The 144,179-nt window shown below is 45.7% G+C and overlaps 1 protein-coding gene across 6 annotated transcripts; it reads left to right on the top strand.

Annotated features, from left to right (window-relative positions):
* The first annotated feature begins 27,709 nt into the window (after window positions 1–27,709).
* TRPM8 (transient receptor potential cation channel subfamily M member 8) lies at window positions 27,710–131,294 on the top strand. Of its 6 annotated transcripts, XM_039494698.1 has the most exons (27): window positions 27,710–27,756; window positions 30,754–30,910; window positions 51,711–51,828; window positions 54,740–54,813; window positions 59,666–59,822; window positions 61,598–61,775; window positions 62,826–62,998; window positions 65,417–65,591; window positions 68,616–68,683; window positions 73,204–73,401; window positions 78,933–79,035; window positions 81,653–81,771; window positions 82,792–83,082; window positions 85,345–85,440; window positions 86,662–86,791; window positions 90,649–90,794; window positions 93,418–93,530; window positions 94,264–94,480; window positions 102,043–102,134; window positions 104,194–104,335; window positions 107,206–107,377; window positions 108,445–108,622; window positions 115,965–116,155; window positions 120,321–120,420; window positions 124,826–124,859; window positions 126,161–126,248; window positions 129,669–131,294. In XM_039494698.1, the coding sequence occupies exons 3-26, from the start codon at window positions 51,730–51,732 to the stop codon at window positions 126,209–126,211; spliced, it is 3,297 nt and encodes a 1,098-aa protein (XP_039350632.1). In that variant the 5' UTR covers window positions 27,710–27,756; window positions 30,754–30,910; window positions 51,711–51,729; the 3' UTR covers window positions 126,212–126,248; window positions 129,669–131,294. The 6 variants fall into 6 exon arrangements, with proteins under 6 accessions (XP_039350632.1, XP_039350636.1, XP_039350633.1 ...); XM_039494702.1 differs by lacking the exons at window positions 27,710–27,756; window positions 30,754–30,910 and adding an exon at window positions 35,435–35,471; XM_039494699.1 differs by lacking the exons at window positions 27,710–27,756; window positions 30,754–30,910 and adding an exon at window positions 36,022–36,054.
* Window positions 131,295–144,179: the final 12,885 nt, after the last annotated feature.

Here is a 144,179-nt window from a genome sequence, read left to right as displayed (position 1 = left end):
ATCAAATGGACGCTCATGGACTGGAGGACTGAAGCTATCCCACAGTTCCTGCAGCCTCCGAAAAGTATTTGCATTCTTGGCTGAGCTCCAAATGCTTCTAGGGTCAAACACAGTGTCCGCGGTGGGTCAGGGCATAGCTTGGCAATCTACTCACCCCCCCCACACACCCCCAGAAGCGAAAGGGAAAACAATCCTCTGACTCTTTTACATGTCACCCTATCTTTACTGAATGCTGCAGATAGACGCGATGGTGCAGCACTCAACACCAACATCCTTGCTCCCCCCACGCTATGGCTGGCTGATGGTACAATACGACTGGTACCCGTCCTCGTCATCAGCCTATTGGCACATGGGGCAGTGCAAAAGGACTGGCAACCATGAGGACCAGCATCTGTTAGGTCGATCAAGGGCGCCTGGTCCTAATTTTTCCTGGTAGATGGTACAGTATGGCTGATAACCATCATCGTCATAGCAACAGGGGGCTGAGCTCCATCAGCCCCCACCCTTCATGTGTAAAGAAAAGATTCAAGTGCCCCTGAACTAGCAGAGAGATGCTGGGCTCCTCTCCTACACACTCCTTACTGTCCTGTCTGGACTACCATAGCAGCTGGAGGCTGCCTTCCACTCATATCTCACTAACAAGTCACTGTGTCTATTCCTGCATTCTTTATTACTTCATCACACAAGTGGGGGGACAATGCTACGGTAGCCCAGGAAGGCTGAGGGAAGAACGGAATCAACAGGTGGGGTTGTTGCAGGAGCACCCCCTGTGAATAGCATACAGCTCATAATTTCTGCAGGATCTGACACACAGCAGCTGTGCTCTCTGGTTCTCTGATACAGCGGTTCTCTAGTACACTTGCCCATATTCTAGGCAGGACTGATTCTATTTTTAGATACCAAAAAGGAGGGATTGACTCAGGGAGTCATTCCCAATTTTGGCTTTTGCGCCCCTGGCTAAGAGCAGCCAGGGGCACTTATGACAGCAGCAAATGGAACAGTGCGAAAGGACTGGTAGCCATGCCCATCTTATTACCAATTTATGGTATGGTAGATGGTACAGTATGGCTGATAACCATCTCTGCTATCATGCAAAAGCAAAAGCATGCTGCTGTGTAGCGCTGCTGAATCGCCTCTGTCAGCGGCATCTAGTACACATACGGTGACAGTCACAAAAAGCAAAACAGGCTCCATGATTGCCATGCTATGGCATCTGCCAGGGCAATCCAGGGAAAAAAGCCGCGAAATGCTTGTCTGCCGTTGCTTTCCCAGCGGAAGGAGTGACTGACAACATTTACCCAGAACCACCCGCGACAATGATTATTGCCCCATCAGGCACTGGGATCTCAACCCGGAAATGCCAAGGGGCGGGGGAGGCTGCGGGAACTATGGGATAGCTACAGGATAGCTACCCACAGTGCAACGCTCCAGAAATCGACGCTATCCTCGGACCATGGACGCACACCACCGATTTAATGTGTTTAGTGTGGCCGCACGCACTCGATTTTATAAAATCTGTTTTACAAAACCGGTTTATGCAAATTCGGAATAGTCCCGTAGTGTAGACGTACCCTGAGTGTAGCAAAAGCCTTTTAATAACGGAGGGAAACAATGCGGCATTATGTTGGGGAAACACCACAAACAGGATTCATAACACAAACCATGAGCAAAGACCCACCCCCAAGCAAGTTGGGTCGTGTCCTTTTCCCCTCAGGGTCTTAAGTCCAGCAATCCAAAAGTCACCCCACTCACAGTTGCTGTCCTTGGTCGGTGCAGCCCCAGAGTTCAGAGGTTCGTCTGCAGAGTTCACTTCCTAGCCTGGGTGGAAGGGCTGGGGAGGTACGCTCTCTGCCGCTTGCCACGCCTCTCTGTGGGGTTCTGCTCCAGTACTCTCCGCCAGCCACCCAGCTGGCTGCACCTCTCCGCTAGCTGCTCACCAATATGTCTTCAGGCTAGGCGGGGTGGGTGTGCCCATGCAAACGAGATCAGCCCCTGAAGTACTTTTCCACGGCTCACCACCAGATGTCAGGTGCTCATTCTCACTCTGCTTACACCTCTATGCCAGGTTGGAATGGGTGAATTATTCATGTCCTGTTTCCCTAGGGTTCAGGGTTTTGCTTTTAATGTCATTCCGAGCTTTAAATGCCGTTGACCAATCCTCAGATGTGGAAAACCTACAAGCCGATTAGCGTTACTATGAGCTACAGCGCCTGGAAGGCCTTTCTTGAGAGAAGTCTGTGTTCATTGCTTAGCTTATCTTAGCACTTGGAGAGTAGGCAGAGCAGTTGTAAGAGGAGCGATTGGTCTCCCTGCTGCCTGTCTATGCTGTCTGCAGAGAGCTCCCGGCTATGGTGTTAACAAGCTGTTGTATCATCATGGCTGACTTGCAACTCCAGCCTTGAGTGCCTTTAACTTAACTAGCTCAGGGACTCCATTCCTCTCCAGCTCATGGAAAGGTATGGAACTTTGAGTGGGTTTAATTTTCCTTTAATAAATGAGAAGAATGTTGCTGTATTCTGTGGAGTCTCTGTGCTTTGGGAATAACACAAGCAGGGGAGGTCATCTTAATGGGAGCCGAATCCTATAGACAGGGGTGAAAGTAATTTACAGGACTTACCAGTACTGCTAGAGTCCTGAGGGGGCGTGGCCTTTCCCAGAAGAGGCGTGGCCTCAAGCAGAAGAGGCGTGGCCTCTCAAGATTTAAAGGCTCTGGGGCACTGGCTGTGGCTGGGAGCCCCAGGGCCTTTAAATCAGCCAGGGGCTCCCAGCTGCAGAGGTGGTTGGGAGCCCCCTTGTGCTGAGAGGCAAATTAAAGGGCCTGGGGCTCCAGCCGCCATGGGGAACCCTGAGCGTTGCTGGGCTGCGGCCGGGATTTAAAGGGCCTGGAGCTCCTGCCACTGCGGGCAGCCCAGAGCCCTTTAAATTCCCGCCGCGGAAGCCCATGCGGTTCGGCATGGTGTACTGGCTCTTACTGGTACACCATACTGGACCATACCGGCCTACTTTCACCTCTGCCTATAGAAGAGACTGTAAACGGGAGAGATAACGGGTATGTCCAGACTACCCACCATATCGGCGGGTAGCGATCAATTTATCGGGGATCAATATATCGCGTCTCGTCTAGACATTTGATCCCTGAACGTGTTCCCCGTCGACTCCGGAACTCCACCAGAGCGAGCGGCGGTAGCGGAGTTGATGGGGGAGCCGCAGCCGTCGATCCTGCGCCGTGAGGACGGGAGGTAAGTCGAGATAAGATATGTCAACTTCAGCTATGGTATTCCCGGAGCTGAAGTTGCATATCTTACATCGACCCCCCACAGTGTAGACCAGGCCGGAGTGACCTTGCATGTTCTCTGGCAGTGTCATGTGGTATGTCTCAGGCAGAGAACTCCTCAGCATTCTGCAGTGCACACAAAGAACATCGGGAGATGTTGACATTCACCTGCCAGGCTGGGAGACTGCCAAGAAGTGCAAAGCTCAGGTGTATGGAACAGTTTAATCATTAATCTGCTTTAACGAGCAGGTACCTCTAGGGTGCTTAATACAAGGTTGAGCCAGTCTGCAGGAGCAGGCAAGCAACTGATCTGGATTTTTGCTACTCTTGTCTGACTCTTCACTCTCTCCTCAGTGTAGTGTACTCCCTCTGCCCTCTTTGTGTGGCTGATCCCTGCTCTGCATAGGCGTGTACAGGACCTGGCAGTGTTTCTGAGATGGGGTCATCAGAGTTGCAGTTGAGCTGCGGGTTTCCTGTCTGGGAATAGCTTGTGGCTAGCTGAAGGCTGCTAGTATAATTCTTTGCCTTTCCAAAGGGCCATACTAGAGAGAGGACACGTCTGTTCTTCTTCGGTGACTGATTTCTGAATAGCCATGAGTCACTTCTGAGACCTGGACAGCAGTCTTGGAATGAGATCTGTGGTTAATCAGCCAGATACAGCTGGTTGTTGATTACTTCTCCACTGATGGTACTCTCAAAAGGCAAGATCCCAGATCCTGCTCTCAGTTGTACTGGTGATGGAGTTACTCCAGATCTACTTTGGGGTAACAGAAATCAGGATCTGGCTTGGGGGCTTTGAGTCAAATAAATAGTCTGGACTTGCTGTAGATGCTTAATTTTTGGGACCCCTCCCCCCTTCAGGCCCTTTGACTTGCTCTCCCAATTCAAGTCTCCTTCCATTCTCCAATGCCACCCTGTGATGGGGTCTGCTTACCCCGCACTAGACCAGACAGGGTTAAGCCCATGGTATTGACTGCAGAAGTCACGCCTCCCTGGCAAGACTGGGCATGCGCCAAGTGCTCTAGTAGTATAAAGGGAGGGAGACCAGCTCATTCTGGGCTGGAGGCCCCAGGGGAAGGACCTGCCTGGGAAGCTCCTGCGGAGAGCCAGCCACAGCCCCTGACTGCACTGGGACTCAAAGCCGTCCTCGGCCTGCCTGCACCCTGGCGACTGGAGGAACCCTTGGAGACGACTGGCCCTGCCGAACACAGAGGACCCGACATCTCATGGGAAACCCCAACACAGACTCTGGTAGGAAGTGACCCAGGGAGGGTGACGGAGTGGTACCTCCCGCCAGGGGAAACTCAGCGTGTTTTGGTAGAACCCCCGTGCTGAGTCAGTGGCAAGCCACTATACCACTATTAGGGCCCTGGGCGGGGCCTGGTGGAGTTAGGTGGGCCTGGGCCCCCCTACCGGGGCTGACTCACCCCATAAAGGGCGCCCCAATGTTACAGACTCCGGCCACTAGGCCCCGCTGCCCTGCACCAAAGGGGGGCGCTACAGACTCCGGCCACTAGGCCCCGCTGCCCTGCACCAAAGGGGGGCGCTACAGACTCCGGCCACTAGGCCCCGCTGCCCTGCACCAAAGGGGGGCGCTACAGACTCTGGCCACTAGGCCCCGCTGCCCTGCACCAAAGGGTGGCGCTACAGACTCCGGCCACTAGGCCCCGCTGCCCTGCACCAAAGGGTGGCGCTACAGACTCCGGCCACTAGGCCCCGCTGCCCTGCACCAAAGGGTGGCGCTACAGACTCCGGCCACTAGGCCCCGCTGCCCTGCACCAAAGGGCGGCGCTACAGACTCCGGCCACTAGGCCCCGCTGCCCTGCACCGAAGGGTGGCGCTACAGACTCCGGCCGCTAGGCCCTGCTGCCCTGACCCTAGGGGCTTGGACCGTCACACGGCCCCCTAACTAGGCCCCAAGACCAAGCCCCTGACAAAACCTCTTCCCAATTGGATGCTGCTCTTCCCTGCTCCTCTTTAACTCAGGGTGTTGGAATGGCTGAGCAGTTTGCTCCACCTTTCTAGCTAAATTCTGCTTTCGGAAAAGGGCCACGAAAATCCCATCGAAGTCCCTGGCATGTGGGCACGTGTCTGAGGACAGAATTTAGTATCGTATGTTACAGTGACACAACGAGGAATGATTTAATGACTCATCACTGAGCTGCAGTCTCTTGAGTTTCATTGCTTAACTGAGCCTCTAACATTGCTTTAAAATAATTACAGGAGGTTAACTGTTCTGTTAGTCTCTCCACGAAAGAGGACAGGAGGTAAAAGCATGCAGAAGGAAGCAATAGCTGAGCAAGGTCACTGTGTTAAGTAAAAGTGGGTGCTCAGGGACAGAGTCTGGGCTGGTGAACTCGTGTAGCTCCATCGAAATCAATAGCCAGATGCAGGGGTGGCTCTAGACATTTAGCCGCCCCAAGCACGGCAGCATGCCGCAGGGGGCGCTCTGCCGGTCACCGGTCCCGCGGCTCCAGTGGACCTCCTGCAGGCGTGCCTGCAGAGGGTCCGCTGGTCCCACGGCTCCACCGAAGCCTGCAGAGCGCCCCCCGCACGGCATGCCGCCCCAAGCACGCGCTTGGTGTGCTGGGGCCTGGAGCTGCCCCTGGCCAGATGCTGCACAACATGAACTGAGGGACTGCCCCGAGTTAATAAGGAACGTAAGAACAGCCATACTGGGTCAGATAATGGTCTACCAGTATCCTATTTCCCGACAGTGGCCGGTGCCAGGTACTTCCGAGGGAATGAAGAGAGCAGGTAATCATCAAGTGATCCATCCCCTGTCTCCCTGATGTATCTTTCTATAGGTAAACTGGGGTGCGTGGCACTGTTTACATGGCCAGAACCTGACACTGGATCCAGCATAAAGCAGCAGCACAAATCAGGCAGCCTGGCCCAAGACCTGCTCAGAAAGCAGAGTTGTTTGGGAGCTCTGTGAGGCTGGCTGTGGCTTTGGGGTAAGGCAGGGTGGGAGAAGTCTTGGGGGAAGAGACACTATCATCCTCTGGGTACTTGAGTCCTGGTATCCGTTCTCTGATGGCTCTCAGTGGGGCAGATGGACAGGGCACTGTAATGGTTCTGACATGAGGAGGTGTGGGGTCAGGAGGGAACTCAAAGAATCCTCCCAGGAGGAAGTCTGGGCATCTCAGAGCCCTTCCCAAAGCCTAATTAAACCTCCTGCTATCTCTGTGAGGTAGGTAAGGGAGAGATAAAGGCAGGGCCTGACACCGCTGTGCATCTAGCCTGCTAATTCTGTGCTGTCCGACTAGTCAGTCAGTCACTGCAGTCCTTTGAAATAGAGGCCCTAAGCCTGATCTTGTTGTGCTGTTTGAAGATCCTGATGAAATAGCTGCTTAAGGGCCTGACTAGAAGCCCATCAAAGTCAATGGGAGCCTTTCTGGGGACTGCGGTGAGCTTTGGAGCAGGCTGTAAATTCACATCAAAGGGTTTTTGAACACTGTGCAGAATGATATCTCTCCTCAGCAGGACTGTTGTTGCCGGTGTTCCGGTAGCAGATACTTCTGAAGTCAGTCCTAGCTTGGAGAGTAAGGGAGACTTTATGCAATTGAATTACATTTATAGAATTAGCCAGTATAGCTCTCCAGTCTGCATTCCTGGCCACCAAAGTACCCTGTGTTAGGAACAAAACACATCCGCCCTCTGGCAAGGCAACTCGAGGGGCTGTTCTGAATCCATGACACTGGAGAACATTGCTAACACAGAGGGTTGATTCTGCGATAGCATCCCAGCTTCCGAGGAATTAATCTTCTGGAATTGTAAAGTGAGACCAAACTGAGGCAAGGGGGATGGTGTTTGAAGGACAGACACCAGCCACGCAATCCCACTTTCTGCATAAAGGCAGGGTCTTGTTCCATTGCTTTTGAAGGTGTTTAGTTCCATGGGTGGTAGCAAAATAACAAGCTCCTCCACCCTCCTTTTGCTGCTATGTCTAAAGAAAACTTTGCATTTCGTTTTTTTGACAGAACCCCGTTTAGTTCTGTGACTGTGGTTTGAACCAGGCCATAGCTCCACCTACCTCCTCAGAATTTTTTTGCAAGTACTAAAGCAAACATCAACAAGCGCAGTTCATTTCCATGGGGAGACTCCTCTAATTATAGCACTTCCCTGCAGGAGCCCTGTTATACTTTACAGCTACAGCCTCTTTCATGGAACAGTGGCAGCAACCTGAATATGGAATTAATGTCATATCCTGCACCAGCAAAATCACTGGCAAAATTGTCATTAATATCGAGGGTCTTAATGTGTGTTTCTTGTGTGTTCCCATATCTCACTAGGTTTGAATTAGCCATGACCGTACGCAAAACACATTGAAATAACAAAACCAGCCCATTTTCTTGACCATTTTAAAATTACTTAACTGACCCGCCCCGTCGTGTTAGAAGTGAAATTTCTTGAAGTGCTACACTTGAAGTACTCTTATATAACCTAATTATGCACCATGTGCAAAGTAATTGGTCATTCAAAATATATGGAGAATATACTGCGGCAGGTTATAGTTTGAGATGCCGCATGTAAAAATGTCTTTATAAGGATGCACCATTGATTTAGAAGGTTACTTTGATACCATCTCTGCCAGTGTGCTTGTGCCAGTTTCTGCAGCAATAATTTCAGATCAGATATTCAGAACCTTTGCGGTTGCTACAATTCCCACTGCAGTGTCTGAACCACTGAGGAATCGAGTAATGCAAATAGGGAAGCAAGTTCTTCTGCATGGTTATTGTTGCTATAGAAACCATATCCACGTAAACAGCACTGGCTCCATCTAGGTATTTTAAAAGTCAAAATCTTACTCGAGTGACCTCTGGTGGCAATGGGTAAAAGTAGAGCAAAGTTAGTGTGAAATCAATGAGAGAAGGTGGGTGAGCTAATCTCTCTTACTGGACCAACAGTGCAAACAACAATGTGAAATTAGCATTACTTACACTACATTGAAAAGAGTTTTTTTGTGTCAAGGAGAGGAGATCAAAATCGGACTTATTACCCCCTTACTTTGGGGCATAAAACCCATAAATTGTGTGTATGTTTCACGAAAAGGTTAAAAAACAAAGAAATAGCACTGGGCTAACAATTTCCATGTACACAGTGAGTGAAAGTGGAGGAAGAACAGGTTACCACTTATTTTTGTTAGCTCCTGCAGTCTGGAGGCTGCACAGGTATCACTGAAATAATGTCTGATACCACATTTTTGTTTCCTGAGAAGCCATGCCAGGGTCCCAAGACACTGATTAAGAGCTCCATGTAAAGAGGTGCATGAACAAGAAGCTTTATGGGTCCCATAAAACCCATATTGCTGAGTACCACCACTTTATCTAGTAACTATCATGAGTTGACTTGGTTGTTCTTCTCACCCCCCTGCCGAGGCTGCAGTTTCAGAGGGGTGGGGAGAAGGGGCTGAAGGGTTGAAAGAAGAAGGGGTTGTGGATGGCCACTGCTGTAGATCCAGAGGGGTGGAGGGGAGAGGTGGCGTCAGAGTCTCTGCAAAGCTCCATTCCAAGGCATCTCACACCTGTACAGGTGTGCACCTGAGGAGGGGACGAGGATGCAGACATCCGACCCTCTTCCTCCCACACCTGGTCTCACCCCCACAACTGCAGGCCTTAGTTGAGGCAGAGAAGTTTGTGCAGGCTTGGGGAGGGGGAGGGCTTGATGCGGGTGGAGCTGATAGAACAGGGGCAGCATTTCCATCTAGTGTGTCCCATTGGGGAAGAATAACCCAAGTAATTGCCTCTATCAGTGGAACTGGAAGGGGCAATCTGGGCTTTTACTGTCCACCCCAAGTGTTCAAAAATTGTTCCAAGCCCCAAATATGAAATTAGATAAAAAGAAATTGGGGAGTTGTCTGTATTTGCCTTCTGGTATTTGATCTCTTAGGGTTCATGTGTTTTCACACTATTCTCTGCAACCACATGTAGCATACGCAGGTTGTAATGTGCACAATCACACACGTTCAGCTGTTACTGCTGTGAAGCCCAGTTGTATGGCTGTGCACATTACAAACAAAGCGGACCACAAGATGGCACTGTTAAACAGAGCCGGAGATGCACTTATTCCTATACCCCATTCCTGCCTCCTCATAGGAGACCGAGGCTCCTGCAAACGCTGGGGGTTCTGCTCTCCGCAGTGATGCTGTGTAGCTTTCCAGTAACGACTCTGAATTTATTACAGAGCAACAGAGCTGTTGACAGTACTCGTTCCTCACTTGCAGAAGCAACGAGTGAGTGTCAAATAGGGTGACCAGATGTCCCGATTTTATAGGGACAGTCCCGATTTTGGGGTATTTTTCTTATATAGGCTCCTATTACCCCCACCCCCCCGTCCTGATTTTTCACATTTGCTGTCTGGTCACCCTAGTGTCAAAGTGCAATGGTAAGGGGCGTATGACAGAGCTAAGGTCATGGAACATATCCATAAGAGTAAGGACACTTGCCTTACAAGAAAAATTAGCGCAATGATTTGCTTTGTTTGCTCATGTCACTTGGTCCCTCTTTCCTCATATAGCTCTGTTGTCTGCCTAATACTTGGGGTGGAACTGTGGCCATCCCAAATCAATGCACTTCTGTGCCTAGTTACCTCTCATCCTCCATCCTTTTGATGTGGCTGGCGGACTTGCTCCTTTCCTGCACTAACAGGGATGTAGGCACTAAGGAAGCAGAGCCTCTCAGGTTTCAGAGGAATGTATTTCATTGTATTAGTGTCTCAGCGTCTGTCTCAAGGAACCTCTGAACTCTGTGTCTTCGGTCTACTTCCCGTTAGGTACTTGCAGGGTCCACAAGATGGTGTTACTCTCCTCACCATACGTTTTAAGTGTCCTGCAATCTGTGCATGTCTGATTACCCCAGGTGTCTCAGAGTTCCACCTGAGTGAGGTGCTTCAGTCCCACCTTTGGATCTGCAGAGCAAGAAGGGAGCTACTTCTTATCATTACTCAGGCTGAGTTGACTGAGAGTCCTGGGGGCCCAAGAGGGAGGGAAGGAAAGCACACGGGTGGGGAGAGTAAGATGTGACTGAGGAGGGAGAGCAGATGTGTCTGGGACACAAGAGGGGAGAAATATGAGGAGAGTTTCAAAGAGCAGGAAGGAGGAGACAATGATCTAGAGAGAGAGAGAACCTCTTCAAACTTACTGTAAGGGCTTGTTGTCCTGGAAGATATTTCCAGTTACAAGCAGTATATTTAAACCAGGATAGTGGTACCGGGATAACCTTCCTGTGTGGACACTTGGGCAAGAATAAAAATCCCCACACAGGGAGTGGAACCAGTATAGCTATAATATTCTAAATTCATACCCTACATTATGCCGCTAGAACTTCCTATGTAGACAGATCCTAAGAAACTACTGTAGCTGAGATACAGGCAGTCTCCAAATCCCCCTTTTCTCAGGGACATCTGGCATTTGACAAACCAGCTGGTCTCTTCTATGCATGTTATTTAGTTACTTATTCAAATTTTCTCTCCCACTAGGAAATTGCCTCACACACTGGCAAAACCCAGGGACCGTAATCTTATAAACAACATATATAGTTGTACAACCCCTTGATGCTCTTCACAAACACTAATGGATTCAGTATCACTGCACCCCTGCAAGGGAAGTAGACTAGGTGGTATCCCCTTTTTTACAGATGGGAAAATAGAGGCACAGAGACTGACTCAGCCAATCAATAGTAGAACCCAGAACAGAAGCTGGGTCTCCTGGCTCCTAGCTCTGTGCTTAGCCATGTTCCTACTATAAACAAATACAGGTCTTGTTTCTTAGTCCCCTTCCAGTCAGCACTCTTAGAGGCTGCCCTGTTACGTGATTGCTTGTGTAACCCTTCTGCCCCTCTGAGTTGGCAGCAACAAGGGCCGGGTTCAGTATCCAGGGGTTCCGTTTCAATAACGCAGTGCAAAACCGGCTCGAGCCCCCACCCAGTGACCTGGGACAATTACCTACCACCCCCCCGGGCGCCTCTAGGAGGCAGTACTACCCCACTCGCAAGCACGAAGTCTGAGTGTAGCAAAATCCTTTTAATAAAGGAGGGAAACAATGTGGCATCACGTTGGAGAAACACCACAAACAGGACTATACACAAACCATAAGCAAAAACCCACCTCCAAGTACATTTGGCACTGTCCTTAGGGTCTTAAGTCCAATCACCCCAAAGTCCAACAACCCAAAAGTCTCAGTCTCTGGTCAGTGCCACCCCAGAGTTCAAAAGTTTATCTGCAGAGTTTTACCCCCCCAGCCTGGGTGGAAATGGGGGGGGGTCGCACACACAGGGTGCTAGGGACACCTTACGTGGGCCAGGGCCGACTGCCCCGCTTCTCCGTGGAGTTCTGCTGCAGCCTTCCCCACGACTGGCTCCACTCCACCAGCAGACCCGTGAACCACGTCAGCCATCCCCCACAAACCGCTCCACACTGCTCACTGTTCCATGGGCTGCTCCAACGTGCTGCAGACTGCTCCGCTCTGCCAGCTGCTTGGTGATAGATCTTCAGGCTCTCCCACTACTTAACACAGCACTCAGTGATCTCAGCTTAGTAAGCTTAGCTCTTTTAGTGATTTCAGCTCTTAGTGATTTCAACTTGTAGTAGGAGAGCCCCACTGCCACATGGCCCAACGTGAATTCAGGTCAGCAACCTCTAGATGAACTCCTAAAGGATTCAAAATTAGCTCTGCTCTTTAACAGTGGAGAGAGGAGGATGTGCAATTGGCGTTCCAGGCCCTCAAAAGGGGCTCATACCATCAGGTACACACACCAGTCCCCAGCCTCTCTCCCTTCACTGGGTTTTGGAACCCCTGTCCCTTGTCTAGCAAGTACTATTTAATGTAGGTTGAGACATTTCTGTCATAAAGCAGTCTCATAGTTCCTCATTCACATAATTAAGGTAGCAGCCCCTTTTTTTCCTTCCTGCCCCAATAACAAAGAAATTGGGGATTCCACAGTGTGAAAATAACCATCCCATGCTGCTGTGTGTTATGCTAAGTGGAGTGGGTTTACCAATGCAAATGCACATTCCTAAAATTCCTTTGCCCACTCCTCATAATGTACCACCAGATGTCAGGGTAGATCTCATCCTGACTCTGCTTACACTTGAGCAGAGAGGCGTTAAACATGAACATCAGAGACTGAATTGACGTGATGAAATGTTTTACTACTGGCTTGCTGGTCCCCGGCAGGTACCACTGTTGGCTCACAGTTCAGAAAGGGACAATCGTTCTCTGCTGGTACTTAACAGATGGCAAACACTGCAGGCTGTCCTGACACCTGCCCACTTCTTTAGCTGGCTCAAATGGCACAACTTGAGCCTCTGTCGTCTTTTTCTCTCAGAGCATCATCCACCTGCATGGTGTACTGATCCCTGAAACACCCCTACCCCTCAGCACTGGGAAGTGACGGGCAGGATGGATATTCACTATATCCAGGCATTAATTACACTTGTGGATTTGCCATCTTTAGTCCTGCTCTCTGTTTTCAGATGGGATGAATGGTGGGGACTGAATTCCTCTCACACCTCAGGTTCCAGGCTGTACTGTGTGACTAGAAAGTTAGTAGCCCAGTAACTTGTGGTGTTACTAAAGCCATATTTCTTTAGAAAGGCATCTGATTTCGATTGTAAGACTCCCAAGTTGACAGAATAGCATTTAAGGTCAATTTCCAAGTGAGATTTCTGTACAGGCTGAAGAAAGAAACTCCCCTGTGTGCAGCATAGTGATGGATGGAGCTGTGTGTGAGGAAACTGAGTTTGCAGGAATTTAGAAATGCCATCCATTTTTCTTCCCCCAATCCCACCCCTAAAAAAGCCATGCACACTTCTGCTGTGAGTCCCCACTGCTCTTCAGAAGACAGTACTATGCATTAGGACGGCCTGTGAAGTGTGCCTGACCAGAAACTCCTGTAAGGCATGTGGATTTTTTTGTTAAATGCCGAGGATTACCATGCAGGCACCCTCCTATAGTTGGGATACTGTATTTAAGGCTTGGTCTACACTGGGGGCGGTGTTGATGTAAGATATGCAACTTCAGCTACAGGAATACCATAGCTGAAGTCAACGTATCTTATTCCGACTTACCTCCTGCCCTCACGGCGCGGGATCGACGGCCGTGGCTCCCCCGTCGACTCCGCTACCGCCGCTTGCTCTGGTGGAGTTCTGGAGTTTTTTTTTTCTAGCTGCCTTCACATCCTATCTAAACCAGGTAGTTTTTTAATCAATATTGCCTTCTTCATTGATTCTGGCTTTTTCGGTGTCTGATAAAGTGTTCTTAAACAATTCCTAATTATTCAACATTTTTCTGATTAAATTCTTCTTCTCAGCTGATTTAGCTCAGGATTGTTTTCAGATTTGTGAAATTAGCACCAAGTACACCTCTACCTCGATATAATGTGGCCTGATATAATATGAATTTGGATATAACGCAGTAAAGCAGCACTCCGGGTGGGCGGGGCTGTGCACTCCGGTGGATCAAAGCAAGTTTGATATAACACAGTTTCACCTATAATGCGGTAGGATTTTTTGGCTCCCAAGGACAGTGTTATATCGAGGTAGAGGTGTGTGTGTGTGTGTGTATATATATATACAATCTGTTTGGATTTTATTCTCTTTTGACACTATAAATGTGATCACTTCATGATCACTTGCCCCTAAACTACAGTTAATTTTTCATCCTGTGATCAGTTCCTCTTTACATTAGCCCTTGCTTTGACAGATAGAATTCCTCTTTGTTGGAAACAACACCTTTTGACTGAGGAAATTGTCATCTATAATATTTAGAAATGCCAAGGATGTTTTAGTGCCTCCAGCATGAGACCTCTAGCATGTGTATATGATGGAGGGTCCTGATACTGGTGACTTGGCAGGGACGAGTACTGGTAATAATAACCTAGTTGGTGGTGGTTGGTCATGGGATCAGATTGGGATTAGAAATGGTTTGAAATTTAAAAAAAAATCAAAAGTAGCTTTGAACAAAAAAAAAATCATTTTGGTGGAAGTTTTTGGTTTTCAACAAACAGAAACCAGTTTCTGTTTGGTAAAAATATTTCAGGATTGAGTAAAAATTTTCATATTTTTTCATCTTGCTTTTTGGTTACATTTTGGTTTTTGGTTTTCTCCTTGTGTCTGGTCCTCCAGGTGCTTCAGGAGAGTATCAGATGACTGGTAGGGCTGGCAGTGATAAACGGGGGGGCCCCTTGCTATTAGCAATCCTGAAAAGGAGCTAGTCAATCAAGGATGTGGGTGTCCTGTCAGCACTACCATGCCTCCCACATGCACAGGCAGACCGCTGGGCTGGCTGAAAAAATCTGTAGGAGAGTGAAAATTGGAGCAGCATGAACTGATGTAACTGAGTTGAGCGTAAGGGAACAAGAGGGATCTCACACTTTGGACTTTGGCCAATCCCACAGTGTTGATTACAGGGCTTGTTCAGAAGTGTTGTGATGAGCGGAACAAGCGTTTCTGGCTCTGGAAAGCCAAGTCATGATTCCTGCAGAGAGATGTGGTAGATCCCACTCCTCCTCTGCCAAGGATGGTCCTCTTCTGCTGAGTTCCCTCCTTCCACTGCTGGTTCCTGCCTGCTCTCTCGTGTTGGGAGCCAGAGGAGTGCAAGAATGAGCTGAGGGCCAGGAGTCTCTAGCATGGAAGCTAGAGTGCCTCCCTCTGGTAGGTCAGGGGGTGGGGAGTGTGAAGCTGCCTGCTCACTGGGAGGCAAAGTGAGGTCTTCAGTTTTGGGGGAAGGGAGGAGGTGGGATGGATCTGAGTTGCGATGGGAAGGAAAGGAGAGGCTATGGCAATGCAGAATGGCAGGTAGAAGAGAGGGAAACTAAATTCACCCATCTTAGAATCTGCAGTGGTATCCTGGGCCTTAATATGTGAAGTATTCAATTCTCTTAATCACCCTTTATAGCCACTGTCCATGTGATGGAAAATTACTGCCCTTCTGTTCCCTCTTTGCCTTGTTATGGTACAAGCACTTTCATAAAGGTGCTTATACACACTCTTAATGTGTAGTAATGGGATCACCATTTAAAAAAATCAATACAACCATCACATTAAAAAAACTGGGGTTTATAGAGTTGTCTGCCAGGAGCTGTTTTTAATAGCTCTGTGTTTTCTGACATTTAAGACACCTTTTCCCCCAAAGTAACCATTCACTGTAGTCTCTTACTATTTTTAAATATTTCACTTGGTACAGATTCCAGACTGGTAGATGGAAAGAATTATTATGTAACATGCTCTTAATAGTGGAGGGCAAAGTTAGCTTTCCAGTAACTCTGAAAAATTAAATGAGAAATCAGAACTATATTTCCATTACTTAGTTTCCTGGGTTAATGGAAAGGCAGTCATGTAAGTTAGGGAGTGGTCAAATGCCAATTACCCCCTGCAATACACTGTGTTTCAGTTGACTTGTAACTTCTGGACCATATAACTGGAGAGCTGAGGGGGGGATAGAATGATGAATATGGTCTTCTTCAGCTTGGCTAAAAACTCTGTTCAAAAGAAGGTAGCGATAGTAATGGGGAGAGAAGGATGGAGGAGATCATTAAAGGACAAGATGCTTCTTTGATGTAATCGAAGTCTTTATTCTTCTCTGATATACAGTCTGACATTTTCAGGGAGGAAAGCCACTGTCTATCTGAAGATCCCCACAGGTTTCCACTCCACAACTCTTTCCTTCTCCCAGACAGTGAAAGAGAGAAGCCTGCCTTACAAAAGGACTTGAGACTGTACCCCCCTTCTCTGAAATGACAAATCTCCTCAGGCCAGCTTCCTAGGTTTTTTCCTGACCTGAAATCAGACTAGCTCAGTTGAGTAACTCTGGTGAAACCCAGAGCCCCCCTTTTGTCACGGTCCTCATGAAGAGAGAGGAAAAACATGGGCTTTGAATTTCCACGAGGTACTTTTCAAAAATTCCAGTGTCAGTTTGATCTGTCACAGGCCAAAACAAAGAGCTGCTTCCTTTGTTCCTTCTGGTGCAGTGAATTGAGAGATCAAGCAAGAGCAAGGAGAAGGTGCTCTGGGGTGTTTCCCCATTCTTTTTATAGTCCTCTCCCTCCTTTGAGAAGCATCTCCAGCTGAGATGAAAAGTCTACAGGGGAGGATATTTCCTGCTGGTTTTCCTACCTGTTGGAACTCCCTTTTTGCTTGATGGCTCTGTTTACTGCTTAAATGCAAATTAAGCAGAGCACATGTTCCTTTGTTTGAGATGGACCTTATGTCTGGGTAGAGCTGTGGGGTCTTGAGCATGTGTTAACACCATTCAGGGGAATCTTATAACTTCACATATCATGTATTTTATCAGGACAATATTGACCAGCAAATGGAGTTATCAAATGATACCTCACAGGGAATATTTTGTACAAAGATCATTACAATAGTGTGCGAGGTGAATACAGGGATACAGTCTGTCACAACGATCACCAACATTAAAGGTCTTGATTGTATTGTCATCATGCGATGTCCTTGCCGGGAAGAGCTGAAGCTCATTCAAATATAGCCTAGGCAGAAGACTTCAGTGAGTTGCAACTACATTGGGAGTTTGAAGATAATTTGAACCAACAACAAAGACTAACAAGTGCAAAATATATTAAGTCATATAGTAGTAGTAGAGACAGTGAATCTGCTCTGCTCGTGCTCAGTCTCTGCCAAACCAGGCCGGGGTAAGGTTTTTTTGCCTTCAAGCAAAAAAAAAAAAAACCCCCCCCCCCCCCCCTGCCCTGGCTCCCCTGCTGCCCCCTGCTGGCTGCTGCCCATTCCCCACCCCTCCTCCTGCCCCCCCTCCCCCCCACCCCCCCCCCCCCCCCCCCCCCCCCCCCCCCCCCCCCCCCCCACCCCCCCCACCCCACCCCCCCCACTCCCACCCCCCTCCTCTCCCACCTCCCCTCCACCTCCCTTGGGCACTCCAACTAAAGCTCCGGAGGAGGGGAATTCCAGATGCAGGAGCAGATGTGAGGATTACACAGGCAGGGGGTACAGGAGGTTGGTTACAGTGAACAGTTTTCAAGAACAGTGTTCTTGTGGTGATCTGGATGCATATTATAAGACTATCCTCCATAAATGAGGAAAAGTTGAGGATTAATTTTTTGTTTCTTTTATTTTTCTTTTTTCTTTCTTATTTTTTTGCCAATTTCTTATCAATAAACAAATTTTAAACAAAACAAAAAACAAAAAAAAAAAAAAAAAAAAAAAAAAAAAAAAAAATTAATGCCTATTCTAATCCTCATTTCCATTTTTTTTTTTCTTTTTTTTACAGCAAGTTACAGTAGTTTTGTATTTGATTTGGGAGAAATTTGGTAAGAGCTGAGTGCACTGAGAGAGCTTGCAGGTTTTTGGAAGTTTGAGGAATTTTGAGGTGTGGGAATGTGTGGTGTGTGTGGGTGTGTGGCTGGGGGCTGGGTGTGGGAGCATGCATGCAGCAGGCAGCAGGCGCAGCGCGAGCCAGCGTGTCTGGTTCTGGGTGGTGGGGGTGGGGGGGGGGGGGGGTGGGGGGGAGGGGGGGGGGGGGGGGGGGGAGGGGGGGGGCAGGGGAGGGACAGTCAAGGTTGGGGGAGGGGAGGTCAGGGGGGCAGGGACAGGACAGGCAGCAGTTGGCAGCAGGGGGGGTTTAGGGGGGTTGGGGCGGGGGGGGGAGCGGGGGGGGGGCAGGGGGCAGGGGGGGGGGGGGGGGGGGGGGGGGGGTGGGCGGTGGGGGGGGTTGGGGTGTTGGTGGGGGGGGGGGGGGGGGGGGGGGTGTGGGGGGGGGTGTGGTGGTGGGGGGGGGGGGGGGGGGGGTTGGGGGGGGGGGGGGGGGGGGTTGGGGGTGGGGTGGGGGGGGGTCGGGCCCCCCTGGAGTGGGCTGTTTTTGTTTGTTAAAAGGTGGTCTCCTGCCATCCACAGCACTGCCAGCACATGCATCACCAGCCCGCTCTCCCCTTCCCTCCATTCCTTTCCAGCAATGCTGGGACTAGGGCTGGTCCCTGCCCTGCTCCTGGCTGGGGTCTGAGGGGGCCAGCTAACCAGGCAGAGCAGCCACCCAGTTGGCCACCAGCTCCCAGGCTGGCCCTGGCCACCCCCTGCTGCCCCTGCCTGCCCCCTGCCCCTCAAGCTGCTGGCTCTGCTGCTTGCCTCTGCCCTCAGCTCTCAAGCCCCTGTGCTCACCCTTATTCATCATCATTAACTCATCACTATTGCATCTATTGTAATAGCCCTCTCAAAGATAACTTATTTCTTTTTGTCTGAGGCCTTACAAACACAGCAGTCTGCTGTACAAACAGTTGCAGGTCCTGTCTGAGTAGTTCATAGTCTAGTATTTGAAACAGCTGGAGGCTGATGAATGAGGAGAATGGGAGGGAGGAGATAGGCATGGTGTTCTGAGGCTGGTTGGCAGCTGAGTTCCCTGAGGGTGTAAGGCTCCTTCAGGCACACAGTTCAGGTGGAGATTCTGAGATCACTATAAGAAGGGATTGGTGTGTAAATGAAGTTACACTAAGAAAATACCCTGAGTGGGCATCACTGATTCCAACAGGAAGCTCAGGCTGCAAGACCACTGCATCAGCTATAGGGGGGAAATTGGCTGACCACATCAACTCAACTCACATGCCTGCATCATCATTTGGAGGCAATTGAATGGGCTTCTGTCAAGCACTCTGCAACTGAATTTTTGTCTTCATTGATTTTGTAGATAGTAGTCCTTTGGGATTTTGCCATTGCAGAGTTGTTTCCAAAAGGTGGCCATGGCACAGAAGTTCCCTTTGGGGCATGGGGCCAGGGCAGGGGCAGCAGTCCCATCCATGCAATTGATGAGGCAGGCATGGAGGGGAGGGGGCTGGGCTGCTGCTAGTGGGGCCAATGGTGCAGTTGCTGCAGCAGGCGCAGCTGTGCAGTCTCCTGGCCCCTCTCCTGGAGAAAAGAAGCTGTGATCATGACACACACCCTGTCACCACCACACCAGGGCTATGAGAGTCAGGTTTTGTGCTGAGAGGTAGCCTTCCTTATTAATAGAAGTGTATTTGCAAAATAATTTTACTTGCTAATTTTAATTGAGGCTTATTTTTATTTTCATTGCTGTGCTTTGAAAAGATGAAGTATGATGAAGGTAGATTTCATTCTCTTGCTGATACTCTTGCTTGTCTTTTCTCTGCACACAGAGAGAAGTCTGGACACTTTGATAGGATGGTGAATATCACATTCCTTCACCTTCTTCTTCTTTCACTCTCACTCTCAAAAGGTGTTAGCTTTTTTTAAAATCTTTTTTAAAAAAAAGTTTTCTAAAAAATTCTGCTTAAAAAACAAACTCTACTCTATCTCTCTGAAATCTTTAAATATAAAGAATTGCTTGAGTAATTTTTTAGATTTACTAATTACAAAAAATACTTTGAACAAAGAAGACTGTGAAAATTAACATGAAGATTGTTTGAGGGTTTGTTTTCATCACACTTTCTTTGCTTGTTTAAGTTTAACACAGCTGGAACTTAATTAAAATGTTAATTCCTAATGGTTTTAATTAGTGTGTAAACAAACTTGATTCTCAACTACTAAAAGTAATAGACCTAGTTTGTGGAGTATGTCTGACTAGCAGTGAGGCTGTGTGAGCAGCAGTAGAGGCTCTCCACCAACAGCTAACTGAACTGAGCTGAAATCACTGAGAACTGTGTTAAGTGTGGGGGGCCCAGAAGACATCTTGGTGAGTAGCCAGCCAGCTGGGCAGTTGGCTGAGAGGCGCGGCCAGATGGGCATGTAAGGTGCCTCCTTTCCTTCCCCGCTTCCACGAGGGCAGGAGGTGAACTCTGCAGATGAACCTCTGAACTCTGAGGCTGCACTGACCAAGGACAGCAACTGTAAATGAGGTGCAGAGAAAGGTTGGGCACGTTGAAAGGACTTTTGGGTTGCTGGACTTAAGAACCTGAAGGGAAAAGGACTCTGCCCAACCTACTTGGGGGTGGGTCTTTTGCTCATGGTTTGTTTATGAACCCTAGTTGTGGTGGTTTCCCAAATTAATGATGAGTTACTTCCCTCCTTTTATTAAAAGTTTTTGCGACACTCAGACTCTGTGCTTGCGAAAGGGAAGTATGGCCTCTTAGAGGTGCCCAGGGGGTGGTGTGTAATTGTCCCAGGTCACTAGGTGGTCGCTCGAGCCAGTTTTATGTTGTATTGTTGAAAAGGAACCCCTAGATACTGAACCTGGCTCTTGTTGCTGAAGGGTTATACTAAGATGTCCCTCCTATGACTTTTCCTTCTATTTATTGGTACAAATAAGTTATGTCTTACACTCCAGATGTTGTTAGTTACCACCCTTACGCTTGCGCCTGCTAGTTCAAACAAAATGTCCTCATCCATTATCCTGTTATCCCATCCCTATCTTACAAGAGGTCGGTGTGTTCCTGCACAATCTCTTGGGGATGTGTTTACGTAGTTACGTGAGAACTCTGGGTATTCTTGTACCATCCTCTCTGATCAGGAATGTGCTTACTTGGTTGTCCAGTCCCTGGTGTGTTACCATTTTGCTGAAGCCGGGCCTACTCCGGTTCCCAGCCTTTGGTTGACACTGTTAGTTATGCCTAGGGCTCCAGCAAGGCCTACAGTATCCTGACCTAGCTTGACCCCAACTGTGCTATTTGCCTGCCGCCTGCAACTTGGTGCCTGACTTTGACTTCCTGGCATCCTGACCTGGCTCGCTTCCAGTCCTGCTACTTGTCTCCTGACTGCAACTTAGCAGCTGACCAGTGCACACAGCTTCCCTGGCCTGGCCCTGCCAGTGGAACTGCGTGGGGTGGGAGGGAATGCAGTGCATGCTGCATAGGATTGAGCAGCCACCATGCTTCCCATGTGTTCCACTGTGCTCCTGCCATGTGGATGTCTCCTGGAGCACCTTCAAGGCATAGTTTGACCTCTGTTTGATCTCAAGGTTTGCTACTTTTATGTCATGTATCATTTAAAAAAACAAACAAAAACCAGCCTTACAGTCTTTGGTTCCTACTAGACCAATGTCATCAACAGAAGAAATCAAAAGAAAAAATGTTTCATTAGAAATATTTGACTGAATTTTGTTTGGATTTGTTGACCAAACAAAAATTTTTCTTTTAGAAAACAGAAAAGTTTTGTTTTCACCACAGAATTTTTCAGTTTTTTTTTTTCCTCCTCAGCCTTTTTTTCCAATGGGAAAACCTCCGAAGATTGAAAGCTGTGACTTTTTTTTTTTTTTTGAGTTTTGGAAACGGCAATTAACTTTTTCAATTTGAAATGAAAGTGTTTTGTTTTATTGATAACAAGAGGCAAAGAACAAAAAAGAAAATATCTGAACATTTTTGTTTCCTTCTAAAATGTTCTTCACAAAAGTTGAGTCATTCCTAGTTGTTACACTGGCAGACTAGCCAAGCAGTCATGGTGTGGGCTTTGCCTCTACAAAGAACGACAAGGTTTTTTTTGCCATATGTGTCTTTACTTACACTCTAATACACAAGATATGATAATCTGTCTTAGGCCTCCCAGTCATTTAGTGCAAATTAACAAGGTTCTACTGTACATTTAAAGATTTAAATTCAACATTGGATTGTGGATTCCCCCCTCAGTACGCTGCTCTGTGAGACCATCCTTTAGGGAAGCTTTAGGGCCTTTGCTGCTGCTCCGTAGCACTGGCAGGCCAAACCACATGAGCATGCGCAGTGCCAAATGAAATGCACTATTTCATCAAGTAATTTTCCATTTACTCTGCTGAGCCATGCGACAAAGCTCTATCAAAGCAGCACAAGGCTGATGTTCCCATGCTGGAGGTGAAGAGGGGCAAAGGAGAGAAGAAAAATTGCTAAATGTCACTTGTCTTGCATCCAGGTCATGCCTGCCTACAAGCATCACAGGTACATCTACACTGGAATAAAAAGAGCCACTGCCTGGCTGTGGGGCTAAAAATTGCTGGGTAGATGTTTGAGCCTTGACTCTGGGACCTTTCCCCATCGCCAGGTCCCAGATCTCTGGCTCTAGCCCAAGCCCGAACATCTAGACTGAAATTTTACAGCCTTAAATTCCAAGCCCAGGGAGCCTGAGTCAGCTGATGTGGGCCAGCCACAGGTGTTTCGTTGCTGTGTAGACGTACCCTCAGTTGGAATCCATCAGCCTTGCTGAAGGCGGAAGTTGTAGGATTGCAGAGTGCTAAACGGAGTGCCGTGATAGGCTGATTGCTTTGTTGGCACAGAAGCAGCAGCACAAGTATGCTGCTGCAAGAGTAGAAAGGGAAATTGGGGAGAAGAGAGAGGTGCAGTAGGGTAGGTAAAGAGGGATGAATGGTGGTGGTATCACAGTAATCTGTGGAGTCTGCAGGCTGCCTCTTGTCATATGATACAGGTGAAACTTTCTGTAGTCCAGGCCCATCTCTGGTGGCGGCGGCTAGGAATTACGGATCATTCTTTGTCCTGTTCTCATGTGTGTCACATCTCTATTACTCTGGCAAGAGTAGGGTGACCAGATGTCCCGATTTTACAGGGACAGTCCCGATTTTTGGTTCTTTTTCTTATATAGGGTCCTATTACCCCCCACCCCTGCCCCGATTTTTCACACTTGCTGTCTGGTCACCCTAGGCAAGAGAGTCCTGAAATACACAAGAATTAGTGCTAGTTGCAGGCTTCAATTTGGAGAATTTTATTTATGAAAAATGGGTTTTGCTCCCCCAATGGGAAAAATGTTTTGAAAATGGAAGGAGTTGGAAGCCTGGCCTCTCATCCAAAATGTGAGCACAGCAGGTGCACCCCCGCTCATTTAGGGTGACCAGATGTTAAGGGGAAAATATCGGGACCGCCACAGGGGGGACTTTTTTTTTTTACACTCACCTGTCCAGGAGTTCGGTGGCAATTCGGCGGAGAGCCCTTCAGTCGTGGACAGTCTTCAGCGGTATTTTGGCGGGGGGTAATAAACCTTGCCACCAAAGACAGAAGCACCCGCCGCTGAAATACCACTGAAGACCGTCCTCAACTGAAGGACTCTCTGCCAAATTGCCGCCGAAGACCAGGAAACAAAATATCAGGACAAATGGCGTCCCGACTGTACTCTAGTCAGGACACGGGACAAACTCCTCAAAATCAGGACAGTCCTGATTTTATCGGGGCCTCTGGTCACCCTATGCTCATTGCTCTTGACAAGACTGACTAAGCACTTTGTCTCAGTGAAAATTCTCCTTGCCAGTCTTTTCCTTGGAAAATGTCACCGTGGAGATGTGTGTACTGTATGGAGTCTGTAAAAGAGGCTACGGTGGGGTCCCAAGCAATTAGGTAATGCACATTTTCTATAGAATCTTCTTAAAAAAAGTGTAAAACATAATGGGCCAAATTTCAATCTCTTGCCATTTTTATAGCAGTGTAAAAATGGTAGGGTGAGATAGTGTGTACAGCTTGGCCTGGCCAGGAAACAGTTTCCTTCCTTTTCCCTGGGAAGGGCCACAGCTACCTTCATTACTGCAGAGGCACTCTGGCAGGGGAGGAGACTGCTCAGGAGAGGGGAAAGACCACTTCTATCACCCTCTCACTCTGTATATGAGCTCCTGCTGGAGCGAAAATGATGGATGTACAGCTGGTGTGGAGGACAAACTCCAGAGAAACTTCAGGGGGTGGAGAATGGGGAGCATCCTGGAGGTTTGCATTTCTGTTTCCTTTGGGAAGTTGGCAGAGAGAGTCAATATTCCCTCTAATTTTTTCCATCCATGTGCAGATTACATTTTGTGGCTGCCAGTAGAAACAAAAAACCTAGATATGATATTTATTTTTAAAAAGCTACCATTGGAATAATTACTCCAGCCAGGATAAGTTAGGCAAAGAATTAAATTTAAGTGTAAGAGAAATAAAAATTATGAAATGCATAGACAGTCAAAATACTAAGATAACACACTTTGAATGAATAAAATTACAGAGAATACATGGGCATTGTAGGAAGTACCAAGAAGTAACAACAATAATAATACAAATGTGTTGGGAGGTGAGTGTGAAAGAGACTGTGTGTGTGTGTGTGTGTGACAAACAGACTGTGTGTGTGTGTGTATCTGTGTGAGACACACAGACTGTGTGCGCGCGCTGGCTGCTGGGGAAGTTTCTGAGAGATGCCGTGCGCTGTCTCTTTAAGGCACTCACTGAAAGCTGTCCTGAGCCCTTTCACCCCTCCTGCCCCTGCAGAAATGGGGTACATGGGCAGAGGAGAGGGAGAGAGAGAGACAGACAGACAGACTGTGTGAGGTGGCTGCTGGGGAAGTCTCAGAAACCATGGGCTGTCTCTTTAAGAAAGGCACTCACTCACTCACCATTCAGACCTCAGGCTGCAGCAGCTCCCAGTCCTCCTGAGCCAGGCTGTCCTCTCTCCCCTGCTCTGCAGAGATGGGGTACAGGGGCGGGGGGAGGTGGACACCATGACATCAGGCCCCCTCCCCACTCTGCATAGCCAGCAGGAGGGTCCCAGGAGCAGCTGCAGGGCGGCGCAACATGGCTGCAAAGCGGCGGGGGGAGAGGCACCTGAACACACGCTGCCTGCCGGATGTGTGTGGCTCTGCTAATCAACTGGGCTAATCAACTTGACTCTCTCCTGGGCGGCCGCCCAACCACATAGCTTATAGGGAACACCGTCTTGGATTTTGGATGGAAAAATTCTTGTTTTTCTTTAAGGGAAGAGGGGCCTTTAGAGGCCCTATTGCGCTCTTGTGCACTCACATGTTGAGACTTTCTTTCCTGAAGACCAAGACCAAGGGTGGGAGAGAGGCACAGAGAGATGGCAGCTTGCTCAAGATACTACAGCAGACTAGTGGTGGATCTGGGAACAGAACCCAGCTCTCTTAAATCAGGGGCTCCAGTGTCCTATCCAGTAGAAAACTCTCTGTAATGAAACCGAGCCCACCCATGTCTGCAGTGTTTGCCATCACTAGTCAATGTGTGGGCCTGCTTGGTGCGCTGAGAGGAAAATATCTTTGGTCCTGAAGTCTTGGTGTTGCAACTTCTCCCAGCTTGTGAGTATAGCATCTTGGTGAAAGGGAACGAATCAAGATTTGACCCCACATCCTCAGTGGAAAGAGTATAAAGCATGACGTTACAAAATGAGTTTGCCTTTGCACCCAACACTAGCAGACATTTGTCCTTCTCAGAAGACCTCTGCAGAATTTACCGCAAGGTGTTACTGCAGCAGGTAATCTGATCAGGGTAGGCCAAGAGCTGGTGGATTGGAGGTGTTTCTGGTTATGTGTGAGGGGTGTTGGGAAAGCTTCTGTCTGGCCTAATCTACTACAGTGACTGCACATTAAAAAGTTCCTTCCATTTTTCCGAAAGATCGCCACTGCTGCCTGCATTCCCCATTTGAAGAATAGGGAATCTCTTGAAGATGGTAGCACCTTTCAAAATGGTCGAACTGTTTTAACCACGACTGCTCCATCATCTATATAGAATATCCATGATCACAGTGGCTGATTTTAAGCTTGTACTGAGATAGAGCCTGCAGCTGTGCTATCACTCCTTACTTCAATGTCCACCAAAGTCCCTCACTCACAACCCCCCCCAGCCAAACTCCTTAATGATCTTTTCAAAAACAAAGCCTTTAATTGAGTGGATCAGAGTGCTCAAGTGCATATTTTACTTTAGACCACTTACCTTTCAATGTATGTCAATCCATGTACTTTCGTAAAGTAAAAACTGTAAACTGCCCCTTTAAAGAACATACTGAAGTGTTTTTGGGCACAAAGGCTTTGACAGCAGCACTGGATTAATAATTAATATAAATTAATGGCCAATGAAAGAAACATCTCTGCTAATTTATAATTACTGGAAGCTTCCTCATATATTTTTCATGAGTGTCTTTTCCTTGTAGGATTTTTTAAAAGGAAGTATATTCATTGTTTGTTGCTTTCAACAGTGGATTTGTGCAGATATTGACTGAAATACCGTATTGATCCATACTACCTGACCTCCTCATTTGGTGGATTTTATGCCTCTTGAATGTTTCTCTTCCTTCCTCCTTCCCAGTTGTCACATTACAGGTGGTCAGGCAGTGCTGCCTATTCAAGTTGCCTGACACTTCTTATTATAAGATTGTATTTTCAGTTGCTTATGACTTTGCCAAACTTCTCCCATGCAGGGTGAAATTCCATGCCAGGTGTCTGCCTCAAGTTACATTTTCTTGGAAAGTTTCCGTCAGAATGGGTTTTTGCCATTTGAGAATGAGGTTAGAGAAAAATACACTGACTACCCATGTGTGTGGTTTTGGTTTTTGGTTGGTTTTTTTTTTGTAGCTCTGTGGAGATTGACTGACTGTTTTGTCACTTCCAAACTTTTGAGCACTTGATGTTGCAACCATAATGTTGTCTTTACCTAGCAAGGTTTGTGTGTGTGTGTGAGATATTAAATTAGTTTGGCACACACTGGAGAGAAAATGGTTAAAATAAAACGTAGCTGCTCTCCACTTTCAGTTGTTGGCTATCAGAACTACGATGGAGTGCTAGAGTTCCAGGTGAGCTGGCAGTGAGTGCTTACGCAACATGCCAGTATAGATTATTGAGGCAAGAGGCGTTAAAAATACGGGACTAGAAATGGCTGCAATAGCTTGGGCTTCTTGGATGTGTCAGGCACTGTAATGAGAGAGGAGCCGATAGGCAGAATCGGAGTGTGAGTCAGGACCGATTTGAATGCAGGCTGTTGCTGAACACTTTCTGTGCTACTTCCCATGGGCGCTGAGGATCACACCCTGAAAGGAGAATCCACCCCTGTAGCCATTAATTTTCTGTTACAGCAATGCAGCAACAGGGCACAGCGCTTCTGTGATGACTGCCAATAATTGCCGGTTTCCAGGACTTGCACTATAGATTCAAGGCACAGCAAGGGTTAGTACTTTGCACTTCCAGTTTCGCCTTCCATCTGAGATGCCAAAACACTTTGCAGTCACTAACTTTTCACAACCGCCCTGTGAAGGAGAGGGAAGGATTACTACTGCTAGTTTACGCATGGGAAAAGAGGCACAGGAAGGCACTTGACTCGTGGTGGCAGAGTCCAGATTAGAACAATGGTTCCTGACACCTAGTGCTTTGCTTCAGCTGCTGGTCTTTGCTTCTTCTCTGCACTGCTAATTTCTGCTAGTTAAGATTTTGCCTCTCCATGTATTAAATGCAGCTAATCAGGCATGATGCAAAGGACTCAAGATACATAATATATATTAGTGTTCATTGTTCAACAGTTCTCTGGTATTCTCTTTTTAACATACTGTGTCTCTTTCTCGCTAATGTGTTGAGTGGGTGCTGTTCGTGAGGGCAGTGCCGACAGCATGAGCCATTGTCTCCTTTCCTAATTTCCCACTTTGGAATAGTCTAAAGCTGTTTAGCATCTGTGACAGAGAGTGTGTATCTGGAAGGGAGCCACTAATTAGACATCAGAAATGACAACAGAAAACAGAAGACACTAAAGACTGAAATAACCAAAACTCTGACCATTCCCAGGTCTGAAAGTTAGAATGAATTCTGATCAGGACTATGAGCAGTGGAAACACTTTGGACAGACATGGAAAGACAGGTAAGTCACCTCTCCCACTCTTGTGCTCTTGTCAAGAGACTTATACAGGTTATATCCAGCTGTGATTTCAGACAGAGTTGCTATTGGCTGGGGAACAGCCCTCTTTTTTTTTTTTGGTTCTGTTTCTGCTGGTGACCTCATGAGGTGAGCGAAGCTACCACAGCCCATGGTGCTGGAATGCCAGTCTTGTATGTCTGGCACTCCATGATGAGTGTACCAGGTGTGATTATGGCATGTAAGACAAGGCACAGGGGTCTTCTGTTTTTGTTCGGTTGATTCAGAGAAACCAAATGCTGAGAAGCAATTTGTATAAAAGAACAAAGCAGGTCTGCATGTTCCTACTACTAATGCTGATCAGTGCAGATTGAGGTAACATGCTGTCATCCCCTTTTCTCTAAACAGAGGATTGAATGCAAAGGAATATTCATATAGGACTTTCTCCATTTATTTCAATTGGCTTTGGATAGACCCTTCCCATCACTGACTTCAGTGTAACACAGTTGGGTCCTAGTCTGTGACTAGGGCTCCTGGGTGCTGCAGTAATACAAATAAGTAATGATGGCTGCTTCTGCAAAGTTGTTGGGGGAAGAAACACTGTCTCTTTCATAGTCCGTTAGTGTGTCAGTGAAAGAGATCTGGACTATTTTCATAGGGAAAGGGAATCCACTAACATGGATTAGACAAACATGGCTTTTAACTGTTAAATTCCTCCAGTGGTGTCGTGTTGGGATGATGACAGAGGGCATGCTTTCCCTGTTCCTCTTGAAAGAACAGAGAAGATAACTGAAGAAAAAAGAAGTAATATAGGTAATAATCCGCATCAAACGTTTAGTTCAGGAGATATGTTGCAGTTGATGAGGAATCTGATATTAATAATGCTGCATCAGAGTAATATTTCTCTTACCTAAAGCAGATACATGTACTGCTGTGTAGCTGTTTCCTTTTTATTAAATGCATTTTCATCTCTGGAAGCCCATTAGAAAACACTTTTTCTTGTTTCTAAAAAATAATGTTTGCTTTTTGTGTTTTATGCTATAATGCTTCATTTTGAGCTCATTGTGCTAAAAACCCTCAATAAAATACATACACTAATTCGATATGGAAGACAATGTTCTGTATCATGTGTCACTGATAAAAGGGTTTAGATTAATATAATATATCAGAATGAGGTTATAGAGAAGAGGTTATGTTAGCTACTTACCAGACACTGGCTGCTGCAGTAAGGTCCTTATTGTAAATTCTGCTTTAAAAGTATTAATTTAAGGCTAATTTCTGATGTTTGCACCATATGTATCAGCCTGAATCTCACTTACATCAGTGGCATTAATGTAGCGTACGTGACATGAGTCAGGGCGAGTGTGTAACGTCTGTTGTCTGATTTAGTTATGTTCTTTGATAAAAAGCATACACTGCTAAGCCCGTTGGGAGTTCTCTCTGTTACTGTGCAACTTAAATAGGAAGGGCTTCTTGTTTCTGCTGAGCATTTGATTGTTTTGGCAATTGGATTCTGATCTCTCTCAAATCAGTATAAATCAAGAGTAATTCCATTGCAGTTGGAGCAAACCTAACGTCATGATCTCACACTAGTGAAGCCATGGAAGCCAAGATTTTCAGAAGTGACTAGTGATTTTGGGCCTCAACTTGAGACACCTTAAAGGCGCTTGAATTTCAAAGGGAGACTCCGCATCTTCTGAAAAGTAGTGATACCTTAAAAGGTGTCTGACTGAGGTATAGAGAATCATTGGTCACATCGGCAAATGTTGCCCTAAATGTTTAATATGCCACACAGAAAGTTACACTGATTATTTTCTAGTAGATTTTATTTTCCTTCATTTTTTTGTTCCCTATTTTTTGAAAAACAAACAACCCCCCAAACCACCTTGTAGCATTCTGTTCTTATCACCTGTTGATATTTCACACCAAAACTTGACCACAAGACATTCTGGGCTAACATGCAAATTATAGAACACACTCATCCACTAAGCTCCGAGTCCTTATTCCTGTTTATAGTCTTGCAGTTAGGACTGTACATTGTTAAAATGGATTTAAAATACCTGTGAAGCAAACAGCAAGATAGAAAGTAAGAGACACTAGGGACCAATCTCTTCCTTTTCAAAATCCAGTTTGGAAGCACTGTACAAGCCTTCATAATTTCCTAATTGTAAAAATGCATTTCCCTTCATGGAATTGCGTTTTTCGTGTTCTGTGAAATCTGCCTTAAAGAGCGGATCAGCAAAATGGGCCAGTGTGACAACCTAAGAGACAAGCAAAACATGGCTGCTTAGTAGATTTTAACTTTATTGATTTTCACTTTTTTACTGAGATCACAGACCTGCGTAATTATCTGAATATTCATCTATACCACCTTGAACGTGTTATGAACTGTAGAGCTGATAGAGTACTGTACTGATCTGTAACTTAAAGACAAATGGCTAAAAATTAGCTAAATCATGTCAAGTCACAAACAATATATATAAAGCCAGGTTGAGGCTAGAGGTCGCACAGGTCATCTGAAACCAAAAGAGATAATATAATAATCAAAGCAAGTTACCAAACACGTTAGTTATACAAATGTCATAAACATATCAACAAAATGCCTTTTTGGTAGAGAAATTTGTTTGTTTGCTATCTTAGCCCCTCAAAACATTAATGAATTTCCCTGTGCAAGTAATATTCCCATTGTAGGGATGGGAATTGAGGCACAGAGACTGTGACTTGCCCAAAATCAGAGAGATTGTGGCAGAGCTGGGAATGTAATCCAATCCAATGTCTTAACCACAATACCATTCTTTTCTAGTGGTATGGGTTGTCCAGCCATGAATGTTGTAAAACCAGTCCTTGTTGTAGGAGATGTTTATAGGGAAGCTCTTTTTCTATGGAGAGAACTTTCCATGTTTCTCTTAGCCATCTGTCCAATGCAGAATATTGCTACTGAACAGAGAGAAGTCAACTGTAGTCCATGAAGCTAATCATCTCACCAGTTTCTTTTCTTTACAGTTAATTACTTTCAGCACATAACCTTTATTGGGAAGCTCAACTGGCTCATAGAACATCAAACCATGCTGGCTTTCCGTTAGAAGACACCATTTTAATTTTGGACGCTTTCCCCAAGGATACATCAAGGAACTCAGCTGACCACAGTCTCCAACGTAAGGTAATAACAGCCTCTCTGAAGAAACGTATCTACTATTGGGCACCCGGGGTATGGTTTTGGCACAGCAGCCTTTAGAAGATCATAGTAAAACAGTGACCAGAAAGGCTCTGAATAAGACTTTGGGACAGTTCCTTTTGGGTAAAGGCAGTGGTGGCTCGTGACTCTTTTGACAAGTGAGGCACAAATCACACACTAGTTATTTCTCCCCTTGTCGCATGTATAATTTAAGAGCTCTTAAAATATTCCTTATTTATAGCAAGGAAGCAGCAGATGGACCTGGGAGCTGGAGCTGCTGCCACTATCTGGGCCAGTGTGGGAGGTGGAGCACCAGGTGGGCCTGAGGCTTGGTGGCAGCTGCTCGTTTGCACACACTCAGCCTGCCCTGTGTGTGAGGGGACTGGAGAGGCGCAGGTGCAGGCCCCATCTCTGCCACCTGAAAACCTCCTGTAGCCTGGGCTTAACTGCTACAATACTGTTGTGGCCTCACCAAGCAGTGATAACCACAGCAAGGCTCCCGTAAAGTGGCATGGTAAATTACCATGGTAACAAGGCAGCCTCTTGAGGCGCTATTAGCTTACCAAGATTTGATCCTTTCACAGCACTGTGTTGCACAATTTGAGAGCGTGAATTGGGACATTCAAATCAAATCATAATTTGTCCGTACATCTGTATGTATTTATCAATTAAAAAGAATATGTAAAATGTATTTTGTAGCTTTTTGGAATTCTTGGTTAAGGCTGTTACCTCATTTTCCTGGGCTGATGAGCCATCTGTGGATGCGGGCTTTAATTGTCTTATCCATCCATACCTTTGTACCCTCAGATTAGATATTGCAATGTGCTCTGCATTAAACTCCAGCCCACATTTATTTTCAACCACTGAAGTTGGTGCAGAATGCAATAGCAATTGTCTTGCTGGATGCAATGGCACCTGTACTCCAGGTCCCTGCAGTGGTCTCCCATTGGTCTCCAGAAGGCATTCAAGTGGTTGTTTTTGTCCTGCATACATATATAGATGGCTGCCTTTCTGCTTTTGCCATATACTCCTGCAATTGTAGTCAATGGAGACACTTGAGCTGGGATCTCCCTGCCCCCTAACATACATGCACTCCCAGGGTACCTCTACACTGGAGCTGGAGGTGTCATTGCAGCTTGGATAGACCCACAGGTGCTAGCTTTGATTGAGCCAGTGTGCTAAAAATAGCAGTATCATCACAGCAAAATGGGCAGCGGGACAGGTTAGCCATCCCAGACAGAATCTGTTCTGAAGCCCCAACATATGTACTCAGGGTACCTAGCCTATCCTGCTGCCCATGCAGCCATGGTTATGCTGCTATTCTTAGCATGCTGGTTTGTGTCTGTCTGAGATGAAAATCATACTTCCAGCTCCAGTGTAGGCAGAGACAAGGCTGCGGAAGGACCAGTTGTCTCTCTGACCTTCTCTCTTCTACCTTTTCTGACCAGAATAATCCTAATTTGTTGACCTTCAGGGTGCATTGCAATAACTAGATATCTGCTAGGGTTTCTGGGGTGGTCTGTGGGGAAGTTAAGTGTAGCTGGATGGGGTAAATTTTGCTTAGTGGACAGTTTTAAAGTTAGGCCAGGAAGTTAAGAAGAACAATGTGGATTATATATTCCTCAGTGAAGATCACACTGTCAGGGTGTCTAGAGCATGTTGTATAGGTGTTAATATCTATGAAAATAAAATGACTGTTGCAGTAACCAGTTCCCATGTAATGAATTGGACCAATATAAGTCTGATTTAGGATTGATTTTGGGTTAGTTTATGGTTAACTCAACTTGGGTCTTTTGAACATGATTCTGATCTGTCATACCACAGGGTAAATCAGGAACAAGGCCACTGATCTCAGTGCAGTTATTTAAGTGTAAGCTGGTGTGAGGTCAGAATTGGTCCTTTATTCATATTTGTGGTCTTGAGGTCAGAATTTATTGGGATTTGGAATATTCATCTCTTTCCAAAGCCAGTGCTTGTGTAGCTCTACGGCGCCCTTTCTCCACGCTTGGGCCAAACTGACCACCGGTGAATATTTTCATTGACTTAAACAGAAAATGGGTCAGTCTCTTTCTAAGGTGCATTCCTTGGCTATAATCTCTTTTGGATTTAGTCTGAAGATCAACTAAGATTTAGGTCAATGGTGTAATGCTTTTGTTATGCATAATCACTTGTTTAAGCAAAAGGTACTAAAATTTAGATAAGTAACATTGTGCTTACCATGTCAGAGCTGAAATTCCATCTGCTGTGTATGTCTCTGCAGGAGCTGATGAAGTGAAAGTTTTTACATTCTGGCAAGATTCCCTGGAATGGAGTTGACTGATCAGTAACCAAAACTGCTTGTTGAATGTTCTTTGTAATTTGAGGTTGATCAGTTCTTCTTTTGAGGCATACTGAGTGGTTTAATCTGGGCAAGGCTTGTTTATTCTGCATAATGGAAACTCTTGATACTTTAATGAATGCCAACGGGATTGAATCTCTACGGGCCCAATTCTGCTATCCTTACTTTGCAAGTAGTCCCATTGATATTAACAAGTTTCTATTACATTATTACTCTCATGTAAGAAGCTGCCTTGAAATGTCCAACCAAATTATGTTTAATTTTTGGCAAAAGGAAGGAAACTTTGCAAAACTTGTTTTAAAATGTCCCCTTCATAAAACGGTGCTCATGTTTTTTTCAACTAGCTGTGTACCTGTGAAACGACTAAAACATTAACCGGACATTCCGGTTGGTTTAGAACATTCTCAGATGTGTTTCTTGTGGTACCTATGCACTACTTAGAGCACAATTGCTTAGTGCCGTATATAATTTTTGCTTAGCATTGCTGGTGAGTGTGATGCCAGATACAGAAGCATTGCTAGATATATTTGCTTGATCGCCATTAGGCATGATGTTAAAGAATGATACTTAAGTATTTGGCTGGTTCTTGATGTATGCATGGCAATTACAATACATAGACTTGCCTGAGAGCATCCTTTAATGATTGTAAATGCTCTACTGTTTGCTGCATAGCAACTGGAGAGTAGAGCTGGGGGGAATCTATGCTAGGAGCAATCAGTGACTTCCTTTCCCCTAGGACACCAAGAGATATACCAGTTGGTCTCAGTGGGCCACTCACCATCTGCCACTCCATTGTGGCTCCACATGGCCTAAACTTTGTTTTGACCATTAGTGTGTTTCCCACTGCTACAATATTTTAAACAATATTTTAAACAAAACTATTTTAAACAATACCTGAGAGGTACAGCAAAGTGCTCTGAATTGAACCTATATATATATATTATATATATATATATATATATAGGTTCAATCATAGACTCATGGAAGATTAGGGTTGGAAGAGACCTCAGGGGGTTATGTAGTCCAACTCCCTGCTCAAAGCAGGACCAACCCCAACTATGCAACCGTGTATTCAACCATGCCCTGTAGCCACAACTTGGAAATATGGATCTTGTCACCATTGCTGGGAACACTGAGAACTTCAGAAGTGAGCTAGGGCCAGAGGTAGAAATTAATTGGAATTGAAATGGGGGTGGGGAGGGAAAAACAGTAATGACTTACCTCATAGGTCTGTTGTGAAGATCACTCCAGTAATGTCTGTAAGGCACTTTGTGCTTGAAAAGTGCTTAGATAAGTGCTAAGTACTTTCCCACACTTCTTCACCTGTAATCTTTTGTCATTGTTATACTTAAATGTGGTTTTTTCCCTCAGTGCAGCAGAGAAATGCAGTGTCTGAGCTGGAGACAAGATGAAACACATATATTGTCCCCAGTGGTTATGAAGGGATTGTTTTTCTTCTTCATTGTTACCACACAAGTGGGCAGAAGTCACACAAGTTGTTACGTCTTAAACTAAGTTACAACAATTTGGATAAAAAAGGAAGAAATGGGCCGTTATTGCCTACAGCTATAAAAGGGGACACAGGAGACAGGTCATAGATGGCAAATTAGATGGAATGTGAATTTTTTATGAACTAAAGTGGCTGTTTTCTTCCTTGGTTATGAGCTGAAGTGCTAGCAGACTGGAGCCAGAGCATAAGTGACATAGAAATTTTCATAGTTTGATTTCTATTACAAATAAGATTCCTACAAAAGGATAAAATTGCTTCTGGAAGAGTCTTTTATATTTGATTTATTTAAATCAGTGTAATAAGCCTTATATTACAGAGCATCTTGGACATTGAGTGTTAGTAATCTGTGTAGTAAAAACAGAAATATATTTTTATATATTGTGGCAGGGCAAGGCCAGATGGCTACAGAAAAGTAGTGGGAGATAGCCCCAGGTTAAACAAATCCCTGGTACCAGGATAAGTAAATGGCAGCTGCCCCGGGTCAATTAAGATACCTGGGGCCAATTAAGAGCTTTCCAGAAGGCAGGGAGGATGCTAGGTTGATTGGGACACCTGAAGCCAATCAGGGGTTGGCTGAAACTAGTTAAAAACCTCCCAGTTAGTCAGGTGGGCGCGCATGTCAGGAGTTGTGAGAAGTTGTGCTGTTGGAGAGACTGAGCTGTACGCACCATATTAGGCACAAGGAAGGAGGCCCTGAGGTAAGGGTGAAGTGGAGCTTGAGGAAGTGAAGGCTGCTGTGGGGAAGTAGCCCAGGGAATTGTATGTGTCCTGTTCCTAGAAGGTCAGCTACCATAGCTGATACTATTAAGGTCCTTGGGCTGGAGCCCGGAGTAGAGGGTGGGCCTGGGCTCTCCCCTTTTGCCCCCTGATTAATCACTGAGACTGGGAGATAACAGAGACTGTGCAAGGGAGGGTTGCTTCTCCTCACCTCCCTCGCTGGCTATGATGAAAATGGCTCAGTAGACTGTGACCCTTGTCTCTAGAGAGAGAAGAGTTAAGTGGAGGGTCACAGGGAGCCTCTGAGGCTAGTGAAATCTGCCAGGAAATGCGGGACCCACGGAGACAAGGACAGAGCTTTGTCACAATATGTATACAATGTAATAAGTCAGGTTTATCATGGTAGTGCATGGGGCCAACGGATACCATTGTGATAGGCACTATACAACAAGAATAAGTGATATTTCCTGCCTGAAAGAGCTTGCTATCAATATTGACAAGCCAAAGACTAGGGCGAAAGGGTATAACTTCCAGAGCCAACAATGCGATGGCAGCAAATGTCAAGTGAGTTCTGTGACCTGTACTTTCGTTTTGATTTGTTTAAACCCTTATAGAGGATTGTGTTAGGAGGAGCTTGTCTAGCTGGAAAGACAAAGGGAGGAGATGGGAGTGGTTGGGGCAAACAGCCAGTGAGCACAAGACTGTCTAGAGGGAAGTAGGCGGAAAGCAGTCCTGAGATGATCACTGCCTTGTTGAAATTGCTTTCTGCAGTTGCTAGGCTGGGTAGTGAAAGAGGCTGTTTGTAGGACTCCGGCCTTGTTGTAGAAGTTGTTGGTGTGTAGCCTTCCTCCCTGGGCTCCTCATTCAGTTGCTTGCTCTCCCCCTGTCCCTGTATCCAGTCTTTGCCTAGCCAGTCCCAGACTTCTTCCTTCTCCCACGTTAGGTTCTTGTCCCCTCTACATTTAAGTCAAGCAACTGGCACCTTCCTCTTTAAACTGCCTGGGTGCCAGGAAGGGGGTAATTGAGGGCTCTCTGGTCAGTTCCAGTGCTTGTCTCTACTCCAGCCCACAGCATCCGAGAGCTGCAATTACAGGGAAAGTCCTAGTGAGCCCTTGTGTCACTGAACTGGAGCATGCACGGTCCTGTTGTTTGTAGGAGCTGAGGTCTAAAATGTGCAGCCAGGCTCCCAGTTGGGTGCTGTGTGCTGAGTTGAGAGTGTCTACACAGACACTGCATCGACCTAACTACATTGACCTAAGTGCCGGCACACCTCACGGAGATGGAGTTATTAGGTCGGTGTAGTGGGGAACTTGCATCAGCAGGAGCAACACAGTAGTGTAGACACTTACAGAGTTAGGTCGACATAACGCTAAACTAACTCTGTAGTGTAGACCTGTCCTAAAACCCAAAGGACTCTCAGGAGAGAAGAGGAAACTTCCATGAGTGCACTTGTTTGGTGTTTTTTCCCCCCCTTAGATCTGTATGTCTTTTTGTCTAGGAGTAAAGTGTGTGTGGTTTAGAGGTAGCTTTGCAGAGACTCCGTTACTTGATTTAACGGTGACAAAGTCCCTGATGTGTGAAACAGTAACTCGGGGTACCCACAAAGGTGGAGCTCTGGAGGTGGCACGCAAGAGTGACTGAGAAGACTTGGGAGTGTGTGTCTTCATCGATCTTGAGGCCTATGGCAGCTGGGCCCCACCTCCCAAGAAGGAGGTGCCAGCAATGGAGTCTGTACCCCAGGAGTGTGCCTGAAAGGCCAGAGAAAGAGACAGCACATGAATGCTGCTCAGAGTCAGTAAGCTTAAAAGCGCATGGGATCCAAAGGTTTGGTTTGCGTACAGCCTGGTGAGTGTGGATAAGGGGAAACTCAGTCAGGGCTGTAACAACTGGTATTGGACGAATGACCTCATACGTTATGTGGTATTTGTAGTGTGAGCTGAAAGACCGTTCTCAGAGGAGACACTAGACTCAGCAGAGAACCAGAGAATGGCCTCCTACCCAGAAGTCTCTCAATGGCCAATATCAAGTCCACTCTTTAACATATTCTGGTTCTTTCTAATAATCAGAGGACCAAGAACTCTATTAGCCTAACTTATCTCCGTTGGATTGCTGCTTCTTGTTGTTCATGGCTTCTTATAATCTTAGTGTGTGTTTGTTAGTTAAAGGAGGTTTGAAATTTCCATTGTATTGTTGTTGAATGAATATTCATGCTAAAATTAATGCAGCTTTAGGGGATTCATATGGATATGCACAATCTGACAACTGTAGAAATACTGAAAAATAACTATCATTCTGAAGTAGAAACCTCTGTCAGTGGGAAATACTTGTAAAGCCAAATCTTACTATGTTGCTAGCTTTAAAAAACATGCTAAGTCATACCTTGCTGCGTATTATTCCTTGCATGTTAGTATATGTTTTGACTCTAACATTTTAGCCATCTCTAAATGACAGTGCTTCATATCATATACATGGGTTTTAGTTAAAAATTCATGAAACATAATAGGAGGATCTGTTAGTGACCCCTGTATTTAGATTGCCTAACGTGTTCCATTATTATAGTGGTGGGCCAGCTCTGCTAAAATTAAGGTGAACCCTTTCCTGTTTAAAGGAAGACTCCTTCAAGAGCTCTAAAATCTGGACATTTACTTAGATTGACTGGACATTTGCTGTGTCTTAGGGAGATGAGGGATACAATTAGTCATTCAAATTTTGGGTCATACGAACAAGGAGTTCCTGAGATACAGCTCCACAACACCTGTGTTTCATAAAGTCCACAGTTGACCAACTCTTTTTTGTGCACACCTGGGGCTGAAACCATCATGCTAATCACTCCCGAACTGATCTCAATTGCTTGATATTTTCTCAGTGTTTGGTAATCACTGCTCCTTAGGGGAAGTGATACTGAAAATGTTGTTAAAAGAAGGGTTCACTTCTCTAGATTGGTGTGTGCTAAACACGGGCGTACCAAACAGATTGCAATGCACATGTGCAGAAAGACTAGCGGAGAGGGTTTCCAGGCAGCCAGTTTTCATGTGACCTGAGGAGCTCAAGGGGACATGCTGTGCCTGTTGGACCTGAACTAAACCCAAGCGCTCTAAATTTTAACCCTACCGTTGGCAAAAATCCGAGAATGGACTGTAGGCATGTTGCTGAAACCCTCTGTCAAGGGCTTCTTTTATTTTGGGGGGAATGGAAACTGAGCGCACGAGGTAGTGCAGAGGGTGCTCAAACTATTTATGGAAAGATAATAATGACACATGCAAATGCTTGCTGCACAGTGCTGGGGATGCGGGGGTTGGGAAGATGCAGGGAGATGCGGGGGATTAGTAGGTGGAAGGGAGTGAGGGCATACAGAGAGGGCTGTGGGGCGGTGGTGAGGGGAAGATAATGGGGAGCATGTTTGGTGGGGAGGGGATACTGGGAGGGTGACATGGAGGTGGGTGACGGAAGCAATGGGGGATTAGGGAAAGGGGGCTACAGCCCCACATTTACCCCTCTTGTGTATGTGTTGGGGGTTTGGGGGAACCCTAAGACCCTCTCCCTGCTGAATTTGAATGTAAAACTCTGAAAACCAGGGAATATAAAATTAAGAGGGAGGAGTGAGGGCTTGGAATGGACTGGGTGGGACAGGGGCATGACCAGGGAAGTGAGGAGAGTGGGCATAGTGTGTGTGTGTGGGGGGGGGCGGGGGTGGCTCTGTGTACAGCTCGGGTTCCATACCCAAGGAAGTGTGTAGCCCTCCAGTAAGCTGCTGTCTGATATGGACACAGCAGCAGAGGGTACCAGACAAGGAGCAACTTTTTTATGCGCTAATGGCTTCTGCAGTGCTAATGGTGAATGGGACAGGAAGGGGAGGGTGGTTGGGAAATGCTGGTGGGGAGCCATATGTTGTGGTGGTGGTGGTGGGGGAGACAAACTCCCCAGGAGCTGGCGATAGCCCCTGGCAATTATCTGCATGCCCTCCTGCTGAATTCACTGTGGTGACGATTGCTGTGCTGAACGGTGGAGAGATCAGTAGGAGCAGCTTGCCAGAGTTGTGGTGGTGATATGAGGACAGCTGGAGGGCCCCTGCTTCTCTGGGGAGGGGTTCTGAGCCCCTTTCCCTGCCCCACCCCTCATGTGCGATCCAAGGAAAGAGGTGCCTGTCTGCTTCGAGAGAGCCTGGATGCCTCGTTTCAGAAGTGGGGTCATAGCCGTGCATAGGGGTCCTCTTGCCGCGAGGATTGTCAGCAGCATAGTGGGATGTGGGTGGTCGGTAGGTGCGTGAAGGTAGAGTGTGAGATGGAGAGTGGTTGGTGTGGGAGAAGGTGCTGTGAAGCTGAGCGGGTGTGATGTATGTTTGTCTGAGTCTCAGGCAGCTGTGGGTAGCTCCTGCTCAGTACAGCTCACTGAAATGCAAGGTTTGCCTTAGCAAAGAGGAGGCATTTGACTCTGTCCTACAGTGGTCACGTGGCCCATCCCCACAGTGTTCTGCAGCAGCTGCAAAAGAAGAGTGAGCGTATGTGTGCCAGGAGTATACTGGGACATGGCTCAAAGAGGGCAAAGTTAAGGCTTTGTTGTCCCTCAACTCTTTAGTTCCTGTTTTTCAGATGTTTGGGTTTTACTAAACTCAGTGGTTCTGAAAGGGATTGGGTACCACTGGGCTAACTTTGTTAAAGCTTTCTGTTCGTGACAGGAGGATTGTAGGATCTCTCTCTCTCTCTCTCTGAGAAGCTCTAATATCTCCATTGTTTGCAGCAGGCTTCTGCTGTCGGACAGGGGGAATCCCCTCAGGAAAGAGGGAGTTTTTTCTGTCAGGTGAAATTCCTCACAGATTCAGCAGAGTTGTAAACCATTAGATGGTGAAGCTGGCCAGAGGCTCTGACTGTTCTGAGGCTGGGCTGGCATTGCTGTCCGAGCAGCAGCCCACGCTGCGCTCTCTGGGGAGCTGCCAGAGTAGATGTAAGATGGGTGGGAAGAATTGGGCCTTCCTCCTCAACTCCTGAGCCAGAATGCGGCCTTGTGGGGACAGCATGGGACAGGAGCTTCTCCACCTCCTGGGGGTGGTAGTGAGTGAGAGAGAGAGGCCACCACATGGTTCAGGAGCATTCTTAACTCCTGAGATGTGGGTGAGAGACACGGCCCAGGCTCCACCTCTTCTGGGGACACCACTTAGGCCAGGAGCTACCCCACTGCTTCCCCACAACCACACTCTGGATCCAGTTCACAGGGCCAGCAGCCCATCCCCCCGCTTTAGGAGAGCAGCCCTATTCTGCTGCCAGCTAATGGAGTTAGTCCTGTGGCTCATCTGACAGCAGCCTGTGCAATGTTGAAGGTTCAGATCCTGCTGATGGTGTTATCAGCATGCGGCAGTGGAAGGTAAAAGTGCCAGACTATTAAAATATATGGAGATATTCCTATCTCATAGAACTGGAAGAGACCCTGGAAGGTCATTGAGTCCAGCCCCCTGCCTTCACTAGCAGGACCAAGTACTGATTTTGCCCCAGTTCCCTAAGTGGCCGCCTTATGGATTGAACTCACAACCCTGGGTTTACCAGGCCAATGCTCAAAGCACTGAACTATCCCTCCCAGCAGTATCGCCCCTGGTACCGTTCTACGTACATACACTATTGTGCCATAGGGCTCATCAGGAACCTGACACTGTGAGGAAAGATGGTGTACTGGTTAGCGTGCTAGCCTGGGATTCTGAAGACCCATATTCAATTCCTTGTGCTGATGCAGATCCCCTGTGGGACACTGGGCACGTCAGTTAAGGTATGTGTATGCTGCAGTCAGGAGGTGTGATGGCAACACATATAGCTAGATTGAGCAGCAGGCACTCGAGTATGTTCACAGGGCCCTAGGCAGTCTGCTGCTAGCTAGATCCAAGCTAGGAGGGGTACATCTACATGTGCTCCAATAATACTTCTGTGACGCTAGCAGGCCAGATGCCAGCTTTTGCCCAGATTGTTAGCTAAGAGCTGACAACCCTCATACTGGAGACCAAATCAGGCCACCCGTATGTTAGTTTTGCTCAAAACAGGTACTAGTATTATAAGAATGTATTTAGTCTTTAGACCCTGTGAAATGCTAGTATGTTGCTGCCTGCATTAATCTCACGTATAATGTCTATGCCCATGTTATAAGGTAATAGTTAAGTGTTTGCTCTGAAACTGTACCCCCCCACACAGTCAGGAGAGAAACATTACCAAGTGTGAAATACTAGTTTGCCATGTGATGCTCTGTACCTCGGGGGAACACCCTACACCCCCTTGTTCATCTTTATAAAATTATTGTGTGGTATCCAGTGCAAAGTTTGTCATGCTGGGTGTCTTCATAAGGCTCATAATGCACGGAGCATTGTTGTTATAGTGATGTTATAGTAATTGTTACAGTAAGGTTATAGGTTAGAATTTCATGTGTATAGTTATCAGGCTGAAAATGTATCCTCATGGCTTAAAGCAAGCCCATGCAAAAACTCTCCAAGAACAGAGAGGCAGTTCACACCTCATCAAGGTATGGATGGAACAAACCCATCCCGGCGCCTCATAGGAACACTGCACACTGCCCTAGGCAGCAACAAAAGAATCTGTTAGAGCCTTGAGGGAGTCACTCCCTTCCTTTGGTCAGTTTGGGACTGCGATGAGGTAATGCTCACCTGACTCTGAAGGGAGAGGGGGCAAAGCCAAGAGGAAAGAAAGGACATAGTAAAAGGGAGAGACATTTTGCCAGGCTCTCTCTCTTCCACCTACATCTACAGACACCCCCACACCACCAAGCGACTGAAATGCAGATCAAAAGGGAAAGCCAGACTGAAAAGTAACCAGCCAGCCTGTGGTGAGAAGCATCTAAGTTTGTAAGGACATTGAAAGTGTTAAGATCAGCTTAGAATGTGTTTTGCTTTTATTTCATTTGACCAAATCTGACTTGTGCTTTGACTAATAATCACTTAAAATCTATCTTTATAGTTAATACATTTGTTTGTTTGTTCTACCTGAAGCAGTGTGTTTGGTTTGAAGTGTGTCAGAGGGTCCCCTTGGCAGAACAAGCTTGATACATATCAATTTCTTTGTTAAATTGTTGAACTCATATAAGCTTGCAGTATCCAGCAGGCATAACTGGACATTGCAAGACGGAGGTTCCTAGGGTTATGTCTGGGACTAGTGTCATTTGCCTGCAAGTAGCTGGGAGCAGCTTACATGCCAGAGGCTGTGCATGAACAGCCCAGGAATGGGGGTTCTCACAGCAGAGCAGGATAAGTCTGGCTCCCAGAGTCAAGGATTGGAGAGGCCTAGCAGCTCACTGGTCTGGATAACACCAGAGGGGAACGTCACCCCCGCACTCCATGAAGAGGAGATATACACGTGAACTCACCCCATCATCTTGAACTCTGGGGGGAAGGGAACAAAAATCCCTGACAAGGAGGCGCTGCATTTTTTGGCTGTTTGAATCCTGAAGGGCTGGAGACACTAAGCTCAAGACAGAGATCCCCAGGGGCTGCCCCTTGGGGCTGCCCAGAAAGACACTTTGAATTGACAGATCACTACAGCTCTGTCACTCTTAGGATTTAGATTGTAACTCATCGCTGTGTGTGTTTGCTTGCTTTAGCCTGTAAATAGTTTATCTTATTCCTTTTTCCTAGTTAACAAACCTTTAGATAGCTTGTAACAGGATTGGCTACAGGCGTCATCTTTGATGTAAGATCTAGGGTAAGTGACTGTTCTCTTGGGACTGGAAGCAACCTGAATGTGGTGTGATTTTTTGGTGTAAGTGACCGTTTATCGCCAAGTCCAGCTTGTCCAGGTGACAAGGGAGACTGGCGAGTCTAAGGGAACTGTCTGTGACTCCACGGTAAGAGTGCTATAGTGATCCAGGAGCTCACATTCATTACTGGCTTGGTGAAATCTAATTATAGAACACACTGCCCGTTCGGGGTGTCTGGCCTGTTTTTGACAGTCTGCCCTGAGGTCAGCACTCATGGTTTTGAGCCCAGTTGCAGAGTAGACACACCTTAGTGTGTCTGTGCCTCACATCCCCACCTGTAAAATGGGGATAACTAATGCTTCATTACCTCACCCGGTGGCTGTGATGTGTTTATAGTCAGCATTGTGAGCTGCTCAGATAATACAGTAGTGAGGACCAGAGATCACAAGGAAACTACACTCCATGGTCTTTGGCTTTAAAAGGGGCTGGCAGCACACTGCACTGGTGTTGCAGATCACCTGAAAGTACAATTGTGTTAAATCAAACACTTGTCTTATACCTGACACACTCCAAACAATCTTGCCTCAGCTATGTACTTTTATTGTTCCCAGTGTTGTAGGGGCATACAGTATCTACTTCTGTATAACAGTGCTACGACAAATAACTGTGCTTCCTGCAATGTTTACATCCAGTTCAGTGCTGTATAATTTCCTGGTATACAAGGCCGAGAAGGTTAGAACTCAAGCTGTGCATAAGCCTGTTTGTCTGTAGCTATTTTCAGGGATTCCACATAATGTGATCCCTATAAATACAGTTTCTTCAAGTGAGGTGGTTAGTTGAGCCTTCAAAAATCCGTGCAGCTGCATTCATTTCGGTGGAATAGTCTGAGATTTTTTGAGACAGAGTCTTGCAGTTTAAAAAAAAAAAAGGCTGTGAAATGTGGAATAAATTCTCTTTTGAGATCTCAATCCTTGGCAATAAAATGTCAGTAACATTCTCATCAGGGTTCTTATCAGATTTATCTTAAAAAATAAAATCTTTGTTATCAACATAAAGATATTAGTTAACACAAATTATTGGTTTCCATAATGAGCATTTTCAGTTGCATTTGTGGCTTTCTAATAGTGCTGGTAATTGTAGAAATTAAATTGCGTACTACCAATGTACGATAGAAATTGATAGCCATACTGCGAAGTGGAAACCAGTGTTGTTTCAACAGAGTTTATAAATATCTGGCTGCAATTATTCATTTCTTACTCGTTATCAATCACTGAATAATCTCCCTCTTGATTTCTGTGTCCTGACCTTTTCATCCATCCACCATCCCCCTTAAAAGGGAGTATGACACATGAAAAAAGGCGGGGCTTTGAATGCTGAAATATATCAAACCCTTCCTCTTGAAAAGTAATGTGTACAACAAGATTGCTGGGACAAACAGTCAGGAGATTTTGGCTGAGCGCTCTACTGGTATGTCATTAGGGGTTGATTTTCAACAATTGCCTTTTGAAGTTTGAAGAAGAGATGGCAGTGACTCAGGAAATGTACTTAGTAACTAATGTACTTCGTAACATTTTTCTTTTCTGTTTGTAAGCTTTGCTTTTTAAGCTAAGTGGCATGATTAGACTGATGCAAATTGGCATTAGAAGCATACATTGAACTGAGAGAAACATTTTTGTGCATTGAAGTTTTCCTTGTTTAAGCTGGGACCAAGTACAGCTCAGTTTAGAAAACAGTGTGAAAAGCTGGCGTGAAGTATTAGTGACTTTACAAAAATACCATTTTAAATGTAATTACCATTTCTTGTTACTTCATTTAGCTCCAGGTATAAAGATTTCACTGGAATGTACTTATTGCTGGAACTGCTACAGAATTCACAGTAACATTCTTACGCTTAAGATGATTATTCAGTTGTTTAGTTGGTGGTATAATACCTTTCAAACTTGCTGGTTAAGAAGGTTAAGCTGTAATGGAATAGCCCATGCTATAAAAAGGTAGTGTTTTTCCATAAACATATTGCACTATAAAAAAATGAAGGGAACATATTGCTTTAGCTAGTAGGACAGTTCTCATAGACTGAAATTCTGTATTTCATACTTTTCTATATAATTTAAATGTGCGCAATGCCTTTATTTTGAACCAAAGCATGATTATGCATATGGAGCACTTTATATAAACAATCCCTAATTAGTTAGCTGCTACATTTTTCTCACAAGCTCTCTAACAGAGAAAGAAATCAGAACTCTCTGAAACCTAAATTAAAGATGGGGCACAGGATTTGCATTGATTCTGCGTCATCTCAAACTTTGTTTAGTTTTGCCATAGCACAGCGAATCTTTTAAATTATTTACAAAGGCAGCGAGAGAATTGAAATCCTTTCGAGCGTTGAATGAATAATTTAAAGCTTTCATTTCCATTTAACTTCTTTTTTTAAATGCAGTTATGTCCATGGTCACTTCTCTGGGTGTTAGATTTATTGGCTGAGTTTTATGTTGGATTGTTTAATAAATTTATTGCGTAAATACAGATGAAAATGCATTTCTCCCTGTGGAGTTTTTACCTTGAGATGTAGCTTTAAAGGAAGCTTTACCCTGAGGGGAAATTCTTGAAAGTTAAAAGCATTTGCTTTACAGGGTTGCGGGTTGGACGTTAGTGGGCTAAATACTGCCAGTTTTACTCAAATAAAAGTTCAGCCCTGGTGTAATTATATGCTGATCACATAGACTTTGGTAGTCAAGATTTTTGGCAAAACTGCCCCAGATAGTTAGTTATTTTGCCATGTCTTTTATATAGTTCTTATGTGCTATGACGTTTTATCAGATTAAAAAAAATAGTTTGGCATATAGGTACCGTCTATCTAATTAATGATGGATAATACACCAGAAGAACCAGCCTGCAAAAGCAGGACCTAAAGAGTTTTGGTAGCCTACTATTTCTTCTGCTTTTGTATTTTTGAGATTGAATTTTGATGTAGTCTAGGAGTCCAGTTTTGGCCCCCTGTTCTACCAGCATAAATGTAGAGTTGTTACGGCAATAGAGTTACTCTGGATTTTAGACAAGTAGAGATTATCTTCCTGGGACAGAACACCCGTAAGTGTGAAGGATCTGGGTGAAATGTGAGTAACGAAGAGGTTTGTGTACATTATGTGCAAAAAAATACATTAAGCCAGCATTCAGGTTGCATAGTCAACCACTCACAAGTTAGGAAATAGTAGCATTCGTCATCTGTGCAACCTTAATTTGGCCCCCACGTGCATATACACTGCAAAAGTCTAATTACAGGATAGCATAATATTTTTTCCACAGGACCCCTTCCGCATTCAGTGCACAGGATGGATAGCGCTTACTGACTTGGTAGCTATTCAATATATCTTTTTATCCTTATGCCTTATTGACTGTGCACCACCAAACCTTCCACTGAATCCAGAATTCTTTAATTTCCTCCTTGGCTTTTCCATGGCACTCATTGCTGTAATAATCGAGTGCTTAACAAAGCCCCTCTGAGGTAGAGAGATATCACCATTTTATCAATGTGAGGCACAGAGAGATGAGACAGCATGGCCTAGATTGTCTGCTATTTTGGGTGTCTGATTTGAGAAGCCTAGGACCTGTTTTTCAGAGTACCTAGCATTTTATAGCACTTCATATTTCAGTCTACAGGTCCCATTAACTTCTGTTGCTGTTGTGAGTGCTCAGTCATGTGTGCAAATCTCACCTCGGTGTCAAGTTGGGCAAATTATAAAATAAGGATCCCACAATTAGTGGCCATCCGTGAAAATGTTTGATTTAAGAAACTTGTTCAACATCACACAGGAACTCTGGGGGCAGAGGGGGGGATAGAATCCAGTTCTCCAGGGTGGCTTTCAGCTGCCTTAACCAAGAACCCTTCCTTTCTCTTCCTGCAACGCCCTGCCTCCTTCACAACACACTTTCTACTGTCTGCAGTAAATGAGACAGGAGTCCTTCAAGACTCCTTCATTGCACAGTCCCAGTACATCCCACACACAGGAAGAGGCCAGGGTCCTACAAGCAATAGACTCATTCATTACATGACCCCAGTTCATCCCCAGAGCAGATCTATCTGGTGCACGGAATAAGACAAGGGGCCTGTGGGAAAGTATGTGATCATGCAAGTAAGACTCTAATATAATGCGTGCACACACGGGCAGAATGAAGGTTACATAGACAGCCTTAATCCTAGCATTTCTAAACTTTTGAGTGCTTGTCTCTGCAAACTGATCGATCATTTGCCATAGACGCTTGTATGTAATTTCCTGTAGATGTAGATTTAAAAAACCAAAAAATATTGCACCCTGGGGAACTATGCAGACCCTTACGTGGGTCTTCAGAATCATTGCAATGTTTAGAGGTACCGTTAAACCCCCAGCACAGTCCTGTATCAGTTGAGCTAATCGAGCAATCGATAGCAGTACTGGTTGTTACCAAGTGTTTGGATTAGCTGTTAGAGGTGAGTGACACACTTTGCCAGGGGGTTTCACAGCTGTTTGCTAGACAGTGGAGGCATGTTGAGACTTGGGGATTGTTGGTTCGATGCGGGTTCTGCAAGGGAGTGGTTTCTAGTGGTTATAGACCCTTCTGCCCCCAGGTACCCCCACATCTGCTGTCAGCTCCCTGCTTATCAGCTGCTGCCTGTTCAGGCTGATAGCTCCTCCTGAGCATCAACACTGGCAGCATTGAGAGCACAGCCTCCCTGATCCCAGTTCCTGTGTCTGGCGCCACAGTGGCCTTTGGCAGCCAGGAGGAGAAACAATCATAGGTTAACTTAAACCCTGCTTGGCTCCTGTATGCCTGGGCAGGATTGAGCCCAGTACAGAAGGAATCTGCAGAGAATTTAGCTGCCAAACTCTAACAAGCTTCCACGGAATAGGTGTGAACTGTTACTTTCATGGGGATAGTAAAAGACATATTCCTAATACCAGAGCAACTGGTACCAAATGTCAACCCCTTGTTCCAAAGTATGGAGGTGATAGGGCCTCTCCGTGAAATGATTGTGTGGATGCACTTTTAAACGTGGGCACTCTTCGCTCCATGGCACACTTCTGTCCGTTGAATAACATGCACCTGACACCTGCGGTTGCTTCCACTGAAGTTTTGCCATTATTGTCACCATTTTGATTGGCAATGTCCAGACCCACAGTGAGAAGCTGGATGCTGCAGGAAGATCTTGGTTGAGCTGAGATAATCTTCATGGGAAACAAAGCGGTTCTGTCACTGAGCCACCCTAGAATTCCACTTCTGTGGAGTTTTTGTGCTGTTTGCAACTAAGTGTTTTTAATTTTTCTATTTGGGTGCGGATGGGGTGGAGAGAGAGGATGTGAGTGGCAATGAAAATATCCTTGAGAACATGGCTTCATTGCAGCTGGGCTGTCAGGGATGTGGAGGATTCTCCAGAGGCCCTGGTTCTGAAGGATGAATAGCTTTCTCTTTCTGCAGAGGTGAGAGAGTGGAGGAGGAAAATACCATCATCCTCAAGCCCTAATGGAAGAATGTGTAGGAAACTTGGTCTCTGGTTATGCATGAGGAGTTGGTGCATGAGCTACAATTTGGACCAGAGTGACTTCCATAAAGAACGGGCGGTGGGACGTTTGCTGCCTGTAATGTACACGTGTAAGGTCTGAATGTGGCAGGTTGTCAGATTTACGTGGTGTACCCTGGTTTTGTCATCTGACAGAATTCAGATTCCATGTGTTAGTGTTACTTAAAGGTAACTTGAAATGATTTTTTTAAAATTAGATTTGTCCCCCCCCTTTTTTTTTTTTGCTTCATGTAATTTTCCCTGCTTTTGTTTTTACCCTAGAAATAACCGGAATGTGAAGTCAGGTCTTTCTTGCTCCTGTAGGATGACTTTCTTAAGTCTCCAGATATGCGGTGTGAGCTCTCAGCTTCTGTGACAGCCTGGGGTGAGGGACATTCATTCTCTCTCTCTCTCTCTCTCAAGCATTCATTAGTTACGTAAGTGTTAACCAAAACAGGTTTAAACAGCCAGAGTCAAAATCTCATCGCATCTCAATTGTTCAGCTTTCACTTGAGTTGTCATATTTCCTATACATATTAAAAGAAAAGGCAGAAAACACCCCCATTCTTGACATTTTAATCCAGCCTTCCTTATACATCATGAAATGCCTAACCTGACTTCAGGGCCGCCCAGAGGATTCAGGGGGCCTGGGGCAAAGCAATTTCGGGGGCCTCTTCCATAAAAAAAAGTTGCAATACTATAGAATACTATATTCTCGAGATGTATATTCTCGTGGCGGGGCCCGGGGCCTGGGGCAAATTGCCCCACTTGCCCCCCCCCACAGGTGGCCCTGCCTGACTTTGTCTCCAGCCATCCCCACTTCTGCAGGTCATCTTTGAAGTATTCCTACTCTATGACACGCAGAAAGCGAGACCTCTCAATTTGCTACCACCAGTGCGCCATAATCCAACTGGCAAAAACCCTGCAATTCTCGAATGTTGCTGGAATACTTCTACTGTTGCTAAGGGAATGCTCACTAGACTCCCTTTCCAGCAGTTCTTGAAATGACAAAAGCCTCTGAGGGGCAAAATGACTTCAAGACTGAAGGAGTGTTATATTTGGGGACAGCTTTAAGAATCCATTAACTCAGTAATGTTGAATTGTAATGGAACACCTATGGAACACATGGGACAGGCAGCCGAGTAATTATACAGAGTTGATTTCTTATAATCAGTGCTGCTACAGAGCATATGAAGTGTATTCGCAATGATGGGACACAACGGAGTCGTTATTTTTGATAATAGCTAGTGAGAAGGTTGATGGGAAATTTCTGGGAACTGAGATTAGTTGAAAGACATCTAATGGCAAGAGATGTAATTCTTTTGGGATGACAATAAGGAATGCACGTTACAGATGCAGGGCCAGATTCTGATCTTGGTTACACTGGTGAAGTTATGGAGTGAAAGTGTGGATTTCCACCAATGTGATTGTGATCAGAATCTGTCCCACAGTGAAGAATGATATTAAATATTTGAGTGGAACAGTTTTCTAGCCTAGGAACACACATTAAATATTTGCTAAACATTCATTAGAGAAGTGTAATATAAATAATACTTGATAGTAGGTCTCTTAAGCTAGCTTGTTTTATCGCCTTCTGGGGTTGCTTGCATGATGTTCTGAAATGGTATTTCCAGGCATTCATTGCTGTTTTTTCCCTCCAAACTCATGAATAAATCACTTGCCAGTTTTCAATCACCAGAAGTCATGTGCCTTATCACACCAGAAGTCATGTGCTTTATCACACAGAAATTATTTACAGTCTAGAGGTGCTAAGTGACACTATGGTGCTCTCCATGCACAGAGGAGTGTATGGTCCCTGCCCCAAACATCTTACACTCTAAATAGTCCAAGAGTGGGAAAAGGAAGTAATATTGGTCCTATTTTATGGATAGGGACTGAGGAGCAGAAAGATTGAGGCACTTAAGGTCACACTTGAAATTTGAGTCTGAATTGGGAATTGAACTTGATCTCCTGAATTCCAGCCTAGTGCCTTAACCACTAGTTCCCTTTTAGAATGGAGAATATAGTTTGCTTCATTGCAAGGTGCTAGGTGCCTTGTAAATAGTTTAGATACTTGCAACTTCAATTTATATTAGCATTTCTATTTTCCGAGCTTCTGAATCTGGTTCAAATATGCTCACTGCCATTGGGACCAAGTTCTTATTCCTGAAAGTGCCTTAGTGAAGTTATAGTTAGAACTCTGTTCTGTGTAGCCTGGAGTACATACTCATCCATCCATTTCAACTTTCTCAATCCAGCAGTGTGCCACTATGCCTTGATTCTAACTTCAAAGCCGCTTGGTATTGCAGTTCTAGGTCCTTCTGACTAGATCTGTGAATTATGCTTAGATGTGGCAAATTAATGCAGTAATTTTTATAATGAACATAGACTAGAATGAAACCATTAAATATCTTTTCATTATAGAGATCAGAGAAGATTGTCAAAAACCCAGGCGAGGTATTATTGTTAAATAGCGGGATTAGGATTGAAGAGATCGGGTTTCAGTTTCTGCCTCCATGCACTTCCTCTGTGAAGTTAAGCAAACTTTTTGATCTCTCTGTGCCTTAGAATATTTCTGTAGGAATAATTCCTTTTGTCTGATTAGACAGTAAACACTTTGGTGCAGCAACTGTACAGTACCTAGTGACACAACAAGGCTTCAATCTCTGTTGGGACCTCTAGGCGCCACATTATGTGAATTATTACAAGACTGCCCAACATGCTGAAATTTCAGCATCTCTACATCTATACGCTATGGAATATATTACACACTTCCTTTGCCTAAAGGTGTTAAGTCAGTCCTGGGAGGAAAACCTGTTTCTTTCAATACTCTAGCACGAGGGATTTGGGTTTTTTTAAATATTGTATTTCACATTCCAAAAACCAACTAGAATAATGAAGGCACTAATACAGGATTTTAATGGAACCCAAAGCACCAGGTGTGATCAAATTTTTGAAGGCTAACACTAATGTCGATCCCCAAAATCTTTCTCTCCCCCCACAGGTGGCTGCTTTAGGTTTGCATGGGCACCATGAGAAACAGAAGAAATGGCACTTTGGACGGTTCAAAAGTTCTTTACTCCAGTATATCTCGCAGCACAGATGTGTCGTACAATGACAGTGTAAGTAACGGGCACAATGCATTTCCATGGTACGTGCGTGGGTGTAGTCTCACTTGGAACTCTGCCACAGTGAATTAGTCTCATACACAAGGAGGAAGATGTATAATGGGCTTGCAGCACTTTTTCCTCAAAGAAAAATATTGTTCTATTCTATAGCCAATGGCCTCTAAAGCTACTGTAAGATGTAGTAGGTAGGTCAGTGTCACAGAATGCTAGAAGATTTTTTTTGAAGGACTTTATCCCAGTTCTGGACCTTCTGTGAGCAGCGATAGAATGCTGCCAAATTGTTTGGGTAGGTTTCCATTATGGACACAGTTAAATTAGAATGAATCATGACCTAATTTACCACTTGAAACTAGATGTCCAGAAATGAGAATTTAAAGCACTACCCTCCTCCTCCTCGCCGCACATCCTGGATTTTTCCTTCATGCCAATCAAGACTCATTGGCTCTGACCCTCCGCTGCCTTGCACTTTGTGGAGTTACCTGATCAGAGTAGCTGTATGTTACACCCACTTTTCATGGGTGTAAAAAATCCTTGCAAGGCGATGGACTTTGGAGCCTGGGTGCTGTGGGCGGCTGCAGATGGACTCCTAACAAGTGTGAGCTTGGGGGTATCCCATACGCTAGTTTTCATACTGCCAAAATGATGAATTATTAATGTAAAATCTTATTAGCTTTGTGCTTTGGTGAATAGTTCATCTTTGAAAGAGCACTATACTTTGAAGTATAAGTAGCAGATCTCCCATATATTTCAGATGTCCTTTACGGGCGGGGACCAGGAGCATCTAAAACCAAGAGAATGAACTTGTCTCACGAAATGGGCAGGCGTCTGAAACAGGACAGTGCAAATGAAGTAACTTTTGAGATGGGCCCAAGCTATTTCAGTTGGCCCCAAGTCTGGATTCAGAACACCCCCAACTGAAACGTGTTCAGATCCAGGGTTTTGGTTTGGCTTATAGGCAGGGGGCAGCTGCAAAATGTGACAGGGGGTCTGTGTTTGGATTCTGTCCCTCCTCCTTCTCTTGTAGTCTCAGGACGTTCAGGACTGCGTGGCTTTGGTTTGGTCCACTTTTGAATAAACACTTGACATTTTATACAAAGTCGATTTTTATATATATGGATCTCTTGGTTTGAAACTCGTCAGACTTGAGGTCTTTCCAAGTGCTTAGGAATGTAAATCTTTATTTCCAGTAGAATTTGTATCCAGGCTTCTTTCCTGATCTAGATTAAACTCCACCATTAGCAGCAGCTGCACAAAAAGGCCCCAAACAGGCTGTGCCTTTGAGAACTCTCATATGGTTAAAGGAGAACTCCACTTCACTGAAAAGATTCAGATTGTCATAGAACTAGTCGCAAAGGGGAGTAAACTGCCACAGGCTGCAGGGCCTGTGTGTGGGGCCATGTGCAGCAAGGAAAAAAACTGTACTTCAGAGGGATGTGACTCCCCTCCTCTTGTTCCCGGCGGGGAGTAACTTTGCTACTCATCCATAATGGTAGCAACCTACTACTTCCCTCATCCTGGCTGACGTGTGGGCGTGGGCAAGGTTCTGCCAAATCTCTGCCCACTTGCTCATGGGGTTAGTAGCAGGTATGAGTGCCTGCGCCCAAGGCCAGGGGAGGCTGTGCAGGAGCGTACAGGGCAGGGTGCAGTCGGTCTCCCCTTCCATGTCTGGAGCCAGCACAGTCCACGTCACGTTCTAGCCCTAAACAAATAAGAGTAAATAAAAGACAAATAAAATCATTTCATGATCAGATCGGAAGCTCCCATTTTGTTAGTCCCTGGAGGTAAATTAGGTGCAAAAGAATTAACATCTCCATAGAAACAGCTGCATATCGGAGAGCTTCCAATCATCCTAAGGCAAGGTCTATTGCAGTGTTAAACACTTGGTGTGTTTAATTTAGCGGAGTTTAATTATTAAATTAGAATTGGAAATTACCTTAAAACAATCTGAATTCCACTGGGGTTTGACTCAAGAGACTTAATCTCCTACTGGGGCATGCTGGGTTAGATTAAAATAGCAAGTGGAGCTGGCATCTCTTTTGGTAGGGGCTAAGGGGGAAAAAAGGTTTGTTTGGAATGTTGGCGATATGATTTTAAACACCATTTAGCAGGTATGTTAACTGTGATCCCATAACATTTCTAAAGGTGTTAAACCGGGTCTACACTAGGTGCTGAGTGGCGTTCAGAATTGTGGTGGAAGTGGGGACTGCTTTGTAACTTCTTGATATTGACCTAGTTATTGGGATGTTTGCTGTATGAACATGCTGGGTTAAACCAATAGAGCTCTTAGAGAGCAAATAGGAAGATGAAGCCATGTTTCTAAATGTGAGCGTGTGTAACCCACACACCTTCTGGGTGTGGTGTTCTGTCTCATCTAGTGGCATCGAGACCACTCAGAGAGAGAAAATGAGTCTGCTCTACAGCCTTAGCTAAAAGCTCGTTGGCTTTTAGCTCATGCAGTAGAGGCGCATGCACTAAGCTCAAGAGGTCCCCAGTTCGATCCTACCCGCCGACGACCGGGGTCTGTTGGCATTACACCTGTCTCCAGCGTGCGCTTAAGGGACAGTGCAAGAGCTGTTTGCTTTGATGCTCATCATGTTGTTAAAAACACCTTTTTCCTGATCTAAACAAGGCCTACTAGGACATTCTGATAGTTATTCATTCATTTTTTTTTAAAGTTCCTGTTTTAATATTTCTATTGTAGTTAAAGGATATAGCTATCGCCTGCCGTCCTCCTGCACTGCTGCGCCCACACTGACCCTGACGCTACATTGCGAACAAATGAATTACAATGAATCGCTGCAGTTTTCCTTTAAATGCCAGTGTAAGGCACCTGTGCTGCCTTTAAAGAGTTTGCAGTGCTGGGAGTCACTGAGCTAAAACTTTTCCCTCTAATCTTCCCCCAAAGGATTTGGTCACCTTCATTCAAGAACATTTTAAGAAGAGAGAATGTGTCTTCTTCACGAGAGATGCCAAGTCAATGTAAGCAAATACTCTGACCTTTGCTTTTTACAGGAGCGGGAGGTACTGCTGGTCGAGAGCAACGTAATGAAATAACAGTCAACGCCAGCATTAGGATTTTGGGGAACTGCCAGTGCACTTCTTCCTTGTGCACCCTCGTCTTCTAAGTCTCACTTTTGCCTTCCACTTTTGCCTTCAATCTTTTTCTTTTCTCCCCTTCTCTAGTCATGTTCCCTGTGTTCTGGTCATGATCCAGGGGGAGGCCAGATACAGCTCTGGGTATGCTTAAGAGGTTGGAATGGCAGATTTTCCTCTGCCCTCCAACACTCTGGATGGGAGGAGAGAGCAGGTCTCCAGTCTAATCTACTCTGGAAAGTGAGTTTGATAAATTCAGTCAAAGTTGGGACTGTCATGCAAGGCTGGCCTTACCATGAGGCGTACTGAGGTAGCCGCCTCAGGTGTCAGACTGTGTGTATGTTGTGGGGAGGTGCCACTAGGACCCAGAGTGTAGAAAATTGTGTCTGCTGCTGGTGCATATGTATTCTCTCTGTTCTAGATGCACAGCGATGGAGTGCTGTGCTGGAGGAAGGCGGGCACAAGAGACATAACAGGCAGGCAGGAGAAAAGGTGAGAGGGAATAACAGAAAGTAGCAGGAGCTGCAGGGAGAGAGAGGAGGAGGCACCTCTTATGTATCTCTCTAGCACCCCCAGGAGCCTGGACTGATTCACACCAGCTTCTCAGAGAGCTTCCTGTTTCCTGCTGCTTCCTTGAACCCACTTGAGGAGAACAGGCAGTCAACTGACATAATAGGAGCCAGTTAGGTAAACTAAGTTACTAGAGAAATTCAACAACTCTCAGGAATTTTGTAGGTTCTAAGACCAGAAGGGACCATTATGATGATCTAGTCTGGCATCCTATATAACACAGGCCAGAGAATTTTCTCAAAATAATTCCTAGAGCTCATCTTGTAGAAAAACATCTAATCTTGATTTAAAGATTGTCAGTGATGGAGAATCCACCAGGACCCCTGGTAAATGTGTCTCAGTGGTTAATTACTCTCGTTAAAAATGTACACGTTGTTTCCAGTCTGAATTGGTCAAGCTTCATCTTCCAGCCCTGCTGCATCTCACCTAAAGGCAAACCCGAAATGAAGGAACTGGTTAACAATTGATACAGCAACAAAATCCAACTGTTGCGTGTCTGAGGACTTGCACGCTCCCCTTCGACACGGGAGCCTCTCCTCTTACATATAAACGGCAGCATGCTTTCCCATAACCTCAGAGAAGCCCTTTGTTGGAGTTCTGTAGGGATTCAGCTTTGGGGAAGGGTGGAAAAAGGACAGCTAGCTGGTTCTTGCCAATCTGGTTCTTACCAGATTCTCCCCCCACAAATCCAGGAGGAAAATATCAGACATTACTGCAGCACTTCCATTCTGTAGAGCCCACCTCCTTCCTTTCCTTTTAGGAGAGAGAGGTGTGGCGAGCTGGCATGTTCAATCCCGGAGAGGGCTGTGCCTGCTTGGTGAGAGGACAAAACGTATATTGTTGTCTTTCATCAAAGATCCCAACGAACACATTGGCTCTTCATATTCCTAGAGAATTTATGAAGCATTTTAGAATCCTGGACTAGGCAAGCTATTAATCTTCAATCCAGTTCTTTCAGAGTGTTGGAAACCCTGGGTTCATAAAGCCTTTTCCCCTTCTTTATTTCAACTTCTCTATCTGCACTGAGCTGCTCTTCTGAAGGAAGTCAGTGCTGTGTTCTCATACGTCCAGAAGAGAAAGGAATATATGACATGTTCTTGTCCATAATTATCTGAGAGAACTCCTCAGAGACCTTGCAGATAATCAGGGATGTTAACACTCTTATAAACATACGGCAACAGATGGTGTAGCAGGGTGAACCCCTGCTCCTTCCCTGAAGGGGTTAAAAACAGCCCTGGGACAGGGCTGTGGCAGGAGAAAACAGCCTTTAGGCTGGGCTGATTGGGGGAAGTGGCTGCAGCTGGGGCCATGCCCCAAACTGAGCCAAGGGCCTTATAAGAAGGCTAGGGAAGCTAGAAGCCAAGACAGTCTTCCTCTGCATGTAGAGGGAGATGGGCCTGGCTGCAGGGAGCTACAGACAAGGTACCTGAGTGAAGCAGGGCTGGGGAAAGGCAGAGGATCTGGGGAGCTCCAGCCTGGAAAGCCCCAGGCTGCGGCCTAGCATTGGGCTAACAGGTACTGGGGTTGCAGAGGGCAGCCCAGGGGTAGGCCAAGGCAGCAGGTCCAAACCCAACCTTGCCAGTGATGAGTAGGCTGATACTGCAGTCTGCCCCAGGGCATGGGGCTAGACAATGACTGGCAGTAGCCATATACTGAGGCAAGGTGGGGGTGCTGCCAGGGGGCAGCACCCCCATGTAAAAGGGCACCGGGTCCAGGGAGGGACACGGGGGGCCAGAAGACAGGCGGATCACCGGCCTGCAGAGGGCGCTCCAGTGCTGCAGAGAGCTAATTCCTGGAGTCACCAGCAGGAGGCGCCGCGGAGGTGAGTCCGACCCATCTACAGATGGCCAGACCACTGTAGGTATCTTCTTGAGAACAGCACAAAAATGGAGGTTGGAGTCCAGCTGGGTTGCATTCCATTAGCTTCATGCTCATACAGACTCACCCTAGGGGCTACTTCCGACAGTCCAAAACAGCTCTGTTTGGATGGTGTTGGATCAAGTGTCTCTTCCAGATCTTTGGCTTATGCAGGACAACATCGAAACCTTACCGGCGAACCGCGGCCACTGGGAGCTGTGGGGGGCCATGTCTGCGGACAGTCAATGTCAGCAAAATGTCTTGTGGCCTGCAATCAGATTACCCTGATGGGCAGCAGGTTGCCCACCACTGCTCTAAAGTGAGCTTCAGCTAAGAGTGTCACACTAATTTTCATGGTCTTAGATTATGGGTCAAGCCTCAAGACCTAGGCAATTGTTCATGTCTTCACTTTAAAGTCTGTTTGGTCTGTTGCCTTTCAGAATTCTGCTGTACTCCACAATGATATTTGGTGGGATGCCACTGTGACATTTGGCATCTACTTTTTGTTTTTTCAAAGATATAATTTGCATCAGATGAGCACTTGTGTCCTGCTGTTTAGCATTATCAATAGAGGTCACAGTCTGCAGCCCCACCGTAGCAATTCACACCTTATTTCAGAGAAAAACGCTTTTTAAGTGGCCATTTCTACACTTATAAACAGCCCTTGTGTATGTCATATCACCTTGGGACCAATTTCTGCATCACCCACCCCTAAATTTCAAAGCAATGTTAGTATATTCTGTTACCATGAAATGTGCTTCATTCCTATTTCTCTCCCCCCAGCCCCACACCTACACACCCCTATCCCACCACCTATGGACATTGTTGAAAATATTTATGGACCAAATATTTCTGATTATTTTTGACAGTGACTATTTCTAAGGATGGGTTTTTCCTCTATACTGTAAGCAGCCCATTTTCACTCTCCGGGATTTTCACTCTCTGCAGTATGGTCCAGGTAACCCATCTCAGAACACCCATCCTCATCCAGAGAATGGAGGCCTTGTAGTTAGCTTCAGTGGCTCAGGTACCGAGGTATCTCATCTCACTAGCCTTCACTTCCAGCTCCTTTGGCTGCAAGCTGGACTCCAACTTTAGCTCCATGAACCCTATTGCCTGGTACTATGGACCCATGCAGGAAGCCTGCAGTGTAACCCAATAACGCTCCCTTGTAAGGAAAGTTGGAGGGCAAGAGGCAGATACTGAGCTGTGTCCTGTCTGTAACAAAATGCTGGGCTCCTGGCTGCAGCAAAATGGCCAACTCTGTGGCAGAATTGCTGAACGCCATACATCTTAGAAAACACCAGAGTTCATAAAGCCACGAATAAAATGAATGGAGCTGGTCACACCCTTTGGAGTTACTGTTTAAAGCTTTCTGCAGACTCAGGTGGGTGCCATGTGCATTGCATTGATTTACTGCATTGAATTGATAACCTCGGAAATATGGAACAGGAAATCTTCACAACCATAAGAACAAATTTTTCTTTTATTAAAAGCAAAGCTGAGGTTCTGGAGCATGATGTAAATTGGGTGGTGGTGGAACACCTGGTGCCCTGTGTATAGGGCTTATCTCTAGAAGAGTCACATACTGTAACTTTTTATGTTTTTTAAATCCATCTGGGTGGTGGATACCAAGACATGTTGAGATGATCCTGGGACGTCATCACTGGGAGTCCCCAAGTCATAGGCCTCAGATAGTGAAGGGACTTAAGTTCAAGTTGGCAGAAAGGCACTAAGAAACTGAGCTTCAATCTGGCCAAAGCAGGGCAAAAGGGAGAGGGATTTAAAAATCCGTCATTGTCTCAACAAGAAAAAGGTCAGAGCCCCTCTAATATGGAGCAGAGTAGGTGTTGACACGTGTTGGATTTTGTACATAAACAAGATGAGGTCTTTCTGTAATGTTACAGAGTTAGAACACTAAATATATGTTTTGTTTGTATGACATGAATACTTGAAAATACATGTTAGCTTTTGAGTTTCAGTTTTCCTCAGTCTTTCCCACTTGCATAGACCTCAGCAATAGATGTTACATTTCACCTTGGGCATCTTTCTGGCCAAGCACCGTAACTACTCAGTTTTGTTTAAGAATAAAACTTTAAATTCCCATTTAGACGTATTCTATTTATTCGAGCACAAGTTGTAATATTATAGTTGCACAATGTGCAGCCAACCTACTTGTCAAATACATGTGGAAAAGCTGCTCACCAGTCTTAGTTGTCATTATACTATCAGTCACTGAAAGAAAAGAGTATTTGTTTTCTGGGCAAAAGATATTAATCTGTTTCTTTTTTCTATTCACTATTCTTGGCAGGGACAACGTGTGTAAGTGTGGGTATTCCAAAAGCCAACATATAGAGGGAACGCAGGTAAATAACACTGAGAAATGGAGTTATAGGAAACACACAAAGGAACTTCCCACTGATGCTTTTGGTGACATTCAGTTTGAAAATCTTGGGAAAAGAGGGAAGGTGAGTAACTGCTGAGCTGACACCGGGTATTTTAACTCCAGCCTAGCCATAAATGGATTCTGCCCTGTGACTTTTTGCATTAGCCTTTATAAAATAAATTTAGAATAATTAAAAAGAAGCCAAAACAATCAAAGGGGAAAAAAGATGCTTAGATTTTTCGATCACGAGGAACCTAAAGTTAGGTACCTAAATAAGCAATCTGATTTTTTTCAAGCCAGTGAGAACTGCTGGGTGCTGAGCACTTTGGAAAATGGCAACTTAGTTAAGGTTTAACAGATCTGTTTTAAAAAAAAAATTGACCTGTTTTAACGTTGGAAAATAGGGTTAAATGTACTTTTTGGAGAAACTTGTTTTTTTGAAATTATGTATATATTTTTGGGAACAAACACTGGTTTTGAAATTCTTGTTTTTTCCAACTAGAGAAAGTTGGGAAAACAGTCACAAATGAATCCCCCCCCACTTTACCACATTTTTAACCACTCCCACCACATGCACATATTTTCAAGTGCGTAAAAACCTTAAAAGAAACCAAAAAAATTCAAAAATTGAAACAAAAAATTTCATTTAGAAACAAAATAGTTTTGAAATGAATTTTTTTTCATTCAGTTTCAAATGCAAAAATTCTGTGGAATATTGAAAAGAAATTGGGTTGAAAAATTTCAGTTGATTTTTTTTCTTGCAAAGTTTCTTGCAGGGAAAATTCCCATTTTCCACACAGCTCAATATGGATGTAGAAGACTTTTGGATGATCTTGTGCCCAGTTTTAAATGTTCAGATGGCCATATCTGAAGATCCCGTAACACCTTCATAATGTTCAGGGACATTACACTGTTCACGTAACTCAAATTGCGTAGCTTAGATTGACTTTTCCCTTTAGTGTAGACCAGGCCTGAGTAGTCCATGGGAAGCCAGTGTAGAGTGCAGAGAACAGGGTTGTGGTTGTGGTAGCCCATGTTTCTGGGGAGACATGCTGTTGCAGTTTCCTAAGAGCTGATGACTTCATGCACAGGTAAATCACAAGCAGAGAGAATCCCATCTGCTACCTCCCAGGTGAGAGCCTTAATCACCATGCACAGAGCCATGCGCGCTCTCTCTCTCTCTCTCTCTCTCTGGCCCAATAAATATTTAAGAATTGATACAAGTGGAACAGCTTCAGTAGGAGAGATTGCGAGCCACCCACCTGGACTAGCCTACAGCCTGATGATAAGGATGTTCACCTGACAGGGAGATGATGTGAGTTCAAGTTCCTGATCCAGAGTGGGGACTCAAACCTGGGTCTCATATTGTAGGCAAGTGCCCTAACCACTGGGCTAAAGGTTATAAGGGTGGAGAAAGGGGAAAACATCCTTTATCTGAATCTGACCTTGAAAAAACTTTTTCCCCCAACCAAAACTAATTGGATCAAAATCACCAATAGTTTCAGGTTGGCTGAAACTGCATTTTTTGAATACATTTGTTTGAAAAAACTTAGCCCATCTCTATTCAGGTGTCCTTGGAGTGGGGAAAATACAGGCCATAAAACAAATGTTTAGAAAACACACACTGGGCCTGATTCTCCATTGCTTTGCACTTTGGTCATTTACTGCTGTGCAATGCGGGTGACAAATGTCACCTAATGGAACCATTTTGACACCTGCTTTGTATTTTGTCTAGATATAAATGGTTGCATGGAGGGCAAGGGAGTGGGGAACCAGGCCATCGCTTTGAGACAAAATGGAATTACTCTGTTGCCATTTATTGCTGCTAACCCTGCATTGTGTCCTCTCTCATTGAAGTACATCCGGTTGTCCTACGACACAGACTCTGAAATGCTCTATGATCTGATGACTCAACACTGGCACCTGAAAAATCCCAACCTTGTCATCTCAGTCACAGGGGGAGCAAAAAACTTTGCTCTAAAGCCGCGGATGCGCAAGATATTCAGCAGGCTGATCTACATTGCTCAGTCCAAAGGTGAAAGGGGTATCTGGGCTGCCTTGAAGCTACTAGTTTTTATGTTGTTCCTCCACTGGGCTAGACTGGTATCTCTTGGTTTGTCAGCATAGTGGTTAAACAGTGATGTTGGACACTAATATAGGGAAAGGAAAATAGATTATTAGGAAATATGCATCAAGAGACAAATCCTGGTCCCATTGAAGCCCATGCGAGTCTTTTAATTAAATTAATGTGGGCTTAATTTGGGGAAAAACGAGGCATATATCTTGGGGCAAGTCTCTCTTTTTTTATGCCACTTTGAGTGTCCCCATGCCTTTTACAATCATTTATGTAATGAATACCTGCAAATTCAGTTGTAGCCATTGGCACATAAAGTAGGATAATAGAAAAAGCTAATTGTAATAATTTTTATTAAAAAAACCTGGGCTAAGTTCACACCTAGTGTAACCCCTTTTTGAAGTCAGAGTTCAAGCAAGTGAAGAACTTGGTTCAGTGAGTGCAATTGTGATTTAGCTGAAGTGAGAGGTGAATATTTCAGTCAGCTGGTGTATTAGCCTTCCACCAAATAAAGCTGGTGGAGAAGAAGAAGCTGTGAATAGTCAGCAGAGAGGCAGAGCTTTCTATTAGTGGTTGCCTGTTTAGTCCACTTCAGACAAGTATGGCCTAATGACGTGGGAACTGGGTGGAGAGCCATCCTTGGCTTTGCCAAGGATGTCCTTTGTAGCTTTGGGTAAGTCTCCTAACATCTCTTCTTCCTATATCATATGGGAATTAACATATCTTCTGTGATCTAGTGATGATAAATTAGTAGGCTTAGTGTCTTGAAGGTAAACAACCCCGAGGGCCAAAATCCCCACTGCCTTGCCCTTTTGTGTTGTCACTTGCATCGGTGCACAGTACTGCCACATCAGTGTCTTGCACCCACATAACACAGGCCTTCATGACTACACGAGATGTGAGGCAGTGGAGAATTGGGGATGACACATGCACATATCTATAAAGACAAGAACTTTTTATGCACAGTGGTAGGTCTGTGGCTAAATTTCATTTGGTACCTGCCATCTGCAGGGGCCTGGATTTTCACAGGAGGCACTCACTATGGACTGATGAAATACATTGGAGAGGTGGTGAGAGACAACACCATCAGTAGGAGCTCAGAGGAGAACGTGGTGGCTATCGGCATAGCAGCCTGGGGCATGATTTCCAACCGGGATAGTCTGATCAGAAGCAGCGATACTGAGGTGAGGAACATGTAGTGCTGTCAATGGGGTCATGGGAAGCCAGTGAAAACCCTACAAAACTGAGTTATATTCTGACCAAATGCAGTCTACTCTCCGTAAATGCCTCACTGCTCTCCATCCACACCACTATCTGCATGGAGCCTGATGCCATTGGCCTGTGACTGATTTGGATGTGAGGTCCTATTAGAAACTCTTCCCGCTACAGAACTTGCGCTGCGCTGTGTTGTAAAATAGTCAGTGCCTATTAAAGATAATAGTGAAACAACAAATGAGATATATTGCACTCACAAATTGTGCATTGGATTTTGAAAAAGATGTGCCACTTAGACTCAGTCAGGTGGATTCACTAAAGGAGAAGGGGGCAATATTGTCTCTCTTGTGTAGCTGAGCACTTCTGCACAGGAACAAGGTGGATGGTCAAAGATGTCTTTATGCACCTTTGTGTTGTCCCATTTCTGGTGCTAGCCATGTGCCTGGGTAAGCTAGGCTTTCTAACTCATTCGTCTGCTAGTGATCCTAAGAGGTTATTCCAGCAGCCACTGGTTGCTGTGGCATAAGAATATAAGGTTGTGGCAGCAAAAGGGAGGCCTTGTTATGCACACTAGAGGCCGAGGGAATGCAAAGAGGCACTCAGTAGTTCTTGGATTGAACTGGGGCATGTGACAGAAATTTCTGTAGGCAATGGTATTATTGTATATGTTGGTAAAAGCAGAAATTTCATCTGACGAGGAGGAGGAACAAACCAGCATGTCTGATCTTATGTCCACTCTGCTAGATTTCTTAGAGTACATCAGCAAAATAGTGGACAAAGGAGACAATAGGTTGTTTAGGTTTTTTTTTTTTGAAAACTCATTGACAAAAACCCTCACTAAGTAGCATTAAGGAAACAAAGTCTTGGGGTGAGGGGTAAAGGTTGGTCATAAATTAGAAAGTGGTTAAAACAGAGGAGAAATGAATTGTGAATTTTCAACATGGCCTAGCAGGATTCAAAAATCACTAGACATCTATGAGTAACGAAAACATCCACAGTTCCGTTATATAAAATAAAACTATAGGAGGTGTAAGCCCTCGCTCTCCTGGGCACAAGCCCACCACATGGAGGATGGGAAGAATGTCCTCTCTGGACAGGTTATTCCATAACTGACTTATGAGTGCTCTTGCAACTTTCTCTGAAGCAGCTGGTGCTGGCCATGGGCTAGATGGACCTTTGCTCTGAACTGGTCTGGAAGTTCTTATGCTGCTAAAAACTGGAAAAAAATAGAACAATAGTGATGCCCCTCCCACTGACCTGCTGTGTCCCTATTTCAAGTACTGCATGTACCATGCCCTTCTGAACTCAATGGAAACCCTTTGCTGATGTTTCTAGGGGTACTATTCAGCCCACTACATAATGGATGACTTTAAGAGGGACCCATTGTATTGCCTGGACAATAACCACACCCACTTATTGCTGGTTGATAACGGCACCCATGGACATCCAGCAGTAGAGGCTAAGCTACGGACACAGTTAGAAAAATACATTTCGGAACGCGTTATCCCAGGTTGGTGCAGTTCTCTAACTTCAGATCATTCTGCTCAGGTGCTACAGGGTTAGATGCTACAGAACATACTGTGGGAGGAAACAAGCTTTCTCATGTTGCCATGCAATGGATGACAAGCGTTTTGCTCATATGCCTAATAACAAAGAAGGCTTCTGATGGCATACTGTCAATGTGACCCATGGTGATTTGTGCGTGTTTCAAGGAGAACATACTTCCCATAGGTACAGATAAGTAGAGCTTACATTCTCATGCAATAATCTGTTTGAGGTTCACCACAGAGTACAATTTACTGGGTAAGGTGAGTTTCAGGTACTATATGGGATAAACATTCCTTTCAGTTCAGGAATCAAAGTGATTTCACTTGCTGTGTCAGAGGAGATCACCTGATGGGCCCAGGTTGTTTTCCATCCTTATACTCTGTTTGTTGGGAATTCATGCCTTTTGACACATGCTGGTGTGTTGGGAGAAGGGTTGCCTGAGGAATCTGGGATTTGCCCTTGGGTCACACCTCTGGACTCAACTGGCTGTCTGTTTTAGGCTGACTGTTGCTTCTTGTTTATTATGATGTTTATGGTCTTTATTGTGTGGTGCTTTTACCTTTACTTGGTATAGTGGGGTCTTTATTGTGTGGTGCTTTTGCATATTCCATAACTGACTTATGAGTGCTCTTGCAACTTTCTCTGAAGCAGCTGGTGCTGGCCATGGGCTAGATGGACCTTTGCTCTGAACTGGTCTGGAAGTTCTTATGCTGCTAAAAACTGGAAAAAAATAGAACAATAGTGATGCTCCTCCCACCGACCTGCTGTGTCCCTATTTCAAGTACTGCATGTACCATGCCCTTCTGAACTCAATGGAAACCCTTTGCTGATGTTTCTAGGGGTACTATTCAGCCCACTACATAATGGATGACCTTAAGAGGGACCCATTGTATTGCCTGGACAATAACCACACCCACTTATTGCTGGTCGATAACGGCACCCATGGACATCCAGCAATAGAGGCTAAGCTACGGACACAGTTAGAAAAATACATTTCGGAACGCGTTATCCCAGGTTGGTGCAGTTCTCTAACTTCAGATCATTCTGCTCAGGTGCTACAGGGTTAGATGCTACAGAACATACTGTGGGAGGAAACAAGCTTTCTCATGTTGCCATGCAATGGATGACAAGCGTTTTGCTCATATGCCTAATAACAAAGAAGGCTTCTGATGGCATACTGTCAATGTGACCCATGGTGATTTGTGCGTGTTTCAAGGAGAACATACTTCCCATAGGTACAGATAAGTAGAGCTTACATTCTCATGCAATAATCTGTTTGAGGTTCACCACAGAGTACAATTTACTGGGTAAGGTGAGTTTCAGGTACTATATGGGATAAACATTCCTTTCAGTTCAGGAATCAAAGTGATTTCACTTGCTGTGTCAGAGGAGATCACCTGATGGGCCCAGGTTGTTTTCCATCCTTATACTCTGTTTGTTGGGAATTCATGCTGGTGTGTTGGGAGAAGGGTTGCCTGAGGAATCTGGGATTTGCCCTTGGGTCACACCTCTGGGCTCAACTGGCTGTCTGTTTTAGGCTGACTGTTGCTTCTTGTTTATTATGATGTTTATGGTCTTTATTGTGTGGTGCTTTGCACAGCACATGGCATGGTGGGAACCTGACTAGGGCTCCTAGCCACTATGTTAATATAAATAATAATAACCAATGCTGATTATTAGCCACTACATGAATCATTCTGAAATAAATAACATCAGTTTTATACATTAGTGTTAAGTATATATTCACTGAGGCAATAAAACTGCACGAACTCATTACACGGCTTTAATTTCAATAAATATGTTATCAACTAGTGTTTAACATATGAAACTCCTATTACATTAAACCCTTTAGATGTAATTGTAGGTGCTATGTCTTGATTTTCTAACGATTAAATTTACATCCATGTTAATGGTCCATCAGCCTAACTTCTCGATTAACTTATTCCTTTAATAATTACTAACGTATAATCTACCTATCATGATTCAGCATGTGCGCATATATATTTTTGTGTATAGCTAATACAAACACAGGATCGTGGTAGGTAGATTTAGAAAAGAATCTCAGACTTTGGCATAGGCCTAAACAGTCTGACGCTCCCAACTTCCAGTCGAGATTGTAATCTGACCTAACATACGAATGTTTTAGGTAACCCCCACTCTATACCAGAGTAATTCAAAACCTTGAACTCAAGCAGTCCCCAACTTGTGCGTGTGAAAATTTTACAGCTCAAACCCTACCCATTGTTGTAGCACAGATTGTGCCTCTGTGCACAGCCCTGACCAAGGAGTGATCTGACCTGACTCATGAGTAGTGTTGTACTCTGAAGTACAAGTCCTCCTCTGCTCCCATTGGGTGCTAGGCAATATACTGCTGCAGTCTTTTATAAGGCAGAGCATGTTCCCCTCCTCACACTGCCATGGATCCACCCCTTCCTGACCACCCCCATCTCTTCCTGCTGACATGCTCATGGGGGGACATTTTGGATGCTTAACTCCGGCTCTTTCCCCACTCCACATGGCTGGCGCTGTGTTCCAGACGAGCCAAATGCATCTGTGCAGAAGCTGGCTTTGAGCTGTCCTCCCACCTACTCCTGCTGTGCAGGTCCATTAGTCTCAGCCACAACCTAGAAGGGGGATCCACTTCCCTACATCATGAGAATGCAGGATCAAGGCCCTGGCAGAAGGACTATTTCTCTTTGAAGTTATTGCACCGGAATTAAATCATAGAACCATATCATAGAATATCAGGGTTGGAAGGGACCTCAGGAGGTCAGCTAGTCCAACCCCCTGCTCAAAGCAGGGCCAATTCCCAACTAAGTCATCCCAGCCAGGGACTTTGCCAAGCCTGACCTTAAAAACCTCTAAGGAAGGAGATTCCACCACTTCCTTAGGTAACCCATTCCAGTGCTTCACCATCCTCCTAGTGAAAGTTTTTCCTAATATCCAACCTAAACCTCCCCCACTGCAACTTGAGACCATTACTCCTTGTTCTGACATCAGGTACCACTGAGAACAGTCTAGATCCATCCTCTTTGCAACCCCCTTTCAAGTAGTTGAAAGCAGCTATCAAATCCCGCCTCATTCTTCTCTTCTGCAGACTAAACAATCCCAGTTCCCTCAGCCTCTCCTCATAAGTCATGTGCTCCAGCCCCCTAATAATTGTTGTTGCCCTCCGCTGGACTCTTTCCAATTTTTCCACATCCTTCTTGTAGTGTGGGGCCCAAAACTGAACACAGTACTCCAGATGAGGCCTCACCAATGTCAAATAGAGGGGAATGATCACATCCCTCGATCTGCTGGCAATGCCCCTACTTATAGAGCCCAAAATGCCATTAGCCTTCTTGGCAACAAGGGCACACTGTTGACTCATATCCAGTTTCTCGTCCGCTGTAACCCCTAGGTCCTTTTCTGCAGAACTGCTTCCTAGCCACTCGGTCCCTAGTCTGTAACAGTGCATGGGACTCTTCCATCCCAAGTGCAGGACTCTGCACTTGTCCTTGTTGAATCTTTCTGAATGTTGGGATGTGATTGGTTTTTTTTCTTGAACTCTAACTCCTGGAGTCATGTGATTATGGTAGAATCTCTTTCTTTTGTTTTAAATTTACAGCTCTGATGCTTGCAAGGAGAAACTTGAAGACCTGAATACTAAAGGATCAGAAATGCCCCACCTCAAAGTCATGTCATGTTTTTGTTTTTTAAGCACTGTACATTGGCAATACTAATTACTTAAGTCTTTAGCCTTGCTTTGTTACTTCTGGGAAGACTGCATGCCAGTGTTGATACCTGACACTAGATTAGGCAAAATGGGTTAGTGAGAATAACTAAAGGTCATGTAACAATGGAGTAGATGACTTTAAAAATAGTTTGGTTAAATCAGCTGAAAGCCAGGAATACGAGTATTTGTGTGTAAAATATTATCAAACCCAAATCCAATAAACCAGTGTATAAGTGGTTATTGTGAAGTATAAAAATTGTTCAAATACATTGACACTGCAAAGTGAGACCCTCTCTTTTTTTTTTTTTGTTGGTATATTTCAGATTCCAATTATGGTGGGAAGATTCCGATTGTGTGTTTCACCCAAGGAGGAGGGAAAGAAACTTTGAAGGTAAGTCTGAAAATAAGTCAGAAAAATTAAATGTCCTGTGGTGTCTTGTCACAATTTTAACTGTATTCTAGGTGAGGCAGGTAGCAAAGTATTAAGGTTGCCTGACACTTTCCATTATGAGACCCTATTTTCAAGTGTGTTTAACTTTTTTCCAAATTTGGGCTTAAATTTTTCATGACACATGTCTGCCTCAGGCTGAAATGTTTTAGGAAGTTTCAGCCAACATGCATAAACTGTTTCTGAGAAAGGTTAGAGGACTTTTTTTTTTTTTTTTGCAATGTTAAAAAACAAAGCAAAACTCTGGTGACCTTTAATTTGAGAATCTGTAGTGCCCCATGCTTTGGAGCAGGGACTTGTGTTAGAGATGTGCCTTTTGCTGTTCCTGTGAATATCCACTGAAATTTGAAAAAAATCTTAGTTCACACATTATCAGTAGAGACCAGGGTTTAACAGCTAAATTCCCCAAGGATTCTATCTGCACTGGGCATGCTCCATCTCAATCCTGTTCAGGACTTTCCCTGCAATTGCAGCTCTGGGCTATACCAGTTGTCACAATTCAAGGCAGTTGCACCTGTATTTCCCCATCATGGTCCACCAAGAACACCCGGTCTATACCCCTCAGCAGTCACCTCTCTTGGGAGGAGATGCAAGTCTCTCTCCCTCCTGCCTCTGTTGTGATATTCCCAGCAAGCCAGACTGCCTGATCAGCCCAATATCGGCACTTGGCTTTCTCTCAAGAGCCTATGAACAGCTGTAATGGCCAGCAGTTAACAAGTTGTCTCACAGCTCTTTCTAAGAAAACAGGGTTATTCTTAAGGTGATTGCATTACAGAGAAAATGTATTAAACAATAAAAGAACCTACAAACATGTGTTAATAAGCTTAACAGAGATCCCCCCCACCCAACTCCCTCCAGGGCTCTGGCAGGAGTCAGTCCTTGAACACCTCACCCAGGGGTTCTTCTGTGGTTACAAGTTCAGCTCAGAACTAGTACCCCTGTAATAGCTTAGTCTTTCCTTTATACAGCTTGGGCTTTAATTTTGAACAGGTTATCAGTAGACTGTGGACCTCTTATCGGGGAATAGCTTCAAAAGACTGGGGATTTGCATAACCGGAGATGGGGAAGTGAATGCAAATTCCCCTTCGAGATTCTCCAGGCAAACTACTTGACAGATTATCCAAAATCCCATTCTTATCTGACACACTCAGTACAGGCCTTTGAAGTTCATCACACTTCCCAGGTGTAACAGGTGCTGCAGGGCCCTCTTGGCTCCTGCTCCCGTTGGGCTGATAAAGTCACTTGGAGAAACTGGATTTGGTAACCACTGGTGCAGTTTATTTACAGGTTGTGCTCCCACCACCTTTACCATCTGCAGGCAAGAGGGAGGGAGGGGAGAGCTACCTCCCTGCTTCCACTCCCTGCCCTTCCCCTTTCTGCCTGCTCTCCCCCTCCCCCCCGCCCCCCCGTTTCCTTCTCCTGAGGCTTTTATACAGCCCCAGCCTAATTAGGCAGCAGGGGCTGTATAAAATCTCTGCTTCCCCCAGTTAGGGCCAGGTGGTCTAACCAGCTCCAATTCACCTCCCTTAACTGGAGCTGGCGTGACAGAGGGCTGGCTCAGCAGTTCCTGCTCAACGCCCTGACATACCAGGGTTCACATCACATCTCCCCCAGCATACGAGCCAGCCCACAATAGTACATTACCTTTGCATTTAATAAAATCGGCTCCAAAGATACTTAAACTTAACACTATAAGGTTTCCAAGGTTATTGGAAGAAATTGCCATATCTGTGTCACCGATGTGTCTCAGAGGCTCACCAAATATAGGGCATTGTGGGTAGCGCTGTGCCAGGAGAGGATACCAAGGCTACAGGTTTGCATGGCAACATCTGGTACAGTATTGTGGCTTATCTGGTGAGTCATGTGGTGAAATCTGTGCTCAGGGTTCAAAGCCTGCTGGTGACAGGGGGAATTGTTACAGTCACACATAATACACATTTTAGGACACCAGGATCAATTCTGTCTATAACTTCATGTCTGGAGCTACATGAATGGCATAGGCCATCTATAATGAGCTGGATTGTGTTCCAGGGAAGCTATCTAGGCAGATGAATTGAGTTATTGACACTCTTGTCAGGTCCAACTTTAACCCAAACTTTTCAAGACATGTTAATAAAATCCAGTACAGATAATCAAAGCTGATTACTACTTGTCTCATCAGAAGAGGATTAGAAATGATTATCACTCTTGTTGCTGCCAACGCTCATTGAAATAGATGGCTTTAATATATAAATGTATCATGCCAATTAAACTTATGTTATACTGATGATCAGAGTCCCATCAAAATCAATATTAAAATTCATCTGTATAATTTCTTCACCAGTGTTAATTAATCAATTTGTCAATGCCACACACAGATTGAGAAATATCAAAGTGTGTCCCCAGAGTCACTGGTTGAATGATGTTCTAATATTCCTGCATTAAGTATGCTTTGCCAAGAGGTATTTGCATCTGGTAGCATTAATTAACATATATTTTTAATTGTTTCAATGCACTCTATCTTAATTGTAATAGTTACGATTGTTCTTTGTATCTAAAACAATATCAATTCATTTAACATCACAAATCAAATATTTTTAAGATCAACTTCAGGTTGCTTTAGGTGCCAAGCTTTAGGCACCCAAGTTAATAATTTTGGCCATGACTCCTTCACTTATGTCCTTATGCATCATAGAACCGTTATTCAAGCAAACAGAATGAGTTCTACACTGTACTGAGTTTAAGGTTTAATAGTCTTAACAAAATGTAAGTAGCCTACTGTAGATATTAATCCTAAACCCAAGTAACTAATGCATACGGCATTCAAACTTAAAATCAGATGGGCAGTTCTTGAAGGGTTTAATAACTTTGAAGAATAACTGGCTCATAATCCAGACAACAGTCTGTGACAGTCTGACCAATTACTTGTCAGTGACACTGGACTGTTCAGATGTTCATGTCTCAGTTGTTACAGCTCATGGCTGGACTGATCATCTCCAGAAGCAGATAAAACTTTGTTATAGTCCAAGGAGGCATAGCAATAGTTTCCAAGCTGCCGACTTCTCCTGCTAAAACAGACCCCAAATGAACAGTCATGCTTGATAGGTCTTACTCATGTCAGCAATTGGCAGAATCTGAGAGAGGGCTGTATGCTAGGCTTGTGTGTTTCTTTTCTGATCATTTGGCTTCAGTTTAAGCAGAAGAGAAGTGGAAATCTTTCAGGCTCCTTCCTTATTTTAACGTTCATTGGGCCACACACAGGAAAAGATCCTTTGTCCAACTGGCATCGAAAATACGCTGCTCATGTCCTATATCCACTGTCCAATTGGAAGGCATACTATTTGCTTGTGTTTGACTGCTCAAGAGTAATTTCTGTTCAATAAATCTGCCTTTTCCCACAAGTATTTTCAGATCATTGGTGGATATTCTCTCGGCGCTGTGGTCACATGCCTTTATTTCTCCTGTCTCATTAACATTCATTAAGAATAGGGTTCCACTGAATAAACTTCTGTAGCTAATGGCAAACTAAATAAAGCCACCTGCTGAGTATTAATTGATAGACCTATATATGCTCTTTACGACATAGGGCTGACCCAAAGTCTGTAGTGTCCTCATTCTAATGTCTGGTTAGATAAAAGGGTAATTTTTCTAACTCAACTGAGCAACTATCTGAGTAAAGCTGGTCTGTGATATTTAACAAAAATCATTAGATGCGTGGTGTGCAATTAATAAAAATGCAATCTTAATAATAACCTGATATCTACAGTAATCCTGTGTGGATGTAAGGGTCTAGTTCCCACACCTTCAGCAAATAGACCAGAGCCCGCTACACTACTGGTGCTTCACTTGAACAAGAGTGATACCCATAAAGCCGGCAAGGAGAACTTGCATGTCATTTCTCTGGAAGCAGCGTTGTCCGATCTTGGGAATGCCTTCTCCATTGCACAATTTCCTCCTACTTTTCCTGTTCTCTTTATTTACTCTGACATTTGCCCCACTATGATTTTTGTCCCTGAGCCCACATGCAACTCTCCATAGCCCTCTGCTCTTACTGAATTAGAGCAGGGGTTCTCAAACTGGGGGTCAGGACCCCTCAGGGCGTTGAGGTTATTACATGGGGGGTCGCGAGCTGTCAGCCTCCACCCCCAAACTGCTTTGCATCCAGCATTTATAATGGTGTTAAATATATTAAAAAGTGCTTTTAATTTATAAGGGGGGGTCACACTCAGAGGCTTGCTATGTGAAAGGGGTCACCAGTACAAAAGTTTGGGAACCACTGAATTAGAAGCCATTGTAAAGAACTGGCATTGTAATGTCCCTTGCTGGTAACAGTGAAAATATTGGCTGGAGCTGGGGGATTCTGCAGTGCCTGCACACAAACCATACCAAAAATTGTTCACTTGGTTACTGAATAGTAGACTTCAAATAGCCTGAACCTGTATTAATCACTGTTATCTCTGTCCCTCTCTGTTGTGTTTTCCTAGGCTATCAATGTTGCCATCAAGAGTAAAATTCCCTGCATAGTAGTGGAGGGCTCAGGTCAGATTGCTGATGTAATAGCGAGCTTAGTGGAGGCAGAAGGCACTCTAGCCTCTTCATCTGTCAAGGAGAGGCTGCTCCGATACCTGCCTCACACTGTTTCGAGACTCACAGAAGAGGAGACTGAAAGCTGGATCAGATGGGTAGGTGTATGCTGCCGTAGTGTTGATGAGACAGAAAGGAGAGGGGTGTGACATTGCACTCCATATGCTTTATGGACGTATGCTTACGAATATGATGTAACTGGAATATGCTTTATGCAAAAGTCTCTTGTAAGGTATCACAACAAAGGTTATAAACTACTGAATAAGTTCCTCCTATTTGCATGCATGTATCATTCTTGTATCTGAAGCTAGAAATATGAAGTATAACTCTGAGGTCCTATTGGAATTATGCAAAGTGTGGGCCATTAATGGTGGCTTAGAATCTTGATGGCTCCCATTGACTAGGACAATTGGTTGTAAATGGTTTATTTACTTGCAAGCCTTCCTGTGTACAGGTGGGCCAACCCAGGAAGAATGGAGACTAGGGGGTCTTACAACGACATGTGTCTATGTCACCTGATAAGGAAACCCATCTTAAATCTGGTACTTTTCCATTTAGAAGGAGAAGTGGGGATCTGGAGAGACAAAAGATTCCAGCCTTGTGCCAAAGCTATAAAAGGGGGTGGAGCAGGACAAAGGGGGCTGCCAGTCCTGAGAACTCCTGCTTACCACCTGAGATGTCTGCTGGAACTAACAAGGATTGTACCAGGGGAAAGGACTGGGCCCAGACTAGGAAGGAGTCTAGTCTCTGAAAGAATCTTCTTGGAACATCTTTGAGAGTGAGATATTACCTGTAATCAGTTTCTTAATGTATTATTTTGCTTTGACTTACTTTGTTCTGGCTGTTATTGAAACCACTTAGCTCCTACTTTTTATACTTGATAAAATCACATTTGTTTATTAATAAACCCAGAGTAAGTGATTAATACCCAGGGGAGCAAACAGCTGTGCGTATCTCTATCAGTGATACAGAGGGCGAACAATTTACGAATTTACCTTGTATAAGCTTTATACAGAGTAAAACGGATTTATTTGGGGTTCAGGCTCCCAGAAAGGCTGAGCACTGGGAAAGTCCCTGTTAACTGAGAAGCCCCTGGGCTCAGTTTCAGTGAACTGCAGAGAGGCCTGGCCCAACCTCTGGGTCTGTGCTGGAGCTGACTGGGGTGTCTAACTCATCAAGACAGGAGTGAAGGGGCACCTGTTCTGGAAGGAGAGTTGTTCTCCGTGGTATCCCAGCTCATCGAGTGACAGTCTCGAGGGGAGTCTCTGTGACCGAACTTGTCACAAGGGGGATCAGCTGGGAAAGGGCTACAGTTAATTACCAAAGTATTTAAAACATTTAAAGAGCTTTCCTATAATAAATATGAAAACACTTTCTCTCTCGGTACACATTTAGCTTGTGCAGCTCCTTGCCACAAGATACCTTTGAGGCCAAGAGCATAGTAGGATTTTAAAAAGATGGGATGTTTACCTGGATAACAAGAACACAAAGGGTTACTATAATGAGGATTAAAATGTAAAATACCAAGGTGCTTAAAGAATCATAGAATATCAAGGTTGGAAGGGACCTCAGGAGGTATCCAGTCCAACTCCCTGCTCAAAGCAGAGCCAATCCCCAACTAAATCATCCCAGCCAGGGCTTTGTCAAACCTGACCTTAAAAACCTCTAAGGATGGAGATTCCACCACCTCCCTAGGTAACCCATTCCAGTGCTTCACCACCCTCCTAGTGAAATAGTTTTTCCTAATATCCAACCTAAACCTCCCCCATTGCAACTTGAGACCATTACTCCTTGTTCTGTCATCTTCTACCACTGAGAACAGTCTAGATCCATCCTCTTTGGAACCCCCTTTGAGGTAGTTGAAAGCAGCTATCAAATCCCCCACCCCATTCTTCTCTTCTGCAGACTAAATAAGCCCAGTTCCCTCAGCCTCTCCTCATAAGTCATGTGCTCCAGCCCCCTAATCATTTTTGTTGCCCTCTGCTGGACTCTTTCCAGTTTTTCCACATTCTTTTTGTAGTGTGGGGCCCAAAATTGAACAAGTACTCCAGATGAGGCCTCACCAATTCCAAATAGAGGGGAATGATCACGTCCCTCGATCTGCTGGCAGTGCTCCTTCTTATACAGCCCAAAATGCTGTTAGAAGGATGTAAGCACTCATGCTTCAGGGCTTGAGTCAAACTCTAATCAATGGAGGTTAGGAAGAAACTTCAACTAAGGGCAGGTTATCCCTTAACTATTTACTACATGATTCTTTACACCTTCATCTGAAGTGTCAGCTACTAGCTGCTTTTCTTGGTAGCATACTGGACTAGAGGAACCACTGACAAGCTAACTGATAGGTCTAAAAATGTAACTGTAAACAGGGAATCATCATCAAGTGGGTTTGTTTCCAGTACGGTCCCACAGGGATTGGTTGTTGGCCCTGCACTATTTAACATTTTTTATCAACGACGTGGAGGAAAACATAAAATAGTCACTGATAAAGTTTGCAGATAGTACAAATTGGGGGAGTGAAAATGAACTGGACAGGTCAGTGATTCAGAGTGAGCTGGATTGCTTGGTGAACTGGGCACAAGCAAGACATATATGTTTTAACACAGCTAAATATAAATATAGAGATCTAGAAACAAAGAATGTTGGCCAGCCTTAGACAAGAGGAGACTCTACCCTGGGAAGCAGTGAGGTTTGGGGAGAAGGGTGGATAATTAGCTGAACATGTGCTGGCAATATGAAGCTATGTGATCCTGGGATGTATCAAGAGGGGAATCTCGAGTAGGAGCAGAGAGGTTATTTCACTTCTGTATTTGGCACTAGTGTGACTGCTGCTGGAATCCTGTGTCCAGTTCTGGTGCCCACAATTCAAGAAGGAGGTTGATAAATTGGAGACGGTTCAGAGAAGAGACATGGGAATGATTAAAGGATTAGAAAACATGCCTTATAGTGATACACTCAAAGAACTCAATCTATTTAGTTTAACAAAGTGAAGGTTAAGGGGTGACTCAATCACAGTCTATAGGTGCCTACATGGGGAACAGACATTTAATAGTGGGCTCTCCAATCTAGCAGAGAAAGGAATTTGAAGCTGGACAAATTCAGACTGGAAATCAGGTGTGCATTTTTAACAATGAGAACAATTAACCATTGGAAGAACTTACCAAAGGCCATGGAGTATTCTCCATCACTGACCCCTTTAAAATCAGGATTTGATGTTTTTCTGAAAGCTCCTCTCCAGGAATTATTTTGGGGCAGTTCTCTGGCCTGTGTTACCTGGGGGATCAGACTAGATGATCACAATGGTCCCTTCTGGTCTTGGAACCTTTGATCTGATGAGCATGGCAGCTCCTATGTAAGCTTTGTAAAGAACAAAAATGCTGGGCTGTGGGTTGACTGACACAACCATTCACTAAACAAGCACTAGAACTGGTGAATTTCTCTGAGCTGACACAATATCATTCTGTTCTTTTTCCATAGGTTTGCTTATGGCAACAAGCTTACTATGTTCAATGTATAACGTTGCTTAAGTTTCTTCCCTTACTTTCCCTCCTTTCAGGCTTACCAATGCCATGGACAAGTTCCCCCTTCCTCTTCTACACTGGGCTGTAGCTAGCAATACTAACTTTGTACACACACTGGCCAGTCTTTCATCACAGACACCCATCTCCTGCTGCGGGCATGACACTCCGTGAAGTATAAGCTCACTACTACTATTCATTGGGTGCAGATAAACATGTAACATCGTCATATACCAGCAGATTTGCTTTTCCCTTGCTACTTTAACACAAGAGAGAGCCTCAGGACACTAGACATCACTATGGGGTGGCTTACATAGCTTATGCCTTCCTGACTTGGTGCTCCAGGGCTGGAGGTGCTGTGTCTGCAGTGCTGCCAAGTTGGAGATGTTGGCATGCTCAGGATAAAATCTGATTCCCTTGTCACCTAACCAGCAGGCTGAGCTGTTTCAGCTGCGTTTCTACCCTCTTTAATAGTAGTAGGAAAAACTGAGCTGATGACCTTAATTAGTTATTTTTAGAAATGCAGTGCATAATAGCACTCACTCAAGGAGCCATTATCATGGGGTAATTGGCTTTCTCAATTTCTTTTCCCAGTGCTTCATCCCAGGATCTCCTTATCTCTCAGTTGGCCAATTATTTTATGGCTGTGATCATCTTAGTGGGGGAATGATTGCTTGTTAGAACATCTGTTAAAATTCCTAATGTTAAGTTTATGAGAAATGTGCCATTTCTTTCTGTACTCTTTCTGGTTATTTTTTTTTCTGCTTAACTTCATTTTCATCATGATTTTATTTTATTTTTTAATTAATGCCCTAGAACATAATCTTTAGAAATCTGGACATCAGAGTCGAGCAACAAAACTTCTCCTTTGAACTCTTGCAATGACTATTGTGTACCATTTACAATTCTGTGCCCCTCTGGGAATGCCATGATGGGGGGGAATGAATCTCTCTCTCTAGGCTGCAACGCAAGGTGGTTGTTCTGCATAGGATGTGTCCTAGGGCTTATGCATATCACAATATGATGGAGCAAACCAACTGCCCATCGTGTGCAGTATCGTCTTTAAAACATCATATATTGGTTGCTATTAAAGGAAGGTTTAAATCTTTTATAATGCACCAAATTATGCAATACCATCCCAGAGATGGCAGAGGTGGGAATTTATTCTTGAACCCAGCTCATGGCTAAGCTGAGAGACAAGAGAACTGATAGCCATGGTGGATTCTTAATAGCTGGAGAGAAATTACATTATTTTAACAGTGATGTGGCATCCACCCTGCAGGTCAGAACCAAAACTGCACCTTTGGCCAGAACTAAAACCAAACGTGAACCTTACTTCAGTGGGGGGGTTTATTATCCATGATTCAAAACTCCCAAATTGAACTGAACATTGGGGTGGCCTGTAAGTTCAATCTAGATATGGATCTTTATTTCACATCTGGCCCTGTATATTTATAGTTGGATGAACCAAAGCCTGGAATCCAAATTGAACTGGAAGACATTTGCAGTCAAGTTCTGGATCTGCGTTTTGTGGTTTGGGTTCATTTCTACTTTGTTTCTGCTTCTCTTGGTTCATTCAGAGGCTGAAAGTGTAAGCACAAATTCCTTACACTCCCTCAGATTTCTAACTTGCCAGAAAGAAGGAAATTTCATAAAGCGTGATGCTGTAAGAACATAAGCTCTGTTTTTAGACTAGGCAAAGTGGCCAGAATAAACTTTTTCTTAACATATAAACTTCTAGATGTTTGGGAATTGGCACTACCATGGTATCTGAGATTTATTCCTTGTTAGTTTTTAATCTAGTGAGAATTGCCTAATTGGTCGTCATTTTCTGTGTGTGTGTGTGTGGTGGGGAGAAGGGAATGACAAGAAATTGCCATATGTTAAAGGATCATTAATCTAACTGTTTAATTTGTACTTCTGTGAGTTTATTAGAACTTAATCGCTGAAATTCTCATTTTATATACTTTGTTGTAACTATGTGTAGGGAGAGGACTTATGGTAAACAGCTCTGTGAATAATACTGTATGATGGGACATTGCCCAAAGGGACACACGCAGATAAACCACAAAATCCTGAGAGAGCTTTAGAATTGAACTTCTCTTTTTTTGTAGATCAAAGAAATCCTGGAAAACCCTCATCTGCTAACTGTTATTAAAATAGAAGAAGCTGGAGATGAAATTGTGAGCAATGCCATTTCGTTTGCTCTGTATAAAGGTGAGCACTGAGTTCTCGCCCACTGGCTTTAATTTCACTTTGCTCTTAGGTACCAGTATGGCCCTGTGGCTAGGTACTAGCTTAGGAAGCTGGCTACCTGGATGCAATTCCCTGGACAAGTCTGTCTGTGCCTTACCTCCCCATCCGGTCATGAATTCTATCTGCTGGACGATCTCCGTGTAGGCTGGAGTTTTCAAAGGCGCCTAAAAGAAGTCCCAGTTTGGACTGCCATTGATGTTAATGGGAGTTAAGTTCATGGGGAGATGGCGAGTACACCCTGGATATGAGAAACAAGCATTGAGAACAGGAGACTATCCCCTTGCCCCATCCTACATTGGTACCCTCTCCTGGCAGTTGTATGGCTGTAGCAGAAGAGAATGTGGTTCCATACTCTTACCGAAGCAAGTCAGAGTATTGGAGTATCTCAGAACTGGTAATTCCAGTGTGGAGAGGGAAGCCCATCGCAAATACTGAGCAATTAGACCCTCTAAAATGTTGACTTTGGCATAATATGGAGTGTTTTCTGCATATTAGGAAATGACTGAAAACCAATACAAAAGGGGTTTCTCCAATTAGACTTTAGTAGATGGATTACTCAGCAGCGTGTGGTGTAAAACTCACAATAAAAAGGCTTGAGAGCACCAGGTGAGAGAGAACTTTGATTGACAGTCAGCAATGAGATGATGGCCAATTAAGAGTTCATCTCACTAATGCTCATGGTGCTACCTAATCCTTCTTACCTGCAAATTCCATTTAATCACTGCAGTGAGATGGGCTGGGGCCAGATTCTCCTCACAGTCCTATTAGTGTATAAGTTAAACTCTATTGATTTTACACCTGTGCGAATGGAGAATGGGGCCCCATATCAGGTTTCCCCCAACGCTTCCTGCTACCAGTCCCCTCAGGGTGGCTCTGCAAAGGGTTTGACCCCATTGCGTGGATCGGGGTCACTCACTCCTTAATAGCAACCAGAGAGGGGACCCAGAAATATTAACTCATCTGGTGGGTCAATGCCCCGAGGCATGGTTGTTCCCCTTCTCCCCTCCTACATCCTCTTCCTAACTCTGGGCAGCTCCTTCTGCATGGAGCACCCATGGAGGAATTTGCTTGGGTTACTGGGTGAGGGACGGTGCCAGAGAGGCAGCACTTCCCCATTACATGTGGTCAGGCAGAGGACACATTCTGGGATGCAGTCCTGATCAGTGAGAGGCTGTGTCACTGCCTGCCCTGTAACCCTTAAATGCTCTGGTGCTATTGTTCAGAGCCCAGACACCAACAGCCAGCAGACAAGCGTGCAGTTCCCTGAGTGCTTGGCAGCCCTGGTTCAGTACTGATCCCAGCAGCCTGCCTACAACGGCCCCTCCCTGAGTCTCCACCAGCCTTGGTTATGACTTTGTGACCCCAACACACTCCGAGTCCTGAATTTCCCCAAAACCATCTGCCCTGAAATGTCCCCTCTCCTAAAACACTCAGAGTACTGAGGTCCGTTGCTCTTCTCAAGAGACAAAAGCACAGAAGCTTGTTGCTTTAACTGGAGCTATTCATCACTTCAGATCAAACATGGTCCTGGGCTGATTTAAAATAAAAACCAAAACAAGTTTATTTAATCAAAAAGGGGGATTTTAAGTGAGGTCAAGTATAAGGACTAAAGTCAGAAATGATTAAAAACAAATAAAAATGAAAAAATACTTTCTAGTGACTAAGACTTAACAAAAGGACAGCCTTGCTTCCAGGTAAGATTCAGCAAGATGGTCTGACCATCCCCGTGGTCAGGATCTCCCGCAAAGTGCTTGGTTCCTTTTATGTCTTAGATGTACGATAACTTGGGGTTCTTTGCCCCTCTCTTCTGTAGTCAACTGAACTTTTGAAATGTGCCCTTCTCAAAGTCCAGTGCCCCCGCAGTGAGGAAATGTGCCAGGGAGTCTGATGGGGAAGGTTCCGTGCTGGTTTCTTCCCTGCTGATGCTTTCTGTAATGCAGATTGATCGGTCCTGCACGTGCTGATTATGCCAGTGAATGGCCACTTGACTATTATTGCACCTGGATAGAGGCAGCGGCCTTTCCTTTGTCTGGAAAAAAACAGTTTGCCCACTCCCCAGACTCTTCTGGTTTAAACACATTTAGTCCCATATTTCCTTCATATTTGTCCTTCATATTTGTCCAGTCCTTTGGGAGTTTACCCTACATAGACAACGCAAGAATATTACTGGTCAGTGTGTATCATTGGTTTTCCAATGATATTTTACATGGCACCTATGAGATACAGATTGACATAAGTGGATTGGGGCACACTGAACTGGTCAGGCCCTCTGAAACTCACTACCTGATGCTCTTAGGGTCACAGGCTCGCTCTGGGTAGTTACATGGACAATCTGCCTTCAGGTAATGCAATCCGTGCTCATTTTAAGTGCAGTTTAGTCTGTACATCCCACATAGGTACATGTGTTTTAAAATGTGCACAACCTCTGAAGCCCTGTTAAAACTATAAGCGAGTATTAAAAAAAGACAGTAGAGGCTTCTTTTGTGGCTGAGATGGGGAGAGAGTTAGGGATGGTAGAATACAAGCCAAGGCGCTCTCCAATTTCTAGTCCTTACTTAGCTGACTCTTCCTCCTCCAGCTTTCAGTACCAATGAACAGGATAAAGATAACTGGAATGGGCAGCTGCAGCTGCTGCTGGAGTGGAACCAACTGGACCTGGCCAGCGATGAGATCTTCACCAATGACCGGCGCTGGGAGGTAGTCAAAGTTTGCACCTTGGCACAGCTAGTGGGGTTGGAGACAAGGAGTGAAATTCTTACTTGCACCATTTACGTAGGCATCGCTATTCTGATGTTTGTAAATAACAATTCCATTCTGAAATTAGCAGAACGTATAGGCTTAAAATACACTAACCTAACAGACAAGGGTATTCTAACATGGCAAACCAATTGCTATGATGGCACTGCAGTGTCACAGCGTACCTGGGTATGAAATATACCATTACTTCAGGTAGGTTACTTGACTGCTTGGAAACGGATGGTCTCACTCCAGTTCCTTGTCAGCCACAATGGTGGTGGTTTTGGTAGCTGATGATTAATATTATTTTTTGCTCTTTGAGCAGAGGTCAAGGCTTGAAAGAGTCCAGAGACTGAACCACCCTTTCTAGAAGTGGCCCTTCTAGAGTCAGATTTGGGCATTTTGGGGGCAGAGTGCAGAAGGTATCTCTGCCATTGTCAGTGTTGTCAAAACCTATTCTGTGGCCAAATACCAGGCTTTATATTCAGTGTGTGTCAGTCCAGCAGCTTTCATGGGCATAAATGCATGTAAAAGAGAGAAGAAAAATATCCAAAGAGTAGACGTGGTTGTTAGTCAAGTGTTAATCTGAAACATCATTAAGGCTCTGGAATAACAAGCCCTGTTCTGTTCTGTTCTGCCTTACCAGCGCCAGTGTTTATGGGGTGGGAGTGAGGCTTAAAGTAGAACCTTGCTGAGGGTAGCAATGAGTGTTCGTTTTTACAATGTTAACACGTTTTAATCTGGAAATTCTTGATGAAGCCTATACATGGAATAGCTAGGTATGCTTATTTCAGTCACTTCCCAAACCACAGCCATGGCTGCATTCTGAAGGAAATGTGGAGCAAAGGCAAAATGTGACCAATATTTATCCATAACAAAACATGTGAGCAACAGCAGAGGGATAGGGGACAATGAATTCTGCTCAGCCATCCACAGTTGACCTTGTGAAAAATACCTGGCTTTCCCCCGTTTTCTCCCCAGTCTGCAGATCTTCAGGATGTCATGTTTATAGCTCTTATCAAGGACCGGCCCAAATTTGTTCGCCTCTTTCTGGAGAATGGCTTGAACCTGAGGAAGTTTCTTAGCAAGGAGGTCCTTACAGAGCTTTTCTCCAACAACTTTAGCAGCCTGGTGTTTAAGAACCTGCAAATTGCTAAGAACTCCTACAATGATGCACTCCTCACATTTGTGTGGAAGATGGTTGAGGACTTCCGAAGAGGCATCAAAAAAGAGGATAAGAACGGCAAGGTTGAGACAGAAATACGGCTGTTGGTAAGTAACCAACCAGTTGTCTAGCCATGTGTTCCTTAGTAGGAAAAGAATTGTCTTCCCTTGCCATTATAACAGTAATGAATTTGCATTGCAGTTGTTTAAAAAATGCTACAGATTGTGCAGAGTGCAATGGCCTTGAACATACTGATGCATTCCACATGTTAGTCTATGGCATGGATCTTTGCATTGCTCAAGTGCTCGAAGATCCATGAGTCTCTTGTGTGAGGGTCATGGTTTCATACTGTGATTATCTCAGAGCAGTTTTAAAATATGTTCCAAGTAAGGCCTACAAAGAACCTCAAGTTCATATCATTATGGATGATAGACCTTTCAAATGAAAATGGCTCAGTGAAGGAAATGGAAATTGTTTTTTATGTTACTGGGAAGAAAAAGTTTGAAAACGTGACATTGCACAAGAGACCAGCTTGTCCAGACAACTTAACTCAATACTTCAAGAGCATCTTTCTAGCCCCCTGGGGCCCGTGCTACTTTTGGGTCTGCGTACTTCTACTTCTGTTGCCATGTACCACCAGACTCTCCATTGCTTTCAATAGGGCAGGCTCAGGCCTTTAATGCAGACCTGAGTTACAGAACTGGAACGTCCAAATTTCCAAGGCCTGTGCATGGAGGATAATTGGGCTAGATGGTCCCCTTCTGGCATTAGAATTTGTGAACCTGATTCCCTGTACATTCTTTTCCTTCATGAGCCATGGAGAGAACAAGAAGCTCTGCATTGCCCTCTTCATGCTCATAGCACCAGCAGCTCTGCATTAAGATAATGACTAGAGTCAAATCTCATGCTTCAGGGCTTTAGCCAGACATCTGCATGGGTCAGGATGGAATTTTTTTCCCTGATGCACATTTGGCTAGCTGTATTCTGGGTTTTGGTCACCTTCCTCTGAAAGCAACAGGGATTGGCCACAGCTGGATACAGGACACCAGGTGGGGTGGTATAGAGAATTTTCTTTTTCAAGGTATGTCTACACTGCAAACCCTCTGCCCCACACTGTGGCAGCGAGTCTCAGAGTGTAGGTCAACTGACTTGGGCTTGTGAGGCTCATGCTACCAGACTAAAAATAGCAGTGTAGACATTCCCAATCCCATCACCGAGTCCGGGCTACAGCCCAAGCAAGAATGTCTACACTGCTATTTTTAGCTTTCTAGAGGATGCCCAATTCAGTTGACCCAGGCTCTGAGACTCAGTGCTGTGAGTTAGGTTTTTTTTGCAGAGTAGATGTACCCTCACATGCTTGGCGAGTGGGTCTTGCTCATGTGCTCAGGGTCAAACTGATCACCAGACTTGGGCTTGGCAAGGAATTAATGGCAGGGACTTTGGGTATTTTTACTTTCCTCTGTGGATTGCCTGCTGGGATCATCTGGGCATATCTCACCTAAACAATTGCCTGTTCTTGCAGTGGGTCTGAGACGTTGGTGGTATCTCAGTCTCTCCTCTTCTCTGCCAGTGGGACACCAGATGCTTAGTCTCCTGGGGACTGAATTGCTTTCTTTTAACCTGAGTTACTGAGTTCAATGTAGGGGAAATGGAGTGAAACTTAATCACAAGGAGATGATCTAATGGTCCCTTCTGGCCTTATGCTCTGTGAAAGTGTAAGCTCCAATGCTGAGACTTTCCAAACTAGCTAGGGAATTCAGACACACAACTCCCATTACAGTTAATATGAGTTGTCTCTTTAAATACCCTAGTTGGATTTGAAATCTTCAACGAACACTTTGTTCTCCATTTTCTGCTGAGTTATTCTTGCTGCATGGCAGTTAATGTCCAGTAATAACTTTTGAGTGTCATAAATGGATACATGCTATCTTAAAATGAAATAAAATAATGTTGTTACTATCAAGAATATTTTTAAGTTAATGGTAAGAGGTCTGGTTCAACACTCAGGGCTTAACCAAAAGGTATAGAATGGGAGTGTTTCCACTTATTATTCATCTCCTTGTAAAAATGGCATTTAGCTATGAAGCCATGTGTATATCCTCGAGGCTGGCTGAGTTACGCTCTGCACACGAGCAGCATGGAAGCAAAGATGATTTTCTGCTGCCTTTCCATTGTTTTCCATTTTGGGAGCAGCTGAGAGCCAGCTCATTCTTCAGCACAACTTAGAGCGACCTTAAGGTTGCCAGGCAGCAGTGCAGAGAGAACAAACCAGGGAGCTAAGTTTAAGAGGTGTCATTACCTTATATCTACTTGATTTTAAAAAATAAAGCCAAGGTCATTGAACAGATAGTGCCTTTACTTCCTTCCAGGATGAATCTTCTATTACAAGGCATCCCTTGCAAGCTCTCTTTATCTGGTCAGTTCTGCAGAACAAGAAGGAGTTATCCAAAGTCATTTGGGAACAGGTAGGGCAGACCACCCTTTCCCCCAGCACTGTTGTATTTATCTTGGCCCTTTAAGCCTTTGCAAGCATTTGCCCTCTGTCCTCCGCAGAGTAACCATCTGGGAACTCAAATGCATGATAGACGAGCTACCGATTTTAAAATGTTTTACCGTTTTTCCTCTCTCAATCTGAGCTACTAAATTTGGATCTGGATCTGGATCCGGATCCATATATAGATTTCAAGACACTCTCCTCACCTAAAGTTTGAGGGAGGGGTTGATTCAGCCTCTGAAAGGTGCTAGCTGTGAAATTCATAGCTGGACCCATGTTTGGATTATGAACCCCTTCCCTCTTCACAGTATGACTATCATGTGATCCAGGCATATGGTTTGATCTAGCGTCTACTTCCAATGAAAAATAGAGGCATATTTTTTAAGGAAACCAAAAACCAGGTCCATCTAGCCCAGTATCCTGTCTTCTGACAGTGCTCGGTGCCAGGTGTCCCAGAGGGAATGAACAGAACAGTTAATCAGCAAGTGATCCAGTCTCAAAGTCTGAATGGTCATAGGCTAAAATTTTCCCTAGTTAAGGGGTTCCTTAATTTTTGGTTATCTAACTGGCCACTCAAAAATGGAGGCACCTGAAATTTAGTGGACACTCCTGATTCTTTTGTCCTGTGAGTCTTAAGCTGAGCACCCAATCTGCTAATACAGGTTCCTGTGCCCATGCCAAGCCATCGCAAGTTCAGCAGGGATCAGGTGGTGTCCAGGTGAGTGTGCTGCAGTGTAGGACTGTAGAGAGCATTCTAAACATCTGACTCCAGGACTCGTGTCTAAATTCCTGACACCTTGGAGAGGGTTTTAAGGCAATTTTAATCATAGAGACAAAATGAGTCCCCTTGTGCCTAGAATAGTTCAGTTGCAGCCTGGTGTGATGGTGTTGCATTGAGTGGTTGGACTATGCTTGTTTTGTGGATCTGGATCTTCATTTTCCGTTGCTGACAACGTGGCTCTATTTACCAGCCTTTAATGAACCTCCAGAGCAAACAAACAAGGCAAGAAAGACAAAGCAATGATGTAAAAGGGGGCGGTGGAAGAAGCATGTGGGTCATTAAGCAGTGGAACACATCCTCACATTGCATGGAAGAATTGTTAGTGCTCTGAGCCAATCGTGGAGAAGAATGGTGATGGCCATGCTGTGCAAAGAGCTCTGTGTGACTTCCTGATTCTCTGTCTCTTCGCAGACCAGGGGCTGCACTTTGGCAGCACTCGGGGCCAGTAAACTACTAAAAAGCCTGGCAAAAGTGAAGAATGACATTAATGCTGCTGGGGAGTCTGAGGAGCTGGCAAATGAATACGAGACGAGAGCAGTAGGTAAGCGCCTGTGTTAACAGACTTGGAAACATGAGCCATGTTCAGCTGGTGCTCAGCAGCTTGTAATGATGGATGCACAGCTGCAAGGTTTTTCACTTGTACTCCTTGAAAGCTTTATGGGATGTCATGTTGTAGGGACAGCCTCTGGCTGGGCTGGCAAGAACTCCAGGGGAAGGACAGAAGAAGAGGTGTCTGTGGACCTGAGCAGAGGACACAGAAAATTCTTTGCTAGCTCCTGGCCTTGGATAGGCAAAGCACTCCAAAAAACAAAGTCTGTGGTGGCTAATGAGGCCTGTGTCTTTAAAACTTGCACAGACACCTACAGGAAGTGTGTGACGAATGTCAAGGTTGGGAGCTGAGCCCAGCTCCGAGTCCCAGTGCAGTGCCTTAACTGCAGGCCCATCAGTCCTATTCATGCCAAGAACATAGTGGTGAAACAACTTCCAAGGACAAGCAGTGTTGTGGCAGTGATGAGTCAGCTGGGCCACAGTCTGTTATCTGAAGCTGGACTTCTTAGCTAGACATTCTTATCCTTTATGCTCTGCTTCCTTGTTATGCCTTTCTAAATCCTCTAGTATCCAGTCCATGCAGCATAGAGCTCATGGTGCTAGGATGAGCGGCAGCGCTCCTGGTAACTTGGTAATTCATGGCCTGCTACCTCTTCTGTCATTAATAAGGTTCATTTTCTGGCTTTTATCTGAAACCTGGACAAATGCTGATGCTGTTAATTACACCTTCGTTGAATAATTTCCAAATGAATGTGGCACTGATGTATGAAAAACAAAATCAATGTGTGTGGTAGCTAGCAGCACAGGGATTCATATTTTGTTTTTATTAATCTGTATAATACCCAGAACTCAGTTGTGCCAGCTGACAAGGCACTCAGTGCAGAGCCCTTATTTATGATCTAAAGGGAAAGATGGCACAGCGCAGCTCGTGGTGATTCACTACAGATTAAGCAAAGCCAAGAGGACAAGTCCCTTTCTGCACTTAGAGGTTGGTGATTGTGAAGTTGCATTTCAGCTTCCCAGTAATTTGTCAGTATCATCTTCCCAAATCGGATCATTCGACAGCGAAGGAACGATAGACACTGAAGGCTGTGATGCAGGAGGGACTATCTGCGTGGGGGATGGGAGAGGAGGGGATGACTTTAGGTGAGGGATAATACCTGAGCCTGTAACCTAAGCCAGGAAGGGGGTGGGGGAGTCGACATCTTTGGGACAAAGGGAGAGAGCCTGCTGGAGAGAGTTGGTTTTTTTTGGTTTCAGTTTTGGGCTGGCTGGGAAGAGGCAGGGAACCCCAAGTCTGGGGTCTAAGATCTTTGCTCCCCAGAGGGACCTGACTGAGGGGGGCCTGGTTGTACCTACAAGCCCTGCTTGGGACTGTGTTCCTGTCATCTAATGAACCTTCTGTGTTACTGGCTGGCTGAGAGTCACGGTGAATCGCAGGAAGTGGGGGGTTGCAGGGCCCTGACTCCCCCACACTCCGTGACAAAGGCACACTACAATACACTACACTGCGAACAAACCCCAAACAACCCCCTAGCAATGAGTCTCCGAGCCAGAGTCAACTGACTCAGGTTCATGCTATGGGGTAAAAATAGCAATGTGGAGTTCCTCTGAAACCCAGCCCAGGGGGTGAATCTCAGAGCCTGAGGCCTGGTCTACGCTAGGGTGGTGGTGGGGGTTCGATCTAAGGTACGCAACTTCAGCTACGCTATTGAAGTCTACCTGTCCTCATGGCGCGGGATCGACTCCGCCACTGCCGTTCGCGGTGGTGGAGTTCCGGAGTTGACGGGAGCGTGTTCGGAGTTCGATATATCGCATCTAGATGAGACGTGATATATCGAACTCCGAGAAATCGATTGTTACCCGCCGATATGGCGGGTAGTGAAGACGTACCCTGAGGGGAACATCTGCACTGCTACCTTCAGCCCCATAGAACAATCTCTGTGAGGGCATGTCAGTTGACCCAGGCTCTGAGGCTCACTGCCATGGGTCTTTTTTTTTTTTTTCAGTGAAGATATACCCATAGAATGAAATGGGGACACTTTTTTTCACCATGGTTCAAAGCAGCACACAAAAAGGGAAACGAAAGCTACACACTTGTGCAGAAAGAACGTACCCAATTCTCATGTGAATTTGAATTTTCACTTGGGGAGCTGGTTGTATCTCGTGAGTTATGCTGAAATCCTTAATAGGTGTTGTCAGAACATTTTATTTCACGTACGGTGTTTGTAAAAATTGCCTCATTTTATAGGGTCAAATTTTTAAAGGAATTTAGTTGCCTACTGGGATTTTCAAACACTCCTATTGAAATCAATGGGTGCTAGGTGCCTAAGCACTAGCTTTCAACTACCTGAAAGGGGGTTCCAAAGAGGATGGATCTAGACTGTTCTCAGTGGTGGCAGATGACAGAACAAGGAGCAATGGTCTCAAGTTGCAGTGGGGGAGGTTTAGGTTGAATATTAGGAAAAACTTTTTCACTAGGAGGGTGGTGAACCCCTGGAATGGGTTACCTAGGGAGGTGGTGGAATCTCCTTCCTTAGAGGTTTTTAAGGTCAGGCTTGACAAAGCCCTGGCTGGGATGATTTAGTTGGGTTTGGTCTTGCTTTGAGCAGGGGGTTGGACTAGATACCTCCTGAGTCCCTTCCAACCCTGAGATTCTATGATTCTAAGTGCTTTTCAAAATTCTACTGGGCACCAGTTTGCACCATTGGGAACCTAAATACCATTAAAAATCTTGCCCGCAGTCTTCCTCACCCTTATTTTTATCTAAAATAAAATATTGAGGCCAGAATGCTCCCAACCGTCCCCATGCGGGTAACCCTTTTTGAAATAATGGGGTTATTCATGGACGTAAGGCCAGCAGAATTTGGGGCTCAGTCCTGATCCTATTGAAATTAATGGCAAAACTGCTATTGACTTGCCTGGCCCAGGGCTGAGCTCTCATAGGCCTTTTGAAGAATGGAATTGTGAGGTTGTCTGCGTACAGCCTCAAATGCTCTATCCAATGTGCCAGTTAGTTTTCTAACAGCCATCACTACAAAATCCCCCTGGCGTTCGCAAGTTATATTGGGTTCTTCACTTCTTGCACGTCACCAGAAGCAAAGCTTCAGCAAGTAAGACCTATGCCCGCAGTGACACTGCCTCAGCTCTGCTGCCTGCAATGGGTTTGCCAGCACAGAAGGGACTTTGCCAGCTTGCTCACTTTCAGCTGTGTTGGTTCTGCAGGGGTAATGGGAGTCCAGTGCTACAAAGACTCACTTTTATCACTGTAACCAGTAGCTAGACACACACACGGCGCAGATGTATTAAGTAAGAAGGTACCATGTTTACTGGACTACTTCTCAGAGCTTAATCACAACCTAGTTTTGATATCCATATGCAATCATCAAATCAGTTTGAATTTCTCCATACGCTTCCATGCCGACATAAAATTTGGAGTCCACTATTCTAATCTACTGTTGTGAAAATGGAGAAGGAGCTCTTGTATTGTACATTCATTGCCAAAAGCTTTACTAATGCAAATTGAAGATTCTTCAAGCAAATATGCCAGTCAGAAAAAAATGAGTTGACTCCTGCAGCTACATCAGCTCAATCATGTTGTGCAAACATAGTATTTCCTATTCCTATTAAATATGTAGCGTGTCACTGATTATATTGTAAAATATACAGGCCATGCAAAATGGCTGAGTTAATGTTGCAGTATGAACCTTAATCTCAAGATTTCCAGCCTCTTGATTTCTGCGAGCATGAGTGAAATGGGGCCAGGGATCTGGGTAGAGTGAAGAGGTGCATGTCTGACCCGGGCTTTCTTTTTTCCCTTCTGTCCTTGTGGGACTGTCTCTCCTTTAGAGCTGTTCTCGGAGTGCTATAGCAGTGATGAAGAGCTGGCTGAACAGCTGCTCACATATTCCTGTGAAGCCTGGGGTGGGAGCAATTGCCTGGAACTTGCTGTGGAAGCTCAAGATCAGCAGTTCATTGCACAGCCGGGAGTGCAGGTAACACAAGTTAAAAAGCAGTGATTCTTCCCCCACACCCACAAGAAAAAGAAAAGGCTGCTCACTTGCAATGTAAATATTGTGCTCACTTCCTTTTTAAAGGTTGTATAGATTAATTGTTTGAAAAAAAACTGTCCTAAAGAAATACAATGGCTGAGGCTCCCATTTGTTTGGAAGTCAGGCGTTTCAGAGAAGGATCCCACAGCAACGTGAACTCTGTGATCAGATAAAGTGGTGGCTGTGCTGCTAAAAGGAACATGCTGTAGAACTGGTTCTCTGACACCCTCTCCCCATGTGGAGGGGTTGCGTTTGAAACTTGCACGTGCAAAGTATGCATAGAATGAATCAAAGTACTCATGGTGGGGAGTGGTGATTCACCCATAGGTGTTATGCCAGGAGACAAAAGTTTTAATTTACAGCTGGGGTTCATAGAGGGTCTACTGATGGAGACTGCCTGAGATTTTTACTCCCAGTGCATCTCCTCCCTCTGCTCGTGTTCTTGGGCATAGCACTCAGCAGAGTGGTGTCCTTACCTAAGGGAATGTCTACACTACCAGATTAGTTCGATTTAACTTAATTCGAATTTGTGGAATCGACCTTACAAAGTCGAATTTGTGTGTCCACACTAAGGACACTAATTCGACTTTGTGAGTCCACACTAACGGGGCAAGCATCGACATTGGAAGCGGTGCACTGTGGGAAGCTATCCCACAGTTCCCGCAGTCCCCGCTGCCCATTTGAATTCTGGGATTTCCCCACAATGCATGCTGGGGAGAAAAATGTGTCGAGGGTGGTCTTGGGTAACTGTCATCATTCAACGTGTTTCGGACGTCTCAAGGGGAGATGGAGGAGCTTACTGACTCGCTCGGATCTCAGCGAAACCAATATCCCCGTTGTTATTGCAGCTTGCTGTGTGCTCCACAATCTCTGTGAGAGCAAGGGGGAGACCTTTATGGCAGGATGGGAGGTTGAGGCAAATCGCCTGGCTGCTGATTACGCTCAGCCAGACAGATGTGCAATTAGAAGAGCCCAGCGGGAAGCGCTGTGCATCCGGGAGGCTTTGAAAGCTAGGTTCCTCAGGGAGCAGGGTAACCTGTGACTGTTCAGTTTCTTTACAGAGAAGCTGAACCTGCCCCTGCTTCAGTTACTGTTGACTTTCTTCTGCGGTTACATACCCCGTTCACCACGTTTCCCCCCTTCCAACACACGTTTAAAAATAAAGTTAATGGAACATTGTTAATTAACAACGTTTTCTTTATTAATGAATTTGCGTTAAAGGGTTGAAACAGGAATGCAGACTGTGGTGGGTAGGGTGTGCAGTGATGTTAACACCGCTTCTACACTCGAGGAATGATAGGCTCCTGCTCCTAGAGCGGTCTGCAGTGCCGGACTGGTTGTTTCAACGGAGCCTGCCATCCCTCCTTTTCGGGACTCTGTGTGCGGGGGCTATGTGACCTTGTGGCGGGGGAGGACGGTTACAGATTCCCCTGCTGCGTGGCTCTGTGGTCCGGGACAAGGACCGCTGCATAAGTTCTGTAACCGCCGTCCCATGCCACAAAGTCACGTACCCCCCACCCACACAGAACATGGAAAACACCTCCCAGACCGACCAAGGTGCCTACTGACTGCACTGTGTGTGTGACCTGCTGTTGATCCTGCCCCCGTGTCTGTACCCTGGTAAAGGTGACTGTCCTATGCAATTAACAACCCCCTTCCCGCCCCCCTTCACAGACAGTCTTCTGTAGAAAAACTTGACGGAAATAGTAATTAACAGCAAACTACTTTTAATAATCAGCTACACAGTTAGGGGAGGGAATGAGAGCCTTCTTGTATTTGTGCACTCTGCAGGGGTGCAGTCGCCCCTCCTTCTTGTTACTTTGGGTGAGGGGGGGTTGGGACTTTGTGGCGGGGGAGGGCGGTTGCAGATACAGTGCAGGGGGGGCTCTGTCCTCCTGCCTGCGGTCCTGCAGAACATCCACAAGGCGCCGGAGCGTGTCAAATTTTCCCTGGGCATTTCCTGTGTGGCTGGTCAGAACATCCAAGCTCGGACTGCTGTCCAGAGCGTCAACAGAGTGGTGCACTGTGGGATAGCTCCCGGAGCTACTAAAGTCGATTTCCGTCCACACATAGCCTAATTCGACATAGCCATGTCGAATTTAGTGCTACTCCCCTCATCGGGGAGGAGTACAGAATTCGAACTAAAGAGCCCTCTAGGTCGAACTAATTAGCTTCCTGGTGTGGACGGGTGCACGGTTAAGTCGAATTAACGCTGCTAAATTCGACATAAACTCCTAGTGTAGACCAGGCCTAAGACTCCCTCAGCTAAATGAAACTAACTGCTTCTCCTACCTCAAAAGCTCTTGGAACATCCCGGAGATGCTAGCCTCTGGCACAAGATGGAGTAGTGGGCTCATGTAGTAGCCTTTCCTTTCTCTTGACCTGAGTAGCTCAATATTTCTGCAGCTCCCAAGGCCTCCAGTGCTACAGAAATCCAACGCTTAATATGTTTCAGTAGAAATCATTGTTGGGCTTTCTGCATTAAACATCAAACACATTTTACACTTCTGCTTTCTCTACCTTGCTTCAATAAAACCTGGATGAATCTTTCTCCTCTTTGCTATAGAATTTCCTTTCCAAACAGTGGTATGGAGAGATCTCGAGGGACACTAAGAACTGGAAGATTATTTTGTGTCTGTTCCTTTTCCCTTTAATCGGCTGTGGTTTCATCTCCTTCAGGTAACAGGGTTCTCATTGGTAGAAAAACAGAAGGGAAGCATGTCTATATAACCTATTTAGGTGCTAATATCTGGCTCACCTCATTATAGTATCCGAGTGCCCCAAACAATGAATGTATCCCAAACAGCCTTTTTAAGTAGGAAGTGTCCTTCCTTTTTTACAGATGGAAAAATATGGCACAGGATAGATGAAATGATTTGCCCAAAGTCATGCTGGGATTGTGTGGCAGAACTGGAGACTGAACCCATGTTTCTCGAGTCCCACTCCAGTATCTTAAATGCAAATCCATCTTTCCTCTGATAAAGTCCATCTGCTGTGGAGGTCAATCTGAGCATGATAGCAAGGATGAAACACAAGTTGTTACCATTTGGCAGCAGTTTGGTGGCCTCTATGAAAGGAGAGGCATGGCCTCAGCAAAATTCCTGGCTGACAAGTGATGCCATCAGTGCTCATTTGGCTGGGATTGCTAACGAGATGTCTAGTGGCTGAATGAGCCGGAGACAGAACAACTCTGGTCCTTTAGGGACAAGATAGGCCACCCTGCCAATGTACCCTGAGTCAGGGACATTTAACTGATGCTGCCCAGACTATAATTATTTGACAGCACTTCCAAGTGATTTTTTTTTATTAAAAAAATCAGGCATGTTTACATGGTCACTACTTTAGTTTCACAAGGAACATTTTTTTAAAGGCTTGAGAGATGTGTGTTTGAGATCATTCTTTCTTTATCTAGGAAAAAGCCCGTGGAGAGGAGCAAGAAGCTCTTGTTGTATTATGCCTCATTCTTCACCTCCCCATTTGTGGTCTTCTCCTGGAACGTCATCTTCTACATTGTTTTCCTGCTGCTCTTCGCCTATGTCCTGCTCATGGATTTCCAAAATGAACCCACCATGCTGGAACTCATCCTCTATGTTCTGGTCTTCATCCTGCTTTGTGATGAAGTGAGACAAGTAGGCAACGCTTGTGAACCAAAATGGCCTATTTCCAGGCAGACACTTTTTTATTTCTCCTAGATGCAGAAAGAAATGGAGACCTTCTTATGGTTATGTGCAAAATGCTATGCAAAACTCATTCAGAGAGCCCAAAGGAAGTGATTGTGTTCCCCATGACTGACACACACAACTCCTGCTAATGCTGGCAGAAGGTGTGTGTGTGTGTGTTTTGAGGGAAACATACGGATCCTGTGCTGTATGTATTAGTCCATAGCCCAGATTCTGAAAGGTATTTAGGTGTCTTTCAATGGGATTTGGGCACCTAAATATCTCTGAGGATTTTGCCATTAGAGAGAGTTCTCAAAATCATGTGGTATAAATTGTCAAAGCAATCTAGGTCATTTAGATTAATTTTGTAATGGAAAATGTCTCATAATGCTCTAGAATTTTTTGACAAACCTATGTAGCTATCACTGGTATTTGTCATTTCATGAGTGAGAGAACTGTGGCTGATAGAGGCCCAGCACCCACACCACAAAGAGGGAACACGTCTATGCACTGCCAAGTTACTCCGAATGAGATGCACTAATTTATTTGTTTGCAGAGTTGTTTGACTATCTCTGGGGGAGGGGGGAAATGGTTTTCTTCTGAGGAGAGAATGCCTTTAGTAATAGGAGTCCTTCAGAATGCTGGGGGATTTGAGTGTGGCTGGTGAAGAGGTCATGGAGACTTACGATCTGTCGTTGAGAAGATGGTGTGTGATTTATTAGTTGTTCAGTTCAGTCTTGAGTACCGTGTAAGGCATGCAGCCAGAGGACAAGTGCCAGTACAAGGGCTGCATGCGTAAAGATCATTGCAGGATGAGCCTCTGCCATGCCCAGAGTGGTATTTAATCGTAATGTTTTTTTCAGGAAAAAATAAATCCATTAACAAATAGGAGTGCACCTTTGGCTTGACAGATGTACCGTCTAGGGGATGAATGGGAAAGGTTATAAGGGCTGCTACCTTGAAATTATTCTTGTCTGATTGATTACGTTTCCTGGTCGCTCTGGACCCCTCCTGCACCTCCCACATAGGCCCAGCCACCACTTGAGCAGCATGACACAGCCTGCCAGACATTTTCAGTTGCAACAGCTGAGTTCAGAGTGTTAAGCAGCTCCCAGTTCAGAAAGTGAAAACTGAAGGGGTTGGATGATCATAAAACTCAGCTGAAAAAGCAGCTGGGCATAAGGAAAACCTTTCTTCCCCTCCTCTTAAAATACCACCCATCAGCAGTCAGGGCAGCCGGAACTGCTTCAGATCTAGGGCTCCGACCAGGGCCGGTGCAAGGATGTTTTGCGCCCTAGGCAAAACTTCCACCTTGTGCCTCCCCCGTCCCCGAGCCCCTGCCCTGAGGCGCCCCCCCGCCATGGCAGCTCCCCCCTTCCGCCCTGAGGTACCCCCTGGCCCCAGCTCGCCCCTGCTCCGTGCATGAGCACCCGAGCACGCCGTCGCTGCTTCACTTCTCCCGCCTCCCAGGCTTGCAGCGCCTAAGCTGATTGGCGCTGCAAGCCTGGGAGGCGGGAGAAGTGAAGCAGCCACGGCATGCTCGGGGAGGAGGAGGGGCAGGGGTGAGCTGGGGTGGGGAGTTCCCCTGCGTGCCACCCCCCCCTTACTTGCTGCAGGCGGCCCTCCCTGTGTCCCCCTGCCCCTGCTCCTTCTGCCTAAATGCTGGCAGCGACTGGGCTGCGATCGCTGCCGAAGACCCCACTACTCCCCTTGGAAGGCTGTTCCAGAACTTCACTCCTCTAGTGGTTAGAAACCTTCATCTAATTTCAGATCTAAACTTCCTAGTGTCCAGTTTATATCCATTTGTTCTTGTGTCCACATTGGTACTAAGCTTAAATAATTCCTCTCCCTCCCTGATATTTATCCCTTTGATATATTTATAAAAAGCAATCATATCTCCCCTCAGCCTTATTTTGGTTAGGCTAAACAAGCCAAGCTCTTTGAGTCTCCTTTCATAAGACAGGTTTTCCATTCCTCGGATCATCCTAGTGGCCCTTCTCTGTACCTGTTCCAGTTTGAATTCATCCATCTTAAACATGGGAGACCAGAACTGCACACAATATTCCAGATGATGTCTCACCAGTGCCTTGTATAACGGTACTAACACCTCCTTATCTTTACTGGAAATACCTCGCCTGATGCATCCCAAAACTGCATTAGCTTTTTTAACGGACATATCAAATTGGCGGCTCATAATCATCCTGTGATCAACCAATACTCCAAGGTCCTTCTCCTCCTCTGTTACTTCCAACTGACGTGTCCCCAATTTATAACCAAAATTCTTGTTATTAATCCCTAAATGCATGACCTTGCACTTTTCACTATTAAATTTCATCCTATTACTATTACTCCAGTTTACAAGGTCATCCAGATCTTCCTGTATGATATCCTGGTCCTTCTCTGTGTTAGCAATACCTCCCAGCTTTGTGTCATCCGCAAACTTTATTAGCACATTCCCGCTTTTTGTGCCAAGGTCAGTAATAAAAAGATTGGTCCCAAAACCGATCCTTGAGAAACTCCACTAGTAACCTCCTTCCAGCCTGACAGGTCACCTTTCAGTATGACCCGTTGTAGTCTCCCCTTTAACCAGTTCCTTATCCACCTTTCAATTTTCATATTGATCCCCATCTTTTCCAACTTAACTAATAATTCCCCATGTGGAACCATATCAAATGCTTTACTGAAATCGAGGTAAATTAGATCCACTGTGTTTCCTTTGTCTAAAAAAATCTGTTACCTTCTCAAAGAAGGAGATCAGGTTGGTTTGGCATGATCTACCTTTTGTAAAACCATGTTGTATTTTGTCCCAATGACCATTGACCTCAATGTCCTTAACTACTTTCTCCTTCAAAATTTTTTCCAAGACCTTACATACTACAGATGTCAAACTAACAGGCCTATAGTTACTCGGATCACTTTTTTTCCCTTTCTTAAAAATAGGAACTGTGTTAGCAATTCTCCAGTCGTATGGTACAACCCCTGAGTTTACTGATTCATTAAAAATTCTTGCTAGTGGGCTTGCAATTTCATGTGCCAGTTCCTTTAATATTCTTGGATGAAGATTATCTGGGCCCCCCGATTTCATCCCATTAAACTGTTCGAGTTTGGCTTCTACCTCGGATGTGGTAATATCTACCTCCATATCCTCATTCGTCATCCTACCATTATCCCTAAGCACTTCATTAGCCTCATTAAAGACTGAGGCAAAGTATTTGCTTAGATATTGGACCATGCCTAGATTATCCTTAACCTCCACTCCATCCTCAGTGTTTAGCAGTACCACTTCTTCTTTCTTTGTTTTCTTCTTATTTATGGAACCTTTTACTATTGGTTTTAATTCCCTTTCAAGGTCCAACTCTACATGGCTTTTGGCCTTTCTCACTTTATCCCTACATGTTCTGACCTCAACAAGGTAGCTTTCCTTGCTGATCCCTCGCATCTTCAGTCCAATCCACTTCCCTAACTAATTTCCTTAATTCTTTAAAGTTAGCCCTTTTGAAATAAAAACCCCTAGTCCCAGATCTATTTTTGTTTATCCTTCCATCTAGTTTGAATTAGCTCATGATCACTCGAACCTACCTGCGGCTGTATCCTTTCTTACTTTGTTTTTTCCCCTCTCAATGTTAAATTCTGGCGTGGAGATTACCTGGACATCTCCCAACCATCTCCCCCCAATTCCTAGTTTAAAGCTCTCTTAATCAGTTGTGCCAGCCTCCATCCTAGAAGACTATTTCCCTCCTTACCCAGGTGAAGTCCATCCCGAGAGAACAGTCCTTTGTCCATGAATGATTCCCAGTGGCCGTACGTCCCAAAGCCCTCCTTAGAGCACCACTGCCTGAGCCATCTTTTGATCGCCATAGTCTTGTCACACCTTTGTTACCCTTCTTTAGGAACAGGCAGAATCCCACTGAAGATCACCTGAGCCTCGATTTCCTTAAGCGTCTTCCTCAGTCTGGCATAGTCTCCCTTGATACATTCCAGCGAGAATCTAGCCATATCATTCGTTCCCACATGAAGGACAATCAGCGGATTCTTTCCTGCTCCCGTTAGGATCCTTTTCAGCCTCAGGTCCACATCCCGTATCTTAGCACCCGGCAGACAGCACACCCTTCTGTTCTCCGGATCAGCTCTAGTTACAGGCCTGTCTATTCTTCTCAATAAGGAGTCCCCAATCACGTAGACCTGCCTTTTCCTGGTGACAATGTGATTCTCTGGTCTATCCCCTGCTCCCACTGGCTGCAAGTTCTCTCGATTCCTATTCGCCCTTGCAATCCTCCGCAACCCATCCCGTATCCTCCTGGGGCTCATGTTTGGTGTTGTCTCCATTGACTCTTCTCTTCTTCCTTGCCCTCTCACCTTCAGCGACCACCTGCTGTGCCCCTTCTTCATTTTCCAACTCTGCAAACCTGTTCCTGAGCTCTATTTCTCCTTCACTAGTCCGTCTTTTCCTTCGCCTGGTTCTCTTAGTCACATACTTCCACCATCCACTTTCCTCACCCAGCAGTCTCCTCTCAGAATTCTTTGGTCCTGCTTCCATCTGCAAGTCTGAGCTTTTCCCTTCAGTCTCCTCATGTCTCTGCTCCATCATCTGCTTGAACCCGCTTCTAAACTCAACCAGAGTTTCCACCTACATCTCTAATCCTCAGCTCTATCAGGCAGCACTTCAAGCAGACGAAACTCTTTTCAGGTACCCCCTCCAGGATCAAATACATGCCGCAGCTTCCACATCCAGTCATCCTCATTGTGTCTTCCACTGCTGCCTCTGTATCGGCCATAGCCTTCCCACCTAAAACCTGTTAGTCCAGGAAACGCAAACCACCACCACCTACAGCAAAACAAACCCCCAACAGGCACCAGAACACTGGCAGGACACCACCCACTCCCTTCACTAGCCTGTCAATTCCTCTGCCTAGGTCTCTTAGTCTCCCCCGCAAACTCCTCTTGCAAACTCCCACTGAAACTCCCCTGTTTACAGCTCTGTTTGCTGGCTCCTGTGCCGCTGCAGCTGTCTATGCTATGTCATTGTGTAGAAAGGTGAAAGTGTCCAGGATACTGGTTTTCTTTCAAATGCATTGAGAATTGAATAAGTATTCACTGCTCTCCAGTGGCTGAGATGCAACTGGGCTGATAGTAATTGATCCTATTCCAAAGATTCAGAACTGTTTGAACTAATGATACTTAATTACAAATGGAAAAATGAGCCTATACGTGGAAGATATTACTCCAGAATGGGATACCTAGGGGAAAAACCAACCCTGAAATTAATTCAACCAGCCACTAGATGCCACCATTCCACTTCATAAACACACCCAAATACTTGTACCAGAAGTAGGAATCTTGGTCATAAACAGACTGGTTATAAAACATGTTTAAAGGTTTGTTAAATCTGTGATTAACTCTCAGTACATGACAATTCTTTATAATGATTGAATATGCATTTGGACCAGATCTCTGTGTGCTGTTTGAAATGATCTGATACTTTTATATCATTTCCTTTTTGACTGATACAAAAGGAGACTAGAATGAACTGAAGGAGGGGATATTTGAATCTGTGATACCCTTACGATAGAGTTCAAAGCTGAATCAGAACTAAGGTTTTGGATGAGATTTGTTGGTGCTGGGTGCTGTTGAGCTGCTTTGAGGAGAATGGGTCAAAATGCAGAAATCTCTTTATCGATTGATCACACAGTACTTCTGTCAGATGTGGCCAGGATTCAGAATCCAGTCCCCTTCCCCATTTCAGGTCCAATGTAGACCCCCAAGCATTGAATGATGGCTCTGGTCTGGAGGTCAGAATCTGACCCCTGTCCATGAAATGCAGAGGTGGGGGGTGGGGGTTAAATTTGAGACTGCGTTTCAGAGGCATTGTTGGTTGAAAATACATACAGGTAAATATTGTTCATTTGGAGAGTTTTAGGAAAAAACACACCTGATCCAAAAATATGTAATAGCGAGTTAGCAGTTACTTCCCATGGGATTCCAGCAGTGAGCTGTGTCTTTGCTGGACAAGAAGTGAGGGGCCACTGTCAAAAAATACAAAAATGAGGAGTCCTTGTGGCACCTTAGAGACTAACAAATTTATTTGGGCATAAGCTTTCGAAAGCTTATGCCCAAATACATTTGTTAGTCTCTAAGGTGCCACAACGACACCTCATTTTTTTTGCTGATACAGACTAAAACGGCTACCACTGAAACCAGTCAAAGAATACTGTGTTATCTCAGTGGCTCTCAAATTGTGGTCCATGGACCACTGCTGGTCCACGAGGCACTTATCTTTGAAGCATTGTGCAAGTGTTAAACAGTTAATCTTCGCAGCTCCCTCTGTGCAAGGAAAGTTCTACTACATCCATCTTACAGGGGGGAGAAACTTAAGTGCAAAGGTTAGGGCCAAAATAATGATGGTGATCACTTTTAATTGGCCAAAGCAGGACTTTCTTTTGGCCCATCTGATAGAGCTGCTGCCTGTGTTCCACAAGTATCCCAATTAACGTCTCAGCTGAGGTAATGCGTAGGCTGCATGTTAACACACTGTGTGGGACTCTGTCCTTCTTGAGGCTGGCTCACTAAGAGATTTGTGTCGACCCAATTACCGGCTATCGTCCTGTAGCTTAAGCAGTAGAGAGGCATGGTTTTAGGTTAACAGGTCCAAGGTTCAGCTCTTGAGACGTAGCAAACCCAGCCATCCAATGAAACACTCCTCAAATTTGTTTGACCTAACTTAGGGTTTGTCTACACAGCGGCTGGGAGGTGTAACTCCCGGTTTGGATAGACATACACACTAGCTCTGGTTCTGCTAGTGCACTAACAATAGCAGTGTGGCCTCTATTGGTGGTGGCTCAGGCTAGCTGCTGGACCTAGGTCCTCTGGGATTGTACTAGGTAACCCCAGCCATCACCTATGCTGCTGCCATGGCCATGTTGCTATTTTTAGTGCACTAGCTTGATCATAGCTAGTATGTGTATTTCTTCCCACACTGGCAGTCACATCTTCTAGCTGTGTACCTGTCCTGTGTATCCATCATTTTGCAGGCTTAGCTTTCAAGGCCAGATTGGGTACCCCTTATTTCCACTGGTGGACTGTACTCAGCTGAGTATTCCAACTGAGTGACCAGTTGCAGCTCAAGGAAATTAGTCTAGCACTCAGACTGCAATAGCAAAAGCATTTTCAAATGACCCTTTAGGGCTAGAAAACCCTGATTTGTGTCTCCCTGATGGAGGTGAGCAGTGAAACCAATATTGAGAATGATGTTTTCCCTAAAATGTCAGTGATTTGAACTATGCTGCAGCCAATAAATGTCTTCAACAAGGAGAGGGACAAATAAGAGCCAGTTCTCTGGTTGTAAAGGGCCGAGTTTGGCCACGCTTACTGTGAATAGTCCCTTACTGCATGTGCGGCTCCAGTGAAATCCATGAGAGCACTCGCGGACTAAGGTACCCAAGGCGAGTAATGGTGGTGGAATTGGGCCCACGATGGGAGTAATCAGTGCTGGCCGCATGCTGTTGTGGTGATTTTCTGCTCTTTTCCCTTTCTAGTGGTACATGAATGGGAATAAATATTTCTCAGATCTGTGGAACATCATGGATACACTTGGAATCTTTTACTTCATAACAGGGATTATATTCAGGTGAGTAGTGTTCGGTCTAAAGGCATGTTACCATGGCTCTCCTCAGTGCCAGGTACTGGTACGGTGTGTGTCTGGCTGTGAGAAGATGATGAACAAAGTCATTTGAACTCACTACCGAACTCGTTATGTTTCCTAAAGTAATAGAAGGTTGTGGATTTTGGATCCAAGGCACAAAGACTGGTTCTGCAGAACATCTCGTGGGCTGAAGAGAACTTGTGCTGAGGAGCTTTTCTCCTGCTCAGATAAGGATTAACTAACCCAGACAAGTTTGGTTTGGGTACTGCTACAGTCAGAATTCAACAACCCCACATTCTCTGGACTCAGAAGATGTTTTCCTGGATTTCAGGGCCCTTCTGGGCCAGCAACAGTTCGATCCAGAGTTATAGGGAATACAGGGTGTGGTTTAGAAGACTCACACAGAGCTAGATGAGGGGTTTCGATGTTGACTCAAGCCATTTGTCTGGCCCTAGTGTCTATTCCTGATTCACCAAGTATCTATTGTAGCTCCTGATAAGAGAGGGTTGTGTTGCTACTTCAGCCTTCTCTGATGTGCATCCATCAAAAGCCAAGTGGGCAGAGGTCCCCAGCGTCAGCTCCCTCCCCTGCCAAACACCTGGCGTTCTGTTCCTGAGGTTGAGCTCCCCAGCCTTCCTTTGGGTGCCGGTCTTTCTCTTTAAGAACCTTCATGAGGCCCACGGCCTTGTCCGCTGCCACAGTGTGTGCAAACGCTATGAGTCATACCAGCGTGAATCCAGTGTCACTCTACTGAAGTCAGTGTGGTGACTCTGGATTTATTCTTGTGTAGCTAAGGTCAGAATTGGGCCCAATGAGGCCTGAAGTATGCTCAGTGGAAATACCTCCGTCGTCCTGACTGCAATAGCACTGACGGGTGATCCTGAGGATCTCTGCTCTTTAGGTGGGTGCATGACTGATGCCTATGTGTTATGGTCTTGAGTTTTTGCAAAAGCCCAAACCTCCCACACTCCCCTCCACAAAGGTCGGTCGCTCAGAGTAAGGTACCCTTCCATTTGAACCATCTCTGGTTTAGATTTAGTTTTGCAAAAATCAAGACCTGGCCTCAGCAGCCCTTGTCTAGTTCCATCCTGTACTGCTGCTTCATCAGTTTTGACCTTGTTTAAAGATCTGGATACCGAATTAACATTTGAGACTAACTGGATGACTCTGCTGACTGGTAATGGGGCATGAAGCTTTCTGGATTGCCAGTGAGAATTTGCCCCCTGCTTATTAGTGGCTGAAAGCTGTTTATCAGCTGGTAGTGATATACGGTGTGTGAAGTGACTTGAGGCCTGACCCAGCTTGCCCTGAAGTCAGTGGAAAAGGTTACCATTGATTTCAATGGGGTTTGGATTGGGCCCTTAGAGCTGTAGTTCGGTTTCTAATGGGCAGAGATCCCTGTCAGTTAAAAGATTCATAATTACAATGTAATTGTACCTTTTGACAGCCTCAAAAAAAGGGGCCAAGAGGATAGAATGGGAATGGAGACTCCTGTTCCGTAGCAGAATTCAGGTGTCTGTCCTTGGTCATGAAAGGGTTGTGTGGGAAGCTGCTGATTTTTCTTCTGGATTGTCTGACACCTAATCTCACTTAATGGAAAGAATCTAGCCTTTTAGTGTGGCTTAGGGGATTGCTGTAATTTACATATACTATACAATAGAACCTCACTCCCGTGTACAGACTGGATTCTATGCCTGGGCAAGTAACCGGCACGGATACATACATACATCCTGCAATATACCTTGTTCACTCGTTTTGTCAATTGTAGTTCCAGTTATTGATGCTACTCTGTCGTCATACACTAGTAAAAGTTTGTCGTATATTTTGGGGGGAAGAAATGAAAGGAATGAGATCTGTATAGCATCTGCTGTTACATTTTTGCTAAGAGGATAGGAGAGACCATCAACTTTTTTGCAAAGACTATAAAGTGTGCAAATAAGTAAGCATGGATTAACCAGGGTCTATTCTATGGGACCAGGCTGTTTCAATATATATTTGTCATAACTTTAGCCAATGTTTCACTACACTTATTTTTCTTCCCCAGGCTCCACTCCTCCAATGAAAGCTCCTGGTACTCTGGGCGAGTCATTTTTTGCCTGGACTATATCATTTTTACTCTAAGGCTGATCCACATTTTCACAGTTAGCAGGAATCTAGGACCAAAAATTATTATGCTTCAAAGGATGGTAAGACACGGGCAATTAAACGATGTTACAAGCTTTTCTTCTTAGAGAGTGAAATTCCCCCCATACAGAGGGCTGGCGCAAGGCCCAAGCCCCTCGGACATCCTCAAAATAGGGCTTAATTGAGATTGAAGAGGGACATAATTAGTACAGGGCTGTGTACTGGCTTTCTGCGTGGGGCGGTGGGGGGCACTCTGAATGAACAGTTAATATTGGAAAGACAAGTATCAGAGGCAGGGCCGGCTCTGGCTTTTTTGCTGCCCCAAGCGCAAAAAAAACCCCCAAACCTGCAGGGTGGCCGGAGCCAGGGTGCAAACTTTTGGTGCCATTCTCCCGGACACGCTGGCTAGCGGGACTCCCTGCGCTGCAGACGTGCTCCGGGCAGTGGAGTGCGCACCTCGGCTAGCCGGGGGAGAGGGGGTGGAAGTGGGGGGGATAGAGAGAAGGAGGGCGGCCAGGCCTTCCTGCAGCCAGGGCGCTCACCACTCGGCCCCTCCCGCCACACCGCCTGCCGGGAGGGCTCCACACCGCTCCCACCTGCAGTGAATTGAAGGTCGGTGGGGAGGGAAGGATGTGGGCTGCTGGACTTGCAGCAGACCTGGAACCGGCTGGGGCAGACACTCTGCACAGCCCGCTCCCAGCAGGGCATTCCCCTCCTCCGCGCCGCCGCCCCCTACAGGGCAGATGGAGCGGCGAACCAGAAGAAAAAGAAAAGAAAAAGGGCGTCCGTGCCACCCTAGGATTGGGCGGAAGCTGCCCCTTAGAATCTGCCGCCCCAAGCACGAGCTTGCTCGGCTGGTGCCTGGAGCCGGCCCTGAGCAGAGGGGTCGCTGTGTTAGTCTGGATCTGTAAAAAGCGGCAGAGTCCTGGGGCACCTTGTAGACTAACAGACGTACTGGAGCATAAGCTTTTGTTGGTGAATACGAGTTGCATCCGACGAAGTGGGGATTCACCCACGAGAGCTCATGCTCCAATACGTCTGTTAGTCTATAAGGTGCCACAGGACTCTTTGCCGCTTTTTATTGGAAAGACAGTGAGCTTGGTTTCACAGCAACTTTCAGCCTCAGCATATTAAATGCTTCAGAGTTGGATTTTGCAGCCCAGTTCATTACTCACATGAAGATTCCTTACTCAACACGAGTAAGGGTATGGCTGAGGAAGGAAAACCTCAGTTCTTCTGAGAAGCTAGACTTAGCCGCTGTTGGGAGTTTTCCTACTTCAGGAACTGGACTGGGGAGTGGTCTTGCTGACTTCACTCTCTTTAAGAGTGGGGAAAGAGAGCTCTGACTACTAATCGTTGGCAAAGCCTGCTGGGAGGGGGAGCCACTGGGGAGTGGCTCGGCTCACTTCAGTGGTGGCAGGAGGAGAGGCATGCTGCTGAAGGAACAGCTCCAGAGAAGGGGACGCTGGAGAGAGCTCTCAGTCCAAGAGTATGGATGGTGAGCTGAAAAAGGTCCTGGACTGTGCACACAGACTGGGGCCTGTCTACTTCCCAGGAAAGGAAAAGAGGCTTTGATCACACCTGGGGTGCACTGAACCTGGGGAACTTATGAAGAAATAGCACTGAGAGCAATTGAATGTACATGCAGGTGAAATTAACACTGAGGTTTTTAAAGAATTGCTACATCTCTGGCTTCCATTTTTCTTCCACTTCTGTGGTGGTCGCGTCATCCTGGCCCCCTGGTTTCTATTGGTGACAAAGGATCACAGAACTGGGCTCTTACTAAATAAGGGGTTTGTAGTGGTCCCTCCCTCTCAAGTAGGAAGGGAGGCCGCTCCACCTTGCTGTATCAGGCAACAACCCTCAGACTTGGGCCTTGCTGGTGGAGCTGAGCCGTTCGAAGTCCATAGTTCTGTAGTCTCCTACCAGGGGCAAACCAATAGGAACAATCCGGTGCTCCTGGCCTCTTGGGCAGAACGAAGCAGGGAGCAGTCCGTAGTCCTCAGCCCCCACGTTGGAGGGGGCAGTAATTCAGAGTCTGAATCTCTGGCCCTTTGGGCAGGACAGAGCAGGGAGCAGGCTTTAGCCCACAGGTACAAGTCTAGCATGCCCTGACCCTCACACAGGGTGGCGTCTTCACTCGGGCAGACGGCAGTCAAAGGCACAGGCCTCTTGGCCTACAGCGGGGAAAGGGTGGGGCGGCAGGGGATAGGATGATGCTGTTACTGCTTCCTCAATGTAAGGGCTATTCTTTTGTGTGTGGTTTTTTTCTTTTTCTCTGTCAGTCTCTCAAATGGCAGATCCCCAGTATTTGGAGGAAAGAGGTAATATTTTGAGGAGATGGGAGAGGATAGAGGAGACAAGAGAATGCTTGTCGTTTGTGGGTGTATCAAATGGAAAGTTGCTTCCTGGAATACACACTGTTGGTAGTCTTTGCAGGAACGCCAAGGGGAAGGAATTCAGCAATCCATCACCTGTGGGCATCTAGAAAGTGAACATTTCTTTTTCAAGGTGCCCAGGACCAAATTGTCAGAAGTGGTTACTCGTTTTGCTGTTTTAAATATTGCATACGTGACACCTGTTTGTGTGTGGTCAGTTATTCATCTTGGACCTGTGTACAGAACTTGCATGTGTAGATTTTGGGGTCTGATCCAAACCCCATGAAAGTCCATGGGATTTTCCCGTTGATCTCAATAGGCTTTGGATCAGGCACTGATCTTATAACCACTTAAGTCTGAGCATAACGTCTGAGACTGGATGGAGGCCATCTGAAAACGTGGCTATACTGCATTGCTGAGGGACTGGATTTTCACATCCGTTCCCAGCCTTCTGTTTAATTCACAGGGAACAAACTCCTGGCCTCCTTACATTGTGACTTGCTGCAGGAATGTGGATGATGCACTGATCTATTTTTTATACCCTCCTTTCCTAGATGATTGACGTCTTCTTCTTCCTGTTCCTCTTCGGTGTGTGGATGGTGGCCTTTGGCGTGGCCAGGCAGGGCATCCTGAGGAAGAATGAGTACCGCTGGGAATGGATCTTCCGATCAGTTATCTACGAGCCTTACCTGGCCATGTTTGGCCAGTACCCTGATGACATTGATGGTAGCCATCTTCTGTGTGTACCTCCCCTGGGCAGGGGAGGGCCTGCACTCGTTTGGCTCAGCTAGGGAGCCCACGGTGTCTCTTAGGTCCAGATCCTGCATTGGATCTGTGTTTATACTGAGCCCTGTTGACTTGAGTGGGGCTCTGCAGGGACGCGGGTCGGCCCATGGACAGCTGCTTGCAGGATTTGACGCTTAATGACTGCCCACACCAGTGTTAAAGCAGGAGAGACTATAAGTGGCTGGCGCCAAGGCATCAGATGACAGTGGGGGCATGACTGGAGACCTTAGAGGGATGTGGTTCATCAGCCCTCTGAAAATTGGGCCCCGTTACAGGAGCCCTCACTCCCTTCCCATCTGGCACCCGGCACTTCACCAGACCCGGCCCAGCTCCAACATGCCCCTCCGGTTCCCACTGCCCCTTCATACTCACTCCAATCAACCCCCCTAACAGGCTCCTGCTCCAACCTTCCTGACCCCTTCCTTCCAAACATCAGGAAGGTGGGTTGTCACATGAGACTTCATCCCATGCAATCTATTCCAGTATCGGAGGGTGGGCTGGTGGTGGTTACAGTCTTTCTCTCACTTGTCTGATGTTAAATGGCTAATGCCAGATCTTTTTGGTGCACTCTCTTTCTCTCCTACGTGTGCATACGGTGTGTTCGGTGCTAATGGAATATCGTTGCCGTGTTCATTTCTCTAGCTCACAAGCTGCCCTTTGCAACCGCCATCTCCATATAAACTGGAGGGCTGTGGTCTGCCCTCCCCTGTGCATTGCAGTGACGGCTCTAGTGCAGCTGCACTGTTGTCTGGCCAGCAATGACTGCAGCCCAAGGCACTGCTGTAAATGCCTAGTGCAGACAGGCAGAGCTACAGCTGATGGCACTAACGCTGGTTTCAAACAGTGGTAGTCTCCTCCCAGGCAAATTGCATTTCATCTGTTTACACTAAACGGTACCATCAGTGGGTGGGCTTGGGGTAAATCCCCGATGTTGCAGACACACCAGAGAGCGAAAGGCTTCCTTTGCACAGCCCCTGCAGTCTCACTCTCTCCTCCTCTTGCTCTAGGTACCACATACAATTTTGATCGCTGCACCTTCTCCGGGAATGAGTCTAAACCTTTGTGTGTAGAACTGGATGCTAACAACCATCCCCGCTTCCCGGAGTGGATCACCATCCCCCTGGTGTGCATCTACATGCTCTCCACCAACATCCTCCTGGTTAACCTGCTGGTTGCCATGTTCGGGTATGTATTAGATGAGCAGTTCTCTGATGGTGGCCCTTGCAGTCTGCAGAATGGCCAGACAGAGGGAAAATGGGTCCACGAGGGAACCTCCTTCTTAGAAAGTCTACTAAGGAGTGGAAAAGCTGGAGAAAGCCCCGTGTTAGACTCCACAGGTTTAACACTCACCAGAGAACGTCAGAGACCGGTGTGTGTGGAGTATGCTGTTTAGCGGGACAGCGCCAAGGTTTTCAAGCCTAAAAGAAAGTCCCTCCCATAAATTAAATATCTGCCTCGTTACCGGAAAGAACCTCCCAACCTCGCCAAAATAAAAATGGCAGCTCTGCTGAAATCCCAGCTCCTTCAGGTGACTTGCCATCAATAAATCTAAAGCGCTAGGTGTGCTGCAAGTGCACATATGAATGAGAAGCATGTGCAATGGTGTGACGTGACATGCACAAGAGCCTCTCCATTTCTGTGAGCCAGTCGGCTTGGAGCTGATAAGAATCCTGCTGTTTCACGGGAATGAAGAGCAATGTTCTTGATGACTTAAGTCACTTGCTGGCTCATGAGTGAAGTCAGCAGAGGGAAAGTACGATATCCAGGCAGCATCTGCAGGAGCCACAGATTCAGCTTTACTAGATACACTGACCATCTGTTTGTGCTTAGAACTCGTATTTATGTAGCACCTCCCATCCCGGAGGAGCAGATCTTTGCAAACTGACCTGCACATGTCTGGTGCTTCTCTTTTGGAAGACAGGTTGGTTCTTTTCCATGATTGTAGGGAACTGAGGGCAGAATGGCGAGCTTACACTCAGCCCTGTACAAGGAGCATTGTGTAGCTAGGCTGTCCTGAGAGGAGCCCTGGGAAGGAACTGCAGCTTGGGCGTTACTCACTGCAGCTTGGACAGGCGGCTGCAGCTTACTCACTCCTTCCTGCCAGCCCATTTCCACTGACAGCGGAATACAAGGGGGTGGAGCCAATGCTGGGGCCCCTCTCTTTCCTCTCCATCCCTTCCTTTTCCACATGTTTGCAGCTGGGGTGGGAAAAGCAGAGGCTGTGCTCTGCACCAGACCTGGACCCTAGATCTGGGTAGGTCTTCACTGGTTGAGTCGGGCTGGGGCAGCTTACTGTCCTACCTGGTTGAGAAAGTTTAGCCTTTAGGGTGGAGGGTTTAGCCCTTTAAAATGCTTTCATTCTATGTATTTTAGGTGGGGCGGGGGATATAGAGTTCAGTCTGCCACTCCTAGGTTAATCTGACCACTCAGGCCCATGATGCTTTTCATTCAAAATCTCCAAACATGGTGCTGTAGATCGACTAACTCTCTGTTAACTAAATCATCATTATATTCCAGTAGCGCCTGGAGCCCAAAACCAAAACCAGGGCCCCATTTTACTGGGGGCTGTGCACACTATAGTGTGACAGGCCTTACCCCAAAGAGCGTAAGTCTAATTAGCAAGTCGGGGTGGGAGGAGGGGAGTATTATTGTCCCCTTTTATGGATGGGGAAACTGACACAGAGACCAAGTGACTGTCCCAAAAGTCCCCCAGGGAGTCAGTAGCAGAAGAGTCCCACTGCAGTGCCTTAAGTACAGACTGTCCTTACTCTTCAGCTATCCCTGGTTGTTTATCGCAAGCTTGGGATCCAGCCCTGTAGTGCCTTCCCTTACGGCATGTCCGTAGAGCTCAGGGAGAGTCTGGGAGTAGGAGAGCTGCTGCTGGATCAGGTCTGAATTAACCAAGGGATCTGCTGAGAGCGTTTTGATTCGGTTTGTTTCAGGACTGTTAAATTATCCTCAGCGTGGATGATAATCCGGTATGTGTGTAACATTCAACACCGGTATAATTACTGTCCTATTAACCCTTTGAATGCTGACATTCCCAGACTGCTCCAGTAATGGGTAGCAGGCAGTGTGTTGAATTTAACACATGCTTGTGGTCCGAAATAACACTTGGTGGGGACTAAAACATGCAATTCTCAGGGCTGTAGGAGAGGTGTCAAACTTCCCCCAAATGTTCAAATAAATGATTCAATCCAAACTAAGGGCTAGGATTCTCCTAAGTCACAACAGGGCTGCTCAGGAGATTGGGGAGTTAAGTATCACCCCATTCCTTGTGACTGTGAGCCATGGGCTGGTAGTAGTGGTTGGAGTAGACTCCAGAATCTCTTTCCCAGGCAGCGGGTTACAAGAAGTGGAGAATGGCGGTGGAGGGATAGAATTGGCCACGTGCAGGAGCTACGTTCTGTTTATATGTGTGCTTGGCATTTCAGTTCCTTCATATTTATTTGTATTGTTCCAAAATTACAAACTAGAAAACCACCTAGTGTCTATTACTGCACCGTACACTGCAGCTGCATGGACAAGGGCAATAAAATACATTAGAAGGCATAGACAGCTAAAGATAGTAGAAGCCATGACCATAAACAAAATACATCCACCATAGTCTTCAGCAGCATCCTCTACCTGCAGCAATTCAAGACGAGTTACAAACTGGACCCTCATGAGTACAGCTCTCTGCACAATTGGTATTTCACGGAGTAGCTAACCATCCTTTGGTCTAGTTTGTGCCACAGTGACACAGCCCGTTGTAAGGGGACGGCCTGTGGCTGCTTTACTGTAAGAGCCTCCCAGGGAAAAGAACTATACCCACAATTCCTTCCCTGTTCCTCTCTTTGCTCCTGGAGGTGGGTTTGTAATTGGTACTGCACTGCAAACTGGTACCAAAACACATCCAAACTCAGGATCTGGAGAGGGGTGTGGGGAGGTTCTTACTGCTTCTCATGCTCAGACACACACATGCAGCGTAAGTCAATATCTAACAGAAAGGCCCTTTTCTTTCCAAAAGAACATGCACATTTGTTGCGTTCAATATCACTGCTCCCAAATGTTTTTCATTTGAAATTGGCAGCCTCTAGCGTTTGCTAAGTATACATCAGAAGGCCCAGAGGTTCCCCTGAGAGATGTATGTGCCAGTGGCTTTAAGGGGATTTGCACATCCATATTGGAGAGCACGACAAAGTTGGACGTGATTGATATTGATAGAAAGTTCACATCTTGTGACCAGAAGTTCTGCCACTTGACACTTCAAAACCAATAGATTATTTCTTGCATCTGGTGCAAAGGTTACTAACAAGTCAAAATCAAATGGTACCTTAGCTTTAAAATAAGAGAGTCTTGGCAAACCATGCCATAGTCACATGCCCACGGATCCACCGTCACACCCTCTTCTTGATCCCTGCATAGGCTGGCTGTCCATTGTCCAGCAGGGTTGGAGGCTGGCTGCGATGTCTTAGTTTTCAGCACCCCCAGGTATTACAGTGGTATAGGAGTGGGCAACTTTTAGAGGCGTTAAAGTGCAATCAAATTATATTCACAACGTGTGCGCTCAAAGCTTCTCTTCTCCTTGCCACTTGGGGCATTCATCACACAACCCTGCTGTTCACTTGGAAGAACAGCGCTTGCGGCTCATACGTTTCACATTCAGGGCTGAACAGTGTGCAATCAGCTCCTTCAGGCGTATCCCTTCCGTGCACTCTGGGGGCTGCCATGCTTTAATGTTCTTTGTTCAAGCCCAGTTCTTTCCATCATCAATTTTTGCTCTTTGCCAGGTAATCTTTCTGCATTGGTGGCACCCTCCCATCGGATAATTTTACTTTTTCCCAGCAGAAACTCACTTTCCTGTTGCTGCCACATTCCCTGACACTCCTATAACAAATTTTGTTTCACGTTGCAAATGAAGTTAGTTCACCCCTTGGTCTTATAGCTTCTTGTATTTTTCTGATGAGGCGCAGTGGCCATTGCAATGTCTGTAAAATCGATATGGGATGTCTGGAAAATATGCAGAGGCTGGTCAGGTGTCTTTCTGCAGCCTCGGAACCCTCAGATCCCTTTACATCTCCTTCTGATGGAGGTAAAGGGCCTCACTGAGTCTCTGGCAAGAATAGGGTTAAAGCCACTTCCTAAACAGCCAATTGGCCCTGCATTCTGCTTAAAATGCAATAGTTACTGTATGAGAATGACTTAAAACATGGCACTAACCGACTTTCCCACAGGCCTCCCTACCTCTGGCAGAACTGCCTCCAGAGCTTGCCAAATGATTGCACATTGTGCCCATCAGGGAGAGGTGTCTCGTACTCCCATTTTGGAGGTGAATGCTGACACTGGAATGGTTGGAATAAATCCAGTTCCAGTGCTCAAGCCATGGGGTTACCTGGCTGCAGAGGAAAATGAAAGTAGACATGCACAGGCCAGCTGGTTACAAACAGAGCCTGAAGTGATAAATGGAAGCTAGCTGCGGGGTGGGTATTGAGTGTCTGTTCCTGGGGCCAGAAGCAGTAATTGTGGATGATTAACTGCCTTTTCTGCATTAACAACTTTAAATGACTCTTCATCCCTGGGAAAAGTTGGGCTCCTATATCTGTGAGGTGCTTTTGAAAATTGGACCCTAGGACTTTAATCTTCCGAGATTATTGCTGCTGGTTGCTGGAATTTGCACCCTGTTACCACTTTCAAAAGCGACTTTGAGCATTGAGGGCTATAGGTATGTAAGCTCAGGTGCTGTAGGTGCTGTTGAAAAAGTTTTGCCTTCAGTCCCTTCCCAAAATTAAAACATTTGACTTCAGCAGAGTTAAACTTCTAACACTAGAGCTCACCCCTCACCTTTGGGATGGGTTCTGAATCCCAACTCAGATTTGGATCCAACAGTTTTAACTCTTCTCCATCTCTCTGGGCTGCACTCAAACCCCTGCAGTTTAGGAGGGGCTTAAAATCGGGATTAATGTTTTACTAAGGTTTGAGCATTGGCCTGCTAAACCCAGGGTTGTGAGTTCAACCCTTAAAGGGGCCACTTAGGGATCTGGGGCAAAAATCTGTCTGGGGATTGGTCCTGCTTTGAGCAGGGGGTTGGACTAGATGACCTCCTGAGGTCCCTTCCAACCCTGATATTCTATGATTAACCATGAGCTGGAGCTTTCCATCAGTTGATCTTGCCGGTAGTACAATGCACCAGATCAGATGGGTAAGTTCTTATTTAATGTGCTCTTTTTATGACTCAGTAATAACCAGAATTGCTGCTCTGGTGCATGATTGGTAGCAAACATGTAGTGCACTAGTGCCTTAATGTTCCTGCTATTTATCACTCTGACTTGTAGCACAAGCACTATGCTGTATCATCTGTGGATGAATGGAAGAACTCAAGAGACTTCCTCTAGGGAGATATTAATGACTTTTTTTTAAGATGGGAGTTACCCATGTGTTTAGCATTGAGGAAGCTAGACTGGGCCGACAGGTAAGTCTGACATCTGAAATGTGCTATCAGTCATTCTTCCCCTTATCACCAATCCTTAGGGCTGTGGGTCTTTCAGATAAACAAAGTTAGGTGTCGACTATTTTAGTAATGGATGAACGGCTTTTGGTAAAATCAGAATGGACTGGAGCTAGTCAGAAAATGAAAGTCTGTGTGAAGCCTGGTCTGACATTTGTCCTAGCCTGTGGATCCTCAGCTCATGCTGCAAAGCCTGTTTGTCTGCACGGTCTGTGGGGGCCAGGGAGGACTCTGGTAGGTGGGAAGTGTGGTTCGGGCTGATGGCTTATGATCGGTGTTGGGGCCAACTGGGGTTCCTGGAGCAGTCTAGGTGTGACCTGTGTGTGTAAAACACGTCGAGGAACCCACAAGCAGAGCGTAGCCACACCTATTAATGGACTATGTGTGTGACTGACTGGTTTTATTTGCTTTTGCTTTACAATCAAGTCAGAATGGGACTGAGTCTAGACCAAAAACTTTTGCAGGTGTAGCAAGGTCTGGTAGGGGTATGATTTTACAGCATGTTTATACCAACAAAAGCCCTAGTATAGATGCAGCTGCACCAGCTAAAAATGACTTTTGCTGGAATAGATTTCATTTGGGAAACTGGTATAGGCACAATTTGCCTGTAGGAGCTGTGTCCCCACGTAGAGAGGTCACTGGTACAGCTATAACAGCAAAGCTTTCCTAGTTTAGAGTAGGCTTAGGGAGCAAATCTACATGCTAGTGTTCTAAAGGGGAGACGGAGTGAGAGGAGTGGGTTGCAGTGTACTTTGAGTTCAGGTGTGTCGGGCAAATAGCAGCCTCTCTGCCATGTGATCACATCGCTGACAAACCAAACAAAGCATACTTCCATCTATGATTCCTTCTCCCAGGTTTCCCATCTCCTCTGATCATCTGTCAATTTTGTAATAACGCTGCTGGCTGGCTGGTTCTGCAGCAATAGAGCAAGAATAATGTAGATCATATCCTGTCTGTCTTTAAAGTTGATATTAAAATATAAGTAAATACCATGGAGATGCCAACCATCATCTGGCATACCATATGAAAGCTACAACTCAGTCAAAATGTATCAATATTGGTTTCCTCTTTTCAAGTAATATAAACATTTTGTCGGCAAAATTAAGGATTTAATTAATTTTTTTAGAGAGCTGGAAACTAAAGGCTATTTCATACTAGGAGTAGCCGTGTTAGTCTGGATCTGTAAAAGCGGCAAAGAGTCCTGTGGCACCTTATAGACTAACAGACGTATTGAAGCATGAGCTTTCGTGGGTGAATACCCACTTCGTCAGATGCATGTAGTGGAAATTTCCAGAATTCATCCACGAAAGCTCATGCTCCAATACGTTTGTTAGTCTATAAGGTGCCACAGAACTCTTTTTGCCATTTCATACTAGATTATAGAAATGTTAAAGTTTATCTTAACCTTCTGAAGATCCTATTAAGAGTTCTTGAAAGAGCCATTTTGAAATATCTCATTTGTCCTTTAACAATAGTAGGGAAAGGATTGGGGCAGTTACCATTGTTTTGTTTGTACAACACCTAGTTCTGGTCCTTGACTTGAGCTCCTATAATACAACTCCTTATAATAAACTCGGAGGAGTTACAGGCTTTGCAAACAGCCTATTTTTTAGTTTTGCACAAAATTGTAAGAGTTGGCAAATATTATTCATGCAACCCATTGTCTAGCTATAGGGCAGCCTGTGTTGTATGACGAAGCTAGAAGAACATCCCCTAAAGCCAGACTGGCACAAGTAGGTAGAGCTCCATACAACATTTAATCTTTCATTAGGCTTTACCCAGGGTGCCTTTTCTCGCAATCGATGTGTATTATCACTTTCCCCTGCTCCACTTCTTCCTTTGTTTCCCGGCCTCTCCAAATCAGAGTCCAACTTTTAAATCCAAGATATTCATGTAACTGAAACTATGTAAAACCAATTCCCCACCCTTGCTAATAGGAAAACTTCTGTTATTTGGATCTAATGAAAATCTTCACTGGATAATAAATAACTAGTGGTACCCTTAGACAAACAGAGGTTTATCTTTTAATCTGTCCCTTAGTTACACGGTTGGATCAGTACAAGAAAACAACGACCAGGTGTGGAAGTTCCAGCGCTATTTCTTGGTTCAGGAGTATGGCAGCCGTTTGACTATTCCATTTCCCTTCGTCATCTTTGCCTACATCTACATGGTGATGAAGAAATGCTTTAAATGCTGCTGTAAAAAAGAATGCAAAGAGCCATCCATCTGCTGTAAGTAGGATTGTGTGCTGTTCCTACCCCTTGCTAGGGTGCCAGGATGAGCTGTACCTTTGTCCCCGCACTCATTCCCTTTGTAGTCATCCCTTCCCAGTGCTTGTACTTCTCTCCGGGTAGAATCCCACTCCTAGATTGGGTCACCACGTTACAGCACCCCTGTTGACCCCCAGTGTCCTCAGCAGGTCCAGCTGAGTTTTTTGGTCCAGGTGGCCCTGGATTTCTTTCCAGGAGCCTGCAGTCAGTGTGAAAGTTCAGTGGCAGAGCACTTTGTTTGTTATGTTCTTGTGAATAAATACATACTTTGTACTGAACAGAGGAAGAGGCTCAAAACAACAAAAGGCCTATACTTATGTCCTCCAACCTAAACCTTAGCCTTACCTTGCAAATGTATCTTGTCCCAGGCAGTCAGCACCCTCTCACTCAGTCAGCCCCAGTCTGAGTTGATAGGCAGTCTCTTACCTATCCCAAAGTCCCTTTCTTTGTCCTGGAACACCTGAACCTGGTCGGTTGGGTTTATGCATCTCCCCAGGTGGGATGGAGGCAGACTTGTAGTAGTGGAGTTGTCATATTGTCCATTTGAGCACTGATAATTGAGCTAGTGGATAGCTCAGTGGTTTGAGCATTGGCCTACTAAACCCAGGGTTGTGAGCTCTATCCTTGAGGGGGCCATTTAGGGAACTGGGGCAAAATCAGTACTTGGTTCTGCTTGTGAAGGCAGAGGGCTGGATTCAATGACCTTTCAGGGTCCCTTCCACTTCTATGAGATTGGTATACCTCCATATATTTTATTTAGTGATTGCTGGGGTGTGTGCAGAGAATTGCAGCTGGCATTACCCTTAGTGTTCAACAGAGCCAGCCATACTGCAGTCTCAAACACACACAAATATTAATAAAAACATTACGTATAGCTCCCACATTCTTCACTCTCCCAAAGGAGCCAGTTTTGTGCTACATAGCCTGCTACTGTGTGCTGTGATCCTGTTGACTCTCACAAGCTAAGCAACAATCAGATGGGGTTGATATTTAGAGTGGAGACCTTCCAGGGAAAACGAAATGATATAGCAAGTGACTGTAGTAATTCAGTAGGTTGTCACTGTGTGCTGCTGAAGGTACCATGTTTCAGAGTAGATGTACAGTGGAGTCCCTGATTTCTTGTGATGAATAAACTTCCCACTGTGCTTAAAATCTAAGTTGAAACTTGTCCAGGACCTTGGGGCTAACACCATACTTCTACCTACCTACAACTGCCCTTTAAATTTGCAGTTGGACATAATATAAGCTTTTTTTCATTTTCTGCTCTAAATTGCTCAGATTTTTGCGGAGGTAAGCAGCTCCTGCATTCCACCCCAACAGCTAAAGCAGTTCAGTGGTGGGTAAAGTGATCCCTGTACAGCCTTTATCCCGGAAGTACTGAGGTATAACTAGTTGATATTTGTAAAGAACTTTTAAAATTTGCACCTTTCAAGGTGCATATGGTGCTCAGTAGATTTCAGAGACTTTCTCCTTTAGGGCACTGGATTCAGTTCTAGCAAAGGCCGGCAGTGGCTGAAAATCATTATTTGATGGCTGGGCAGCCTGGCCTGTATATGAAAGGAGTAAATCATTTCCTGTCAACATCAGAATTGGCAGTGGTGTGCTCCTGGACAATCTCAGATGAGGCTTGGGAGTGAATTGAGCCAGCAGCGCTCACACTAAAGTCTTCAACAAGATTTAAATACGAGATCACTTCCACTTTCTTTCCAATCAATACAGTACTTACCTTTTCATAGTTTTCTCCCCCCTCCCCTCTCCCCCCGACTTGTTGATTTGGACACTTACATAAGAACGGCTATACTAGGTCAGACCAAAGGTCCATCTAGCCCAGTATCCTGTCTTCCGACAGTGACCAATGCCACGTGCTTCAGAGGGAATGACCAGAACAGGTAATCATCAAGTGATCTATCCCCTGTCACCCAATCCCAGCTTCTGGCAAATAGAGGCTAGGGACACCATCCTTGCCAACCCTGGCTGATAGCCATTGATGGACCTATCTTCCATGAATTTATCTAGTTCTTTTTTGAATCCTGTTATAGTCTTCATGAAACGGCACAATGGGGGTGGCAAAACTATTAGATCTTAGAGGCTCGGTGTTTTGATGGCTTAAAATATAAGAGGTGGAGGCCAACACCCCACCCCAGTCTGACCCACTGATATTTATCCTTGCCCTTTATTTATGCTCCTTCAGCTAATGACGCTTGGATGGGCACTATAATACATTATTCAAGGACAGCCTGTTAATAGTGCTAACTTCTCCAGCGGCTCTTCTGCCCGCTGGAGATTGATTGAAAAAGAAAACTAATACTCTCCTGACCACATGGCTGTTTCTTCTGCTAAATGAGCTAAATCAGGAACATGTATATATATAGAAATCCATGCTTGGCTTTGGGTAAGGCCTCTAACTGTTCTCCCTGCATTTATTCGGTCAGCGAGCACAGATATGAATTGCTTTAACCAGCTTTTCCAACAAATTGGCTCTTGTCTCTGGTATTCTCCCAGCTTTTTGTAAAGTGCCATTCGTAAGAGATGAGAGAGAAGAGAGCTTCAATTAATTGACAGGCTTGTTCCTATACATCAGCACCACGGGCTTTTGCCCTGCAGCATCGATTGAAACTCTTACTTAGTTTAGGAAAAAGTTACTTGCAGATCCCCTGCACTGTTTGTGGATTTGGTTGCCCAAACCATCGGTGTTGCAAATGGCATTTAGCTTCCACACCAGACAGATGAAGATCTGACTGTAGAAACTCCTGCTGAGCTGATCTATAATAGATCTTGTCCTGCTAGACCCAATGGGAGGACTTAATTAGAGCCAATTTGTGGCTGTTCCAGCAGAGTTGTGCTGCTGGTAAGGAGCACTGGGGCTGCTTAATCCCTGTGCAGGAGGCAGCCATAATGCTCTCGCTTCAGCTCCAGTGCAAGGAGTGGGGAAAGGTGGCTAAGGACTCACTCTTGTGTGGGCTGGACTCCCATTGCCGCCAGAGGGATTCGATGTGGGCACAGGGGACTGCTCATAGGGAGCGGCTTGAAAAACCAGGGCTTAAGTCACCTGGCAGCCCTGACTGAGGCAGCAGGCCTGGTTAGGTTGCAGGTCCCGGTCAAGCACCCCGCACTGGCCACTCACTAGACTGCTGTGAGGGAAGGTTCCCTGGTGTGTTAAGCCTCTGGAGCCTGAACGGACCCCAACTGCTGACCCAGTCCTGGGGTCCCTAGGCACCCGCTTGGGGTGCAGATCCTCTGTCTAGCACCCCCTCCTGAGGGCTGGGACCTGCTGTCCAGCTGCCTAGCCCCTGGGCTCAGTGCTGACCCTTTAGACTCCCCTGTAGCTTAAACATACCCTTTCCCAGGACTCCCCCACAAGGTGTGAACTCTCTCAGAAGGCGCGTGGTAGCTGTGAGGTATATAACCCGTACAGACACCTTGCCAGTCTCACCATTGCTCTTCTTCTACTTGACATAAAGCACGAGGGAGTGGGGCTCATGTAGGACATAACACAAATCCTAACCGCAGTTGCCCCTCGCCCCTTGGGAATGCTCAGGGGACCGTCTGGATTCTGGTAAGCAGGCAGGGTCCCTAGCCCCATAAGGCATCTACATTCTGGATTGCTTTTCCCTCCTCCTGAGCTTGGGGAAAATGGCCCCCTCTATTTTTTATAACCTTCCAGTCTTCTCTGTCAGGTGACACCCTCAGGTGACCAGAGACTCCTCCAAGGTGACTTTGTCATCCCCGTAGGATGACACAGAATGACTAAATTGTGAGGTTCCCCAAATTGTCACACAGCGTCACTCGCATGTTTGATGTTTGCCTGAAGCCAGAAAATTCACACTTCATTTAAAACCTCCCCAAAGCTGAATGCTTCGAAACCTCAAATATTGTGTCCATTCAGAGGCTGGAGTGGAAATGTGGGTCAATTCCTCCTTTTAATACAAACCCAGTTAGCTTGTCCCATGCCATGACCAGGCAATAAAATACATTAATGTTCAATTTGCATTATCACTGCTAATTTTCTGTATGCAGAGAAATGAATTCCGTTAGCCCTGGTGAACAGAATCACTGGCAGGCTTTTTCACATTTCAAAACAGTAGAGGCAAATTAAGTTAGTCTAATGCCTTTTTGTATTTCTCAGGTTCAAAATATGAGGACAATGAGACGCTTGCATGGGAAGCAGTCATGAAAGAAAATTACCTTGTCAAAATCAATTCCAAAGCAAATGACTCTTCAGAGGAGTATGTCTGTTTTTTCTCTCTGCTCTACTCTTAGACGAAACTTCACTTCTGCAAACTTTTTATTTTTTAAAAAAGAAAAAGAAAACTTTTTTTTACATTTAGAAAGTCTGCTTATACACTAATATATTAATAAAACCAGCCTAAAACAGCTCATCCATTCTGCCTCAAGTAAAATATTGGACATTTTATAATCCATTAGCATAATGCAGGTTGGTTGCCTAGGCTGTTAAATTTTCATTAAAATTTTGCAAATTTGACATGAGACATTATCCACACAATATGTGCTGAATAGATTCATTTATGTACAATTACATACTAAAAATGTCTTCCATTAGCTTGCTAGGGTGAACTTGGGCAAATCACCTCTCTGTGCCTCAATGTTTCCATCTGTCAGGTGGGGATAATCATAGAATCATAGAAAATTAGAGTTGGTAGAGACCTCAAAACAGGACCAACCCCAACTAAATCATTCCAGCCAGGGCTTTATCAAGCTGGGCCTTAAAAACCTCTAAGGATGGAAATTCCACCACCTCCCTAGGTAACCCATTCCAGTGCTTCACCACCCTCCTAGTGAAAGAGTGTTTGCTGATATCCAACCTAGACCTCCCCCACTGCAATTGTAGAATTGCTCCTTGTTCTGTCATCAGGTACCACTGAGAACAGTCTAGATCCATCCTTTTTGGAACCCCCCTTCAGGTAGTTGAAGGCTGCTATCAAATCCCCCCTCATTCTTCACTTCTGCAGACTAAACAATCCCAGTTCCCTCAGCCTCTCCTTGTAAATCATGTGCCTCAGCCCACTAATCATTTTCATTGCCCTCCGCTGGACTCTCTCCAATTTATCCACATCCTTTCTGTAGTGGGGGGCCCCAAAACTGGACACAATACTCCAGGTGTGGCCTCACCACTGCTGAACAGAGGGGAATAATCAATCACTTCCCTCTTCCATTTCCCTATAGTACTATATATTTGTGATGCAAGTACACTAATCAATTTGGGTATTAATGGACTGGAGTACAAAGAAAAAGCAAGGGTGCTGGAAGGGCTTAGAAAGAAATATTAAGCTAAGCATGCATAGTTTAACTAAGAAGCAGAGATGCAAAACTGGACACAGTACTCCAGATGAGGCCTCACCAATGTCAAATAGAGGGGAATGATCACATCCCTCGATCTGCTGGCAATGCCCCTACTTATACAGCCCAAAATGCTGTTAGCCTTCTTGGCAACAAAGGCACACTGTTGACTCATATCCAGCTTCTCATTCACTGTAACCCTTAGGTCCTTTTCTGCAGAACTGCAGCTTAGCCAGTTGGTCCCCAGCCTGTAGCAATGCATGGGATTCTTCCATTCTAAGTGCAGGACTCTGCACTTGTCCTTGTTGAACCTCATCAGATTTCTTTTGTCCCAATCCTCCAATTTGTCTAGCTCACTCTGGATCCTATCCCTACCCTCCAGTGTATCTACCTCTCCCCCCCAGCTTAGTGTTATCCGCGAACTTGCTGAGGGTGCAATCTATCCCATCGTCCAGATCATTAATGAAGATGTTGAACAAAAGCAGTCCCATGACCGACCCCTGGGGCACTCCGCTTGATACCGGCTGCCAACTAGACATCGAGCCATTGATCATTATCTGCTGAGCCCAACGATCTAACCAGCTTTTTATCCACCTTATAGAATATATATTTTTTGACTTGCTGGCAAGAATACTGTGGGAGACCATATCGAAATCATCGCTAAAGTCAAGGTATATCATGTTCACCGCCTTCCCAATATCCTCAGAGCCAGTTATCTCATCATAGAAGGCAATCAAGTTGATCCTTGGTGAATCCATGTTGACTGTTCCTGATCACCTTCCTCTCCTCCAAGTGCTTCAAAATGGATTCCTTGAGGACCTGCTCCATGATTTTTCCAGGGATTGAGGTGAGGCTGACCAGTCTATAGTTCCCTGGATTCTCCTTCTTCCCTTTTTTAAAGATGGGCACTACATTAGCCTTTTTCCATTTGTCTGGAACTTCCCCCAGTCACCATGAGTTTTCACGGATAACAGCCAATGGCTCTGCAATCACATCAGCCAACTCCCTCAGCACCCTTGGATGCAGCGCGTCCGGCCCCAGGGACTTGTGCATGTCCAGCTTTTCTAAATAGTCCTTAACCTGTTCTTTCACCACTGAGAGCTGCTCACCTCCTCCCCATACTGTGCTGCCCAGTGCAGCAGTGTGGGAGCTGACCTTGTCTGTGAAGACCGAGACAAAAAAGCATTGAGTAGTTCATCTTTTTTTCCACATCCTCTGTCACTAGGTTGTCTCCCCCATTCAGTAAGGGGCCCAATCTTTCCTTGACCTTCTTGTTGCTGACTTACCCGGAGAAACCCTTCTTGTTACCCTTCGCATCCCTGGCTAGCTGCCACTCCAATTGTGCCTTGGCCTTCTTGATCACACACCTGTGTGTTCGAGCAATATTCTTATACTCCTCCCTAGTCATCTGTCCAAGTTTCCACTTCTTGTAAGCTTCCTTTTTGTGTTTAAGCTCACCAAAGATTGCTCTGTTAAGCCAAGCTGGTTGCCTGCCATATTTGCTATTCTTTCTGCACATCAGGATGGTTTGTTCCTGCACCCTCAATAAGGCTTCTTTAAAATACAGGCAGCTCTCCTGGACTCCTTTCCCCGTCATATTAGCCTCCCAAGGGATCCTACCCATCAGTTCCCTGAGGGAGTCAATGTCTGCTTTTCTGATGTCCAGGGTCCTTATTCTGCTGCTCTCCTTTCTTGCTTTTGTCAGGATCCTGAACTCAACCATCTCATGGTCACTGCTGCCCAGGTTGCCACCCACTTCTACTTCTCCTACCAATTCTTCCTTCTTTGTGAGCAGCAGGTCCAGAGGAGCATGACCCCTAATTGGTTCCTCCAGCACTTGCACTAGGAAGTTGTCCCCAGCACTCTCCAAAACTTGTCTGTGCACTGCTGTATTGCTCTCCCAGCTAGGGTGACCAGACAGCAAGCGTGAAAAATCGGGACGGGGTGGGGGGTAATAGGCGCCTATGTAAGACAAAGCCCCAAATATCGGGACTATCCCTATAAAATCGGGACATCTGGTCACCCTACTCCCAGCTGATGTCAGAGTGATTGAAGTCCCCCATGAGAATCAGGGCCTGTGATCTGGAAACTTCTGTTAGTTGTCCGAAGAAAGTCTCGTCTACCTCATCCTCCTGTTCTTGTGGTCTATAGCAGACGCCCACCATGACATCACCCTCATTGCTCTCGCCTCTAAACTTAACCCAAAGACTCATGCTTTCCTCCTTTTTCAAAGTGCTTTGAGATTCATTGATGAAGAGTGCTATCTAAGAGCTAGCAAGCATTTTTACATAGATTAATGGTGCATACCAGACATGTAACCATGAGAAATAAGATTATACATAGGTTGCGGGGATTCCATGCTGACCAGAAATCTTTACTAAGTACTAGTAATAGATGGGGTCTCCAAGTCTTAGTTGGGACTTGAAAGGTTAAATATGTCTTAAGGCTTTGGGTAGCTTCACAAATCCTTTGTCAAATCCTGACACTTGGCTGATCAGCCTCAGAGTTCTTTCAAGAATCATCTCAGCATTTTTAGAGCAACAACTAAATCAGACAAATTGCCAAGGGGAAAAACGGTATATAGACCAGAATCAGAGAACAAAGTTATCAAAAGGCATAGGGGAAGCTTTTTAAAGGGATTTAGGTACCTAACTCCCCTGGAGACCACGCATGCAACTTTATTGAACATGTTACTGAATATAAAAAGCAACCCTCCAATAGTGTCTAGGTGTTCTCCATTTCCATTTTTGGCATTGAAAAGCTGGTAACTTTGGGTGGAGGGTTTCACTCATGCTAGGGCGTGCAGTTTTCCTGCTGTGGACATTCCATCCTTAAATGCATAAGTACGACTTTCCATATGCTGCTCAGCATTAAGTTACAAGCTAGATATATTCAAATTAGGGTGGCCAATTTTTGAGCCAAAAAGGGTCATGTAAGAAACTTGCCAAGAGCAAAACTGACAGTAATTTATCCAGAGTTACATTAGATGTGATCAAAACCAGGTGCACACAGCCATAATGACTTGTCTTGTCCTGGAAAGATGAATGGGAACTATTTGAGTTCCCAGGCGATAACACCTGCAGTCAATATCAGCCTTGTCATTGACCTTCAACTATGTGCATTCAGAGTAGAAGATCATTCTAGGAGCCAAGAGCCATAGTTTTCCTTGGTCCACATTTTGGGTGCTCCTATGTGACTAGATGTCCTGCCTTAAATTTATTGTATGTAATGTTCTGCTGTACAGTTTGACACTGAATCAAGGAGTAGATGCCAATCGCTAGTTTAATTTTTAGTCCCACAAGATTCATTTTGGTATTTGTCATCTCTTCACAGGATGGCACATCGATTTAGACAACTGGATATGAAGGTACTTTGTTTTTGATTGGTCTGGGGAATAGATGTCTATCTGATATGACAGTGAGTGGCATATATAGAAACTGGACCCCTTTATTTATGCACTGTTTACACTTAACTGTAGTCAGATATAATTTTCTTAGGGCTGTACGTCTAAGGTACTGTCCTGTATTGGGGGCAGAGTGGAGGCACTGTGCCTCAAGCAGAAAACTTTGTGTGTGGCACAGACATCTGATAAGGTTACAACAGCCACATGAGGTCGCTTAGATACTAGGAAGCATCTTGTTGTGCTGAAGAATGAAGGAGCAGATATTTTCTGAGCTCTGCAAATGTGGAGAGAAGCCACGCTGTGCTGCTGCTTGTAAGAGCTTTATTAGGTAGGATTTAATTTCTAAATAGTGCCTTAAACATGCTTCAATTTCAGGAACTGCCTCAGAGCAATGTACTTGTCAGACCCATTGCTTGATTACTAGAAAACCACTAGAGAGTTCTAAAGCAGAAGGGAATGTCAGTGTTGCATAGTAACTGAACAAGGTGTCTTCCTCATTGTAAATACACTTTGAAGGCAGAAACTTCATGTGGCAGAGTGCGCTGTCACCTGTCCAGATAATTCCACCAAGCAAGATTCTGATCCCCCTACAGCACCTTATCCATGAGTAGTATCAGTATCAGGGTATCAGTTTGCTGTGTGTGCATCTGAGTGAAAGAAGCATTAGAGGAAACAAGTGTAAAAACATAAGTCTTTACAGTAGACTGGTTTCCACAAAACTCCAGTGACCAGATCTGTGATCCCATCTCAGGAGCCAAGGCCGATTCAGAGTAATTTGGAGTCTGTTGGTTTCATGATGCCCTCTGGTTAAATGCATGAAATGTGTGTGCATTAGGACTCACTACCTTTATTGCGTTGATGAAAATTGTAATTGTTGTTGTCCTTCCAAATGGACTGTACCGGGGCAATGTTTGAAGGGGCACTTCTATTGCTCACTAGGGCTATTTTGCTGTGAAAAATAACCATAAGCACTGCATTGTTTATCCGCACAGCTGAGTTTGTCTGGTAAATGCAAATAGCAGTTGGCTAATGCTCAGTCACTGACAGCTGGCATTCAGAGGGTAACCAAAAAAAACAGGAGCTTAACTTGGAGGTGCCATGGGAGTTACTGTTACTGTTTTACAGCCATTCCCAGGCATTTTAAAGGCCTTACTGCTTATTTGCCTCATACATCTCGCTGCCTGTTATACAAGCTGCAAAAATGCCTTGGAATAAGCTCGGCCGACTTCAAACTAACATGAATTTTGATTTGTTTTTGTTTTTAGCTTAATGATCTGAAAGGCCTTCTGAAAGAGATTGCTAACAAAATAAAATAAAAGCAACTTGAAAGCAGAGGCAGCAAACCTCAGCAACGTAAGCTCACTTTATTGACTAACGTACAAAAGAGGATTTAATCAACATCTCCAGTGCTTAAATGCATCTGTCTAAGAAAGAGGAAGGGTTCCATTCGACATTGGTTATTGATGCTTCTATTTATACCTTCAGCTTTAAAAAGGGAACACTAGGCCCTGGGTTTCTGCCTCACTTGGTCATTCTGGATTAAATCCAAGGATATGTTAGCACCAGCTTTAATTTCCAGATGGTAATTCTTTAAAAACCTATTAAACTCCATCAGAATTGTCTTGTTTTGACCCCTTGTTTTCTGAAAAGCTCCAGGCGGTACCAACGTATGTATTATTTATACTAGAGGCTCCAACTGAGATCAGGGGTCCCATCGTGGTAGGTGCTGTACAAACACAATGAAAGTTCTTGTGCTGATCAGGGATCGGCAACCTTTGGCATGTGGCCCGCCAGGGTAAGCCCCCTGGCAGGCTGGGCTGGTTTGTTTACCTGCCGCATTCGCAGGTTCGGCCAATCTCAGCTCCCACTGGCTGTGGTTCACCTTCCAGGCCAATTGGGGCGGTGGGAAGTGGCGGCCAGCACCTCCCTCAGCCCGCACCGCTTCCCGCGGCCCCCATTGGCCTGAAAGGCGAACCGTGGCCAGTGGGAGCTGCGATCGGCCAAACCTGCGGACACCCTCCTGCCTCTCATCTGCAGCCCCACCCCAGAGCCTGCACCCCAGCCAAAGCCCTCACCCCCCCCGTGTCCCAGCCCCCTGCCCCAGCCCTGATCCCCCTCCTGCCTTCTGAACAGAGCCACGGCATGTGTCTGTGGAGCGGCTCCCGACCCCACTCCCTGTCTGGAGTGGATTAAATCGGCTGGCAGGACGGATGTGGCCCGCGGGCCATAGTTTGCCCACCCCCGCTTTAAAGTTTAGTTTGGCATAGTAATTCCAGATAGTCCTCACTTCCAGACAGCCACATTTCTTATTCCATTTTCTCTGCAAAGGAAGATGACAGTCATTGCTAGTTTGGATGTTGTTCTACATCACTCCTACGTGGAGGTGCGGCCAGGGAGCTCTGTGCACTGCTGCCGCCCCTACAGCTCCCATTGGCCAGAAACTGTGGCCAATGGGAGCTGCAGGGGTGACACCTGTGGATGGGGCAGCGCACAGAGCCTCCTGGCCGCGCCTCCGCATAGGAGCCAGAGGAGGGACATGCTGCTGATTCCAAGAGTTGCTGGAGGTAAGTGTTGCCTGGAGCCTGCACCCCTGAGCCCCTCCTGTGGCCCCAGCTCCAGTCCTGATCCCCCTCCAGCCCTCTGAACTCCTTGATCCCAGCCCAAAACACCCTCCTGCACCCCAAACCCTTCATCCACAGCCCCACCCCAGAGCCTGCATCCCAGCCAAAGCCCTCACCCCCGGTGCCCCAACCCCCCTGCCCCAGCCCTGATCTCCCTCCCACCTTCTGAACCCCTCAGTCCCAGCCTGGAGCACCCTCCTAAACCCCAAATCCCTCATCCCCAGCCCCACCCCAGAGCCTGTACCTCCAGCCAGAGACCTCACCCTCCCCACACCCCAACCCTCTGCCTCAACCCTGATCCCCCCTCCTGCCCTCTGAACCCCTCATTTCTGGTCCCATCCCAGAGCCCACACCCCCAGCCAGAGCCCTCACCCCCTCCAACCCCAATTTTGTGAGCATTCATGGCCCGCTATACAATTTCCATACCCAGATGTGGCCCTCGGCCCAAAAAGTTTGCCCACCCCCACTTTAAAGCCACAGGGCTCTCTTTCAGGGATTGACGAGATTTGTTCCTTGTAGAGAATCATTTTTGCCAGTGCAAAATGAGCGTAAAATGCTACCAACTCAGTTCTCCCCTCGCTCACAGTGTGGGATATGATTTTATACCCACTTTGCAGAGGCAAATGATTATATAAGACGCAATGCCAGAGAGACCCATGGGGGGTAAACTGCACAGTTCGAGGAAAGGGCTTAGGGCTTGGCTACACTTGCGAGTTACAGCGCAATAGAGCAGCCCCGGGCGTCCTAGCTCATTCCCCGTCCACACTGGCAGGGCGTGTAGAGCGCTCTGACTCCGCAGTTACAGCACTGCTGGTTCTCCACCTCGGTGAGTGGAATGATGTTTGCTGCGCCTTGGCTACAATGCCCGGGCGCCAGTGTGAACGAGGGGTTGCATTACTGCGCTCTGATCGGCCTCTGGAAACGTCCCATAATCCACTTAAATCAACTAGCCACTCTTGTCATTGTTTTGAGCTCCTGTAGGAATGCGGAAATGCCCTTTCAAAGCTCTGTTTCTGACAGCCGGCATGCAAGCGGCTACTGTAGAACGCTGTGTGAGAGAGAAAAAGGCGGAGGGGAGGAGGTGGTCTGCTGCTGTCTGAACTTACAGGACAGCCTGCTGACATGCTCTCCGCCCCCCAAAAACCCACTCTCTCTCCCCCCACATACACACAACACACTCCCTGTCACCCTCCACCCCACCCCTCCCATTTGAAAAGCACGTTGCAGTCCCTTGCATGCTGGGATAGCTGCCCATAATGCACCGCTCCCAATGCCGCTGCAAGTGCTGCAAATGTGGCCACGCCAGTGCACTTGCAGCTGTCAGTGTGGACAGATTGCAGCGCTTCCCCTACTGCGCTCTCCGAAGGCTGGTTTAACTCAAAGCACTCTACATCTGCAAGTGTAGCCATGCCCTTAGTCTCGCTAGTCCTTAGCCACATCCTTAGAGGCAGTAAATTCCAAGTTGTTCAACTTGTCAGTTAGCTCAAGTCAGGTAAAAGGTCTGAACTCTAGTCTGGTAGCTTGGGGACTACTCTGGTGCCTAAGTGATGAAGTATAATGGAAATTGAGGATGCTGGGTCCATCTGAAATATGGCTTAGTGCCTGCTGGCAGTCAGTGAAATCTTCCTGGATGCTGTGAACGCTCTCTTGCGTATGAGCTGTCCAGGTTCTGAAGCTGGGCTCTCCCAGAAAATGACCCAATGTACTAACTCATCTAGGTTTGTGGGAAGGGCAGACAAGCGATTGCCTCCCAAGAAGCTGAAGCTGTATCTTTGTAGTCCCTTGGCCAAGGGTGTCACCAGTCAGCACGGTAATGTTTACATCCACGCTGCGCTCGTTTGGGGCAGGGGGAGATGACTGAATACAGTGCAAGGCATGGGAGAATCAGGCCCAGCACCTGCAGAAGATGCTGAATTGACAGCCCCCAAACTTCCCATCTGCCACTGCTCTTACTGAATCTGATAGACAACAGAGCTGCCACTCTTCCTCATTTCTTAGCACAGCAGCAAGCTCTTTTTATCCCTAGTAATTTGTTAGGATTAGTCCCCTGGATTCCATGTTGACAGATACTGGAATGAAAACTAAAGGTATCAACTGACGGCAGCGGGAGATTTATTCTAAAATTCTCTTTTTATTTTCTTTGCTCTCACAGGTACTGACTCATTCACGCTAATTTCTAGGAGACATCTCAAAGTGAATCATATCCTGCGACAAATGGCAGCACCTGGGAAGGCCTGAGGAGGATGCATGATGCTTTTAAAATGACATTTCTGCTCTTTGCATCTCGGAGCTCTGGGCTCTTTTATTTCCATGGTCATCTTACATGCTGATGATAAAAAATGATCCTCCTAGTTGAGCTCCAAATTCTAGCAGCTGATCTGTTGCTTTTCTTCTCAGTCCTTAGTTATTGGCCGTAAGCAGGTAGCTCTCATCAGCTGCTCAGAGATCACTTTCCTAACGCCAACAATTCTGCTGCCAACCCGCTCTGGTTTGAGTCTCGGGAACAGATCTCCACCCGGGCGTCAACTAGACACTCAAGTGCGGATCGTCAGATGTGTTTAGGCTCCGAGCTCACAGAAAGTTAGGAGAGTAAATACTTTTGAGAATTTGGGCCTCATCGCTCCTTTTAGTGACCCCCAATGATCTCCCCCTCTCCCCGCCTCCCTTGCTGCTCACATAGCGTATTTCCAAACCCGGACTAAATTTTTACACGCTGGCATATGAGGATGAAAGGCCTCCTGCCTTCCCTAATAGGAAATATTGCTCTCGGCATCCCAAACTAACCTGCCACCTGGATTCCTGGTGAACAATAATGACTTTTTTCAGATTAGGCTGAGGCACTATTTTGTAGTCCAGACTGAGTGCCTACACTCCGTGCAATTCATAGATAAGTCTAATAGGATCACTTCTTGCTGCCTCAGTGATGTTTTGCAAGGCCCTGATACTGCATTTGGTTTCACTTGTTCAAGTTTCTGTATGGCCTCTTCGTGGTCTGATTCCTTAACACACAAGAGGTGGTATGTGATTCACCGCTCATTTGATGCAACACCAGGGCTAGCTGCTGGTATCACAGTAGTTTAGAAAGCAAGTGTCCCCAGTTGAGTGTTCTTCCCTGGAAGGGAAAGGGGCTTCTAAAATGCAATGCTGCCCATAGCAAGATGAGCTGGATGTCAGCTTGGCTCAACCAGAATGGCTCTGCCTTTGCTGAAAGTCTTCCGGAGAGCCAAGCCCCAGCAAGCTATTAACTCAAATGACTGCTGTGTTGTCTCTGCATGAGAAAACAACTGAATATATTTTCCAGGGGAAGCATTATTAATTGCCTGTTACAGTAAAACTCTTTCAGCGTCTTGCTGTTCACATCTTTGCTGTTTGCTCTGCTATCCAAACTTACCAAATGCACTGAAACAGGTCAAGCTCAGTGTTGATTACAACACCAATACTAAAGGTGATATCTGTTCAGCAGTGGAACATAAGATTTTAGTAGTCACACATTGGAAAGGCTTGTCGGGATGTGCTCAGACTCCCACTGACTTCAGTGGACATTGGATTGGGTCCTAAATGACTAAGATAAATCTACTTTATATAAATGGATTTTCGTTTGTCACTTGTGTCTGCCTTTACTGTAGAAAATGTGCCTTCATTCCATTTTTATTGTCTGTCATGCCATATTCAATGGTACCTGTAACAGTGTTGTTCCCCTGCGTATTGTGCTGGATGTAGCTAAGAGTAGTGTAACAAAGAATCAAATGTACCTTTATGAACATACACATTAAATAAGACGTTAACTCTGGCTTCTCTCCTTATTTCAAGGTGGGAAAGATAAACAAGGTATTTTCCTAAGACAAATAGGTTCTGCTACCATTGCTACCCCTGTGACACTTTCTGTATTTATTTATCTAATCTCAATTCTACAGGCAAGTGTTCCGTGTTCTTGCCAGCTACGTATCACCCATTGCCTTATTCTAGGAATTGCAACACACCTGAGAAGATTTTGGGAATAATTAGGGAAACAATTGCACTAGGCACCCATCTCTGTTTGAAAAGGATTCTCCAATGAGAGGAAAGACATTCTGACGGTCAATGCCAGTGGGATTTCTCTGGGGGAATAGAGCTATAATTTAATGAAATTAGATTACTCTTTTTTTCCCCTGAAATCTTGATCACTAAAAAGTGTAACGTGGGCCAAAATAGAATGATCAGTTCAAGAATATACCATAGAATTACTAATCTGCAAAGACCAGACAACAGTTGGCAATTGTAAAAGTCCTGGCTTAGTTTACAGTAAATGAGAATGGGAGTGTTGTTCATTCTGGATGGACCTTGTGTCAGGAGTTGATTAGCACCCGATGCTCCAGCGGTACAACGCACAACACAAGCACACTGCTTTTTGTGCTGTGCCAGATTAAACGGTCTGTACGTCTTGTAAGTGGCACCTCTTGAAGTAATTTGGCACCTCTTTAGTGAAAGTAAAAGGGGATTGTTAAATACCAACACTGGAAAAAAAAATCCACTGCCCCGATGACTGGTTCTCAGGTGTCCATTTGGAAATTGCTGAACTTTGGCCTTTCCTCCTGACCAATAGAGCATGCTGTTTTCTGCAGTGAGGGAGCCTCACTTCCCACAGGATCCAGCACCCACGTCTCCCACTGATGTTAACTTCAGCATCAGGCCCCAGGGTACAATTCAGATCCGTATGAAAGAGATGGAATCCTCCTGGTGCTGCCCCATGCTGAGATCCTTTCCAAGCTGTCGTACGGCTCTTGGAAAATAATCGGAGAAATGTGTCTCCATGCTATGAAACTCCTCGGAAGGGTCAACCAACTGGATCGCTTCACAGCTGCACATTTTCCCTAACTCGGGTACATCTGCACTGCAAGGTGTAACTGAAGCATGTGTAGACGGACCTGACGTGTGAGTGCAGCACATGTAGACGTACCTGAGCTAGTGTTGATCTACCTAGCTCAAATAATAGTGGCAGTGAAGCCATGATCACATGGGCTTGCCACTTGAGTACATACCCAGGGTCCCACAGGGGTTTTTTGAGCCAGCTAGGTCAAAGCTGGCTTGGGTATGTCTACAACTGCTGAGTGTCACCTCTAGTTGCAGTGTAGACCTAAACCGAAGTGTTTTGATTTCAGGAAGCTGACAATGACGGTGCTGCTTGCCAACGCAATAAAGGGAGGAGAATGTCATCTAAGGTAAGAGGAAGGGAAACCTCCTTCCCTGCCTTCTGTGCAGGGTGGGGAAGAGGCGCATCAGTCACGTGTACTCTTGCTCTGCATGGCCTTGTCCCAAATTGGAGCCCATTATTCACCGCTGATGCAGCTGCGCTGGTGTGAGGGTGAATGGAAAGCCCCAAGTCCATGGCCTTGGCGGAGGAAAGCAGGTTAAGGTTAGAGGGATAGACTCTGCAGCTCCGTGGCTGTTACGCCAGTCTGTCATCTGGAACAGAGCCTGTGGCCCAGAGGACACCCCTCTCTGCCACCCTATTCAGCACAAGCACAGAGACTGCTGCAGTGCAGCAAGGGCGGCCCGGGGGAAGCCCCTTCGGCACCAGGGTTTACACCACCTTCATTTCATTGAAACCTATATTTCTAGTTGCAGGGCGAACGCCAGTGCTGCCTGCCGGAGTCTGAACATAGCGTGAAACAGTAGCCCTGAGCTCGGGGTTGTAAAGATGTGCCGGGGGGGTTATGTCCCGCCTGCCCTTCCCATGCTGCTAAATAGGACGGGGGCTCTGGTATGGAAAAATCCAGCAGGGAGTGCCCAGATACTGCGGAGAATTGGTCCTAGCACCCATGTTTCAGTGGGATGAGGCTTCCCAGCGTGGGAGTCCATTACTCCTGATCCAGTGCAGCCAGTCCCCAGCTGGCCTGTTCTGCTGGAAGCTGAGCACTCTGCTTGGGTGCAGGGGGATACTCCTCTCTTCGATCCCTTTCTGCTAAAGCAAAGGGCAGAGTGCTGTAAAACCGGGGCAGTGATGCAACTGGATTTTATTTCACGCCCCGCTAGGCTGTTTCAGATGGCTCAGGTGTTTGGATTGATGCCAGTGGCTGGAGCCATGTTTCCCAATGACCCTGAACGGCAGCAGCTAAATAGCTTTCCGGCGAGACACATTCTAGGGGTTTGTCTGCCGCATGCCAATGCTGCTCTGAATTCCCCTTCATTCTCCCTGCAGCCCATTTACCCTGGTTCACTGCACCTCGGAGAGGCTGATGAGGAAAAGCACCAGCCAACACTGATCTCTCCACTCGTTCCACAGCTGCCCTTTGGACAGCTACCACGTACGTGGAAAGGAGTCTTGAAACCCAGCGTCAGTGTTGTTGCAGCCAGGAATTGACATGGGTATGTGGCCGGGACACAGCCTAAGGAATGTTCATACCCACACCCCTCAGACGTGCTAGTGCTCTTCTTTTGTACACACTTGAAACCTGTGTTTCAGGGGTTTAGATGTGGAGAGTAGGGGGCTCTGGCACCACCCTGATATTGGACTAGTGTCCTGTCACCAGTCTAGACATAGCCTAAGTGTAAATGAAGTGTCTGTGTATTGTAAATAAACGATTTTGTATTTCCTTATTTGGGGGAGAAGGAAGTTTAATTTTTTTCTCCAAGCAGTCTTCTGCTTTTCCATTATTAATTTGCTTTAACATAGATGTAGTATTATCTCAAACAGTTTTGCATCCATTTCCCCCTCTATCTTTAGTATTTCAGTAATAATTGTTGAGTTTTTACATCATGCCATTTAATTTTGTGTGGGATGTTAATGTATTGCCAATAACACAACTGGCTAAAGCCATATCCAAAGTAACATGTAAATCCAATTATCTCTCCACTAATTTATAATGTGGAATTATACCACTAGGACAATCTCTTTCGATAACAGAACATTAAACAGATTGCATAAAATGCCTTTGGTTTATGATTTAGCTGGCTTCTGGAAGGAATTCATTTTCCTTTTGCTACTTTCAATCAGATAACTGAAATAAATATTGTGGTTCATCTGAAATGCCGGCTAGCTCTGGGATACATTAAAATGACACAACTTGAAATCTCACCTCCACTGAGGATGTGGGACTAAATGGATGTTGAAACGGTTCCATCAATTCAGGCTGCTGTCTGCTTGCAGATATCGAAGCCTGAGGAAGGAAGATTTGCCCATCTTAGAAAATGTAATCCTGGCCATAATTAAGCCTTGATTGCAATAAATCCTCTTCACTTTGTAAAATCTTAGCTTCATTAATATCAGAGTGTTTCAGGGGCAGGGATAGAAATGTGAAATGAGATTCTGGCTGGGTGGTTCCGCTAGCTGTTGTTGAATTTTTTGACATGAAATGCTTCTGTGTTTGCTTGGTACAGTTCCCTGTACCCGAATGAAGGGAATAACGTGCAATGAATAATGTATTCACTAACTTCAGCTTTTTTTTCTGCTCACAAGATATCAGGCAGTAGTTTGCTTCCTACTGTTGATTTGTTGTTTGGATGTCTTTGAACTTGGTTATGAATGTAAAATCTGAGCTGTTAATTACTCAGGGCTGCTCACATGGTATCTTGCATATACTTTGGTTGCACGTGTGTGCAAAATACTTACCGCAGGTGGACTCACATATGCAAACTGAAACCTTGATTTCCACAAAGAGCTGCCCATGTTACTGCAACATGAAAACTCCAAATTGGATTTCCGCACATTTTTCTAATGAATCTCAATCCAAACAAACACAAAATGATCAAGACTTTAAGCATCAGCTTTTTTAGTTTCCTGGCTTACTGGTGGTGCATCACATTAGGTGTTGCCACCACATAGCACGAGTCTTGTAATAATACTGTTGCAGTAAAGTGGTCATAATAGAGTTAACTGGAGCATTGTGGGATGGAGCCGTGCTCCCCTGCCCCCTTACAACCTGTGTTGTTAGTGGGAATTCCCACCACCACATGCACTCTGTTTGATGCAGTTAAATAAAGCAGCAAGTTCCCAGAGTTTGACCAGCAAATTACAAGTTTTCAAACGCTGCCTTACAAGGCATTCCTTATACAACCATTATTGCAATAGCGTGTAGGGTGTGAACATGGGTATATTCTGTCACAAAGTTACATTAAGGGCACTTACGGCTTATGGGATAGGCAGAAATTTTGCAACAAAGAAATTAACTGTTTGATTATCTTAATGAGTAGAGAGGGGAGACTAAAGCAGCAAGTACTTCAAGAATACCGTGAATTTCTAAATCGATTCAATTCAGTCATGTGCATGCACCTATTTCATTCACTGTCTGCCAGTTCTGTGTAATTGCATTTCACTAATATAAATGCACTTGGGATGTTTGAGTTTGCAGGCTTGATACTTACAGAAAATGAATTTGAATCACATTGTCACTTAGCACTGGAAATCTGATTGCAATGGCTAAATTAATCCCGTCAGGGAACAGAACCAGTACCGCATGATGCATGTGACTAGTTGCAATCAAACAGCTTGAATTTCAAATTCTGAGCAATAAGTGTTTGAATACACTTGAGAAAATAATGATCTGTCCGTGGACATTCCATAAGAGGGGGCAAAATTCAAAAAGACCCCTTTGAATTATTCACTCAGATCTGCCCAGTGCAAGGATATGTGAGTGATCTGTTGGCAGGCAGGAGTCCACTGATAACGCTTAACAATTCTATTGCATCTTCCAGCCAAGGATCTCAAAGCACTTTGCAACTGCTAATGGACTAACTTTCGCAGCCCCCTGTGAAGTAGGAAAGAATTTGCGGTCCTCTCTTTACAGATGCGGGTAACAGTCACAGATTTTCTGAGCATGTGATGCACCTTCTCTGTGCTAAAGCAAGGACCAGAAGCCACAGCTCCATGCACCCAAGAGGGAAGGAAAGGGTGGGTGCAGGGCCTAGGAAGCAGATGGGTTCACTCACTACAAAGACTTTCCTTCAGAAAAGATGACTGGCTGGGAGCAGAGGCTCTGAGCCGAGCTCCCAAATGGGCTGTAGCTGTTCAGAACCCGTCCCCCACGTACCCCTGCAAAGGTGCAGTTCTCACATAACTAGTCACTGCGGACTGGAGGTACTAGAAAATGGAAGGCTGTCTCACGCTTGCTCCCACTACCACAGGATCCGAGCACCTCCCAGCTCTGAATGCACCAAGCTGCATAACACACCCTGTCAAGCCTGTGGCAGAGGGAGGGACTTGGCCTGAGGCCCAAGCTAGGGCTCTAACTGCTCTCTCACCTATTTTTGTTCTGTAAAGGGAAAGCCGGCCGCCCTCTGCTGTGAAACAGAGAGTCTGGAAGTTGGGACTACGGGCTCCTCCTGTTAGTAATAAAAACACCAAACTGGAGGGGACGAGCCCTGGCTTGTGTGGTAACATTACCGAGATAGGACTGGTGTCAGATACCCCACGACGAACTGGAAAGGTTATTGACCCAGATGGTGCTCTGAGCTAGTTAGCAGCAAATCTGTAAGATGGGTTCCTCGTGGGCCATATCACCTGAGCAACTGTGTGCTGCCAAAGCACAAACCTGGAACGATTTCGTCAAGCTAATCGCCCCGAGTCTTTCAATGAGTCACAATTAAGCAAACGCACTTCTGTGCTACCTTTTGTCAACAGCGCAGATAGGGATGTTGAAGCAACCTCTGTGGAGGGAGGCCAGTTCCCAGAGCATGGGAAAATGACTCTTGCAGATGGACCCACGAATGGGGGGCGGAGGGGGAAGAGCCAGACAGGTCTGAGAATTACTGGTCGGTGTTTTCCCAAGCTTGGACCTGAAGGCTCCAGCTTCAAGCTGGCCTCCACTTCTGCCCATTTTGGCATACACAACTGAGTGAGCACGCAGTCATTCGGCACAAATCGTGCCAGTGGGCGCACACACCAGCTGGCTGGGGCTCAGAAGGCTCCTGACTCCCTGTCAATGGAAGCGAAGAGCCTAAATGCCTTTGAGGATCTGGGCCTGGGTGCCCAGCTGCCTGGCTCTCATGTGTGGTGGCTGTCAGGGACCTCCAGAGAGAAAAGCATGAGTTGCTGCTGCTTGAGTGTGAGAGCCAGGCTCTAGCTGGGAGCTGAAAGAGACCCCGCTCCTTTGTTGATTGGCACAGCACATGGGCAGAGGGTCACTTGCAGAGCAGGTGTGATAGCTCAGTGGTTTGAGCATGGGACTGCTAAACCCAGGGTTGTAAGTTCACTCCTTGAGGGGGCCATTTGGGGCAAAAATCTGTCTGGGGATTGGCCCTGCTTTGAGGAGAGGGTTGGACTAGATGCCCTCCTGAGGTCCCTTCCACCCTGGAGATTCTATGAAACCATGTTTGCGTGCTCAGCCTTCAGTGTGTTTACGGCTTGCCAAGGTGGGAAGCTGCTTCTGTGGGAGCTGTTACAGGTCTGCTAGGTGGACAAGGAAGGGACTTGTAGTCTCTGCACATACTCCTACATTTTCCTTAACCATGCCTTGCTCACACCCTACTGCTTCTTGCTTCCTTACCGCAGCCCCACTGCTCTGCTTTGCTCTGCTCACTCACCTCTGGGCAACAGACCAGCCCACCCCCTGCCCCCATGGCTCCTGCTATGAGCAACAACATCCATCCAATAGCCTCCTCCTGTTGCTCTCTCTCCTATCCGCAACTTTACTGCTTCCACCAGGACCACTTGTTATGGGTATAACCACAGCTCCAGTCATGGGCCGGGCCCCCCATAGTGCTGGGCGCTGTGCAAACACAGAAAAAAAGGATGCCCCAAAGATCTGACAAGCTAAGCGTAAGACAGAGATGACAGAGGGGTGGAGGCAGATGGGAATACAAGGAAACAATGAGACAACACCCAACCCTGCTTTCTTTTTGACCAGTATCCCCTATCAGAAATTTCCTTTGTCCTATCCTGAGGTCGGAGAGCTCTGTGCAAAATATACCTTCTAAAGTAACTACAGCATTTAAAACTGGCTCGTAAAATTTCAGCTAGGAGGTGTATTCAGCAATGTGTCAGTTTTCCAAGTTTCATTTATAAAATGTCCTTTAGAATGTGGTGGCGGCTGGTTGCCTGAACACTGGCCTGAGAGCCAGGCACTGCCGAATTCTATTCCGGGTGCTTTCCCTCGATTCCCTCTGCAGCCTGACACAAGTTGCTGCACCACTGAGCTTCTCCATCTCTACCATGTGGCTAAGAAGGAAATGTCTGTCTGGGGAGAGGTGCGGACAGATTACTGCCTGCAGTGCTAAGGGAAGGTTTTTGTAGTGCATGGCAGCAGGATGGCCACGCAGCTGCTGGCTAAACCCTGGCAACTATTTGCAGGAATTACTTGGTTATTTTCCCCTTTGCTTTTCTGTTATATTACACGTGTATTTGGCATGAACAACTTCATATTTGGGGCACTAAAGTCATGGTTTGGCAAAGGGGACGTGTTTTCTATCAGATTTCATTTGGCCTCTTATTGGCTGTCAGAAGGGAACCCTGATACATAAAGGCTAGACTGTGGACATAAGGGAATATGCTGCGTGTTCAGCAGAAGCACCAGAACTATGCTGTGCCAGAGCCTGGGCCTGATCCTGAGCTGTAGGGAACCTACAGAGCCCTTTGACGTCCCTGGGCATTGTGGGTACTCGGTAGCTCTGAGGCTAAAGACATAGCAGCAGGTCTTGGACAGCTGTGGCCCAGGGTCTCTACTTATTGCTTTGCTCAGCTGCCCGGAAGCTTGCCCTCTGGGGCTGTCAAATGGCTGACTGCGTGGAGGGCTTGCTACGCTTCACTTAGCCATCGTGCTTAGAGATGTAGCCAGTGTGAATGCCTGCAGTGCTCAGACTTCTGTGCTGTAAGTCACACCAGCTGGGGCGACTTCTGACACTCAGACCTGTTGACAGGTTCCAAATGTCCACCGCTAGCAAGAGAACCTACCACGCTGACTGCTAGCTGCTTCACACGTGGGAGAAGAGACAACTGTGGGGGTTGCAAATGAAACTGGTAAAGTATCTTTTCGTTTTGGAAAAATATGTAGCTAGCCTGTGCGATAAGCTGTGTTCCCCATACGCCCCCGAAGGTGAGTAATAATAGGGCAGTGAAGGGGTTAATGGAGGCCAGAGGGGCCAATTAACCTATTAGGTTGCAAGCGGAGGGAGTTAAGGCTGAGAGGAAGGCTTTAATTAGGAGATGCTCACCTGTGCAGGAAAAGGTGGGGCTTCTGTAAAACCAGGGAGCTGATAGCAGATAGGGGCTGCAGGGGCAGTCACTCCAGGAGGAGGTGTGTTTGGGGCTATAGAAACTAGTCCACAGTTCTTCCCTGGGAGGAGGAGGAAGTTTGAGTTGGCAAACCCAAAAGCGGGGAGACAGAAGGTATAGGAAAGGCTCAGGGAAAAGGCAGCAAGATTCACAATGGTGCAGACCTTGGCTGTGGATTACAGGGTCCCTGAGCTGGAACCCGAGTAGAGGGCAGGCCCAGGGTCCCCTATCAGCCTAGGGGCAGTGAATGGGAAGACTTCCTAAGACTGCTGGTGAGGAAAGACTTGGATACCCCCCCAGAGAGTGAGAGACCGGTAGCAGGGCATGGAGTGAGTAGCACAAGGGGACCTTGAAAGAGCTAATCCCAAGAGTGGCCAGGAGGTGGTTCTAGCTATGGTATGTGGACCCCATGACAGTCAGAGGAAGTTGTCTTTGGTACCACTTGCAAACAGGCTGAAATTCATGACCATCATGCTACTCACAATGCTCACACACAGCAAGGAATGCACAGACTGCTGCAGTAGCAATAGGGCATTGACAGAGAAACTCTTATAATGGGCCAATACTTTAATTTAGCAATGGGAAGGCAGTCCAGAGTGTGCCAATGGCAGAAGGCTTTCAGCACAGGGAAGAGTGAGGGTTGACTGGGTGTCACCGTGAAGACACTGTTTGGCTACTGTTGATTTGCTTGGCATAGGGAAGACGTGTGGGGGAGAGGCTGTGGGTTTTGGTCTAAATTTCCTGGCTCTTGTGGGCACTGATTTGCTTATTTGCTGTTCACAGCCTTAACTATGTAAACTGAAACATACAGAAAACAACATACCTGCAGAGTGCACCTGCCCTGCACACTGGACTACAGAACTCTGTGAAACGTAATATCATCTTTAAAAAATCAGTCCCTGGCTTCATATTTGCCAGTTCTTTAGATCTCTAGGTTAAAGTTTGACTCTCAATAACAAAACTAAAATGTGTCCCTGTGACTCCGTATCAGAGCTGATAACTGCTGAGCGTGCAGAAACAGCAAACATAAATATTTAAGTTTCAAAGGCAACTAGGTTCAAAGAAATAAGAACCGAAAGCTGTGGGATTCTCCTGAACCCTCTGATGTTTCATAAGGGTTGTACGGTGTTATCAAGGTTTTGTTTGAGGTTATAAAATGTTTCCTATGCTCCAGGATCAAAGTCCACTTCCAGGAACACCAGTGGAAATTGTGAGGGTCTGAGTGCCTTCTCTGTACCAACCCAACCTTTTCACACACAAGAAGCCAGGCCTTACCTATAAATACTTGTTCAAGGGGCTAAACTAAATCCCAGTGAAGTCAACAGAAAGGCCATAAAAGAACAAGGCAGTAACTTTGTTGGGTGCGTCTCTAAGGCTGATGAAATATAGAATTGCTTTAGGCTGGAGCTCTTATGAGAGGCATACAGTCCTACCCTCAATTTGATAGCTATCATCTGGTGGCACGTGACTGTCTGAGTTTGCTTCCTGTTCCTGGCATTTCTGTTTTTTCACTGTTCTTGCCCACACGAAGCTCCAAGCCTTCAGCTGTGCTGCTCTTTGCTAATCTTTAAAACAAAGGGCTCACCCTCTGCTCTTGTTTAGGATGAGGGCACGTGTCACATCGCAGGACTGAATCTGAGGAGAGAGAGTGAGAACAAGCAGAGTCCATCCAGTTCTCTTCCATCCCATACTCCATCGTAGGGACATGTAGGGCAACAATGTTCAGGCGTGTTTGCAGGGAGTGACTGTGAGCTGGTCAGGGCAGACTTTTAGCCAGTTTCTTAAAGGGAATATGAGCCTGATCCAAAGCCTATTGAAGTCAATGAAAGTCTTTCCAGTGGGCTTTGAATCAGGCTCTATAACCTTTGTGGCTGACTTTGGTTTAACCAGTAGAGTCATAGAATTACTGTTTCTGGATTCTGCCCAAGCACAATAGAGCCACTCTTCAGAGGCTCTAAGGAGGAAATCTACCATGGAGGAACAATGAAGAGGCAGAAGGTTATCGGCAAAACCAACAGTATCTTCCTAGGAAGCTATGCAGGGAGAATGATAGTTCTAAATGCCCGAGATGATGCAATTGGGCATGTTCTCAGAAGTGTAAACATGCAGTAATTCCTCATGATTTGCCCTTTTAGATGACAGTGTATGTTGTAATTATCTAAACGTCTCTCCTAAAGGGAAATTATTGTTCTTTCAATTTTCTAGGAAAGGAGTAGCCAGTTGCAGGGAATGAAACTGGCCTGCAAATTGTCGTCTAACTGGGGACTATTAAGTTCCTTAATGTTCTCTTTTCATAAATGGTGTATATCTCTTCATTGCAGAAATGAAATTGGATACAAAAAGCTCCTCAGAGATCTTGGCATCTGGAACTTGTTGGTAGGGGATCTAATGCACAACACTTAAATTGCCTTAAAGTATCTCTTTTCCCCCTTAAGTTTCAGGGGATTTAAGGATATCCTGAAAGACAGACTCAGTTCTGTTTCCAAAGACATTTTTGTTTGTGTCCATAAGGTTTTCTATCAGGTGTGAGAGTTCAGGCTCTCTTTGAAAGTCTCCTAGACCTTCCCAAATCTGATGAAGTTGGAAATACTGTCCAGATAGTACAGAAATGCTGTGAGTTTTCTCTCTCTGGCCCTGGCAGAGAGAGAAAACCAAAACGTGAAGGCTGTATTTCAAGTGCTCCATATTGGCATAGCTCTGTTTCCTTGAAGTCAATGTAACTCCCATTGGCTTAAATGGGAGCGGAGTTGGATCAACAATGGAGTACCTTTGAAAAAAATCAAATGGCTTAACTTTTTGATCTTTCCCCATCTCCCTCCATGCCCTAAAAAGTCTGGGTTTGGTTCTGTTTGCCACATCTGATGGACACAACTATACATTTGCCTTATGATTAGTTCATGGCATTACATAGCTAATAGTAGAGTCTTCTCCCAAAGGTACTTGTATACAGTGTAGATACTTGTAGGTGAACTTTTGAATTGAGGTACATAATCCAGGTAGTGCCATAATGCAAATCCTCTTCCGAAACATATGTGCTGTTGAAAGTCATGTGATATGTTCTATGTAATTGCTTTGGGTTTTTACTTTTTTTTCCAACTGATTTTATAAAGAAACAGTGAAAAATAAAACAAGGTGAATGACTTCCAGCTTGTGTATGTTTCCGAAACAGCACGCTACATGGAATCTCCAGTCTTACAACTCATCAAAGCTGCAGGAGCAGACACGACAAAGCCACCCAATGCTACAAAGACGTAACTCGTTAAGGTGGGGGCGAAAGTAATAAATGTTTGTTTTTAATACAGCTGAAAAACAACGTTGGGTCTGGATGTTGAACACTCTGAGGTGTTTTGGATTGGGGGGATTTGATTTGGCCTCTACCAAAGCTACAGGCCACACTCAAACTTCAATCTGGATCTAAATTCAAGTTACAGCAACCTTCCTAAATTCAGGCATGTTTAAATCATGAGTCTAGTTTAGGGTAGTCTCTAGTTCATAGGCAGTGTGCTGTGGGCTATCAGACCTACTTCACTTTGAAAGGCAGAGCTCGTAAGAGTGATGGGTGAACTGGCTGGACTTCTGCAACAGATCTGAGCAGGACCCTTCAGATGTTCCTTTCTACTACTTCAATGGATAAGCCTCTGGTCTGTGACTTGGGAGAACGAGGTTGGCTTCCCAACCCTGCCACAGACTTCCTTTTCCCTCCCCCCGGTGTCCCCTGTTTCTTTCCATTCTTCTACTTATAGACAAGATTCCTCCTCCCCACCTCCAGATTTTGGAGAGTCTTTTCCCAGCTCTCGCTGTATCCATCCCTTATCTCTCCCAAGGTTCCTGCCCTTGCTTCATCAGAGTCCCCCATGCCTGGGGCCCACTCCTTTCCCCCCTGCCTCCCTAAAGAGTTCTCTCTCCACAAGCTACCTCCTGTATCCTCTCCCAGTTCTCTTGTACCAGCCCTTATCTCCCTTCCCCACCACAGGTCCCTTCTCTCTTGTACTCCTAGTTCATCCCATCCCCACCAAAGATCAACACCCCCAAGTTCTACTGGTGCCCCCGAAAAGTTCCTTTCCTTCTAAGAGTCCTTTCTTCCCACCCACCCTGCAGCTACCTGTCTCCTAAAGGGTGGAGAAGCTGCTGGTGGTGGATGACTTCTTCTTGACTGGCTCAGCTCCCTCCTGTGGGGCCAGACACCAGGCTACCTCAGCCTCACTAGCTCTTGGCTCCTCTGGAAGGGCAGGGAAAGAGCTGGGCTAGCTGCAGAGAAGCCCTCTGCTGACCTCCTGCCTAACCAGGCGTGGGGTGGAATGGCCTTTGCTGGCAGGATGCTGCAGTGAGATTCCTGCTGAGGCCAGGAAGTGAACCGCTGTTAGCCAGCTAGCCAGAGGGAGGAGCGCCTCAGGCTCAAAGCAGCCACCTCAGCTGCACTCCCCATCCCGCCCTTCTTAAGCAAGCCAAAAGCTGGGGGAATATTAGGGTGGGGAGAGG

This window comes from Mauremys reevesii, linkage group 11 (assembly GCF_016161935.1).
Source record: "Mauremys reevesii isolate NIE-2019 linkage group 11, ASM1616193v1, whole genome shotgun sequence".
Taxonomy (NCBI): Eukaryota; Metazoa; Chordata; order Testudines; family Geoemydidae; genus Mauremys; species Mauremys reevesii.
The sequence above is the reverse complement of the archived record's forward strand: the minus strand, read 5'-3'. Positions and strand labels throughout refer to the sequence as shown.

Excerpts from the sequence above, each read along its gene's own strand:
- TRPM8 (XM_039494698.1), top strand. The coding sequence starts at position 51,730 with ATGGGCACCATGAGAAACAGAAGAAATGGCACTTTGGACGGTTCAAAA. Across the intron at positions 65,592-68,615 it reads TTCGGAACGCGTTATCCCAG|ATTCCAATTATGGTGGGAAG; the intron begins GTTGGTGCAGTT and ends GGTATATTTCAG. Across the intron at positions 86,792-90,648 it reads ATACGAGACGAGAGCAGTAG|AGCTGTTCTCGGAGTGCTAT; the intron begins GTAAGCGCCTGT and ends TCTCTCCTTTAG.